A 144179-nucleotide genomic window follows, 5' to 3' on the forward strand; every position below is an offset into this window, starting at 1 on the left:
TGCAGCCCGGCTTTACGGAAGACAGAAAGAATACTCGTCAGTCGTTCGAGGTGCGTGGAAAATGAGGGCGAAAAAACCACGACGTCGTCTAGGTAACACAGGCATGTAACCCATTTAAATCCTCGAAGCAAGGAGTCCATCATTCTATCGAAGGTAGCTGTCGCATTGCAGAGACCGAATGGCATAACTTTGAACTGATATAAGCCGTCTGGTGTGACGAATGCAGTCTTTTCACGGTCTTGGTCATCCACAGCAATTTTCCAATAGCCGGATCGAAGGTCGATGGAAGAGAAAAATTTGGCTCCGTGAAGGCAATCCAAAGCGTCGTCAATTCTGGGGAGAGGATACACGTCCTTTTTCGTGATGCGGTTAAGGTGCCGGTAATCAACGCAAAAGCGCCAGCTCCCGTCTTTCTTTTTAACTAGGACAACTGGTGAGGCCCAAGGACTCGACGAGGGCTCTGTAATGTCTTTGGTAAGCATTTCGTCCACCTCCTGCTGAATGATGTTCCGTTCAGTACTGGAGACCCTATAAGGACGTCTGTAGATAGAAACGGCGTCACCGGTGTTAATGCGATGCGTAACCACAGAGGTCCGAGCCTACACTTACATAACAATATTCGACCATATGGGGATCTTTCACGCGCAATGACATCGCATAGCACATGGGCGCCTGTGCGCTTCGTCTTCATGGAAACGAGGCCGCCGCGGTCGGGATCCGCTTTATCACCCTTGTGCATATCTTTATTATGTTCACGCGAACGGTATTTGGTACCACATGATAAGGAAATTGAATAGATCACTTCCTCGTGGCTTCTGATTCGCTCACATCACTTTTCTTCGATTTGCTCGCATAGTTTTGCATGCCTTTGCCTTTTACCGCTTTCACGGGCCCGGTATTTTTATTCAGTCACAATTGCCTAATAGCATTTAAGAGCACAGCTGTTATTACAGTAAAACACGTTGCGGGGCTAGTTGGTTATGCATTTCCTTCCGTTAAAATTTAAGCAGCGCTAACTTTTCAGCGCCCGTCCTGTCATGCCCTCTGTGTATTCGTCCTAAAAGTTAGCGCTGCTTAAATTTTAACGAAAGAAAATGTTATTACAGTATTACATTCTTTGTCAAACCTAACCAAGCTTCATGGTTTGCTTCTAGCTTGCATAGTGGAGCCGTTGTGGCTTTCCTAAAGATCACAAGATGTTGGAAGGTAAGAAGACCCCCGGTCTTTCACGACCATTTCAGCTTCATGGAAGCAGTAAGGGATCCACTATACGAGCTAGAAGCAAACCATTCAGCCTCGTTACTTTTCACAAAGACGGTACGTTGGGCCAGTTGGTGCAGCGACCTATTCAGCAAAAATTTGAGCAGATTAGCACAAGACGGGAGGGAGAAAGAAACACGCACGCACACACGAGCGCTCGTGTGTGCGTGTTTCTTTCTCCCTCCCGTCTTGCGTGAATCTGCACAAAGTTTTGCTGAATATGCAGCACTTGGGCGTCCACTCCTACTTTCCTTGTCTTAGTCGTCGACGTTGTCCGCGTAACCGGTCGTCCAGGCAGAGACCGAAGCGCCACGTGGCAGGAGGCTGCCGCAGAAAGATCTCGGAGGGTGGCTAGCAGCGTAACACGCCATCTGGCAGCGGTGGCAGAGGGCGTGCGAGGAGCTACGCTCAAATTTAGCATTCCCGACTACAGTAATCTTCTCTATACTTTTTTTCGCTTCTTCACCAGTGAGCGCGCCACTGTGCCTCCGCAGAAGTGATATAGACCCGTTTGGTACGACTTCCATCGGGTGCGTTTCGGCTCATGAAGGGTGACTGTGGCGTCACCTAAGTATACAGGGAAGAAAAGTCCATTCGGAGTGAACTTTTTCAGCAGCGTACGACGCATGCGCTTTATCTCCTCCTTTGGTTTCCTCAGGTGAAGCCGCTTTGCCTGTTTTGCACGAATGGCGCTTCCTTGGGCAGAGACAGGACGAACTGCGGGACGGTACTTTAGGTGCTGTGCTAGCACTTCCTAAGCATATGCAGGGGCGCACGTACTTTCTGTACGTGCGCCCTTCTTGTCGTGCGCACGGTCTGGTTCCTTACCGTCCTTTAATCGAGGATTATGCTCACTCTGACAGCGTTCTGCCGGCAGGAGTTTCACGGAAGAGGAATGAGCACCCACTCTAGCTAGACGACGTAGGCACTGCTCCGAGCTTTTCCCCAAGTAACATCACGCCGGTATTTTACAGAAATTTTCGCCGCGCAGGAATGGTGAGTGTACTGTTCAAATTTACTTTAGTAAAACGAGCTTTTGGGCAAGCTGGTTACATTGCTTCCACATGCTTCCACAATTTACCGCCCAATCACTAACAGTACTGACGCTGGCATTCTTCAACAAGATCTTAACCGAATCCAAACTTGGTGCGAACGTTGGTTAATGTCTCTCAATATTTCCAAAACATGTTTGATCTCATTCCATCGTCGGCAGATGCATACTCCTTCTAAATACACTCTTTTCTGTTCAGAAGTATCGTCCGTCTCTTCCTGTAAGTACTTGGGTATCACTGTAACGCAAAACCTAACGTGGTCATCTCATATCACGAACATCGCTAACGAAGCTAACCGTACCCTTGGTTTCATACGGCGCAATCTACGATTTGCCACCCCACCCATCAAATCATTCGCATACATAACTTTTGTCCGTCCTAAACTAGAATATGCTTCAGCAATATGGGATCCTCACCAGTCTAACCTCTCTTTAACCTTAGAAAAAATACAAAATCGAGCTATCCGCTTCATTTATTCTGACTATTCGTACTACACTAGTGTGTCTGCCTTAAAATCTACAGCTAACTTACCCAGCCTTGAAACGCGACGAAAAATTTCTCGATTGTGCCTCTTTCATATGTTTTATCATTCATCTTTAGGAGAATCGGTCATATCACCTGCTTATCGCCTCTCAAGCCGTATTAACCACCATAAGGCCGTCTACGCCCCCACCGCAAGAACTACCGCTCATTCTCGATCTTTTTTCGTCACGTCATCCCGGGACTGGAATGATCTACAACAGGACGCCGTGCATCACATCAACGTCATCCATTTTAAAAGCGCTATCAACACCATAGTTGTTTAACTGTCATGCCCATCCCTCATGTAATGCCCCATACCAGGGGCCTTTGAGGTACCAAATAAAAAAAAGTAACTGCGGCGTAGAAAATGACGAGCACACAGGACGAACCACCTACGACACTGACAAACGCTGCCTCACAACTGATTTTATTTCGCCAGCAATGGGAAATATAAAGGTTCCGCCGCGAATGCGCGCGCAGGAAAGTACACGTGCCACCATCAGCAAAAAAACAACTATCACACCGTGAGACACATCTTATCGTGTTGCAGAGAAAAGGTCACATTCTGCTTTATAAAAATGAACAGAAGTATCGCTTACGCAAAAATCGCCCTTTTTCTTTATATGGTAAGCTCCCAGTAGTTCACGTGCAGTTTGATCTTTGCTTTCGCCTAGAATCCTTGCGCCTTCAAAATGCGGCGAACAATCCTGGCACGACCTGCAATGTTTTACCAAGTTAACATCTTCATCTCTCTCTAAATTTCTTTTATGATCCCTCAATCGATCGTTGACACATCTGCCAGACTGGTCGACGTAGGCTTTTCCGCATGACAGTGGAATTTCATATACCACTCCTGACTGGCACTGTACATGGGGCTTGGCATTGTTTTTCCCGTATACAGCTTTAGTAGCCTCCTTACCGGAGATACGAGGGCGTAGTTAGCCGAGCTTTTTCGGAGCCGAAAAAACGAGTGGCACCCCAAACCTGTTCGCTACTTTTTTCAAGTTATTCGAGACTGCGTGCAGGTAGGGGGCAACTTCCGGACGCACAGTGCGCTCAACTTGCCTCGTCTTCGCGGACGTCGTGCTCTTGTTTTCCTTTTTCAGGAGGGTTTCGGCAACAGCCGTCGTTTGAGCGTGTCGTAGGTGTTTCTTCCTTTGTGCTCATCATTTTTTACGCTGCAGTTATGTACAAGTACTGTTCAAAGTTCAGCCGAGTGGAGTGAGCTCGCCAAACCGTCTACCAGGCGACTTCTTCTGCAGCCAATCTCAGCGAAGTTAATCTCGAGACGCTGAGCAAATGACTAAACACGAGTGTTACTCGTGAAAAATGAAAATAAATTTGGCCGTGTGCAGGTACATTAAACACATTACGAAAATTAAGACGCTCCAAATTATTTTTCCTCACGTTGAAGTGTTAGCTATATATTCATCATTGCAAAGACACGGAAAAAAACTGCTCATTAGTGTCGTTACCCTCCGCTTTGAGAGGGTACACGATTAGCTTTGTAATTATCAGACAGTGACTGCGGTCTTAGGCAAGACATAATTTTGGCATATTTGCACAACAGGTGCAATGGCGTACATAACTGCAGTTTCAACATCTGAAATTTGCAGTAGCATTTAATGCCGGCATTATGTAAATCGTCACACGCTTTCGAAATTCTAATAACAATTAAATCACAGTTTCAGAGAAAGGTATTTTCTTTGTGTCCATGCGACTAATATATATTGCTACTCGTCAAGCAAACACTGCCGTGCAAGGGGGAAACGACATAGAAAATCGCGTATAATATTCAGTGCACTTATATTCTGCCGCACATACTGACGTGTCACATATGATGCTAACATTCTTCTCATAATTTTTACCTCTCAGAAACAACGGACGTGCACTGTAAAAAGCATTAGCACTAATACCTAACATCTTAGAAAACAGCGCAAAAAGGACACGGACGACACAGAAGTGGACAGGACAGGCACCTGTCCTGTCCACTTCTGTGTCGTCCAAAAAATAGCGCCTGTCCTGTCCACTTCTGTGTCGTCCGTGTCGTTTTTGCGCTATGTTTTCTAAGAACTGTTACCAACTAGCCCAAACCAAGCTACTGTTACCTAACATCAACGTAGACTCGCAATGGCGCGCGTAATTGTAGTTTGAGCATCTAAAATTTGCGGTGGCATGTAATGCTGGGCGTTATCTGAGTCGTCAAAGGTTTTCGCAGTTCTTTCGGGAAAATATGCTCACGGCTGTCGTGTGACGGATGTGCAGTAACATACAAGTTTAGCAGCAAGAACAATAAACGAATTGCGGGGGAGTCAAATTCCCGCCCCTCAAGGAAGATATTTTATTTCGACCTCATTGCTGCAGGCGCCACTATCTAATGATCGATTACTGATGTCACGCGAGAGCATGGTGACGTCTCAGAGGAAATTTTATGCGATGCACGGCGACAAAATCCAACTATTGTGCTCTTGGCGCAAATAATGCTTTCGTATTAATAAAGGCAATACGAAAGACGAATGCGATGCGTGCGCGCATGGTTTCGTGCCAGCTTTCAGACGAGCGAAGAAGAAGAAGAAGAAGCGGGCTCCTGGTGTTCCGTTCGGTGCTTTTCAACAAGCCTTGTTCAGAACGACGGGTGAGTCCGGCTCCATTCTTCCCATCTCACAACAGCCGCACTTTCTTGTAAGATGTCTTGTGAGCTAGGCATTTGTGCACTGTAATTGCGCGCTGTATGGATGCCCTGACGTCTAGCGATCAAAGAGTGACAAAGCTTTCGGTTTCCGTATTTCCTATCATTGTCAACTGGCAGTGGTCTTGTAGTCATTGCAGGTGAAATGCTCAATCTTCACGCTGCACAACAGCCCCACATGCTTGTAAGATCGATGATGATGCAATGCCGAGCGCAATCAATGTACACAGCCCAAGAGCTCCACAAGGCCCAGAAAATTAGCTGCTCGACCGTACAGCACGCTGCCGAACTCCATTGATGTGGCTGCTCCAAATATAGGCGCATTCATCCGCCATGAGCGAGCTTGTGCCTGGATTGTTTCTCAACGTGACGCTCGTCATGCTTCCTGTGATCAGTTCACGGCCATTGATAAAGCGAGATCGATGACAATGCAATGCCTTGAGCGATCGATGGACACGCTCCGAGAGCTGCACTGCGCATAAAAAAATTAGCTGTTCCACTGTACTTCACCGCTGCGGAACTCTCCTGAGGTGGTTGCTCCTAATACAAAGCAATTCTTCGTGCATGTGCGTCCGTTTGCTTGGGTTTTCTCTCCAAGTGAAGCTGGCGATGCTTGCTCAAATCAGTCGTCTGCCTCCGATAAAGACAGATCGATGACGATGCAATGCGTTGGACGATAGGGGGCATGTCTCGGCGACGAATATGGAAACCCCTTTTTGGTTTCCTGCTATCGACCCTCGCTCCGTTACATTCCTGTTTGTGCGTAATCTAGCCCGCCACCACTCGACAACCCAGCTAGGCTGATCCACAAATTCCCGTGGTCATCGACACGGCAGCGCAAGGAACGCCGCACCTGCCGCATCCAGCCACAGTCGAGTTCCAATCCTGGCAACCACGCAGCACTGTAACCACAGGAGCTTAGCCTTGCATACAAATAGCTCCCTCACTTGTGCAGCCAGTCGGGGCGAGCCACTGCGGCCAATATGGTCATGCAACCGGCGCTTTTTGCGCAGGACAGTTGCCTCCCGCACGCTAGCTGTTTCCGCACTAGTAGTCGCTTTCGTGTCGCAGTGTCGTGCCCCTGTGACCTGCTCGATTCTCTCCGGAGAATATTGTGCTTGTCACGTAACTTTGCCCTCCATGGTCCTCTGGTGTGCCTCTAGTTGGTGTTGTGAGGAGACCTGAAACTAAACCCCGGACCTCATAACGGCCGCGCACCTGAATCGCTTATATCCATTTCGCAGACTCTCGCTCGTTTAGAACTGTCCCAAAACACCGTTCCTGTCGAACTCCCGCTTATCCGGTCTGCTCAAACAACCATAGAAGGTATGGTCGGCAGGCTGTGTTCACGTGTAGACGCCCTGGAGAAAGTTGTCAAGAATAGTCAGCTGAACGACCTGGACTCTTCCGGCATCTTGAAAACAAGTATAGAAAAATTTCTGGGTAAATTAAGATTCTTGCGGAGAGTTGTGATTATGCAGAAAATCGCCGCCACTGATTCAATTTGCTTTTTTCCAGAATAACAATGCTACTGGGGAAACGTGGCCTGAGTCTGATTCTCTAATTGCTTCTTTTAGCTCAGAAAAGCTTGGCGTTACCGTGAATCATAATGATAGTGAACGAGGACACAGGCTTTGGAGGTTCCGGCCTGGAAAAATTGCCCGATAATTGTGATATTTGCGAGTTTCAAGGAGAAATCAAGGTTCTGTCTATGGGACCGAAGCTCAAAGATTCGTCCTATGATATTCGTGATGATTATTCTGTAAGTGCGTGAACAGCCAGGAAAATGCTTTACACTTACGCCCAAGCAAGGAGCACTAACTTCAAGACCAGGTTCGAACAGCTTGTCATGAATGGCAGGCAATTCATATCCAACTCAAATAAGAATTCTCTAAAGCAGGTGTAAATATGGCGATGGTCGCCCACTTGCAGGCCGCCTCCACGCCTCCCGCCACAGTCCCCACGCGTGAGTTACTTCACATCGACTTACCAGACATTAGCCGTTCTACATTCGCAGCTATCTGCCCATGAAAGACGCGGCTAGAAGCCTTTGCAAACGATAGCTGCACAGATATAGCTGTACTTATTGAGTCGTGGCTAACTTCAGACACACGATGTATGGCCTACAGGCGTGACAAAGTGGGGCGGAGGGTGCGGTGTCCTTGTTTTTGTGGAATCGAATGTGCTATCTTTCTTCATTTTGCGGACCAGCAATCATGAAATTGTTGCTCTCAAGCTGTCGCGTCCTTCTAATACAATCATTTTAATTGCATGCTACCGTCCTCCTGATTGCTACATTTTATTCATTAACGCTTACTCTCAACATTACTCAAAAAGTGGACGTCCCAACTCGCCGAAAAAATATTTTTGACCTTCTTGATTCTAACCACGAATCTATCCAGTCACTATCATGCGTTGCCGGCACCTTATTGTTCAACTAATCTATGCCCGTCGCTACTCGTCAACCATCAGTCAACTATATTCGACACCATAACGAGGCCAACATTGCAAGTATTACCTTCGAGTTCGACAACTTCGTGAATCATTTCCGCCCGTCCTACTCAGCAAGAAAATTTCGTGGTGATTGGCTGCTATTAAAAGAACAATTAATATCACTAATCAATATATGCGCACCCCTTGTATGCATTCGAGGCGACGAAAGCAGACCATGGTTTCCTAATGCACTCAGAAAACTTTCAAGGAAAAAAAAACGCCTCTTCCGCGTACAGCAAAGTACTCGGGCAGCCCACAACAGTGGGAAAGATATTTCTCGTGTCTTCGCGAATACACGAAACTTCTGCGACAATAAAAAAAAGAAATGTTATCATCCAGATCTGCAAAGCATCACTCACGCCAGCCCCGAAAAATTGTGGAAACTTCTAAAACCAGGCGATAGGTCATCACGCAGTATCTTATTCTTTGACAATGATCGTTCCGAGGTTCTATCAGACCAACGCAGTACGGTAATGAACTCCCAGTTTTCCTCTGTTTTTACCTATGAGCCTTCCTTAAATATCCCTCACTTACAAAAGCTTCCATTTTCTAAAATGCCTCCTTTTACTGTCACTACCAGCATTTTTGCAAACCTCATTTAATTAAGCCTAAGGTTTCAAGCGCTCCAGGTACAGAAAATATACTTTCGAAGATACTGAAATGCACCAAGCATAGCTCAGCCCGGTTTTCGAATAATATTCGAGTAGTCGATTGTTACAGGTTCAATTTCATATGACAGGAAGATGACTCGGGTAGTCCTGGCTTTTGAATAGCTTTTGAATTTTATGGAATTACAGGTCCCGTGTCGCGACTGCTGAAAAGCTATTTACAAAATCGTCAACAAATAATCAATATTGGTGGAAGCTTTTCCAAAGCTAAAACTATTAACCAAGGTGTTCCTCAGGGCTCTATTTTAGGACCCTTACTATTCTTACTGTATATTAAACCCTCCTAATTCTATTAGTCCAACTCACTGTGCCTTATATGCTGATGACACTACCGTGTCATTATCTAATACATCCATAAATGATCTGACTCTTGAATTGAATGCCGTTCTAAGTAATGTAGCCAAATGGTGCGCTGATAATCCGTTGTTGATTAATCCCTCTAAAACGAAATTCATAGTGTTCAAAAGTGGCCAGAAAATTATTTTGTGTCCTCCTACGTTAAAACATTGTTCTTGTAATATTCCGGCTTCTGATAACACCAACTTCCTCGGCGTTATTATTTATTTTTTATTTATTTACATGATACTGCAGACCTTTTTGGTCCAAGCAGGAAGGGCAAAAGCAACAAGAAAAGCAGCATCTTACGTACATACATATGTTTAAAATTCATGCATGCAGATATAAAAGCACTCCGAAATACATCTTCGTCAATCTAAAATAGTCACAAAATTCAGAAGGGCATTTTCAGTGGTTAAAACAGATTGGTAATGGCCTCTTTGAAGTTAGCACACGTAAAAACCTCTTCAGGTAGTGAGTTCCAATCACTGATTGTTTACGGAAAAAATGAAAACTTATGGGAGTTTGTTTTTGCGAAGTGAGGAGTTAAGCAGTAGTTGTGTGTGTGTCGCGTTTTTCGAGCTGATGATGGAGTAACATAAGGACTTGCCGAGATGCCAAACTTTCTCTGAATTAAGCAGTACAAAAATTCCATTCTTGCTATCTTTCTTCGGATGCTGAGAGGTTTTATCTGGTTTGATTGCATAAGGAGAGATGGAGATTCGGAGGTTTTATATTTATTGTAAATGAAGCGCACAGCACGCCTTTTAACTTTTTCTACCTGTGCAATGTCCTTTTTCATGTGAGGTTCCCACACCACGGCAGCGTACTCGAGTTTCGGCCTAACAATGGATTCGTAAGCTAATTTCTTCACATTGCTTGCTGTTCCCCTTAACTTATGTCTTAAATATCGCAGTTTTTTCATTGCAGAAGAAGTTATATGACTAATGTGGTCACTCCATGTGAGCTGGTCATTAATGTAATCAATAGTTCGACAGAATCCTGTCTGGCGAGGGAGAGGCATAGTGGTAAAAAAAAACATACACTCGCCAAAAGATGGTTTATAAAAACCTTGACGTTTCGGGACCCGTACGGGTCCCTTGTTCACAATGAATGATGGACGGAATGGGCCGCTTCTTATATGCGCACTTGACAACGCAGTGAGTGGGCGTAGTTATCCGGGAGATTACCCTTCGTCCTATTGATGACATGATCCGTGGTCTGTATATAAAAAGATTCTAAAAGCAGTCGTGACGATGTGGGTTTCATGCTATCTAATATTGTGGCGTTCTCCCAGTCAATGGTGTGGTTCTTTTCTTGAGCATGCTCTGCCAGCGGGTTCGATGAGGTGCGACATTTGTTGACGTCATTCTTGTGTTCTCTTAATCTTCTTCTGAAATCGCCTCATTCGCCAATGTATGATGCATCGCAGTTTTTGCAGGGGATTTTGTAAACCACTCCGGGGAAACGTGGGCGCTCCGGATGGTCTTTCACGTGACAGAGCTGTTGTTTCAGCTTGCTGGACGGCACGTGCGCAATGCGCACGTCGTATTTTGAAAATATCCGTGCCAGATCCTCACTTGTCCCCCGGGCGTAAGGAACGCTCGCGCGCTTCTGTTGTACGATGAGTCGGGGTTCGGCAGGTTGCAGAGAGCGGCGTTGTTCGTTGTGCAGCAGTTGTCGAGGATAGCCATTCCTCTCGAGGTCGACGCGGACTCTATTCTGCTCGGAACAGCGCAGACCGGGACTGGAGCAAAGACGAGTGGCACGGTTGTATAGAGCTGACGCGACGGAACGTTTGTGGCCAATGGGGTGGGCGGACCGAAATTCCAAGTATTTCCCAGTGTGTGTGGGTTTCCGGAAAACAGTAGTGGCAAGACCACCGGGAGCGCGGAGAACAAGGACATCAAGAAAATCAATCCTTTCGGAAACTTCTTCTTCCATTGTGAATTGAATTTTCGGTTGAAAAGAATTTAGGTGGGCCAGAAACGGTTTGGCGTCCTTGCGGGGAATTATACAGAAACAATCGTCCACATACCGCAAGAAGAGCTTCGGACGAGTATGGAACGATTGCAGGGCCGACTTTTCAATAGACTCCAGAGCGAGGTTGGCACAGGTTACGGATACCGAAGCACCCATAGCCGTGCCAAAGATTTGCCTGTAGAACTCGTTGTTGAAAGTGAAATATGTGTTCTGCAAACAGAATTTCAGGAGACGGCACAGATCAGCTGTTTCAAAAGGCGTTCGGGATGGCAGTGATGCGTCTTCTTCCAGTACCCGCTCGCAGCATACGACAGCGAACTGAACAGGAACGCATGTGAACATGGATTTCACATCACATATACAGACCACGGATCATGTCATTAACGGGACGAAGGGTAATCTCCCGGATAACTACGCCCACTCACTGAGTTGTCAAGTGCGCATATAAGAAGCGGCCCATTCCGTCCATCATTCATTGTGAACAAGCGACCCGTACGGGTCCCGAAACGTCACGTTTTTTATAAACCATCTTTTGGCGAGTGTATGTTTTATTTTACCACTATGCCTCTCCCTCGCCAGACAGGATTCTGTCGAACCCTTGATTACGTTGCCTTCCGCGAAAAACATGGGCCCGCTGCAATCACCGAGATCCGTCAGTTCGTTTCCCTGAAATCAAGGCTGGCCTCGTTCCAGAGCCACTTGCGCTTCAACTCCCGTTGCAAGGCACACGGGCTTATACCAAAGTCTCTCCCCTGCTCGTAAAGACACCGATCGGAAGAAATGTGATTGCTCAGGCAGAACGGCGTCTCCTTCAGGCCCGCATCATGGAAACAAAAGCCAGTACCAAGCGCCTTGATAATGAAGCGTTCTTCTCGCAACGCAAACTTCAGGATCTTCTGGGCCCTGATTTCGTCGACGTGTTGCTTCATGCCAACTTCGTCGCATCCCGAACAGGAGATGAAAGGGTCACCAGCCAGGAAGCGAAGTTCCAGAGCTTACTCGGAACCACCGGAAGCAGCCATACTGTACCGGGGATCTACAACTTGTCGTCGCACAACTTGGATCCCGTGGAACATGCCCTCCTGAGCCGTGGCCTCAGTTTCAACACAGGCGCCGCACCAAGGGTAGGCCAAATGACTTGTGCCGTTGAGCAGGCAGTTCGCCTAGTAGATCCGAAGTTTCAAGCAGAAGCACGCTCGCGTGCTAATGGGGCGCTTGGAAAACGTTCAAATTTTCCAGCACTTTACACACTTCTGAGAAGCATGCGCTCAAGAGGCTGAAGAACAATCAAAAGATAGCAATCCTTCCGGCCGACAAAGGAAACGCAACCGTGATATTAGACCGTACTCAATATATTTCAAAGATGTCCGACCTGCTGCAGGATGCACTAACATACGCCAAGCTGAACCGGGATCCCACGAAAAAAGTAGAAGCAGAGCTTCAAAAAATGCTAACCGATGTGTTCAAGTTTGTCCCTCCTTCAAAGAAGTACATTTACTACAAATTGTTATGCCACAACGGCTCAGCACCAGCTATCTACGGCTTACCGAAGATTCATAAACCGCCGCCGCGGTGGCTCAGCGGCTATGGTGCTCGGCTGCTGACCCAAAAGACGCGGGTTCGATCCCGGCCGCGGCGGCTAGAATTTCTTTGGAGGAGAAATTCTAGAGGCCCGTGTACTGTGCGATGTCAGTGCACGTTAAAGAACCCCAGGTGGTCGAAATTTCCGGAGCCCTCCACTATGGCGTCTCTCATAGCCTTAGTCGCTTTGGGACGTTAAACCCCATAAACCAAACCAAACCAAACCAAAGATTCATAAACCGGACGTGCCTCTCAGGCCTATTGTTGATTTCACGCGTTCGCCATTGCATAACCTGTCCAAGTATCCTCATCAAGTCCTTAGGCGTCTCGTTGGACAAACACTGACATATGTGAAAGATTCGGATGATTTTGTTACCAAGCTTAAGGTTGTGGCGGTTGACGACATCATAGTTTCTTTTGATGTGAAATCCATGTTCATATGCGTTCCGGTTCAGTTCGCTGTCGAATGCTGCGAGCGGGTACTGGAAGAAGACGCATCACTGCCATTCCGAACGCCTTTTGAAACAGCTGATCTGTGCCGTCTCCTGAAATTCTCTTTGCAGAACACATATTTCACTTTCAACAACGAGTTCTACAGGCAAATCTTTGGCACGGCTATGGGTGCGTCGGTATCCGTAACCTGTGCCAACCTCGCTCTGGAGTCTATTGAAAATTCGGCCCTGCAATCGTTCCATACTCGTCCGAAGCTCTTCTTGCGGTATGTGGACGATTGTTTCTGTATAATTCCCCGCAAGGACGCCAAACCGTTTCTGGCCCACCTAAATTCTTTTCAACCGAAAATTCAATTCACAATGGAAGAAGAAGTTTCCGAAAGGATTGATTTTCTTGATGTCCTTGTTCTCCGCGCTCCCGGTGGTCTTGCCACTACTGTTTTGCGGAAACCCACACACACTGGGAAATACTTGGAATTTCGGTCCGCCCACCCCATTGGCCACAAACGTTCCGTCGCGTCAGCTCTATACAACCGTGCCACTCGTCTTTGCTCCAGTCCCGGTCTGCGCTGTTCCGAGCAGAATAGAGTCCGCGTCGACCTCGAGAGGAATGGCTATCCTCGACAACTGCTGCACAACGAACAATGCCGCTCTGCAACCTGCCGAACCCCGACTCATCGGACAACAGAAGCGCGCGAGCATTCCTTACGCCCGGGGGACAAGTGAGGCTCTGGCATGAATATTTGCACAATACGACGTGCGCATTGCGCACGTGCCGTCCTGCAAGCTGAAGCAACATCTCTGTCACGTAAAAGACCGTCTGAAGTGCCCACGTTACACCGGAGTGGTTCACAAAATCCCCTGCAAAAACTGCGATGCTTCATACATTGGCGAATTAGGCGATTTCAAAAGAAGATTAAGAGAACACAAGAATGACGTCAACAAATGTCGCACCTCATCGAACCCGCTGGCAGAGCATGCTCAAGAAAAGAACCACACCATTGACTGGGAGAACGCCACAATATTAGATACCATGAAACCGACAGTCACGACTGCTTTTAGAATCTTTTTATATACAGACCACGGATCATGTCATTAACAGGAGGAAGGGTAATCTCCCGGATAACTACGCCCACTCACTGCTTTGTCAAGTGCGCATATAAGACGCGGCCCATTCCGTCCATCATTCATTGTGAACAAGCGACCCGTACGGGTCCCGAAACGTCACGTTTTTTATAAACCATCTTTTGGCGAGTGTATGTTTTATTTTACCACTCTGGTCATTAATGATTTTGGCTAAGTACTTGTACTTGGTGGCCTGGGTTAGAGTTTTAGAATTGAGGGTGTAGTTAAACATTTGAGGCACCTTCTTCCTTGTGATACGCATAAGTACCGACTGGTAAAATACTGGTAAATCTACGTCGTCTTTTCAGGCCATTTCAATTTGGAACACATTGCCACCCAATCTAAAAACATCAATTTCCTTGCCTGAATTTAAAAACGAGCTCAAAGTATCTTTATTGGAATGCAGATGTGTTCTCGTTTTCTGTATATTACCTGCGTTATTGTGATTTCTGTCCTTGTTTTTGTGAAGTATTGATTTGGTTTTTTCTATATTTTGTACTTATCCGCTAACTATGCCGTAACCATTTCTTGTATTATTGATTTATCGCGGGTCCCGGTGCAGTCTCTGACTTTGGGACCCTCGTCTGTACATTTATGATGTTTTGTATATTTTTGAGGCACGAATAAAGCCTAACTTTCTTCTTCTAAAAAAAATGTCCACTACAGGACCTCGTGCGTCGATCACAGTGTGCCTAGTTTTGGCCTTCAGCTGAGCTAGAGGGGAAACTATGAAAAAGAAAAAGGGACAAAGAAATTGAATCAATATCTATGAGTATAAGTCTAACCCACAGCTCCGCGAACAGATCACCTTTAAGGGCAGCTCAGCGAGACCACTAGGCTATCGCCGCAGCCAACACGCCTCGCGTTAAACTGCATCGCACTCTCGCGCTGTGCATTGGAGAGCGTCGTCTTCATCAACACCCATCTGCTCCGTCCCTTGGCACTGCGTGCTCAACTCCTCTTCTACGTAGCATAAATCCGTGCTTTCGCTCCGATTGGAATCTGGTAAACACCAACTCTAGTTTTTAAAGCAGGTAACCGGTCCAATCCTTCCAACTTCCGTCCGAATACTTTAACATGCATTGCCTGCAAGCTATTCGAGCACATTATATATTCACTCGTGGCCACTCGTCTAGATTACAACTGCTTTTTTTTCCCCAGGAAGCATGATTTCAGATCCAGTCATTCCTGCTAAACCCAATTTTTTAATTTCACTACCGATCCTTACATAAATTTAGGTTCGTCATTTCAGACTAAAGTCGTATACCCGGACTTCTCGAAAGCTTTCGATTGTGTAACCCATCAGCGCGTTCTAGCCAAACTGTCATGTTTACCTCTCGATGATCTATTAATACCAAGGGTGCGTTTTTTTAAGGCGGAAGCCTTTAATGCCTCATCGTTTTAAGCAGGAGTTGTCGACAGAAATGTCACGCTTTTTAATTGGTCGATATGATCGTGGCGTCGCAGTGCGCGGATTTCAAACGGTGCCAATTGTACTTTGGCTAGTAACCATGCAACCAATGAAAGGGATGATATAGTGATGCTCCATGTAAGTGTGACTGAGTTTAGTTACTTAGTTAATTAACCAAGTAGTGTAATGAACACTTCTAGTCAGACCAGATAAATAAATAAAACCGAGTAGGAAATTGGTCGAGCTGGGGAATTGAACCAAGGTCTTCGGAGTGCGAGACGAACACGCTAACCACTGCGCCATGCCAGCTCTATGGTTTGGAATGAACAGGCGCGTCGAGTGAATACGGTGTCTTCGTTCACTCCGATCTTTCTCCCTTCCCTTACGACGAGGTTCAGTTGTCAACCGAGACATTTCCTTTCCTCAAAAACCAATTTACCGACGAGCAAGGTGTAGAGCTGAACGGGCGATGGCGTTCTGTGGACTCCCTGGCAGCGTTGCAAGACGCTGTCGCGTTCCATTCTTAGAGGCTAATCATAACATCTTAACCACACATCAGAGACGCAAGCAACACCACCGCGCTTAAGGCTTCCGCCTCACCGCACTTTGGGTCAATATAGTGCCCCCCTGAATATTTTTTTTAACCCTTTCGGCCCTGGCGGTGTCAATTGACACCACAGCACAAACATTCCGTTCACGCCTCAGTAACCGAAGAAAATACTACTAAATTTTGATGGAGTAGTTCCTTAGGGATCCCTGTTGCTATCGGCATCACTTTTCACGCCCTTCAGTTGAGCTGTGCGGTCTAAGGAAGAAAAAGCAGCAGCATGGGAGGCATGGAGTGAAGAAGCTGAGGTGTAGCAAATTGGATTTGTATCTCACTAATCATTCGTTCTACTGCGCTCAGATTTTTATATGTTGTGTGAAACGCTTATCCAAGCTCACATCTTCGTCGTAAATATTATTGAATGCGCAGACGCTGCGTTTGAACACATTTTTGACATGTACGATTTTGACACCATCAGGGCTCAACGGTTGCCAGCGGTGGCCATTGAGTGACGATAGGTGATCTTTGTAGAAGAGAATCTGCTAGCATTTTTGCGGATGCACTTATACCAATATGGCCTTTTTGGACTGCTGACATGAATGTTCATCGCAGAAAATGGACGAACGAATAAAATTATCTTTTTGATAATTTGGAAGAAAGAAATTTTCGCTATCATAAAAGGTGAATATTCGGATCGAGCCTGGAAATGATAATGCGGATGTCAGCGAACAGCAACCGGACCAAAGGAATAGCGAGAATAAATGCAGTCCTGACCTAGCGCTTTTATTCCATTTTTTTACCGCTCTCCTCCTGTCAGCATTGACTCTCAGCTGCAAGAAGCTACCGGGGTATTCACACTGCAACTCGCGCACCACCACTCGTGCAGCACTTGTGGCGCACCCTCGACGCTAGGAACAATGCAGAGTGTTTGGCTATGTTTTCTTGAGAAAGCGTATTTGATGTGCTGATAAACAGCTTCTGCTTTCTCTATGGATGAGAAAGAATTTATTGTCACCTGTAGAGAACAGCATTGGCTGAAGAGACCGAGAGGACGAGATTATGTTCCACTTTATGAATTCTTCTATAGCAAACAGCTGGTTTGAAAACAGGTGCAAACCAGATGCATTATGTTTCCGCAAGCTTAGAACTTAGATGTGCAGAGCTCCGCGCTGGGCCTGATGGAAGCGCTTCATAAAACTCGATAGAGGAGGGTGTTACAAATTCTGGGAAAGCATTGATCGTGTCCCCAGTCGCCTTCCAGGAAGGCTGCGCAAGTTTTTAACATCTGTATTGTTGATGCAACGTACACACGCTGGAACAGAAGCCTGTCAGCAAAAAAAAAAAAAAAACGAGGAGCTGGTAGAAAACGCAGGGTAAACAGGAGCGAGTGGCGTCTTTTGTGGCAACTGCAAGATCCATCTATCCGTTACAAATTAAAAAAAGCTTCTTTAGAGGTCTCCAAATAGCAAGACATTTTTGCGTTCATTTCTTTCTTGTCGATTGCGATTACCAAAACGGTCCCTTTCGCATTTTACACCCATTGAGCCCTGATGTACGATTTTGACACCGTACCTCTAAATCAGCTAATACTCGCACCACGAGCTTTAAATTTTTACTCTGTGGTTATGGGGCCTTAGGCATTGTAAAAACGCGGAGCAAAAAAAATCTACGACTGAAATAAAAAATCCAGGGCCGAAACGGTTAAATGCTCGTAGTCAATACACTAATAAAGATAATGATGAGTCACCTGCGACAGGTTTTTTCTGGCGTCCCACAGGGCTCGGTGCTTGTACCGTCGCATAACCACGAAAAAAGACCAGCTAATCCTCAAAATGACTCTAGCACAATCGAAGACTGCTGTTCCACATGCAAAAAGCAGCTCAACGTTCATGGCGGAACAACAGCGCAACTTAGACAGAGAACACAGAACAAGAGGGGAGACACTACAAGCGCTGACTCGCAACTAAGGTTTATAAGAAAAACGGAACAGAATATATACAGTAACCACCTAAGACCGCTTACGTCCTAACCATGGGGGAACAGATTACGTGCATGGCATGAAAGAGATATCTAAACAAGATCGGTGCGCGTGTGCACCCTATGGCCCTGTCAGGTATGGAATTCAGATACTTGAACAACCGGGTGCACACGCGCGCCGCTCTTGTTTAGCTATCTCTTTCACGCCATGCACGTAATCTGTTCCCCCGGGGTTATGACTTAAGGAGTCTTAGGTGGTTAGTGTGTATATTCTGTTCCGTTTTTCTTAGAAACCTTAGTTGCGAGTCAGCGCTTGTAGTGTCTCGCCTCTTGTTCTGTGTTCTCGGTCTATGCTTGCGCTGTTGTTCCTCCATGAATTCACACCAACTAGCCCAAATGTCTGCTCTGCTACAGCTCAACGTTTCCAAGTGTAAATCCATGGAGCTAACGCGCAAGCACACTAATGTCAACTACGCATATTCTTTAAAGTCAACCACCCCTTCCCAAGTCGTTTCATACCGGTATCTCGGAACTCATATCACCAACAACATCACGTGGTCCGAGCACATTACGAAGCTGGCAGCTGATGCTTCGAATAGCCGGGTATACCAGACGGCACCTCGGTTCTTCCCCACCCATCTGCTGTCCGAAAACTAGACTACAATACTTTCGTCCGCACTAAACTAGAATATGCCTCCCCTATTTAGAGCCCATACCAAGCTTACTCAATTGAATTCCTAAAATCTGTACAAAACCGTGCAGCCCGCTTTATCTCATTGGACTGTCCCACCCACTCTAGCATTAAAAAGTAAAATTATGTCTCTACGTAGAGCCTCTGGTTCACAGGCGGAAAATTGTCCTTTTTTCTTTATTCCACAAACTATACCATCATTTTCCTCCACTTCGGGACTCCATTTTGCTACCGCGCCACAGAACATCGCGCTTCAACCTCATGAGCTTTTTACGCGTGCACGGCTCCTCTAACGCATTTAACAAGCCATTCCGCGTGTTGCCATTGAAGAATCGAATTCATTACATGAATGCACTGTAATCGAACGAACGCGATCCATGTAAGTTCCGCCAACTACTGCTGTCATACTTAAAAACCTGGTGTTGATTATTCTGGCCTTTGCGTTTTATCTTTACTTCCCTTCTGTATATGTTTGGCCAGCCTCTGTGATGCGTTTATTTATACATTTTAGTTTTGTATCCTTCCAGTATATACATATGGCAGTGATTGTGACCTATTGATTTATTCCTGCGATGTAACACCCCCCCTTTTCCTTATGTAATTCCCAGCCATCCAGGTGTTTCTAAGGGTCACTAAATGATGACAGATGGACACGTGCCGAGACGTGCAGAAGACGCAGAAAATTAGCTGTTCCATCGTACTGCACCGCTGCCGAACTCAGATGATGCGGCTCCTCAAAATATAGGGCAATTCTTCTGCCAATGGCGTCCTTGTGCTTCGGTTGTTTCCCCTCGCGAAACTGGCAATACTTGTTGTGATCAATTGACGGCCTCTGGTAAAGCCAGATTGATGACGATCAATGCCTTTCACGACTGACAGGTGCCGAAAGGGGCGCAATTCACAAAGCATTTGCTCTTCCTCTGTACAACACAGCTGCCAAACTGAGCTGATGCAGTTGCTGCAAATATAGGCCAACTAAACCGCCATGGGCGTCCTTTTGATTGAACTCTGACCACACGTGAAGCAGTCGATGCTTCCTGTGATCAGTTGACGGCATTTGATAAATCAACATATGCCTTGCACGATATCTGGGCACGTGTCGAGAGGTGCACAAGACTCAGAAAGTTGGCTGATCTACTGAAGTGCACCGCTACCGAACTCGCTATTACTCCAAATATAGGACAAATCGTCCGCCATGGGTGCCCTTTTGCTTGGGTTTTTTCACCAAGTGAATATGGTAATGCTTGCATTGATAGCTTGACGGCCTCGGATAAAGACGGATGGATGACGATGGATGACGATTTGCGTTATCGATATGCACCGGCCGAGAGGTACAGAGGGCACAGAAAATTGGCTGTTCCAGTGTACTGCACAGCTGCCCATCTCTGATGACCCGATTGCTCTTAATATATGCGAATTCGTCTGCCATGGTATTCCTCTTGTTTGGGTTGTTTTCACACTTGAAGCTGGCAACGCTTGCTGAGATCAGTTGACGCTCTCTCATAAAGCCAGATGAGTGATAATGCAATATCTTACACAATCACTGGACAGGTGCCGAGAGGTGCACTTCCATGTATTTATTTGTATTTCTCGTGACCATTTATGAAGTGAAAAGGTGATGATTATTCATGCGTTATCTTCGTATTGCCTTTTTCTAATGCCTCTCCCCATTGTCCCCATAATTCTCACTGTCCTTTTTGCATACTTGAAATAGTGTTTATGCCTGGTCGACTGCTTGTCTGCGTCCAAAACCCACTCCTGTAAAAATCCCTGAAAAAGGGATTGGCAGTATAAATAAATAAATACAGAAACATTGCTGATCCACTGTACCGCACCCCTGCCGAACACAGCAGATGCGGGTGCTCCTAATACAAGCCAATCCACCTGCCTTAGGCGGCCTTGTGCCTGGGTTGTTTACTCAGCTGAAGATGGCGATGCTTGCTGTGATCAGTTGACGGCCACAGATAAAGCCGGATCGATGACGATGCAATGCATTGCACGACCTATGGACACGTGCCCAGAGGTGCAGGAGACACAATTCGTCCTTGTGCTCACGTTGTTTCCCAACGTGAAGCTGGCGATGCTTGCCGAGATCTGTTGACGGCGGCCTCTGATAAAGGCCGATCGAAGACTATGCAATGTCTTGCACGATGCCTTGCACGAGGTGCAGAAGACAGAAATTTATTTCTTGCACTATACTGCATCGATGCCGAACTCATCTCATTCGGTTGCTCCTATACAAACCAACAGACCGATTTCACCAGTAGCTGCGCTACGCCACCGCCGCCAAGGTGCACTCTGGGAGTAGTGGCACTCCGGCCGGCGGCCGCGTCGGCGCAGTGCGTGGCGCACGCGTGAGAAGCAGCCCTCTTTGCGTCGCCACACGACGTTTATCTGCATGGATGCTGTATTTGTGTGATAAGCGAGCTCACCTGAGGGATGTCATCAGCGCCGACACTTGTGCAAAGCAGAGGGTCCCGGGTTTCCGTTTTCTGCAAGAAAAAAAAGTCCCCAAGACAAAGCGCAGATGCTGCTCACGAGAGGCAGCTGAACAAGTCCTGTTCAGTATATTTAGCCTTCTTGTCCCTAAAGATCAGTGGTCATTGACAAATGGTAAATCTGCAAGTTCTGAAGCTGCATGAAATCCCTCTCAGCTTTGAGGTAGTCCCTTAAATTGTTAAAAAAAGAAGGCGATCGGATTTACCTTCGTGATGCACCATCAAGCAGTCTTTGCAGCGATTTCTGCCCGATGTAAGGTTGTAAGGGAACAACTGTGCTCACTTTTCTTGTCGTATTCAGGAATCCAGAATGTATATTTGATGCGCGTATTCACTTCTGATATCTCGAGCTGCCTAACTAGCGATGGTGATTTCTCTATTTCACGGAATGAGAAAGCGAGGCAATAAAACCGTGGAAATGTGGAATAATTCGTAACGGTTTGTTGCGCATCGGTCGTTGAGCATACGTGGTATTGCAATTTTAGCCACGTGCCATTCATGCCGGGATATCACCCACATTTTGCTTGCTCTTTCGAAAAAAAAAAAGACCATCTAGTGTTTACCCATCAGTTAACGTGTTCAGACTAGTACTGAGAAAATAGCGAGAGTGTGTAGTACGGGAGGCGCCCTGGCAGCAGATTATATTAACCTAAATCAAAAAGTAATTAGTGTAGCAAGAATCGAAATAAAACCTATTGGTCACTAAATTAAAACTCGTTAATCTCTAATTTGGCGTACTCAAAACCTCCCCGATTGGGTTCTCCTTTTCTCATTTTGCATTGAACACAAGCTATTTGTCACAACTTCAATAAAAAAAAAGAAACAGCTTAGCTCGCTCGAACCCTCACCATTCCTGCTGATGACCCACCGAGTACATCGTGAATACATTTGTGTGTTTACGTGAATAAAAAAAAACTATCGCGTGGCCAGTTTTGAACAAGAGCTAGGATTAAACAATAAAGATAACAAACGCTGCGTGACACGTCTATAGCGATTGCCTAGATGAATACAGCGACACTGAAACAGCAAAGTGAGGTGGTCAGAAATGTAAACTCTGTCTGAAGACGTTGAACGCGTGCATCGCTATGCGTTAAAATGTTCTGCTGGCAAAATGAACAAAACTAACGCTTAAGCACGTTTCCATAGTCACCTAAACATTTTCCAAAACATGGTTCGAGCAACAAGCGCAGCGTCACCACCGCGGTCACTCCACTTCATGCGGTAACTGACAACACTCTGCGCTGCTCCGCTCGAGACTCTCCTCAAAGCAGACATATTTATTTGATTCCACGTTTCGACTGGGAGACCGATCTTTTTCAACAGTGACTTGTCTTCGCTGGAGTTTCCCTTTTCTACGGGTTGGACAAAGAAGAGGTGAGCCAGAAACAAAAATAAGTAGATATAAATCAATAAATATACAAGTAAACAACAAGAAAATAAGCATCGGTAGAAAAAAGGGGAGTGGAACCCTCACGAAAAAATGGAGAATGCGCAGAATAAGTAAGGAGTAGGAAAATACAATATTATACTAGAAGACAAACTACTTTGTGAAAAATTTTGAGAGCAACTAACAGTCAATCACATTTAATGCTCATGCGCGAAAGTCGAAAAACAGAAAAAGTACATGGTCGAGGATTTGACGGCATACCGTATGGTCAGGTATCACGGTGAGGTCACTATCGTAGTGAACAAGGGAGCCGTAATGCTCCCGAAACGTCAAAATTTCCGTCTTTATTGACCTTGGCCAGTGACCAGTACTCCTCATCACTAATAAAAAGTATTTTACACAGTTTTATATTGAACAAATTTCTTTGCACCCAACGTTACTCTTGGGTGAAGAAGAAATTGCCGGCAGGTCTTGTGTGTTTAGCTCTTTAAGCGAAGCAAGTTTTTCTGAGAAGAAGGCGGAGGTATTTATTTGATTGCTTGGGAGTCTCAACATCCTTGCCCAGCCACGGATTGTGCTGAGGTTACCTGACCTTCTTTAAAGCTTCTGCTATTCCTTTCCTCTATCATCGCTAGGTAATGCCAAGCAATGTTTAGACCCTCTACGCAACCGATAATTTCATATTTCTGTAAAATTCTGTAAAGCAAAAAACAATTTCCTTTTAACTTCAGCTTTGCGCATGATAGCCTTAGTTGCCCATGTGCTGTAAAACCAAACACATCACAGCACAATGTTGCTACATTTATGGCGTAAAAAATATTGACATTTACGAAACAAAGCATTATAACACTTTGATCGCCATTGTTTCGCCAGCGCAGTATACGCTCAAAGCATACCTAAGAGCATACCTAAAAGAAAACAGCAGAGTGTGGCGTACATTGCTGGGCTGCTTAGACGGCAGTGTTTTCTTTTTCGCACCAATAATTCGCTTACATGTAAATCACATATGTGAGCTCGAGGAGTGATAATTTGCTAGCTAATACTAAATTATTTTATCTGGCGGTCGACTGCACCTAGGGTGGCTGGCGTATTAGGAGACGGTTTTGGCGGTTATGGGGCACTGATCTGGTCGGTGTTCTCAGTCAGTGAATAACGTGAAGATGGTGTTTTACCTGATTGCTTGATTTATTTATTGTTTTGTTGTGAGTAAACAGGTAACCAATACTTTGAGGAAATTGTGCCCCGAGGAATGTAGTTGGGCAGCTAACAGCCTGCAAGACGCCATAGCGTCCTATCGTCAAGGAAGTTTACCTCGGCAATTTCCAGTGCGTGAATAACTCAGATCGAGGACATTCTTTCCAAACGTTTCAGGTGTTGCGCTCTAATATGTGAACGTGACGTAGTTTCCGTTCACCCAAAATCAGTAATCAAGTGCCGACGCTTGAATCTGTCCAACGAAAGGCCGCGCGTTTTACCTACAACAGATATCGGCGCACCGACTCGCCGATGCAGATGCTGACCGAGGTCGGGCTTGATATATTAACCAGCCATGAGATGAAATTCTTATATCTTATTCTGCATAACAAGATTAAATTAAAATCTGACACTTACAGGTCTCTTAACGCTTCCAGAGAATCCAAGGAACATTTTTGCGCTAATAATAAATAAAGGTTACCGTTTTTCCCGCGAGCTCTTGATGACTGGAACTCTTTAGGCCGGAAGGGACCACTGTGCACTATCGACAAATCTGTTGAACTTGCTGGCAGATCTGTACTGTCATAAATGAGAAAGTTATGTCATCATTAATGTATGCTTCTTTTACTTTCTGCGTAAAATGTAAATCTCTGATAATGTCAACCTGTGAATGACGGTACCTTCTTTTTTTATTTTCGTGCTTGCCTCCTTTCTGTGGTGAGTCTTCGGTTACCATTGTGTACATATGTGTGAATCTCTGTATGAGCAAATGCATACGAGGCCTCATAATCCACTCCTGTAAAAATCCCAAATGGGATTGGCAGTATCTAGAAATTAAAAAAATAATTAAATCTGAAATTTGCTCCGAAAAATTTGTGCTCCTTCGGTTCGCGCAGAACTAAAACTTCGTGATAACCTTTCTGTCAAAAGAACTGTTTTGATCACTTCAGCGTATTTTTAGGCTGCTAAACGGAATTCCACATAAACACCTTGTTATCAGCGGATGGTGCCGTCATCAATTCTAAGCACCCCTAACTACTAAATTCATTTGCAGGCTAAACGAAAACGTGCCATAAAATTATATTTCCAGAAAAAAAAAAATACTTTTTAATGAAAGGTGCTCCAGGACAAAAAAAAAGGCCACAAAGTACAAGAACAGCGGCTGATCCCATTGGTTTCCCGTAGCTTGAAATTCCATGCTGCGGGGAGGTAGCGGTCTTATGCATTGCTTTCATTTTAATGAACCAGCCCAGAAAACGTTACGTAGCAGACAAAAGGGGAACGGAAGCTTTTCGTCCCTGTCGGCCCCCTTTTGTCTAGTTTGCGCTGGTTCATCATATTCATGGATGACCAATTAGGCGAACAGCCAGTGTTGCTAAGTGTTGCTCAGGCAGTGTTGCTCAAACTCAGATGCATTGGACCTGCACACCCACGTTTACGACTATAGACAACATAGGCATTAGTGGCTCGTGCCATAGGAAGGCACCGCTCTGTTTTCGCACAAGGCCATGTAGATTACCTGCAGTACCACGAAAAGACAATGTAATTTACAGCAAAACCGAACAAGTTCTATTCCGATGAAACTCTCGAAGATACCTCGAACTGTGTTGGTCAAATGTTTAGGGGAATCCCCCAAGGTGGGGTAGATTTGTAATAAGGGAGTAATTACTCACTGAAGTCCACCTGAGTGCAGCCATACGGCTACAAAGGAAAGCTATACAGCTTTCTCAGAAACTTCGTAGTTAAAGAGAAATTCGTCTTGGTCCGGTGTTCGAACCCGGGACCACGGTAGAGCGACTGCTGCGGTGAAGCGGTGGTCCCGGGTTCGAACCCCGGACCAGGACGAATTTCTCTTTAACTACGAACCTTCTGAGAAAGCTGTATAGCTTTCCTTTGTAGCCGCATGGCTGCGCTCAGGTGGACGTCAATGAGTAATTACTCCCTTATTATACTTCGAACTGGTAGCGGGTTATCAGTGGGCGGACAATGGAAAGACTCTGTTTACCGGAAAGGCTATGGAGCGACACAACTGTTGCCTTTTGTTCACAGCTGGAGAACAATTTGCCGTAGGCGGTCCAGGAGGCAGCGTTGGGCCAGCCGATGCCCCCAGATGTACACGTCGGACAGCGTGGCATCGGTGCAACATGCGACACGCGACGTCCGCCACCTGGCGAGTGCGCTGCCCATGCTCGTGAGGATCATCGAGGAACAGGAAGCGGCCCAGAGGTACGCGCCTGGGGGCCATTTTGCGCCAGAAGAGCATTTTTCGGCAAGACGGCGTCCTCGTTATAACAGTCTCAGCCCTTAAAACCAATTCCACAGAATGTGCGGCCGCCAACACCCACCAATACTGAAAGTAGCAAACAATTTGTCAATCAGGCGTTACACGCCAAGCGAAAATGGGTCAAAAACTGGATGACGGGGACAACTGATTTGCCTCAACCATCCTTCTACGAGAGAGAGTGAACAGGGTTTTACTATTAGTCCGGTAACAAATCGCCCAGTAGGGTGCAACCATTCCGACAGCGGGAGGCGCGTACCGGTGCAACAAATGTCATAAGAAAAAACAGATGGCGATCGAAACGTGGGCTTTCATTTGGAAGCCGAGCGCGCTACCCACCAGGCCGCTGGCACTATTGGGTTCTGTTCATTGCCAGGTTTAATGTAGCACAACGAAAGGCCAAATTCATGTTTACACATGCATTTTGGAGTGCACGCGACAACTTAGTGACAGGACGCGGCGTTGCGGGCGAACTTGTAGATACAGTGTTCTTACGTTTGCTGGTAAATATATGCACTGGTATCGCGCACAGATATACTTCGCTTCGCACAGTGCCTGGACACTCGTTCATAAGAGGCGCCTGCAGTTTCACCTTCTCCAAATAGTTTGCGCAGCTCTTGTCCTCCCTCGCTATCGCTCCCCTCTGCTGCGCTTTCCGCACTGTGTTTCTTTTTATTTTTGCCGACCGCAGGCCGATAGCTTGAGATATCAATTGGCAATTTCCTTTGCCAGTCACGTATTCTCATTTCATTTCGTACTGCGCTTAACAAAACTGCACTACTACTTTACACAAGAAGAACACGTATCGTGATAACGTAATTTTTCAGTGAACTCTGACTTCGGAGCAATAAAATTCATTCAGCGCCAACAAAGGCCTTATAACTATTCTTTTATTGGGACACCTTCCCTTGCGACACAAAAAAGTCACAGATAAAGTCATGATTCCCGAAGGAAGCCCAGCAGTGTGTGGTGGTGCGGCAAGATCCGGACTTCTGCATCCGCCAAGTCATCGTGGTGATCCGCATCAGAGGACGTGTTTCTGTCAGAAGGCGCGCAGATAGGGGCAGGTTCATAGCCGATGCCTGGTGTCTACCTCGCCGACAGAAGAAGCCAAAGTCGCCGAAGGGGGCAAGGCACTGTGCCGGCCACGTCCGGGCAGCCGCAGGACTGAGGGCGACACGAAGGCGTAACCTCAGAAGCAAGACATCTACTCAGAGCTCAAGGCCACCAGGTGATGCTGGTACCACACGGTAGAAGTCCTCGCGTGGTGATCTAACGGCTTTATTTTTTTTCATGCCGAGTCTTGTCTCCGGAGAGGTTGGGGCCGAGAGAAGCGGAGGGCAGGTGTTGAGATGTGACTTGCTCCATCCACCAAGGCTTGTGTAGAGTACGCATTTTTGACGGATCCAGATACAGGTACTGATACAGAGAATTTTCTTGAGTGTTCTGAATTTCATGGGGCAAAAAGTGCACTAACACGTTTTCTCTTCTTTAGCCTTGTTTACCCTTGTTGCTCTTTTTATAAGCTTCGAAATTTGACTTGCGCCGAAATGTTTTGCAGTCGTTCCTCAGCTTTCCTTTTGCGATTCCAGTCACTCTTCAATTTGTTCGGCGGTCTTTGAAGCCACTTGTAGAGGCGCTCGACTGCACATTCCTGCGGTGACTTCATCAGTCGCCTCTTCTTTCTCGTTCTTCATGTTTCCACCTCCCGTCTTGCAAAGTTATGGTGTCTTCGACTGGTCGTTTCAGATCGCTCTAGAGCGCTCTGAGATGCAGCCGCACGTTCGGCTGGTCGAAATCAAGCGCTCTGACTACATTCGGCTGGTTCTTTCAGAGCGCCCGCCTCCAGCTCAGAGCGCTCTGAGGCGCTCCGAGAAAAAAGTCGGAGCGGCCCCGAGATGTGTTCACGTGACAGAGCCACTTCCGCCGTTTCGCGGAGACGGATGCGAAGCCAGGGTAGCCAGGGCACATCACGACCGGTCTGGCGAGGCATTCTTACGCATCCGTAGAAGCAAGTTTTGGCGCTTTAAACGTCCCTGCTGTGTGGCTCTGTGAGGGGAAATGTCGAAAAGCAGACGAATCATTAAGCTGGGTACGCCGTCTGTGTTGCTGTCACATCTGGGGGCTGCCGCGGCATATCCAGAGTTGTACAACGGGACACTAATTTTTTTTTCTTTCGACGCGAGCCGGAGACGAACTGTTGGGGCAGCGATACAGGTTCAGCGGCGACGGCGGCGTGGGCGATGCAGACTGTGTGATTGCTGCCGTTGACACCAGCCGCAGCGGCAGCGCCACTGCGGTGTGGCGATTCCGGAAGTTAGGTCCTTTCCCTCCTTCTTGCGCTTTCGCTCTGAAAACTTGCTGACCATTCGGCTTGACCGGTCTGGCTGTGCGCTCGGAGCTAGAGCGGCTCTCACGTTGCCAAATCCGAACCGGATCGTGGGAGCGACCAGTCGAAGACACCATTAGGCTGTGGTCGCCGTTCTGCAGCGTCTTGCCGTTTCGAATTATCAACTCGACAGGTTGACTCAAGTCGGCACTCTATTCTTTTGCGTTGCTGGTCAGCTTCAGAATCTGTCGAAGGAAAACCTTTATCCATGTTTTGCCGTTCACTGCACTGCACTTTGCTACGGCAACTACATAATTCGCCTCTTCCTTCTGGCAAGTGCATGCGCATGCAACCGCGTTCCTCGCTCTCCACCTTCACACCCTCTCTGCACTCGGCGGTAGCTGGCGCGACGCTTTCTTCCCATTGGCTACAGCTGGCGCGACACTCCTCCGAGCTCCTCCTGCACATTACAGCTGTTTCGCTACAAACGCAACTACTGCTAGCTTGCTAAAAAATAACATTAAACGGCGGAGTTTGCAGGAATACACGTCCGACTGAATTGAGCGCTTTCAAGAGCACCATCAGGTGTATTTTGTGTCTCAAGAAAATAGTCGAAGCTTTCGCAAAACTGCATGTGCCACGCCAGCCTTGTGCGTCGCAGTAATGCCAGATTTAGCGTCTCTAGAAAACCCCTGCGGCCAATACTGTTAAGCGTTGCCGTAGCTATCCCTGTATATCTGTAGTTGCATATACTCTTTTTCCATGCGACTGCAGTTGCCGCAGTTAGCGTATTTACCGTATGATGGTGCTAAAAACCGCTAATAACTAGCCATTTCCGAGCATCAAATGCTGATCAGGAGCACTCGCATCATTAAGTAAAAAATCACACCATCCTTGTTGCCCATGGACGGGCACCGCATCCCCCACACCTGTAGCAGAAATCCTTTTTTGAATCCCCGCGGGGGACCTGATACATGCAGATGTTGGTGCGTTACCACACCACGGGTTCCCGAGCATTCGCAGGGAAATCCTCGCAATGGGATGATGGCGAGTAGAGAGTCACCACTGACCCGAGCAACCGCGCTTAGCCGTGCATGGCTCAGCTGTGTTCGAGGAAAAAGAGGATCCTGGTGGTTGACCCGATGCTGAGCGTTTGGACCTTTAAGGCCCCTCGGCGGAGGCAACACACCACTTTGGCCCCGGCTTCCTGTAGACCAGGGCGAGTTGGCTGCTCATGATGAAAAACTGTAGCGCTCGAGACAAGGACGACAACACATGCGACGAAGACGACAACACATGCGCAACGACCACACAGACGGCACCTTCGGCCTGACCCGAACGGGGGAAAATCGGCAGTCGCCTTTTCCTATCCTCCCGTCTTTCTTTCACTTCCTATCTTATTTCTCGCAACTTTCCTGTCTCCTTCTCCCTTCTTTCTTTTCTTTTCTTCCTTCATGGCGGCTAGGGTTAACCTTGTGTGATCAACTACCCCGAGTTGCGTCATATTGGGTCATAGGGTGTACCGCTTGCGTGAGCAGGACTTGTTCGCAAGTTCCTGTTTCGTCTCGTAGCTGGGCTCCGTGGCGGGCGGCTGGCACCATGGGTGAACAATACAAATATTTCATGACCCCTCATTCCCAACAAAACTATCACCCTCAGAAAAGAGTGCGGAGCGATGTGACAGCAGAGTACCTCAAGAAACAAAATGAAACTTCCCGAAATTATAGGTTATGCGCAGTGAAGAGACTGAAATAGCTGCCCGAATAATATCCCCATTCTTGGATTCAACAAGCCTGACCAGTGCCTTGGGCATGGGTTAGAAGCTAAAAAAAAATGCCTAGTGGTGACCTTGTACTGAAGCTTAAAGACAGGGCCGAACATTCCAAACTATCGACGATAGCGTCAATTGGGGAAACCCCAGTGTCAATAAGTCCACACTGATCCCTAAACACAGTCCTGGGGGTATCCTCTGAAGCCGACTTCCTCAGACTAAGCGAACATAAAATGCTGGATGATCTCAAGGCCCAAAATTTCATCAGTGTCTACCACATCCCAATCAGGAAAGAAAACAACAACAAAATTTCTTGTCCTCACTTTCAACTCAAGCACGCTCCCCGAAGCAATAGAAGTTGTCTAGCTGGTAATAAATATCAGGCACTACATCCCGAGCCCGCGATGGTGTTGCGACTGCCAGTGATACGGTCATGGCTCACAGATTTGCCGTGGCCACAAAACATGCGCGAAATGCGTCTCACATGTTTCAGAGATATGTGATGCGGCACCGTGTTGCGCGAACTGTGAAGGAGATCACACCGCTTATTCAAAGTCTTGCACAACATGGAAAACAGAAAAATTCAGAGGAGTCATTTAAGTTGCGCCCTGAAAAAACTACATATCGTCCATAAACAGTTCAATCACATTAAAAAAAATGTTTGAGAAAGTGCGTAAATTAAACGGCCACTTCTCCCCTCTCTCGATTCCTTTCCTTACAACCCCTGATACACAAATAAGTATAGAGCAACACGCAGACATCCTAGGCGAACATTTCTCAACTGTTTCCAGCTCTCCACATTACACAGAACCATTTTTAAACTAGAAACACACAGCTAAAACAAACACTTGCAACAAGTAGTTGCACGAGGGTACCAATCTATAGATCAATCAACTTTCAATCAACTTTATTCAGCATTTTTGTCCTGAACAACAGAAAAGAAATGCTAGGGTAGGAGCAAAAAGCCACAAACTCAGTAGCTTGACGAGGCTCCCACCCCTAACTGACAAGGCCAACAGACTGTCACGTTATTACATATATATATACACACACACATACACACATATATATATACATACACATGTAGGACTTACAACCAGCGAGAAAAAAAGTAGGCAATGGAATGTGCAGTAAGACAGGTGCTATATCTGAAATAGTTTTGATGTGAGAAATGAACATGTATCTGTGTTAACTCGTCGCAGACTATTTATACATATTTAGATTACAATTCAACGCACAGAAAATGAAAGAAACATATCTAGCAGGAAAACAAAAAAATCGCGTCAGCAGCTCCAAAGGGTCAAATATAATCGGGCGTACACAAGTTCACATAATAGAAGCAGGAAAATAGACGATGATAAGAAGATACAATACATCCGCAGTACAAAAGCAGTTTGTGTCGGAAAAACATAATTAAACTCATATGTCTTCAAGAATAAGGTATTTCTGCCACTTGTATTTGCTAAGGTTATGTATATCTATATTTTTATTTTGTAGGAAATTCAAATATGTAGGCATGTGGTACTGCAGCATGTGCCGACCCTGATTAGTGCGGGAAGAAGGTATAGACCAGTGTTCTCTGTTTCTGAATATGTAGGGCACTTCCAAAGGTCGATGTAAATTACGTAAGTTGAGGAAAGCTTCGTTGTTAGTTTGAATACTGTGTTTGTACTTCATAACGAGGTTAAGTTTATGTATGTGGTGTATAGGGAGTACATTAAACGAAGCAAAAAGTTCTCTTGTATGGGCGTCATATGAGGCATTTGCTACATGACGAATTGCTTTCTTTTGTAATAGCATCAATTTGGTAAGGTTGGATTGAGTTGTGTCCGTCCATACAAGACTGCAGTAGTTAATATGGGGAGCGAAAATTGAATTATAAAGGATTAACTTAATTTTAGTCGGAAGCATCGTTCTAAACTTACACAGTACGCCACAAGCTCTTGCCAGGTTTCCCGCCACGCGTTCCACGTGGGCATTCCAGTTTAGATGTTGATTGAACGTCACACCCAATGTTTTTATTTCTTTAACGACTTTTATTTGTTCGGAACCGAGTTTTATGTCGATATCCCGACTGATAACCTTCTGTACAGGAGTAAATAATATGGCTCTTGTTTTAGCAACGTTAATTTGTAAACTGTTTATTTGAGTCCATTGAGAGAATTTTTCAAGTGTAACATTTGCGAAATCAGTGAGTTCTTCAATACTGGCTGACTGGAAAAAAATGCTTGTGTCGTCTGCATAAATGATGTAAGATGCAAGTGTGCTGGTGTTTACTATATCATTTATGTAAATATTAAATAAAACCGGTCCGAGTATACTGCCTTGCGGCACACCTGAAGTGACATTTAATAGGGAAGAGTGAGCTTTGTTAATCACGACGCATTGTTTACGGTGGTTTAAATATGACTTGAGAAGGTTACCAGAAACTCCTCGAAATCCATAATGCTCTAACTTTGTAGATAAGATTTTGTGGTCAATTCTGTCGAATGCTTTCGAGAAATCGATCAGAATACCTAGGGTCATTTTGTTATTTTCAAACCCTCTAAGTATTAATTCCTTCTGCGTCAACAAAGCTAATTCAGTGGACATACCTCGACGGAACCCGAATTGCTGTGGAGATAAAAGCTTGTGCTTATCACAGAAACCGGTAATTCGCTTGCATATTATTTTTTCTAGACCTTTGGAAAAAACGGGTAACACTGAGATCGGTCGATAATTTGAAAAGTTATTTTGATCGCCTGATTTATATATCACTCCTACTCTTGCACACAGCATAATATCTGGAAAGGTACCAGTATGTAAACACGTATTGTAAATGTGACAAAGAGCTGGAGTCAGCAGGTCTAAGACGTATTTAACGGGTTTAATTTCAAGATCATCAATGTCCCGGGCTTTACTATTCTTTAAGGACATAAAGGTAGAGTAAATTTCTTCATCAGTAGTCGGTTCAAAAAAGGCAGATTTAGGATTGGGTGCACCTAAATATTTTTTTAATTTCAGCGCTGTCTTGTATAAGTGTTCCCGAGGAAAGATTTGTAAAGTATTTGTTAAACTCGTCCGCTAGGTCCTTCCCTTCTAGTGTTTTAGCATTTACTGTTAGTTGAAGTACTTGATTGTTACGTGTGCCAGTATTCAATAGTTTGTTAAGTTCGCGCCATAGAACATCAGTCTGACTAGTTGAATTGTTAAATAAGTTTTCAAAATACGCATTTTTTGTTTTACGCAAAGTGGTTGTGACAGAATTTCTGTATTTTTTTAAAGCTGAGAGGTCATCTAAGCTCCTTGTCTTCACGAACTTTGCGTATAGTTGTTCCTTTCTCTTAATCATTTTAAAGCACTCATCTGTCATCCAAGGCTTGCGTAACTTTTTAGATTTGTTTACGGTTTTCAGCCTAAAACATGTGTGATAACATGACTTAAATAATGAGAGAAATATTTCATATGCTTGCTGAGCAGTTTTGCACGCAAAAACCGGACTCCAGTTTAAACTGCTTATTTCCTTCCTAAACACCTCTAGGGTCCTGGAACTTATATCTCTGACAGTGTACGAATCGGAGTGGCTAATCTTTCTCTTAATAAATGCATTACATTTGTAGATCATGTATATAGGAAAGTGATCACTTAGTCCCGTAATTATTCGGCCCGACTTAACACAGTCACTCATATTATTAGTCACAAATACATCTAAAAGGCTCTCTGAATGATCGGTGATTCGTGTTGGCTCTGTTATAACATTGCCACAAGATAAAGAAGTAAGCAAAATTTGAAATTCACGCGAGGCAGCAGTGTTACCCAACAGATTAATGTTACAGTCACCACCTATAATGATTTGCAGCTTATTTGTAATTGTGAAATTCAAGAGCGTTTCTAAAAACTTAAAATACCGGTTTATGTTCCCATTAGGTGGTCGGTAAATGACAGCAAACAACTTATTTTCACTTTGAGTCGTTATAACCTCGTAATCAGCATTAAGTTCAGAAAAGTCTGGCTGTACAGCACATGCAAACTGTTTTGATACCAGCTGTAGTACACCGCCACCACGTCGGTGGGACCTGTTCAGAAAAAAACTCTCGTATCCCGGGAGATTCAAAACATCAGCTGTAGAAGAATACCACGTTTCGGTAACCATAATAACTTGAAACTTGAAACGGAATTCGGCAAGAAGCATAACCAGTTCGTCGTTTTTCTTTCGCGCACTTTGGGCGTTGCAATGCAGAACACTGATATAACTGTTGCCAGAAGGACAGGTAACATCGTTAGGAGCAGCCATCAAAAATAATCAGACAAGTACAAAAGAGCAGGCCGTAGGCACTCAGGGAGAGGCGGTTGCATTGGGAGAGGCGGTTGCGCTGCGCATCTTATCCAGGTCGGACTCACAATCAATTCGGATAACTCGGGACGTTTCCGTTTTCCGTGCGTAAACCCTGCCGTTCTTTACCCATGCGTAACGCCAGCCCACCTCCCGTTTCCTGCCAATTGTCATCCCAAGCAACTTTTTCATTTTTGGGCACAGATGCTCATTAACAAAGACAGACTGTTTCTCTGAGAAACCTAGTTCATCTGCACCAAACCGAATTCTCCGTGCTTTCTGAAGAATGGCATCGCGCTTAGCGCGGTTGTTGAATGCTACTACAATGTTGCTGTTTCTATTCGTGTTTTGCTGCGGCCTTTCTTCGACAGTATCGTCGTCGCCGTCTTTCTGGTCAGCGGCAGTGTTTCGCACAGGCACCCGGTGGCAGATTTCAACATCTTCTTGCGTTATAGATTCGCCAAGTGCGTCACCAAGCCTGCCAAGAACATCAACCAAATTTTTGTTTTCGTCCTCAGGAATGCCTTTAATCTCAAGGTTTTTTTTCCTCGAGTACTGATCCTGTGCGGTGATCCGCACCGAGTTTTCATTTGCCATCTTTTTTAGTTGTTCAAGTTCTTTGATCAGCTCCTCATTTTTCACTTTCAGAGCGGCATTCTCTTTTTTCAGATCAGCACAGTCTCTACGAAAGTCCTCAACATCTTTGTTCATGTGCTCTAGACTAGCCTTCAGTTCCCTTATTTCTTTGCGCATTTCACGCTTGAAATCAGCTATCTCAGTTCCCATCAATTACAATCGAAGAAATAAACAGGGTTTGGTTTGCCCGCAAGCATACGGCTACAGGCCCTGATGACATACACTACGAAATGCTAGTACATCTTTCTCATTCTTCTGTTGAAGCACTTTTGAAATTTTTAACAAAATTTGGAAACTAGGAAAAAACCCGGAAGCTTGGAAGAAAGCCATAATATCAAAATTCCTGAAACCTGGAAAGCAGCCAACATCCCCTGGTAGTTATAGACCGACAGCTCTTAACATCTGCCTCACAAAATCTTTTGAATGTCTTCAGTGGCAGCGCACGCATAAAGAAGGGACGGGAGAGGATACAAGAGGAAAAATCGCTGCCACTGAAGTATAGCGCTCGTGGTGTTCGTCTCTCGTCTCTTGCGTCCTCGTCTTTTGCTGCGCTACAGTGTATTGGAACTATGTACCAGCAAGCCCAAAAAGCCACACTCCTGAAGTCATGTTTAACCAACTAGAAGAGCAAGGTTCCGGGCTAGTTGGTAATGCATTTGAAGGAAGAAACAGCGCAACGAAACACGGACACACGTAGAAAAGACACACACACGAGCGCTCGTGTGTGTGTCTTTTCTACGTGTGTCCGTGTTTCGTCGCGCTGTTTCTTCCTTTAACCAACTAGCCCAAAAAGCATCAATCTTTTGAAAGTCCTTTGAATATCCGAACAACCTTTGTGCTTGAATCTCGTGACCTACTTGACATTCATCAGTGTGGTTTTAAGAAGGCATGCTCGACAACATACCATTTAGTCCGCCTAGAAATTACTGTCATGGAGGCTTTCATACATAGACAACACTGTCTTGTTTTCTTCTCCGACCTCTAAAAGGCATATTGGAGGTTCGGGATACTCGGCGACTTAGCAGAGATTTCCATCTTTGCAGAGCTTCGCAGACTTAGCAGAGCTTGGCAAAGAACATCTACACCTGCCTTTTTAGCTATATTTTAAGGTCGTGGAAGATCTTTTGCATATAGGGAATAACGGCTATCTTTTTATATTGCTTTCGCACTTCAGCTGAAGCGTTGGTTCCTCTGCTCCTGGTGCTTCTTAACATCTTTTCCGCAACAGAGAAGAATTGGGGGCGGGTAGCTTGAATGAGTCAGCCTGCAGACATTGGTCGCAAAACTATTCTCCATTTTATGCTCGCATGATTCAGCTAGGGCGTTATTGAAAGTAGACAGAACAATATTTCTTTTTACCAGCTTCCAGTGTGCTTTCATATGCCAGGATAGGTTTGTTCCCCCTTGGCTGGAAGCCCAGCAGACGTGCTCAGGCGCTAAAAAAGTCTGAGTTCGAGGAATCGAATGGAACAATTGGCAGGGAATCTCGTGCGTTAATTCCAGAGGTGGCAAGGTCATCTCAAAGACACTCAAGACTTGACCCACTTCGAATGAAAAAACAACGCTGCTGCAATCTAAAAGAGCCAGATAATTATGTACATATCTCAAAACTGTTAGAACACATGACTGCTCAGGGTGTCACTCAACGCTCGGTCGTGCATGGCAATTTAAAGGTCGCTGAGCACAGGCGCAATACCGCAATGCCCTACAAAAGTGACGTGCTTCTGAGCAAGACATGAACCCTACCACTCACGATCGCTAACTCCAAAACGCCTTCAACAGAGATGCCACACTCGTTTGGAAAGGCTACTGCTCAATAGTATTCAATAGCGTCGCGTACGTATCTTATAAGACGATCCTGAGGAATGGAATAAAATAATTCTTTAACGTCAATGGAGAACAATTGAAAGCCTTGCTATGATTGTCCCTGAGAAAATTCACAACCTTTTGTGCATTTTTCCCTCGCAAAGGATTATTAGTGGGAATCAAGGTGAGCTTCTCTTGTAAGAATAATGCAGCGTCTAATTGTCAGGTCTTTTTCTCGAAAAATATAACGCGCAGAGGGTACCCAACTTTATGCGTTTTTACTGTAAAGAAAATTTCTAGATAGGAATTCTTATTATTTTCTATTGCTCGAGAGAGCCTCACTAGATTTAATTGCTGTCATAATCTTTTTCCTGTGCTTCTTATCTTGGCTACAGAGGAACCACCAGAGCATCCCTTAAAAACAGACTGGACAGCTTCATTAGCCTTAGACACACGGATGCTTTCCGGTGGGAAATATTGTTCAGTCTACTTTCAATAGCGCCCTAACTAAATAATGCGAGCATAAAATGGCGGGTAGTTTTGCGACCCAAGTATGCAGGCTCTCATTCAGGTACCCGCATCACATTCTTACCTCTGTTGCGGAAAAGATGTTAAGAAGCACCAGGAGTAGAGAAACCAACTCCTCAGCTGAAGTGCGACAGCAAAACAAAAAGGTAGCCGTCATTCCATGTATGCACAAAATCTCCCACAACCTTAAAAAATAGCTAAAACGGCAGATGGTGACGTTCTTATTTCGGCCCCCCGCCGCCTTTCTAAGCTGTGCCAGAGAGTAAATGTCGTGTCGAAAAAGGACACCGGTTGCACAACACGACACAGAGAACTGCTAGTGTCATGTGCCGAGGAGGGAGTAGTGTATTCTGTTCCTCTGACTTGTGAGTAGGCGTACATCGTCCCAACGAACGGCTAATGGAACATAGACGGGACTTATCCGGAACTTCACTCAGGAACCTCCCAGCCCACTGTAGGGAATGCAAGCACGATCAACTAGAGCCTCATGAACAGTGCACCCCTGTGTTTCAAGGAAACACAGAGAAACTCGTCTAGAGAAACTCCACAATCAGCTTAACCGCGAAATAATAGAAGCAGCCAAGGTTTTAAATCTCAATAGTGAATCTGTTAGTAAGCCCTCTTTTTACTTTCACAGAAGGAGATTGCGTTCTTGTCTGGTTTGATTTGATGTTACCTTCCTTTACCCATGGTTCATAAAAGCCATTCTATTCATTGTCTTCCCCCTGTAGTATTCAAGTTTAGCTTCTCAATTGTCACTTCTTGTCACTTGCCCTGATATTTTATTGTACAACTTTGTTCAATGTTGGCTGTCACTGCTCCTATGTTGCGTTTATTTTTTGGAGTTGTTTGCCTTTACGGCTTTTAACGTTCCGTCTCTCTTTTTTCGCTTTTAATGACTTGCTTGCTTGCAGGTGCATTTTGTGCATTTTTGGCCCTTAATGCATATTGTCATCCTTGTCGACTTTCGTATAGCCGCGTTCCTGTTGGCTTTCATATGCATCGTGTTTTTCATCGCCTCCATGTTCTTAGTGCTTCCATATTGCCTTTTGTCTCATCCTGTTGCTCACTGTTAAGTGCGCGATTTTTGTGTTGCGTTTTTTTAGTGGCTTTATGTTTCTTTTACATAGAAAAGAAAGGAGGAAAACTTCCTTTGCGCAGCTTTTTCGCGCTGCTTCCTTTTTCACCTATCTGGGGTTGGCTGGTTATCTGTTTTCCTGCATAGTTCGATTCTTTGTTGGTGCCGTTTGATCCTGCTGATTGGTATGTGCTCTAATTTCCCAGGTTTTTTCCTGGTGGGCGATGGCTCAGAGGGTAGATGTGCCAGGGGTTCCCGTTTTTCGAAAATAAAGTTGCAGTTCTGCGCCGCTTTCACTTTGTTCTGTGCTCCTCCGTCCGCGACTTCTTGCTCTGGTAAAATACCATGGAAAACCAACTAGCCCGTCAGTTGACGCTGTTCAGAGAACTTTGTTCAGGAAGATGGAGTACCACAGGGCTGTATATGAAGCACTACACTCTTTAAAATAAAATGAATTCCTTCGCCCAAATAATCCCAAAATCAAATATGTACTCACTTTATGTTGACTATCACCTGCACAACAGTCAACACATAAACATGCGATAGACCAGTACAATTAACAATTGTAGGAGGGGGTTGTGGCTGAGCAGAACCTAGGTCGCTTTGCAACGTTCAGCAAAGGTGCAAGCCAAGCGTTCGGGCTGCGAGCGAGCGTCACACCTCAGGATCGTCGTCGTCTTTCACTACCACAGTTCACCACAGTGAGCGAGCGCGGCTGCTACACTACACAATATATGAACTAGAGGCCTGGGCAGTGTAGTGCCGACGCCCACATTACGCTGGCGGGCCTGTCTAAACCAGCGCTGCGCGCCCGCCGGCGCTCAAAGCAGGCCCAGACTTTCTCGGACAAGTCGCGACATGCAGCGTGACTCATCCCGCCACCGCGGCGCCGACACGGACCCTTCCTCCTCTCCTCCTCTCCGTCGGTGCGAATTCCTCCGACGCTCGCCGGCTCTCGACCATTGGTCTAATTTGAACGGTGGCCAGTGATTGGAGGATTTGAACGGCTGGCTGCCGTAACCGTTACCAGCGGCTATAAAAACGGAGCCGCGCTGAACCCGAGCAGCAGACGGGCAGCAGAAGAGCCATCACGCCGGAGCTACGCTCGCCGCCGGGGCCGCCCTTCTTCTGTGTGCCTGCCCGTGGTGCTCTTGACCCTTGTATCATGTAAAAGCCCTTGTACATACTGTACATAAACGTCCTATTACTCACCGTCGCCTCGACCGTTCCTTGGCTCGGACACCCAGTCCCAACAGTGGTGGCAGCGGTGGGATGCCCCAGACCCAACAGCAGACAGGAACAGATTCCAGTTCTCCCCTCTGAAAACAGTGGCCGTAATGTTCTCTCTGAAACGAGGCCTACAGAACAATCCCACCCACAAGCAAATGGAAACCGAAATGCCAGTGAACGAACAAAACAAATTTCTGGCCATTTGCTAAAAAGCTCACATTCCTTCCACACATAAACAACCTCAAGAAGAAATCTGCCCGATCCTTAAATGTCCTAAGGTGCTTTCACGAAAACGATGTGGTCCATTAAGACACGCCTTTTGGAAATTTATCGTGCCCTAGTTTGATCCTGCCTAGATTACGGGTTCATAGTGCGTGGGTATGTGAGACCATCATACCTTAAACGACTGGACCGTGTACATAACCTTGGTTTAAATCTCTCAGCTGGCGCATATAGAACACCCCCCATAAACAGTCTCCATGTCGAACTTAATCAACCCTCTTTTACAGAAAGAAGAACTATGCTCACATGCGCATATGTCCTGAAAACCCGTTCCCTGCCGAAAGACGTCTGTTATTCCATAGTTACAAAGTACGCCTCCAGAACACTGTTCAACAACAAACCCCAGTCAATCAGACCTCTGCTTCTCCGCTTCTAAGATAGTAGTCAAAGTTTAGGATTACTGGATACCCTTCCTAACGTCGCCTCACGCCACGACTCTCTGCTCCCAAGGTACAGCCTTCCCACTGTATGTGACTTTACATTAACACACTTTCTGAAAAAAAAAACACCACACGAACACGTATGACAGAAATACTTCGCACTGCAAGAAAAACATGTAAATTACACAGAATTTTACACGGATGGCTCAAAAAGGCAGATTTTGTCGGAAGCGTGGTAGTAGAAGGAAACTTTCAAAAGATAGTAAGGCTGCCAAACTGTGAATCCATTTCTACAGCCAAATGTTAGGCTGTCTGTGTAGCAGTAAGCAGGAAAATAAATAAGTTTTGAAAACAGCGTAATCTACAACAATTCGCTTAGCCTGCTCACGGCACTAAACTCTATAAATGCAGTCAAACCGTTGGTAAGAAACAATACATAACACAGAAAAAGCAAAAACACAGGGGCATATGATAAAATTCTGCTTGGTGCCGAGCCATATGCCGATGGATGGAAATGAAAGAGCCGACTTATGTGTTGCACAAGCTCACAACCATGAAATCAAGAAAGTTAGCATGCCCCATAGAGAGGGCATGAAATTAATGAATAGTAATTTGAAGGCTAAATAGCCGACAACTTAGGATAATGAAATAAGCAACAAGCTGCATTTTGTAAAGTCTGTCCTAGAGAAATGGAAGAACTGTACACACAAGGAATGATTTATAGGAGTAATTTTATGTCGTCACCGCATACACACACACCTGACACATAGCTTCCTAATGACGAATCAAGACAAACCTCTTCGTGAAAGATGTGGAGATGAACTCGCAATAAACCATATTTTACTGTCATGCTCAAAATTCCAAAAACTAAGAAAAATTACTTCATTAAAGTTTATAATAACCCCATCTCTTTTCATCCATTAATGCTCTTAAGAAATAATGCAATAATTGACATACCCTATATTTTTAGCTCTTTGAGAGGCTGGTTTTCTTGATATATTATAAATTTTTGCCTAACGCCTGACTTGTCTCTGATACACCTCAGCGTCATTCCTGAGAAAAAGGCTAAGGTGTCTATTTCATTCATTGGGAGCCTGGAAATCCTTGCCCAGCCAAGGATGGCCGCTGAGGTTACGTGACCTTTCAAAACTTTCACCATTAGCCATTTCAAAACTTTTTCTTTATCCTCACTAGGTGGTGTGAAAAAACTTTTTAGGCCCTTCACACTACCGTTGTAGGTTTTTATAAAATCCTGTACAAAACAATTTTCAATACCTTGTATTTAGGGCATGATAGCCTTATATGCTTATCGCCACTAAACCCAACACAACACAACACTTTTTCTAATGTTCTTTGCAAAATACCTAAAAGAAATAAACCCCTTCCAATCAATGAAAAAAAAGCATTTTCCGCTGTCTCCGGTTACTTGCAAACAAGATCTCTGTGGTAGAAATAATCCATAATTTCTTAAAGGGTATAGCTCCTTAGAGGATAATGTTTCGGGCGCAATTTAGGAATGAAAATAAAGAATAGGTTCCTAGGGGCACCTGCATTTTTTTAGTCCCTTCAGCACATGACTGCTTAGGCCACCACGGTGCAACGCCCTGTACAACATTCTCTAGCACTGCACACAACTTCCCTGAATTACCCTGTAATACCTACTGAGAAGGTTTTTCTATAGGGCGTATTGTGATTTTATTTAATTTAGCTCTTCGTCCTATTCTCACCTTTTCTAGATGTTGTTTAATGCTCCGTTCCTCGTTCTTAAAGTATATCTGACCAACTGACCCCACAGTCTACCTTTTTAATTTAACAATCAAGTCTGGTAGCCCTCGTTCGAGCCTCACTTATCATTCAAAACGAAAAAAAACACCCGCTTCCACCGAGAAGAAATAAAGATATATTGAGTTGACGTATAGAAAAGTTTCGCAGCTCTCACCCTCAGTATCATTCTCTAAAAAAAATTCGCCCGGCACTTCTTCTCTGAATTCGAGACCCACACAAAAGCGGAAGCAAGCTCAGGCAGCTTTTGCCCATTCACTCAAACAGTCCACGCAGGGGCATCTCCAGCGTGCATATTTTGGTGAGTTTCGATACCACGGACTCCTGAGCATGCGCTGGTAGATCTCCGCAGGGGGGGGGGGGGGGGAATGATGGTGAGCAGTGCGCCCCCACGGACCCGAGCAACCGCGCTTAGCTGTGTGTGGCGTCGCCGTGCCCGGGGAAAAGGGGATCCTGGTTGCTGATTCGATGCCGAGCGCTTCGACCTTTAAGGCGCCACGGCAGAGGCAACACACTACTTTGGCCCCAGCTTCCCGTAGACAGCACCTCCGGCCTGACCCGAGCAAATTGGCAGTCGCCCTTTCCTCTCCTCTCCCTTTCACTTTCCTATCTCTTTCTCACGACCCTCCTATCTCCTCCACCCCTCCTGGCCTTTCCTAGGGTTAACCTTGTCTCGCCAACTACACTGAGTAGCATCATATTTGTTTATAGTTGGGGTGAACAGCTGGCGTGGGCACGACTTGCGTGCAAGTTGCTGTCCCATCCCCTAGTTGGGCTTCATGGTGGATGGCTGGCACCATGGTTGAAAACTAAGTTATATACAGCTCCGCTCTTTCCAAACAAGATCGCACTCTCAAATAAGGGCGGAACAATACCGATGACTTTTTCAGAAAACAAAAGAAAGCTTTCCCAAATACCACGTCATCCATGGCGATATAGAAGATAAGCAAGCAAAGATGCTATCCTCCTTTCTTGTAAAGTGCTCGACAGAAGCCTTGGGCTTTGGCTACTATACTCCGTCTCACAAGGTTTTTGCAGCACTACGAAAGGTAGAGCTCTCTCGTCCAATCAGGAAGGCGCGCACTATATTAGTGTGTTCCTACATGCCTGTCGCCCCGCCAATTACTGACAGGTGGCTCCATCCATGTGAAAGAAGGCGTACTAGCAGTTAGCTTCTTTCTACCCCTAGCAGGTGGCGCTTGATGGCTTTCTATTCTTTTATCTGTTTGTTTTTGGACAGGCGAACGCCCGTTACAAAGGGACTGGCCCCCGTTTCGATTTCTCTGTGTCGCCACCTGTTCGAATCAGTTCCTCTGTTGTCACATCACAGTTATTTTCAATGTTCCTATCATGTTCATATAACTAGTGAAGCAGCGCAACGGCACAAGGCCAGGGGAAGAAGGGGACGAACACAGAGCTCAACTGGCAACACATGTTTATTCCGTATGCTAACAGCATATATATACACTTTTGCACCTTAGAAAAAACAACAGAAACAGAGAAGACCGGAAAGTACCAAACCCAGTCACTATGCGCATGCAGCTGTATCCCGTGTATATTGCTCATTTGATATCAGAAAGTTGTGCTCTTTCAACGAGGTGGCAACGGAAGGAGTGCTGATACAATTCGCACCCAGCTTCATGATTTCAGAGGCCTCAATAATCTCTCGTGTAAGCTTATCCTTATGTTTAGTAACTACTTGGCTGTCTTTGAAAACGGGGTAACATGAACACTCACGACATTGAATACCTGTGTGGCGGGCCGGCCTCTTAACGGTGTTTCCATGCTCCCTAAGTCTTTCATATATGTTGAATTCCAATGGCAGATCGGGATCAAGTTTTTCTGCTCGGTTTGGATCAGTCGTATTCCAATGGTAAAATGGGAGCGCGAGTTGTATGTTCCAATGGCAGATCGGGATCAGGCGTAAATCCCGGATTGGTCCGTGGAGCAGCGATACTTGATCCATCGAAATCGGCGGATATGACCGGAACCTCGCGTGACGTTTTCTTTTCCCCCGCGTCTGCTTCCTGTCGCGACCGGCAGCAGTCGCTTCGTTCCTGTCGTCGCTACGTGGTGAGCCGGGCGAGCCGGGGCAGCCGGGCACTTTCCAGTCAACAGTGGACGGCAATGATCTTGCTTCGAGCCGTGCGGCACTAATTTTGCTTCGTGGAAGTGACAGTTCCGACTCGGGCACTGAAAGCTCAGAGTCCAGCAGTGAAGATTCGTCTGAAACGGACAGCGAGCGTGAAGCTGCCGGCCTGTATTCCTGCCGCCGGCGTCAGAAAAATGCGCTAATATTCTTTGTTCGCGTTCATAACAAGCCCTGGAGTAGAGGAATGTAAAAAATGAATCATTTTTGAGGATCGTTGGCCAATACCGATTTGCTGGTAGAAGTGATAACTACGATACAGCAAATTCCTTCCTGATGCCCAGTGCGGCTGGCCTGCTGTCTGCTAGCTCTGCTGTTGGAGGCGTCGCAGAAATCGATCAGGTCTTTATTTTATTATGAGACGAGGAACACAGTAAAACGGTGACGCGAGTACCACCTTTACTACAGCGCTGGCCAGTTCCGAAGCGCCCTCAGCTGCGGCATCGATGAAAAACAGGCTTAGCGACGACTACGGTAGCCAGGGAGAAACGTTGAACGGGGGGCAGCGCAGTTCGTCGCTCGGCTTGTCCGCGGGCGGCGTCGTTGCCGAAAGCTCGACTGTGTCGCTGATTGGTTCAGCGGCTTGCGTCTCGCAGTCGCAAGGCCGGAAAATCGAGCAGCGAGCGACTTAAGGTTGCCACCTCGTTGCCGCCTGCGCGTCGTCCGCCACTTCTTTCGTGAACGGTAGGGACAGGCTCACTGGCTCTCCGAAGACTACGGCCGCATACTCGCGTGTTTACGGAGAGTGGACCATCCTGTCATACGCTTTGATTTTGGTTTAACATTACGCCCTTCGTACTACCTCTTTTCTGTTTCGCCGAGACGGCGTCTGTAAACGCGGAGATCGCGCCTCGCGCAACTCCTGTCGCACTTGAACACGAAGCTAGCAGGGCGTCCGCTCCGGCGGCGCGCCTAGTTTCCGCGGCTCGCCGCTGCGGCGCTGGCGTCGCGCTCCCGAGGGAGCACTCGCATTCCAATCGCAAAATGGGAGGTGGCGAAGCTACGCACTCCGACGCGCTCCGTACGCGATCCGGCGGAGCGGTTTCGATCTGCCATTGGAATTCAGCATTAGACACCGGCCAGTTTGGCCGATGTATGAACCAACACACGTCAACGGGACTGAATACACCACGTTATCTTGGCATGGCACAAACTTCATCCTATGGTTTTTTTTTGCAATCACGACCAGATTTCGATCTTTTATCCGGGCCATTTACCCTCGCACATAAGCCACTCAGTCTCACAGGTGCCGAAAAAACATCTACTCCAGCCTTTTTGCCTATTCGGTTTAAATTGTAGGAGACAACATGGGTATAAGGTATAACTGGCAGAATTTAAAGAGGATAGGCAAAAAGGCTGGAGTAGATGTTGTTTTTTCCGCACCTGTGAGACTGAGTGGCTTATGTGCGAGGGTAAATAGCCCGGATAAAAGATCAGAATCTGGTCATAATTGCAAGAAAAACCACAGGATGAAGTTTGTGTCATGCCAAGATAACGTGCTGTGTTCAGTCCAGTTGACGTGTGGTGGTTCATACATCGGCCAAACTGGTCGGTGTCTAAATGAAAGACTTAGGGAGCACGGAAACAATGTTAAGAACGCTGCCCGCCACACAGGTATTCAATGTCGTGAGTGTTCATGTTACCCCGTTTTCAAAGACAGCCAAGTAGTTACTAAACATAAGGATAAGCTTACACGAGAGATTATCGAGGCCTCTGAAATCATGAAGCTGGGTGCGAATTATATCAGCACTCCTTCCGTTGCCAACTCGTTGAAAGAGCACAACTTTCTGATATCAAATGAGAGATGTACAAGCGATACAGCTGCATGCGCATAGTGACTGGGTTTGGTACTTTCCGGTCTTCTCTGTTTCTTTTGTTTTTTTCTAAGGTGCAAAAGTGTGTATATATATATATATATATATATATATATATATATATATATATATATATATATATATATATATATATATATATATATATATATATATATATATTGTTAGCATCCGGAATAAACACTTGTTGTCAGTTCAGCGCTGTGTTCGTCCCCTTCTTCCCTTTGGGCCTGTGCCGTTGCGCTGCTTCACTAGATATGTCAGAACAACTCGCCCACCAGTTCATGTGTATATAAATTTATTTATTAAGCATGAAATGCTTTTAGCTCCCATTGTCGGCAGTGTGGCGACGTCACGCCGAGACCGAGAGCCATCATCCGGGCACTGAAATCCACTCATCCGGGCACTGAATTCCAGTCATCCGGGCACTGAAATCCACTCATCCGGGCACTGAAATCCACTCATCCGGGCATTGAATTCCAGTCATCCGCGCACTGAAATCCACTCATCCGGGCACTGAAATCCACTCATCCGGGCACTGAATTCCAGTCATCCGGGCTCTGAAACGAGAACATCCGGGCACCGTACGAGACTTAACGAGATTTAACGAGACTCTCTAAGCCCTCCTACGCGACCGGCATGCAAGCGCCGGTTGGTCTCCAAACGAGACAAAAAATAACTGCTGCCAGTGCCTTCTCAATGTTTATCAAGATATCAGTGGAGCTGTGGGTTTGATAATGCACGGAATTATAATTTTCGATTTCTAATAACGCATGCAAAAAGCACATAAATGCCACGTTACACTTCGTTGTCATACGTGATCCGGGGGAGAAGCGCTGCGTTCAAAGGGCAAGGCATCGCGCCGAACGGGTGGTGGCGTTCCTCCCTTCCTTTACGGTGCGGTTCGGGTGTCCACCGAGATGGCAGAGAATTACTGCGCCATTTCCTTTCCTCAAAAAAACCTTGCGTTCAAATGTAAAATGTAAATTGGTTTTTGAGGAAGGCATCGCGCTTAACGGGTGGTGGCGTTCCTCCCTTCCTGTACAGTGCGGTTCGGGTGTCCACCGAGATGACATTAGGCCGGTAAACATTTCATGCTTACTCTACTCTCGTTTACGGGAGAAGCAGAGATTTTTTTCAGTGTGGTCACTACATTATAAAACTGGGCAGAATGCATGCCGGAGAGGCCGAATGTTGATGGTGGCGAAATGCAAAACAAGCCCATGCGCTGCGCGAAAGTTCACGCATATTTGGTCAAAATTAATCCTGAACCCTTCGCTATGGCGTCTGCCATATCTCATGAGAGACGATGTCATTCTCATTTTCGATACTCTAACTGCGACAGTACTCAATTGTTCCGACTTTTGCGCACACGTTAGCACGCCAATGGGGCTCATTTCATCGTCCTCATCACAACTCCATTCGGCTCTGCTGGTAGCGTCTTCCTCCAGGTTGACAACAATAGCTGGTCCCTGGTCAACAACATCATCGATGATTGGTCCAGATTATTCATCTCATCTTCCTCACTAATAATATGCTGCACGTAATTACATTTCTCAGCTGTCACTTCCACCATCAACCTGACTACTCCCACTACATTGCAAAGGCCTCTCCCATGTCTCCCTAAGTAACCCTGTCCTTTGCCAGTTGCAGCCACCGTATCCCCGCAAATTTCTTAATCTCCTAACACTCTGCCGCCCCCTGCTACGTTTGCCTTCTCTTAAGGTCCACTCCGTTACCCTTAAGGACCAGCGGTTACCTCGCCTTCGCATTACATGCCATGCCCAAGCACACTTCTTCCTCTTGATTTTGACTACGATACCATTAACCCGCGTTTGTTCCCCCCCCCCTCCGCCCGCTTCAGATCTCTTAACGTTACACCAATCATTTTTCTTCCCATAGCTCGCTGCGTCGTCCTTAACTTATGCTGAGCCCTCTAAGTTAGCCTCCACGTTTCTACCCCACAGGTGAGCACCGGTAAGATACAGCAGTTGTAGACTGTGTTTTAAGAAAGGAGACGTCAAGGCCATGAAGAATTACAGACCGATTAGTTTACTGTCAGTTGCCTACAAGGTATTTACTAAGGTAATCGCTAATAGAGTCAGGAGAACCCTAGACTTCAATTAACCAAATGATCAGGCAAGCTTTCGTAAAGAATATTCGACAATTGACCATATTCACGCTAACAATCAGGTGATAGAGAAATGCGCAGAATATAACCAACCCCTATATATAGCCTTCATGATTACGAGGAAGCATTTGACTCAGTTCAAAGCATGATCAGTGAATTAGGCAGGCACAGCAGAACGATGGGGCTAAAAATTAACATGCAGAAAACCAAAGTAATGTTCAACAGACTAGCAAGGGAACAGCAGTCCGCAGTCCGCAGTTGGTAGCCAGGTGCTGGAAGTAGTAAGAGAATATGTCTATTTAGGGCAGGTAGTGACCACTGATCGAGATCATGACAGGAAAATAACTAGAAGAATAAGAATGGGGTGGAGCGCATATGGCAGGTTATCTCAGATCATAATTGGCAGTTTACCAATATCCCTCAAGAGAAAAGTATACAACAGGTGTATCTTACCGGTACTCACCTATGGGGCAGAAACGCGGAGGCTGACAAAGAGGGTTCGGCTTAAGTTAAGGACAGCGCAGCGAGCTATTGGAAGAAAAATGATAGGTGTAACGTTAAAAGATCGGAAGCGGGCGGAGTGGGTTAGAGAACAAACGCGCGTTAATGATATCCTATGTTCAAATCAGGAGGAAGAAGTGGGCTTGGGCAGAGCATGTAATGCGGAGGCAAGATAACCGATGGTCCTTAAGGGTAACGGAGTGGATTCCAAGAGAAGGCAAACGTAGCAGGGGGCGGCAGAAAATATGGTGGCCGCGGCTGGCGAAGGACAGGGTTAATTCGCGAGAAATGGGAGAGGCCTTTGCCCTGCAGTGGGCGTAGTCAGGCTAATGATGATGATGATTTGACTCAGTGGAAACTTCAGATCTCATGCAGGCATTGCGGAATCAGGTTGTAGAAGAGTGTTATGTGAAAATATTAAAGATATTTGTAAATATTGCACAGCTACCATAGCCCTCCATAAATTCATCAATAAAATTCTAATAAGGAGAGGTGTCAGGCAAGGAGACACGATCTCGCCAATGCTATTCAGCGCCTGTTTACAGGAGGTATTCCGGGGCCTGAGAAGGGAACAGTTGGGGATGAGAGTTAATGGAGAATACCTAAGTACTATGTGATTCGCATATGACATAGTCTAGGTAAGTCACTAAGGAGTTGAACTGCAAAGCACGTTCAATGATTTAGACAGGCAGAGCAGAATGGTTTGGTTAAAGATTAGCATGCAGAAAACATGCTGGGCCTTCTGTTTGAACCACGTACCGACTAGCCCATACGAATACCTTAAACCAAAGTAATGTTCAACAGTCCAGCAAGGGAACAGCAGTCCGCAGTTTGTAGCGAGGCGCTGGAAGCAGTAAGAGAATATGTCTACTTAGTGCAGGTAGGGACCGCTGATCCGAATCACGAAAAGGAAATAACTAGAAGGATAAGAAAGAGGTCGAGCGCATATGACAGGTTCTCTCAGATCATGAATGGTAGCTTACCAATATCCCTAAAGAGAAAAGTATACAACAGGTGTATCTTACCGGTACTCACCTATGGGGCAGAAACGTGGAGGCTAACAAAAAGGGTTCAGCTTAAGTTAAGAACGACGAAGAGAGCTATGGAAAGAAAAATGACAGGTGTAACGTTAAGATATCGGAAGTGGGCGGAGTGGGTGAGGGAACAAACCCGGGTTAATGATATCCTAGTTGAAATGAAGAGGAAGAAGTGGGCTTGGGCATGCCATGTAATGCGAAGGCAAGATAACCGCTGCTCCTTAAAGGTAACGGTGTGGACCTCAAGAGAAGGCAAACGTAGCAAGGTGCGGCAGAAAGTTAGGTGGGCGGATGAGATAAAGTAGTTTGCGGGGATAAGATGGCCGCAACTGGCAAAGGACAGGGTTAATAAGAGAGACACGGGAGAGGCAGTGGGCGTAGTCAGGCTGATGATGTAGATGCTCCACGCGACACCTCTTCCGGACAGCGAAGTCTGTATGTCCTTTTTTAAGGCTACTCATCCGCCGGACACAGAATAATATATGGCGCGTTGTCTATCACTATAACGGTGCCGGCTTCTGCGGGTCCAACATTAAGCCCGCTTTCACCGTCTGCGTAGTCCATTGGTAAAGCGTTTGCTCGCTCACCTGGGTGCCTTCTTTCATCCCCTTGATGAGCGCATTTGTACTTGAACTGCATGCCGCCGCTCTCCACGCGAAGCTCTTCAAAAAACTAACTGCGATCGCGTGCTTGGGAAAACAGCGCACTCTCGATTTAGGGCACAGAGGCGACACAACCGACTCGGCCGACGCCATGTTGGAAAATGGCAACGCATCACTTCCTCGCAGCAGGCTTCCGCAGAACTGCGTCCGCACAGTCTTTGTCTGTTAATTTCACTAATGATTGAAGCACTGTCTAAAAACTAAATCGACCAGTCCAAACTATGTTTTAATCGCTGCGCTTATGGTTTGGTTACACTGCTCAACTATTCGAGGGACTATTTTTTGTGTTCCTGCCGCCATGAGTGGACGAGAGAGCTCTGCCTTCGGTAGTGCTGCAAACATCTTGTGAGACGAAGTATAGGTATCAGAAATGGCAAGTGGTTACTTATTCTTCGAAAACATAGCGCACAAAGGACACGGACGACAGAGAAGTGGACAGGACAGGACAGCGCCTGTCCTGTCCACTTCTGTGTCGTCCGTGTCCTTTTTGCGCTATGTTTTCGAAGAACTCTTACCAACTAGCTCAAACCAAGCTACTGGTCACTTACTGATCGAACTGCGCGACAACGTCCAGTACTCGAAACACGCAAACATTGTATCTGTAGGGAACATTCCTGTCTCCGTGACTTCGCACCGATCTCTGAACACTGTCCGAGGAGTAATATCTGAAACTTATTTTTGTCAAAATCAACGAAAAAGACATGGTTGAAGGGATCAGCGGCCAAGACGTCATAGACGTTCACCGAATCAAGATCCGGAAGGACAATAAGGAAATAGGCACCAAAAGATTGATCCTCACATTCAACACCAGCATGCTGCCCGACAAAATCGAAGCGGGATATTTGAAAGTTAATGTAAGACCATACATACCCAAACCTCGCGGATGTTTCAAATGCCAAAGGTTCGGTCATGGTCCAATGAGTTGCTTGCGCAGAATTCGCTTCGATGGATAACAATACTGATGAATCTGACGCTGCCCCGTGCTGCGCAAAGTGTGAAGGTGGCTGCGCTGCATTCTCCAGGGCGTGTCCGTCCTGGAAGGAAGAAAAAGAGGTAGTCACCATAAAGTCCCAGCAAAACATTTCATTTGAAGAAGCGAGACGGCGTTTTTCGCTTAACAACAGATTCTCCTTTACAGCAAAACCCTACTAACTTGGCTGAGGTGGTGTGCTGTGGCAGAGTGCCACAGAATCTGTAGCTGACAGCCGTGCGGTGCGGACGCATGTTTAGGTGCTCTTAGGATCAGAAGTGGTGAACGGGATCGGACGGACTGACGACTGCAAGAGCGATGTGACTGCGGGAAATAGATGAGTACTTTATTTTAATATTTAGAAAGTAGGGTGTGTTTAGTTTTAGGCTAGTTGGGGGAAGTGCAGGCTAAAGAGCAGAATTCAGGTCAGTGACCTGTAACGGCCGGGTCTATTCTGGCCGGCTGCTATATTTTTGCAGCGCTCATTTTTTAGTCAACTTTTCTAGAAAGATAGTTATTCCTTTTCTAGGAGACAGGCACTTGCGGTAGCCAAATTTTAGTTCTGCGCGTGTGCTTTTTTTCTTTTGAGCCTGTAGGTATCCTGGCATTTTGTGGTAGCAATAATCGAGTGCTGCTAAGTTGGTCAAGACTCTGAATGTTAAATGAAAGGAGTGTGAGGCGTCGGTGAATTTAAAAGAAACGCGCTTCGAATCGGTAGAGGAGGCCGAAGGCGCAGATTTCATCTGCAAATGCTACGTATAGGTGCACGCCTAGACGGGGCTGACCAAGCGGACACCAAACTTGTGTTAGATATGGATGCTCTAGAAAGAGTTACAGGTAGAGAGGGCAGAGAAGCGCAAACTTCAAGAATAGCTTGGTCAGTTGGAAGCAAAAATGGCTGACACCGGCATCGAAAGCCGGACATTCCAGTGCCAGCCACGTGGATGGGGCTTGCACTAGCATGGACAGCGATAACAAAGCAAGTCAGACAAGTTCAGACAGGAACAGCTACGCACACGTTGCAGCTAGGAAGTCGGGAGGCGATTGAAAGGAGGGGACCAAGGTAAATTCAAAGTCTGAGATCTCAGTCACTGGTAAGAGGCAGCGAAATCCGGAAGGTAGGAGGGAGGGAGAGAGTACCCTAGTGCTTATCGCTGGTGTCCTAAACATGAGGAGGTGCAAAAGAACTATAATGGAGCGTGTAAAGGCCGATAGCCGGGTAGAAGCCGGGGTACTCCCAGGGAGGACAATGAACGAGGTACTGAGAGAGACAGAAAGTGAACTTTCGGAGAATGTTGCAGGGCGTAAATTGGCAGTGGTAGCGGCGGGGCGAAATGGTGTCCTGAATGGCGACACCGCACAAGTAGTGGAGAGAATTGCTGAGGGAGTTGACGGTATAACGGTGATAGCACAGAAAGTTCAGACTGTAGTGCAGAATGCCGGAGGTGCAAGGAAGGAACGGAGAGTTTCCCAACGACGTTGTGAATCTTAATCGAGAGATAAGGAAGTTAAGCCTGTTGAAAGGCTTTGAGGTGGCAGACTTAAACAGAGAAGTGCACACAGCAGGCTTTGGCAGAGGCTTTGGCAGAGGCTTTGGACGCAATGGCATCCATTTCAGTAGAAGGGTAAGAGCAGGGATCGGCTGGAGCCTGGCAGGCCGGGCGGTAGCTTTTTTAAGCGGTCCACGGTGGCTCAGGGCGTAGAGGTAGGTAGAAGCGATGTAGAAAGTGCAACAGTGGCGGCTAAGCCGAACAAAATGGCCAGTAGTAGGCCGAGGAAGAAAGTTCTAAAAAGAAATTAAACGCCAGGATCAGTTACATAAACATGCAAGGGGGCAGAAAGAGTGCGATATGGCTAGAAATCGAAGAGCATTTCAAGGACGAAGAAGTGGTGTGTATGCTCTATGCGAGACACATCTCAGGGATCTAGAAGATCCACCGTTAATCGATGGCTACGTCTGATAAGGCTGCAAGAGAACAAACAACTGAGAAGAAAGGAGGAGGAACAGGTATGCTGATACATTGAGGAGCAACTTGGCAAAGAAGAAAAACTTGCAAAGGAGATGTCTGAATAACAGGTACAATTGCCAGTAAAAGGACTTGGCTAGGGGTCCATGGTAGAGAGAGGGTGTGGTTGATGGTCCTTTGCGATCACAAAAATGAACAAGGGAGGGGAAAACCTCAGGTTGCTTGAGGCAACGTTTCGACAAGGGAACTTGTCTTCGTCTGGGCAAAGCGTTCATCATTGGCAGGGATTAAATAGGGCCTTCGCTCCGAGGAGGAAGGTCCCGGGGGTGGGGAAGGAAAGTGGTGTGAGAGGGGATGCGTGTCAGGAAGAGGAGGGAGGTGAACCTTGATTCGTTAAGCTGCAATAGTGGAAAAACTTATATCCGGGGGGGGGGGGGGGGGTGTAATGAACAAAGGCTTTGAAGGGGCTGCGACGGGGGGAGGCGCTGTAGGACCTGAAAAACTCAGATAAGAGGATTAGTCAGCGTGGTACAGGGAAATGAGAAGAAGGCAAAGAACATAGGCTGGCACTGGAAGGCGGGGCATTTCCAAGGAAGGACAAGGCAGGGGGGGGGGGGGGGGAATGGCTCGAGTTCAGAGAAAGCCAAAAAGGAGGGGCGGAGGGGGTAACAGGAATGTCATGGTTTCCGAGAACTGATAGTAGGGGATTAGGAGGAAAAAAAGGGGGGGGGGTGAGTCACAGGGAGACGGTGAGAAGGCCGGAATTGTGGTGGAAGATATGACGTGGGAAGGGTGCAAAGAGCGATAGTATACTCGGAAGTACTTGTATTTGGCCGTGTTGGTTTATAACTTTTCAGGAGGACACAGGGGCGCAACAAAAGACCCGGACATAGAAGCAGACAGGGACAAGCCCTTGTCCCTGTCTACCTCCACGCCCGTGCCCCCCATCCCGCCTCTGTGTCCTCCTGAAAAGATAATATACTTATGCGAGGTTCTAGGAAATGGTCTGAGCACGTGCAAGACATTTGTTAATTTAAAATTGTGCTAACCCTGGAATGTACCTGAGAGATTCCAGTTTTCCTCTAGACATGTTAATCCCTGTTGGTTGCAGTGTTTTAAATTTGTGGATTAGGAATGCTTCTCTGTATTTTCTGTCCCTAGTCGATTTGAAGCCTGACTGAAGAATGAACAATTTGAGTTCGTCGAATTTGTGATGGCGTTGATTAAAATGGGTCGACACTGCCTTCTGTTCATTCCATGTTGTGTCAGCCCGGTGCCCGTTTAATCTGGCACTCATTGTTTGCCCGGTTTCCCCGATATATTGTTTCTGGCAGAAGGAGCACTGGAGCATGTAGATAATATTGGACGTTATGCAGTCAAAACTAGTCTTTATATCGAAACTGAAATCGTTTGCCGTACTTTTAACCGTAGTGTCCCTTTGTAAATGTTTGCATGTCTTGCATCTAGGTCGAGAGCATGAAGTTACTGTCGGTGGTGGTTTCTTACCGAGCCTAGCATGCACCAGGATGTCCTTCAGGTTTGTGTTGCGTCTGTATGTTACCCTTGGTGCGTCGGGAAATATTTTCTTGAGACGGTCGTTACCAGTTAAAATGGGGTGGTATTTCCGCAGGATATTGTTTGTTTGGAAGCGCGTTTGAGTATTTCGTTATAAGTTCAGGAGGTCGTTGACTGTTAGCTTTTGTTCGTTTTTAAGAACTACATCTCGTTTCAAAGTGGTTGCTCGTTGGAACGCATTATTGAGGGTTGTCTGTGGATGGTTTCTGGTGATTAGTGTGTTTTTTAGCGAGTGTAGGTGTTTCAGGTAGTCGTCGTCGTCGCTACATATTCTTCTTAGTCTCGTTGCCTGTCCTACGAATATACCTTGTTTGCAGTGTCTTGGATGATGGCTAGTGAAATCTAAGTATTGTTGTCGGGCAGTGGGCTTCCTGTAAAGTGTGGTTTTGAGCTTGCTATTTTCTAAACGGACAGTGGTGTCAAGGAAATTGACTTGCGTTTTCGAGGAGTTGAAGGTGAATTTAATGCTAGAGTGGCATGAATTGAAATGTGTGACGAATGTCTTTAGGGTCTCAGCCCCATGCTCCCATATCATGAAAATGTCGTCTATGTAACGCAGGTATATAAGTGGTTTTTTTAGAAATGAATTTAGAAGTTGAGATTCTAGTAGCCCCATAAAAATGTTCGCGTAAGTGTGTGCGAAGGTAGTGCCCATGCTTGTTCCAAATACTTGAAGGTAGTAAGAAGAATCGAATTCAAAGTAGTTGAGTGTTAGTACCAATTAGGGGTAGTTTATTTAGGGACAGGGGACAAGTGCAGGCAAGAAAACCAGTATCTAGTTCAGTGTCTCAATAACGATACAAAACAGTTTGGAGACGGTGCTTATATTACTCTTCTTCGTGACGTGAATGGCCACATCGATGATCTGGATGGATGCACAGAGTGTAATGGGAAGTCGATGTGCCGTTGAGCGGCACAACCTAGTTATAGTCAATAGAGAAACTAAATGTCAGGGACAAATCACGTGAAAATTCCGTAACCTGCAACGACCATTGACTACTGCCATTGTCGCAGGGCATCTAAAGCGTGTTGCGTAAATCAGAGAAAATCGAAAAAAATTCTCTCGGCCTAACCACTCGTTTGTTGGCGCTCAAATTCGGCACAGTGGTTGAATTTGATAGTCACTTTTGAGATAGTCACTTGACAATCACATATGTGGGGTATTTGCCTGATTCGGTCAGAATTATTTGAAAATCCCCATCCTATGCGGCTACGGCGAATCAAAATCGAAAGGCTTCGTAGCAACGGTACCCGTGGCGCCATCTCGCACCCACCGTAGAAACCCAGCTGTGCCAAGTTTGTGGGCAAATGATCTTTGCATCGTGCTCTCTGCTGCGAAGCAGCTAAGACATCGCCGAAAATACGGTCGTTCAGCGATCAAGAGGAGGTCATGGCTGTGACTTGGCTATGCAAGTCCAACTCCTCCCATCGCCCTCCCGTGTACAGGGCATGTTTCTCCGGTGGGTGCGAGATGGCGCCACGGGTACCAGTGCTGCGAAATATCGGTTTTTGTTCGCCGTCGCAGCAGACGATGGGGATTTCGAAATAATTCAGACCGAATCAAGCAAGTACTCCACATAAATGTAGTATAAAGCAAAACTGGCTGCCAAACGCACTCTCTGCTTGGAGTTTGAGCTTCAACAAACGAGCGGTCAATTGGGCCGAGAGAATTTTTTTTTTTCGATATACTGTGATTTACGCAACAGTCGGTATAGCAAGCTCGCAGTAATGGAAATAGACGAAAAAGGGAAGTACAGCATAGGAAGTCATGATGACCGTATTAGTATAGTGTACTAGAACAGGGAGGTATTCTAGTGCACTATAGTATTTGTCGTGTTTTGTCGGGGACAGCAGACGAAGGCCAGGTGGGTGGAAAACCGAACGTGGTTTAGCGTGGTTCCATCACAGCTTGTTAATGGAATGCCCGGTGGCCGAGCAGCGCGGCTTATCTTACAGCCAGCTCTCGCGATAGTCGCGCCGCCGCTATCGCTCTAGCCGCGACGATTACACAACACTTATCCCCTTTTATTTAGAGGGTGCAATTGTATCCTTACACAATAGTTAAAAGCCAGCTTCGTATCACTCGGGTGGACGGCGATTTCTTGAGGGGTAGCGCCTTCCAAGAGCCGACGTCTCCGATGTAGGAGCGGGCGCCGGAGGGACCTCGGGAGGCTGCAAGGGCACCGGCTGTTCTGATGCTGGCTGGTCACCTGTTTGGTTTGGAGGGAAACGCAGGAACCCCTCCACGTTGTCTACGTCGGATGACCCTGGTGTCACCTTAGGGCTTGTGTTACCCAGCCCAGGTGCCGACGCCAGATGAACTTGCCTCGGGGTATGCTCACCAGGACTTTCTAGGAGTAACTAAAGTGGCTGTTCGGGCTTGTTGGTCAGTGATCACGGTTAAAGAATCACGGTACCGCGAAAAGACAAGGACAAACGAAGGAGTGGACAGGACTAGCGCTGACTACCAACACATTTATTCAAAGAAACAAGCAGCTTTTATAATGTCATCCAACACCCACGTGACCAGATAAAGCAGCAGGCGCGGGAAATCTAACACTGATACACATCATTGCACACAACATGGAAGTGGCAGCACATCAAGGCGATGCAACATCACCCTGGTGCCTAAAAACTGCATGGCTAGACCAGGATGAGGCAAAATAAACAAGTAACAAAAGAATGAATTATCGTCTACTGCCCTCCACTCACCGTGAGGCAATTGGCAGAAACAAAGAACAAAAGCCAAAACAAAACACTACCGCAAAACTGTGTAAAAGTCGAAGCAAAGCCCGGTGTCAAAGAGACAATACAAGTCAAAGAGACAATACAAAGAGTCAATGCAAGACAATACAAAGAGTCAAAGAGACAATACAACAAAAAGGAACGCTACGCGAAAGCTGTGTCAAATGCTGGAAGCCATACAGAGTCTAAGAAAAAGTTAAAAAGTTCTAAGGAACATGTCAAAAAGTTCTAAAGAACAAAAGTCAAGCAAAACAGAGACGTAATTAAAGCGGACCTAGAAAACTCAACTCTTTGTCTAACAGTAAAATTGAAGGGGTGCTAATGCACTTGTCTCCAGGTTTGGCGATCGAACGTGCTTCAATGATGACCCTTTCTATTTCGGTCCTCGCTCGTGCTCTGATGACCGTGCGCTTAAAAGAATGGTTCGCACCCTTTACAAATCTTGCAGTGGTCGTCCAGGTGCCCGCCGCTTTTGTTGCGTACCTTCCGGCGGTGCTCAAGCAGTCTCTCGTTGAGGCACCTGCCGGTTTGCCCAATATAAACGCTCCCACACTTCAGAGGTATCTCATAGACGACACATGTAGCACACTGCGTAAACGGATCAACATGTCTTAGAGGGCAAACCTTTTTCTTCTGCTTTGCCAGCAAGGTAAAAACTTGTGATACTTTGCACGGGGCTGAAAAGAGGAGATTAACATTGTTTTTTTTGCGACCTTCTTTAAGTTATGGGACAGCTTGTGAAGATATGGGATTACGGCCAGGGGAGGCCGTTTAGCCTTCTCAGGCTTGCCTGCGTCTTTGCCTTGAACTTTTACCTTCTGTAGAAGTGTCTCAGAAACACTACGCACCAGTGCTGGTAAGTAGCCAGCACCGTAAAGACGTTGGACTTGGTTCGCAACGCTGCTTCGCATGGTATGGGGAGCGCTTTTCGTGACCGCTGCCTGGATGATGGATGAAGCAATGCCTCGCTTGATCAATTTCGAGTGTGCGCTGTCATGCGGAAGAAGTCCCTTCTTAGACGAGGGTTATACGTCCAACAGAGGTGATTCTCTTCAAAGGTAAACACCACTTCCAAAAACTGTACAGCCTTGCCGCTCGGAGGTTCGCACGTAAAATTGAGTCCCCCAGAGTGGGATTTGAAAAAGGCGACAATATCACTTGTAACACGGTCTACAGAACCAGGCGGGAAGCTTTTGAGGACAATCAGAAAATCATCCACGTACCGGTAGACCGAATGGACCACAGTACTCGGGAGATCCTGGCTAATGCGGTGATCGGCGGCGGCCAGGTAGATGTATGAAATTCTGGATGCGTTTCAAGAACTCAGTCATGGTTTGGAATACACTTGTGAATTGCCACAGAACAACAAGTTACAGTTTTTGGACTTGGAACTCTTCTTGGAACGAGACAGATTCTGTTGCATGTATAAACCTCGAAGTCAAAAAGAGCTGTTGTCCTACGAGTCGGCTCACTCAAAAACAGTGAAACGAGCCATAGCCACATCAGGATTAGGGTCTGCACTAATGAAATCATGTGAGAATTGCATGCAAGAAACTTTCCAACTGCAGACCGCACGGTTACTACAGGCAGGTTTTCCGCATTCAGTGATATCGGCAGTGACTGAAGCTTTGCTTCAGAAAGTTAAAGGCAGGAAGGAAAATGTTACTCAGGAAAGCGACAAGAGGGTGAGACCAGCCGTAGTCCCGTATTCTCACCGTGTAGCACATAATTTGAAAAAAGTCGCCAATAAATCTGATTCCCGTAGTGTTTTCTGCCCCTTGCAAGCTAGCTACGTTGTGTAATAGGATTAATAACGATAAACCAAGTGACCAAACCTGTGGCGTAAAGCACGCCAACATGTTCTTCAGGTGTAGGGAAGGGGTGATCTACCAGAGATCGCTTACTTGCGACAAAGTTTATATTGGACAAACCGGAAGGTGCTTGAACAAACGTTTAAGGGAACACGAGCGTTCACTTGAAAAAGGAACTGGCTCTAATCTAGCGCTTCATTGCAAAGAATGCAAATGCATGCCTCGTTTACGCGAAACTGTCGTTCTAGATAGAAATAGAGACAGCGTAGCCCGGCAGTTAAAGGAAGCTTTCTTTATAAAAAGTAAGGGATTGGAATGTGTCAGTGACGCGTCAAAATCATTGTACGAGAGTGAACTTGCCTTTTTAGAACTACATTGCTAAATTTTTATTGCTGACTATGCGTGTTTCAATCATTCAGTAATTTCTGCTCCATCGTTTTATTGTTAAGGTCTGTGCACTTTTTCAGCCCCACGTTGTCACATTCAGTCAGTTTTTTTTTCCTTTCACAATTTCATTTCGTCAGTTTTTATCGGTTTTATCCTTGTTACCTGCTATTGATGTTTTATGCGTTTTTATGGCTCTTTACACCTTGTTACTTTCACTGTTCATAGTCATCAAGTGTATTTTTTTCTGATTTTGTTATCATCCCTTGTTTGATTCAGTTGACTTTTAGCTTCTTCACCCTGTTATGTTTCTTTCGCTTTTATGGCTCTTTACACCATGTGACGTTGACTGCATCTGATTATCTTTGCCACTGACTTCCTATATATTGCCACCTAGTATTGCCAGGTGGCGCATGCGAAGTAGGGCGACGACGACGAAGTAGGGCTCGCGGCGAGTGGAATCTGTCGCTGTTGTTGCCCCAGCTTGCCTGCCTCCCCTTTCGTGCCTGCTAATAAAGCCCCCTTTGTCAGCAAGTACGTTACAGTCTGGTGGAGGTGCTGGGTACCCGTGAGCCCATGCAAGAGACCCCTCCAGGCAGCCGTCGAGCCAGCCCTGTACCGCTTGACACCCCGGTACATCGCTTCAGCCGGAGGATCCAGGGACTGCCATCGGAGATTGGACCATCAGAGAGCGGCGCCATGGCGACAGCCGCTCCTCCTACTCTACAAACCGCTGCTGTCGCGCCATCCCAGTACACCTTGCAGACTCCGCGGATTCCCAAGACGTTCCGTGGGGAACTTTTTGAGGATGTGGAGGACTGGCTCCTTCACTTTGAACGCGTAGCTGCGTTCAACCAATGGGACGACGCAGCCAAACTCCGCAACGTTTACTTCAGCCTCGAGGATGGTGCTCGTACCTGGTTTGAGAATCGAGAGGACGTTTTGATCTCGTGGCATGAGTTCCGTCGTCGGCTGCTGGAGGCCTACACAAGCGCAGATCATCGCGAACGAGCTGAGCGTGCGCTACAATCCCGCATCCAGATGCCGAACGAAAGCGTTCAGATGTACGTCGAGGACATGACGCGCCTGTTTAGAAGAGCTGATCCGGCCATGCCAGAAGACAAGAAACTCCGGCATTTCATGCGTGGCGTCAAAGAACAGCTCTTTGCAGGCCTCGTGCGCAGCCCACCATCGACCGTTGCTGCATTCCTTGCCGAGGCCGCGACGATGGAAAAGGTTCTTCAACAACGTTCTGCGACTTACAACCGGCCCGTGCATGCTGCAGTCACCGAATCGTTTGCCACCTCCGGGAGCCACCCTGACAATTTACGCGAACTGATTCGCTCCATCGTGCGTGAAGAGGTCCTCAAGTTTTGCAGCCCTTTGCAATCTGCACTTGGTTCGATTTCCGCTCTTGTTCGCGAGGAGGTGCAACAGGCGTTCAGGGGTCCTACCGTCGAAACACCACCTCTGCCGGGAGACTACAGCCGCCCCACCTATGCCGAAGTTGCGAGACGCCCGGCAGCAGCTTCGCAACCGCCGATTCCAGTAACGCCTCCTGCACCGCTGTCCCCAGTTCCACCAATCCCGTATTTCGACGGTCGCCGAGCGCACTTGCGGAAGGCCGATGTCTGGCGCTCACCTGACAACCGGCCACTCTGCTTTCACTGCGGAGAACCAGGCCATCTCTACCGCAATTGCTCTTATAGACGCCTCGGTCTGCAGGGCTTTCGAGCCTATTCGCCCAGACCCCGGTTTGGCCACCGGCCTCCAGCCATTGAAGACTTCCTCGCGGAACAGCGACTTTCAGCCCGTGCGCCGCATCAGCCGCGCTCATCTTCTCCGAGGCGCTCTTCCCCGAACCCGCACAGCTCCTCGCGAGCAGCACAGGGTCGCTCGCCGAGCCCTCGCCGGGAAAACTGAGACCAGCGACCTTCGGGGGCGAGGTCGCTGGGAGTCGCTGCGCTGAAGACCTCCCGACGCCGCCGCTACGCTCCGACCGTGAACAGATAGCACCGTCATCTGACCAAGACAGCTGCGTTTCCTTGGACATACCTGTTCTTCTCGACGGTCACAGAGTCAGTGCATTAGTGGACACCGGGGCCGACTATTCAATTATGAGTGATAAATTGGCGACTCTTCTAAAAAAAGTGCTTACGCCTTGTTCTGTAGTGCATCTCCGTACTGCCGGTGGTCATCTCGTTACTCCAAAGGGTATTTGCACGGCTCGCGTTCAGATTCAGGGATCTACGTTCGTCGTCAGTTGTGTAGTTCTGTGCAATTGCTCCCGCGATCTTAATATCGGCATTGACTTTCTGCGGGATTATGGTGCTGTCATCGACCTCCGCCAACGAATCATCACTTTTTCGACCAGTAAAGCGACCCACCTCGCCGAATCTTGCCACCGCAGTGCCGCCCTTCGTGTTTCTGCAGACAGTGTCACGTTGCCGCCACGGAGAAGTGTTTTGGTTGAAGTCACCTGCAACGACTTGCATGACGCAGAAGCAGTCGCCGAGGCTAACCGTTCACTCCTGCTTACTCAAGGCATCTGCGTCGCTCGCAGTCTACTGACGCTTCGTGGTGGCCGGTCTGCGGTCCTGATCACTAATTTTTCTAATGAGTACCGGCACCTTTTTGCAGGAACTGTTATCGCTTCTGCCGAACCTGTTACCGATATTCCCGTTTGTTTTGCGTCCGCGGCAGCCGGCACTGACGAACCTTCCCTTGAAAACGTCGACATAAACTGCCACCTGTCTCGGGAGCAACGACTGGCTTTGGAACAGCTGCTGAAGGAATACAAGTCGTGCTTCGCTTCCTCCTCGAAGGTTCGTCAAACACCCATCACGCAGCACCGCATCATCACCTATGACGACGCTCGTCCTATACGACAGCAGCCTTATCGTGTTTCTGCTAAAGAACGGGCGGTTATCCAAACTCAGGTTCAGAAAATGCTTGACGATGGCGTTGTTCAACCTTCCCAAAGCCCGTGGTCTTCACCTGTAGTCCTTGTTAAGAAGAAGGACGGCACTCTCCGGTTTTGTGTCGACTATCGCAAACTGAACAGTGTGACCAAAAAGGACGTCTACCCGTTGCCGCGCATTGACGACTCGCTGGATAGATTACGGCGCGCTAAGTACTTCTCATCCATTGACTTAAAGAGCGGCTATTGACAAATTGAAGTAGACGAACGGGACCGCGAAAAAACCGCCTTTGTGACTCCAGATGGCCTCTATGAATTTAAAGTGCTTCCTTTCGGTTTGTGCTCCGCCCCGGCTACGTTCCAACGGATGATGGACACCGTCCTCACAGGCCTCAAGTGGCAAAGCTGTCTTGTTTACTTGGACGACGTCGTAGTTTTTTCGGAAACATTTGACCAACATCTCCAGCGCCTGCGGGCTGTCCTCGAAGCCCTCCGCTCGGCAGACCTTACCCTGAAGCCCCAGAAGTGTCATTTCGGTTACGAAGAGCTCAAATTTCTGGGTCACGTTGTGAGCGCTGAGGGAGTGCGGCCGGACCCCGAAAACACTGCCGCCGTCGCACGTTTTCCCGTTCCGACCGACAAGAAAGCTGTTCAGCGCTTCCTGGGTCTCTGTGCATATTATCGGCGCTTTATTGCGGACTTTTCCACGATTGCTGAGCCGTTGACGCGCCTCACCAGGAATACCACCTCCTTTGTCTGGACCACTGAGCAACAGACCGCTTTCTCTATGCTTCGCCAGCGCCTTCAAACACCTCCCGTTCTTGCGCACTTCGACGAAGATGCCGATACCGAGGTCCACACCGACGCCAGTAACATCGGTCTTGGCGCTGTCCTTGTTCAACGCCAAGAGGGCCTTGAGAGGGTTATCGCCTATGCTAGCCGTACTCTCTCCCGCGCCGAGAGCAATTACTCCACGTCTGAAAAAGAATGTCTAGCGGTCGTGTGGGCCACCATGAAGTTTCGCCCTTATCTATACGGCCGCCCATTCAAAGTGGTCACCGATCACCACTGCCTATGCTGGCTGGCAAATTTGCGAGACCCATCTGGACGCCTGGCACGCTGGAGCTTACGGCTCCTGGAATTTGACATTACTATTGTCTACAAGTCCGGCCGCAGACACGAAGACGCCGACACACTGTCGCGTGCACCAGTTGATCCTGCCGACGCAGCGCCCGATGACGACAGCGGCTTCCTTGGTACTCTCACCGCCTCCGACCTACTGACTCGGCAGAGGGCGGACTCGGACCTTCGCCCTCTCATTGACGCCCTTGAAGGTAGTGATACGGCTATACCTCGCCACTTCTCTCGACGTCTTGGCTCCTTCTGTTTGCGGCCAGGTCTCTTGTACAAGAAGAACTCGGGAGGCAACGATAGACCTTACCTTCTCGTCATTCCAGCCGATCTCCGATCTGACGTTCTTTTCGCCTGCCACGATGAGCCCACGTCTGGCCACTTGGGCTTTTCACGTACGCTCGCCAGAGTGCGGAACATGTACTACTGGCCTGGACTTTCTGCTGATGTCAAACGATACGTTAAAAGCTGCCGAGAATGTCAGCGCCGGAAAACGCCACCACTTAAGCCGGCGGGTTTTCTCAAGCCCGTTACTGCCCCTCGCGCTCCGTTCGACCAGATCGGCATGGACCTCCTCGGTCCTTTCCCTTTGTCGCAGGGCGGCAATAAGTGGATCATAGTTGCTACCGACTATTTGACTCGCTACGCCGAGACCAAGGCGATCCCTCATGGCACAGCTTCCGAAGTCGCAGAGTTTTTCATGCACAACATCGTCCTGCGACATGGCGCTCCTTCACACGTGATTACAGACAGAGGGACGGCGTTTACAGCGCAGCTAATCGACCACATCTTTCGGCTGAGCTGCACAACACACCGCAAGACCACGGCCTACCATCCGCAGAGCAATGGCTTGACCGAACGATTAAACAGGACCCTTGCGGACATGTTGTCCATGTACGTAGATGTCCAACACAAAACTTGGGATGAGGTCCTGCCGTATGTCACCTTTGCCTACAACACCGCCCTGCAGGAAACTACGCGCTTCTCCCCGTTTCGCCTTGTGTACGGACGCGAAGTCCAGAGCATGCTTGATGCCATGCTCCCGTGCCCAGAGGATGACCACCTAACCCCAGACGCCCAACAGTTTGCCCAACGTGCTGAAGAAGCCCGTCAGCTGGCCCGCGTGCACATCGGGCAACAGCAGAGCTCGGATGCGCGCCGTTACAACCTTCGCCACCGACAGGTTGACTACAAACCCGGTGACCAAGTCTGGGTGTGGACTCCTGTTCGTCGCCAAGGCTTGTGTGAGAAACTGCTCTGCCGCTATTTTGGCCCTTACAGAGTGGTACGGCGTGTGAGTGAGGTCAACTATGAGGTGGTTCCGGACGGTGCTGCGCAACCGCGACGCCGACAGCCCGACTCTGACATTGTGCACGTTGTGCGGCTTAAGCCGTACTATACACGGTAACGCAACCGTGCTGATGTTTTCGCGCGCTTCAGTGGCGACACTTTGCTTGTTTTTTTGTTGTTTTTTTTGGTTTCGCCCTTACGTCGACAGCGCTCTTTTTTTTTTCATAAGGGGGGAATAATGCCACCTAGTATTGCCAGGTGGCGCATGCGAAGTAGGGCGACGACGACGAAGTAGGGCTCGCGCCGAGTGGAATCTGTCGCTGTTGTTGCCCCAGCTTGCCTGCCTCCCCTTTCGTGCCTGCTAATAAAGCCCCCTTTGTCAGCAAGTACGTTACAATATTGTATGAGTTTCGCTCAATAAAAATTCAGTTGCCAGTTCAGCGCTCTTTCCTGTCCCTTCTTCGTTTCGCCTTCGGGCTTCTTTCGCGCTGTTTTCACTGATTTCACAATGAACCAACTAGCCCAGCAAAAAGTTCTGCTTCACATTTGCTTTTTGACTCAGCTTCGAGCCGCCTTTTCCACTTGAATTTGAACTACCAGCTCGAGCTTTCGATGAGTCACTGCACGTTGTAGTCCCAAACTGTTCCGACTGAAGTTTACTTTCCGATGAGCCTAGCAACTTGCTCTCCTGAGGCTTGCTATCCGACCCCATGATCCTAACTACCTGGCCTGCAACTGTACCTGAACCACACTCTTTGGCTAACGTTGCGTTCTGGCCTGGGGTTTCAGGGGCGCATTCAGGTGACTCACAGTCACTCTGATTACAAGTAAAGCGTCTCCAATAATTGGCTACTATGCTCCCCAGCCACATCCAAGGAGCGTCTCCTTTGATTCCTTCTCTGCGCTGCCCTGCGAGCTCACTACTCTCTTCCTGAGCGAAAGGATTAGCCTGACTTGTCAAAGCAGCCTCTGCTTCAGGGCTAGAGACGGTCGCTTTTCCTTTATTAGCACTGACAGTGCTCGCTAACGAAGCAGGTCGCTCAGCTTTGTTGTCGACGGGGTTGCAGCGACTCACACTTTGCTCTTGGATCCGATCACACTCGGACTTCACTAAATTCTCGTGATGACCTTCCTCAAATGACCCAAGGACGACTTTTTCCTGGTCACTAAAACCTTGGGCATTTTTCTCCTGGGTATCTCGACCGCAGGAATGCGCCTCTTTCCCGGAGCGTGCATGCTCTTCTGGGCTCACAACGACCGCATTTCACCTTTCTTTTTTCCTAGCACTAGTGCCAAAACTATCCCTCGAGCCCTTATGGCTTGTGCATTTGCACCTTTCGCTAGCTCTTCGACCGAAATCATCAGTCCTCGCTGCCGAAGTGGCCATTCTTTCTTGGACCAAACCTTTCTTATGCCGGCGCTTGTGAGCAACAGTCGTGTCATCCGGCGACTGAGCGGAGCTCCTAACCCGGTCCCAGACAGTCTCGCGGGGTAGCTGAACATTGTCATTTTGGCTTTTGAAACCGACCTCTGCGGAAAATCCAAACTACCGAAAAAGCGCGCTTTTAGCTATCGCATAGTTGTCGGCATCCTCGTTCGAGAACCGTGCTAATAAGTAGGCGGCTTCACACAGGAGGGCTCACATTAACATAACTGTCCAATCACCCAGGTCAAGCTGCTCCTCCATAAAATTTTCTCGAAAAGTCTTGAAATTTTCGCCTCTTCTGAAAGCACTTAACCGAGATTGCGTTCTTAGCCTTCTGATCGAGTTAAGTTTATGCATGAGTTCCTGCTCTCGCTTCCTCTCCTGTTTCTCTTGCTTTTCTCAGTTTATAGTTCCTCCTTTTTTTGCCATTTTCCTCTCCTCAATGGTTTCAAGGCATCCCGCAAGCACGTCATAGTCAGCACACTACTCAAGAAGTGCTTTAAGCAGTTCTAGTTTTCTGACTTTGTCTGAGACATCCAGTCCCAGCTCTTTTCGCAAGCTCCAGTAATTTCGGGTTGCGCAACGAGTTCAAATCTATGGCTGTTCCTGTGTGCTGCTTTCTCTACTGCCGCTACTGTCTTGCCGCAGCTAACCCGGCAGCAGCGACAACCCCAATTACCAGCTCTGTTTGTGACACTAACAAAAGCCTGGCAAAACTCAGCAGAAAGAAGTCCCGCACTCACCAAACCTTGCATCCAACAATCCAGTGCAGTAGTTCCGCTGCAGGCAACCAGTCATCACACAGAGCTCGTTGCACTGCTCCCGGCTCGCCGTTCTGCTGCTCAGCATACCGTTGACCACATCTCTCCGCTGGCGTCCGCTGTCGCGATCCCAGTGTCTGTGATGAATTTACCTTTTAAGGGCCGTCTCGGTCGTAAAATAAAGGTTTGTTGGGATAGTGCTCTGGTAGACCGTGGTGTAGGGGGAGAATCGCTGATTCCCCTCGGTATTTTGTAAATGTAGTGATCGCAGGACACGTGTTTCGACCAGAACTCACAGTGCTCTCTTGCTGTACGCATGAGATCATCTTAGGTACTGACTTTTTACATCAGTGGCACGCCACACTCGCTTTTCACATTGGCAGCATATCATTAGGTCCTGGTCTTCGCTCGGCTCTCATAGATTACTCGGCGCTGGATCCCCAAGCGTTTTTTGTCTCCGCAGACATCGTCGTTCCAGAAATGTCCGCCATATTCGTTCCAGCTGTCTCCTCGAGCACGGTTTCCGATGCCTTCGACGCTGCGGTAGAACCGGTTTCTCTTAAATAGGCAAGGAAAAGTGTGATGACCAAGGGCCATGCCACCCGCAGGACCGTAAATCAATCCAGCGAACCTGTCGTATTGCCATGTGGATCAAAACTCACCGACTTTGAAGAACGGTTTTCTGTGCTAGTTACCGCGCTCGCTGGCAACATTTCCCGTTTAACCAGAAGATGCGACCTGACCTAGTCTCAATTCCTGGCCATGGTCAACAAATCGCTGGATATTGGTGGTCGTTTTTTTGAAGCATGCGGATGTGTTTGGCTTCGGCCGCGGTCAATCACCCCAGATTTCAGCTTCTCGTATTCATCAAATGATAAATTTTGGATCTTCACAACCGATTCGACAGAAGTCATACCGCGTCTCACCTTCACAGCGTCAGGTAATTGATGAACAAGTCCTTGGTATGTTGCACCGAGGCAATATTCAGGAATCTTCCATCACGTGGGCCACTCAAGTGATCCTCGTCAGACAGAAAGATGGCACATGGCGATTATACTCGACTACCGGCGCCTTAACGCTAGCAGAAAGAATGATCTTTACCCGCTCTCACGCGTTCATGATGCCATCCACTGCCTTCTGTCAGCATTCTACTTTTCCTTAGTTGATTTCCGGTGCGGATACTGCCAGATCCCGATGGACGCGAAAGCGAAATAGAAGACGGCCTTCGTGACCCCTGATGAATTGCATGAATTTAACATGAAGCCATTCGGCCTTTGCAAGGCTCCTTCCACTTTTCAACGATGCATGGCCGCTTTTTTATGGACTGAAATCTCGTCTGCATGTGTTAGCTAGATGACGGGGTCATTTTTAGAATGATCTTCGCAGAACATAAAAGCCGCTTAGCCATTGTCCTTGACTGCATAGAGAGTACTCCTCGTGCTGGACTCTAAGCAGTGTCGCTTCGGTGAACGCCAAATCACTGTGCTTGGTTGTCTGGCTGACAAGGATGGTGTCAGGCCCGATCTGCAGAAGACTGAACCTGACAGCAGTCGCTGGAAGAGCTCAGAAGATTCGTAGGACTTTGTTCGTACTTACGGCGCTTCGTTCCCAAGTTTTATGACAGCCTATCCCCTTGCATGCCTGTTGCAGGTATTCCTTTCTAATGGACTCCCGAATGCGATTCAGCGTTTCAGCAGCTAAGGTTTCCCTTTAATTTGCGGCAAATATTGTGTAATTTTTGCCCGAGAGCGCCCACTGCACAGTGACACCAGCGGAATCGACGTGGGTGGTGTGCTTATCCAACTCCATGACGGCAATCAGCACGTTGTCGCTTATGCAGGTCGCATCCTCAGCAAGTCTAAATAAAATTACATGGCGACAGAGCAAGAGTTTCTTGACGTTGTTTTCGGCGTACAACGATTTCGTTCGTACCTTTATGGACGTGTCTTTGCAGTCGTCACAGACATAATTCTCTTCGCTGCCTTCTGAATCTGCGCGATCCCAGCGGCCCGTTGGCCCCCTGGATAGTTCGCCTCCAAGAGTTCAAGCTCACAGTGTCTTACAAAAGTGGCCGCCAACACGCCGTCGCTAACTGCCTACCGCGACTGCCACTCGCAACTACAACTCCCGATGATGAAAAGCTTGACAACTATCTTGCCGCCGCTTTTCAAGAGTTTTCTGATCATGGCACTTTCAAGACCGAACAACGAAATGAGGAGCACTTGGCGCCACTTGAAGAATCCCGTCCCCCAACATCTGACCCGAAGTCTTTCCTACATTTGGGTCGGTTCACTGTACAGAACGAATTACTAGTCTGGAGGTGCGTGCATTCTCCTCGTCGCTACGGCTACTCTCTATTCGTCTGTTCTACGCGCAATGCACGATGACATCATAGCTACGCACTTGGCGTTTGCAAGGACGTTTAAGCGCGCTAAACAACGTTTTTACGGGTGAAAAATGCGTCACATGATTAAGCGTTACGTGGCGACCTGCGTGTGGTGTCAGCGGTTCAAGCTTCCCACAACTTCCCCTCCGGGACGCTTGCATCCTGCGAAACCACCAACCACGCAGTATGAACAAGTGGGTCTTGACTTGCTAGGCCCATTTCCCCGTTCATCCAGAGGCAATCGATGGGTCATCGTGCTCGTCGATCACCTCATGCGTTACTATGAAAGCGCCACCATAGCTTCCGCCACCGCTTCTTATGTCTCTGTCTTTTTTCTTCATGTTGTCCTCCTCCGTTGTGGACTTCTCCTCGTTATCAGTGACCGCGGACTTCAATTTTCGGCAAACGTTTTCGCAGAGCTCTTGCGCCTTTGCTCTGGCCATTTCCGCCACTCGACGCTATACCACCCGCCGACAAATCACCTCATTGAACGTAAAAATTGCTACTGATGAACATGCTTCCCATGTGACTCGATTCCAGTCACAAGAACTGGGACGACGTGCTTCCTTTCATTACCTACGCCTATAGAACGTCGAGGCACGAAACAACTGTTTATAGCTCGTTCTTCCTTCTTTATTATGCCCGTCCGCCTCGAAGCTCGCTCAAATCCATCTCACCTTTCTCTCTCGACTCCGAGCCTTCAATTAAAAGCATCCTTTGACGTGCTGAAGAAGTCCGTAGGCTTTCCCGGATACGCTCCTCACAAGACCGCTATAATCAGAGTCATGACCACCTGCGCAAGGATTTCTGCTACTTTCCCGGTGAAATTATATGGTTGTGGATGCCTCGCCAAAAGCGGGGTTTCTCCCTAATGCTGCTGGCCCAATACACAGGCCCGTTCATTGTGCTAGCTCGCCTCAGGGACCAAAGCTACGTGGTATCTCCCCAATCTACACAAGGGCGCCCTTCTTGAAAAACCCAGTAGTGCATGTTACACGGGTACATGCCACAATCCCTTCCAATTTGTCTCGGGACCATGATTTATTCATTGCCTCACAGGGCTTCGATTGCGAACGGGGAAGTGTCACGCGCTGCCTACCAACAATGAAGGAACAATGAAGAAGCGCGTATACGGTAGGAAAAGCTTGGCATCTTCGGGCTGGCGCATCAAGCTTGGGTCGACCCGTATATGCAAACAGAGTTTGTAAACAAAACCCTGGAACAGTATAAAACCAACTGAATGTGTCTCTCTAATCACCTGGGACTTAAATCAGACAACGACCATAGCTGATTCTTACCGCCGATTACATGGTTTATACAGTTTGATCCACGTGACCTGAACCAAAGTGACAAAGCTTTGCCAAAACAATAACGCGCCGAAGACTACAAAAGAAAACATCATTACATCTTTATTTTCCTGAAGCATGAAGCGTGTGAGAGCGCGAAACGGCGTGGAGGCCATGGGATATTGGCGATAGGAGCAGAGTGTTTGTGTTTAGCGCTTATCGCTTCAAATAGCATCCTGTGACCAAAATACGTTTCCGAAAGGGACTCCATCCGCTGCAATGCAGGTCTGACATCTTACCCGCACACCTTATTGGCCGGGAAATTTTCGGGGATTTATGCAAAAGCCCAAATCTGGCATTCAGCTCTTGCAGCCGGGCAACAACACTGTCGTCAATAATTCAGAAATTGCCTGCCGCTTCGATGACTAGTTTGAATAGGTTTTCATTCGGGACAATGAATGTACGCCCCCGACAGTACATTCTAATAAACAGTCCTTACCAGAGCTTACTATAAGACAAAACAGAACTCTTAATTTACTTCATCTGCATGAAAAAAATTGCGCCTCTTCCGTAACCGAGAGTAGAGTAAGCATGAAATGTTTACGGGCCTAACACAGGCTCCATTGCTCGGCTTAAGCAGCTGTGACGGTGGCGGCATTGAAATCCAGGACGATGCAGAAGCGTACGCGGACACGACGAGACGCAGGCCTGACAAGAATGTATATGCAGCGCGTTCGAATACTCCGCGAGCGTGTATACATCTGCCTGCCAGAGGGGGAAAGGGCTGTTGTTGTTGTTGTTGTGACTGAGAGAAGGATGAAAAGGAAATTGCACGGGCCTGCTACTGGCTCTAGCCAAGCCACCACCGCTGCCAACGTGCAGATAGAGGAGAGGTAAGAAATCAGAGGAAAGAGAAAAAGGCAAGAAAAGACGCGCGTCGCAGCAACAACTGCGTCTGCCGGAGTGGACGCTGCTGAAAAAATCAGATAAGCGGCCGAAGCCGCGCTCGCCGAAGCGAGATCAGATACTCTCTTCTAAGGGCTTGAAGGCCAAGCGGCCGGTCTTTTGCATGCGTGAGTGTGGGACCGCAGCGCCATCCTTGGGGAGGGAGCGAAAGTTTTCCGCCGAAAGCCCTTCTCGCCCTCTTTCTCTAAGCGGCCTTCTCTCAAAGCCCCTAACAAATCACGTATGAAAACGAAGTGTATTGTGGCATGTATGTGCTTTTTCCACGCGTTATTAGAAATCGGAAATTATAATTCCGTGCATTATCAAATGCACAGCTCGACTGATATCTTGATAAACATTGAGAAGACACTGGCAGCAGTTATTTTTTGTGACACGTTTGGAGAGCAACCGGCGCTTGTATGCCAGTCCCGTAGGAGGGCTTAGAGAGTCTCGTTGAATCGCGTTAAGTCTCGTACGGTGCCCGGATGTTCTCGTTTCAGAGCCCGGATGAGTGGAATTCAGTGCCCGGATGATTGCTCTCGGTCTCGGCGTGACGTCACCACAATGCCGACAACGGCAGCTAAAAGCATTTCATGCTTAAAAATGTCCAGGCCCTACCCAGGTTCCGAATGTTTTTTTGGAACGGTATGCCGAGTGGCATTGATATTATCTAGTAAACACGTTTACGAAATCACTTGAAAGCGATGATATCCCTATTGACTACAAAGAGGCTAAGGAAATACCTATTCACGAATACAGTTCACAAGATGATGTCAAATTGCCGACCAATCGCCTTGTTGCCAAACGTTGGAGCATGTTTTAGTTAAGCATTTAATGCAATGCGTCGAATAAAAGGTTTGGTTTGGTTTGATTTATTGGCGTTTAAAGTCCCACAGCGACTCAGGCTATGAGGGACGCCGTAGTGGAGGGCTCTGGAAATTTCGATCACGTGGGGTTCTTTAAAGTGCGCTGACATCGCACAGTGCGCGGGCCTCTTGAATTTCGTCTACATCGAAATTCGGCCGCCGCGGCCGCGATTGACACCACGCCTTTCGGGTCAGCAGCCGAGCGCCGTAACCAGTGAGCCACCGCGTCGGGGCGCGACGAATAAAAGCACATTTAGGTAAAAAGCAAGGTTTTCGACGAGGCTACTCAACATCCACAATTCTGACTGAGGTTACTTAAGAAATTGGTGAAAGTATCGACATGAAGCGTGAAGTGAAGTCTTCCTCGACTTCTGTAAAGCATTCAATAGAATTTCTCGCAGAAAGCTAATCACAAAATTTCTTCTTTCCTGGGTGCTCTACGTTAATAAAATGATTTGAAGCATATCTATCACAAGGGGCACAATTTCGGTCATTGAACTCGGTTTCCAGTACACAGGTTTTCCCACGCGACTAACGAGAAAGCAGTATGGTGATGACACCTTTGTGTTTGCAAGAATAAATTCTTTTGTTGACCAGACAGAACTTAGTAATCATTTGGAAAAATTACCATCTGGTGCAGTGACTGGTAAATGGAGTTGAATCCATCTGAAACCTTTTTCATGCATATGACACGCAAGGAAGACCCTTTAATTCTTCCCAGAAGTTTAAAAGACGCATAATTAGCTCAATTTGCGCAACTTAAACATCTGGGGGTATATTAACACAAGACCTCTCCTGTGCTGTGCATATTGACCGTATTTGTCCGGAGTAAACCTGATGCCTTGCAAAATTTCTGTACTACCTCATCTTTGTTACGCTAGTCATATTTGGGAGCCGTAGAGTCAACAAAACGCGGTGAAACGTGAGCGATTACAAAATAAAGCATTGAGGTTTTCATACGCTAGAAGCCAGTCGGCCTTAGAGCTAGGCGCACGACCTTACACATGCAACATAACAAACTGGTATTGTTTTTTCATGTCTTGAGGGGTAATTAGAAAGCATACACGGGAAAATATGTCATTCTACACAATCCCGACTTTACCAGGAAAAAGCATTCAAAACACATCCCACTCTTAAGCTTTCTAACCTTATCAGGACGTTCTACGTCCGCCGCTTATGAACGTGGGTGGCGCTGATGATCACTCTCAAGGTTAGGTTACTTGTAAGCATAAATACCCCCGAAAGCAGAAGAATTGACAGCCGTCGCCGTAGCTCAGAGGTAGAGCACCGGACGCGTAATTCGGAGGTCGTGGGTTCGGATCCCACCGGCGGCAGGTGGTTGTTTTTCCTTCTGCTTTTCTAATCAGTTATCTTTAAACGATAACATGTTCAGTAATGTTCTAAATTGATCAACACCACAAAATAAATAACTTAAAAAATATTCCCCTGTGCCCCTTGGTTTCTGTGGCTGTTGGCTTCTGTCTTATCCTTCAAACATCATTTTTGGTGAGAACGATTGACGAGTGGAACAAACTGGCAAAACAGGTTGTTGAGTGTTCTGACGTGCAGGCTTTTCAAAAAGCACTTTAACTGGCTGAAATTACGACCCTCACTTGTGTGTTTGCGAGTTATGAGTTCTGTGTGTTCTGAGAGCCCCGCTCCCTCTATTATTTCAGTTCTTTGCGTAAAAGTTGAACTTTTTTGAAATGATAATGAGCTTCAATTTGTCTTCCAGCGCGGTGTGTTAACACGATGTTGTTTTTTCGGCTGTTGATAGGTTTTGCTTTATCTTCTTAATCCTATGCATCTTATTGTTTACGCATGTGCAGTGTCAGCTGCATAGCTCCAGTGTCACTTCGTTTTGTAAAAAAAAGAAAAGAAAACGCAACTCCTCTCTTGGCATACGTTGATGTTATTAAAAATAAATAAATAACAATTCCTGGTGGCGTTATTGGTCACAGCCTCTGGAACTGATTTTCAGGCTTATATTTAACTCTAAGCGCCCTCAAGTTATGGTTCGTGACCGGTATGCTTAATACTTGTTCACGCTGAAAATGACTACTCTTAGAGTTTAGAGTTTTTTCCACCCAAAATGAGAGTTTAGATGTGGTGACCCTCACTGGCCCTGACCGCCCTGTCCTCTGTCTGCTGCGGAAAAGCGGCATCCAGCAGCTTGGCAAGCTTTCCTGCGGCCGTGCGACGAAGCATCCGGCTGACACCAGATACCCCAGAATTCTAGTCTGTGGAACTTCGGAAAGAAAATCCTGAAATTTCCAGTTTTAGATATGGTTGACGCATTGTTCGCCTGTAAGCGTGTTGTCAGAAATTACGAGTTCAAAGATGGTGCCACTGTAAATTCCACACCACACATTACTGTCGAAAATAAAAGGTGTTAGTTACTGTCGAAAACGAAAGTATACCAGATGAAGCTCACTAACGGTGGTCGAAAAAGGAATGGTGTATCGGAAGTGCTGCTGCGCCCTTCTTTACTCTGAGGAAACCGGCGCACGTATCCGGTTTTTGTAGCACTTAGGAGCGATTCTGGTGATTTCCTATAGATAGGATGCAATGTGTCACCGTTCTTGTTAATCTTTTAAGCATGTCTGCATCACGAGCGACTGGAAGTTTTGGCGGGCTTATATGCTAAGGCGAAAGCCTTTAATGCCTCATGCTGTCGTGACCAAGGAATGTTCACAAATGTGTCCGCATTTCGGTGTCACTGCTTAAAAAGAAATGTGTCAAGGCTGGGAATAGAACCAGTGCCTTTGGAATCTGATATGGAGACACTACCACTCCGCCACGAAGGCTCAGGGTTTGAGCATGAATAAAGGCGCATCTAGTGAATGCATGGGTGTCATAAATAAAATGAAAGGAATAAATAACATAAAATTAAGAAAAGGAACAAAAATAAAAAAGAAAAATTAACATTAAGGAAAGAAACAAAAATTCAAAAAACAGGAAATATAAAAAATAAAAAACAAACAGTGCGCTACGAAACGCTTTCGCCTTCCAGCACTTTCTAGAGCCAAAGTGCCGCCTGAATTTTTTTTTTGTTCCGTTGCCACTATCTTCGCTTCGTCCCAGTTAATCTCGTGAAAACTTTTCTTCTCGTGTTCAGCGAATGCGTGAATTTTTAGGTCTACGTTTTGCACGTTGTTGCGGTGGTGTGCTATTTTGAAGAATCTTGTTTCGCCTATGTACACTGATGAGCAACCGGCACAGTCAATTTCTCAAACAACGCCAGGACACTTGCAACGCGGTAGCTGGTGTTTCACGTAAGCAAGCTTAGTCCGTATCCTGCTCATTAGAACATGCGCTATATTGACACTCTGCTTGGGGAAAATACACTCAAGCACTTTTGCTGATTCCTAGTACATAAGCGGCAGCGGCTCGTTTTGTTTTCGTTTCTTCATTAGTTCCGCTTTACTCGAATGCAAACAGCTTTCGTGGTACCATGCTTCCTTCGATGTTTCAGATGAAGGAGACAGGATAGTTGTTTTTTGCGAGTCAAATTCTATACTTTTCATCTCGTCATTGAGGACGCTGTTTAAGCAGCAGACTTCTCTGAAAAGATTGATCAGACATACAACCACTGACCTCTTGTGACTGACCAAGTGCAACGTTAAAAGGTCGGCATCTTGCAAAATGCATCGGTATCAGGTAGACACGAAAAGTAAGGCCCTGCCAGGTGGCACCTGCCGGGTAGCTTTCCTCTACGAGAGATTGTTCCTGGAAACGAAGAAAAAATGAGATTAGTTTTTCATAATGCTGCAGAATTTCGCCACAGACGGTAGAATAAGGAACCTTTGGCATTGTTTAGGTCTTGTTTCGTCTGCAAAAAACATCCAGCAGTGCTAACCTTAGCTGGTTAGCCCATTGTTCCAACGGTTCAGTAAATCCCTCAATGTGCAATATATTTCTATAGCGGAGTAATTATGTCTTACCATCCACCCAGCCGCAGGCAAACGACCCGAAAGGTATGCTATACTGCTTTCACAGGCACTCTATACCTGGAGAAAAATTCGTCCTTGTTCGGGGCTGGAGTTCGGAAACGCCTGCCCGGGGCAGTCGCTCTATTTACTCAGCTTATGAGGGCGGCTAACTTAATTTAATTGAATTTCTGCACATTTTAGTGTTTAATTTTACATACCACTGCATTGTCATATACTTTGTGTACTACTTGGATTACCTGACGTTAATTTCACGTCAAACTGTCAATCTTGTTATTTCTGCTATTCTTTTTTATGTTCACATGCGTTTGTATGACCGCTTCACACCACTGTCTCCCCCGCCCCCTTATGTTATGTCCCAGACGGGATCTTTAAGAACACAATGAATGATGATGATATGCTGGCTAGGAGATTGGTTGGCGGGAGCAAAAGAACTCGTAGTGAGAGGGCTGTTATAGGGAGTTGTTAGCCTCCAGCAGGCTTTCGGCTAAAAAGCGTATTATTGAGCGAGATCGGTAAAACTACGTGCTGCGCTGCCCAAGTCACCAAAGTAGGCCGTCGAAGGCCAAGGCACGGCGAAGGCAGCTCTTCCCTCGCTGCCGACTGCGCCGCTTTCATGCACACTCAGCCTTCGACTGCCAGTGAAGCTGCTTAACACCCGGCGTAGATCGGCTTATCGATCTGCAGCGTGCACGGCAGGTTCTTGTCACACGCTGTTGAACCCGGCGTAGTGGGGGTGGGGTGTCTTCTTCCTACTGCGAATCAGCCCTAGCAGTGACGCTGCTGCGGAGTGTGACATTGTCATGCTATGCTTGGCTCTGACACGACGACAGCTGCTGCGCACTTGCTGCTCCTCGGTTGTGACCACGCATTTTTGGCTCCCGTTACCCACATACTGGCGCTTTCGGCGTTCTCGCGGTTGAGCAGCCTTCTGGGCGGCTGCTTACCGATGCTTGAGCCTCCCTGGGGCGCACGACGTTTCTTCATTAATAGGTGGAAGTGGCCCCTCCCCCGGCCTTCTTTCCCCGTGATAAGCAGAGCCCTTGAGAACAATACATAACAGTCCTCTAATAAAACATGGTGCTGTTCTAGCTGGTTGTTCATACTTGCTAGGGATACAACGCAAAAAACGACAACCACAGGGGAGGACAAGACACAGAAGAACGCTAATTTTCAACTGATTTATTTTGTCATCAAGTCACACTTATATAACCAGCCAGTCACATCACATGTCACACTTTGCGGCGCCAGCTATCTTAGACTAACAGATATGAAAGGTTTTATCACCTCTTCAGCTGTAAGTGTGGCTATTGTCTTTGTAGCTAATGTAGCTTATCTTTGTAACAGATTTTACTTCCTCGCCTGGTCGTATGTTATGCGCGGTTCTATAATTTTCTTTTTCCTTTTTGGCAATCTGTCTCTGACAATAGGTACATTTACAGCTGAAGAGGTGATTAAACCTTTCAAATCTGTTAGTATAAGATAGATGGTGCCGTAAAGTGTGGCATGTGATGTGACTGGCTGGTTATATAAATGTGACTTGATGACAAAATAAATCAGTTGATAGTAGCGTTCTCTTGTGTCTTCTCCTCCCTTGTGGTTGTCGCTTTTTGCTCTGTCTTCCTACGTAACAGTCCTTTAGTTTCGTGGCTTGTTTTCCCATCGGCACTTCCTTCCCTAATTTCACCTTTTCCCGCTCACTCAGGCCGTAGTACAAGCGCCAACAACTCAGCCAATCGACTGCTCAGGGTGTGTCATCTCAGGTCGTGGCATCTTTTTTCTTTTCCAGGCACATGGGATCTCAACGAGAGTGGGGATACATCTGTGCGCTGTTCTCGCTGATGGCCGTGGCCTGCGTCGTCACCTTCTTCGTCGCCATATTTGTGGGTGAGAGGCCAAGGGCGGGCACTATCTTTGGACAGTGGATGGGCTCAACTATTCTGTTGGAGGACCACTGACTGATTACTTGCGCGCGATGTTTATTAAGGCGATAGCCTTTAATGCCTCATACTGTCGTTAGCAGCCTTGTCGGCAGATTTGTCCGCGATTCGGCGTCACTACTTAAAAAAATGGCTGAGGCTTAGCTAAGGTTAAGCCTAGTCAGATGCGAAGCATATTGATGGCTAGGCTTGGTCATCATCATCATCAGCCTGACTACACCCACTGCAGGGCAAAGGCCTCTCCCCTGTCTCTCCAATTAGCCCTGTCCTTTGCTAGTTGCCGCCACTGTATCCCCGCAAACTTCTTAATCTCATCCGCCCACCTAACTTTCTGCCGTCCCCTGCTACGTTTGCTTTCTCTTGGAATCCACTCCGTTACCCTTAAGGACCAGCGGTTATCTTGCCTTCGCATTACATGCCCTGCCCAAGCCCACTTCTTCTTCTTGATTTCAACTAGGATGTCATTAACCCGCGTTTGTTCCCTCACCCACTCCGCCCTCTTCCGATCTCTTAACGTTACACCTATCATTTTTCTTTCCATAGCTCGCTGCGTTGTTCTTAACTTAAGCTGAACCCTCTTTGTTAGCCTCCACGTTTCTGCCCCATAGGTGAGTACCGGTAGGATACAGCTGTTGTATACTTTTCTCTTCATGGATATTGGTAAGCTACCATTCATGACCTGAGAGAACCTGCCATACGCGCTCCACCCCATTCTTACTCTTCTAGTTATTTTCCTCTCATGATCCGGATCTGCGGTCACTACCTGCCCTAAGTAGGCATATTCTCTTACTACTTCTAGCACCTCGCTACCAATTGCGAACTGCTGTTCCCTTGCAAGGCTATTGAACATTAATTTGGTTTTCTGCATGTTAATTCTTAGCCCCACCGTTCTACTCTGCCTGTCTAGCTGATTGATCATGCTTTGCAGTTCTGGTCCTGAGTGGCTTAGCAAGGCAATGTCATCAGCGAATCGCAAATTACTCAGGTATTCTCCATTAACTCTTATCCCCAACTCTTCCCATTCCAGTCCCCGGAATAACTCTTGTAAGCAGGCAGTGAAGAGCATTGGCGAGATCGTGTCTCCCTGCCTGACACCTTTCCGTATTGGAATTTTATTGCTGACTTTATGGAGAAGTATAGTAGCTGTGCAATCGTTATAAATATCTTGCAATATCTTCACATAGCACTCTTCCACACCCTGATTCCGCAATGCCTGCATGACAGCTGAGGTCTCCACTGAGTCGAATGCTTTCTAGTAATCAAAGAAGGCTATATATAGGGGTTGGTTATATTCTGCGCATTTCTCTATCACCTGATTGATACTGTGAATGTGGTCTATTGCCGAGTATCCTTTACGAAAGCCTGCCTGATCATTTGGTTGACTAAAGTCCAAGGTTGTCCTGATTCTATTAGCGATTACCTTAGTAAATACCTTGTAGGCAACGGACAATAAGCTGATCGGTCTGTAATTCTTCAAGTCCTTGACGTCTCCTTTCTTATGAATTAAGATAATGTTAGCGTTCTTCCAAGCTTCTGGTACTCTCGAGGTCACAAGGCATTGCGTATACAGGGTGGCTAGTTTTTGTAGCACAATCTCTCCTCCGTCCTTCAGCAAATCTGCTGTTACCTGATCCCCACCAGCTGCTTTCCCTCTTTGCATTGCTCCTAAGGCTTTCTTTACTTCCTCCTTCGTTACTGGCGGGATGTCCCATTGCTGTGCTCAACTGCCTTCCTCAGTAACTTGATGATTACATTCGCTACTGTATAGATTTGTGTAGAACTCTTCGGCTAATTCAACTGTCTTATCCATATTGCTGATGACATTGCCCTGTTTGTCTTTTAGCGCATACATCTCGTTTTTACCTATGCCCAGTTTTCTCCTCACTGATTTTAGGCTACCTCCATTCCTTAGAGCATGCTCGATTTTTTCCATGTTAAACTTTCTTATGTCGGCTACCTTGCGCTTATTTATTAACTTAGATAGCTCTGCTAGTTCTATCCTGTCTGTGGAGTTAGACGTCCTCATGCTTTGACGTTTCTTAATCAGATCTTTAGTCTCCTAAGATAGCTTGTTGGTATCCTGTCGAACCATCCTACCACCTACTTCTGCGGCGCACTCTGTAACGATAGCTGTGAGATTATCATTCATTGTTTCAACACTACGGTCGTCTTCTTCAGTTAAAGCGGAAAATCTGTTTTGCAGCGACATTCTGAATTCCTCTACCTTCCCTCTTAATGCTAACTCGTTAATAGCCTTTCGATTCACCAGTTTCCTCCGTTCCCTCTTCAAATCTAAGCTAATACGAGACCTTACCATTCTGTGGTCGCTGCAACGGACCTTACCGAGGACATCCATATCCTCTACGATGCCAGGGTGTGCACACAGTATGAAGTCTATTTCATTTTTAGTCTCACCATTGGGGATCTTCCACGTCCACTTCCTGTTTGCTCGTTTGCGGAAGAAGGTATTCATAATCCGTAAATTATTTCTAGCTGCGAACTCTACTAATAACTCTCCCCTACTGTTCCTAGAACCTATGCCATAGTCACCTACCGCCTTGTCTCCAGCCTGCTTTTTACCTACCTTTGCATTGAAGTCGCCCATCAGTACAGTGTACTGTGATTTTACTTTGGTCATTGCCGATTCCACATCCTCATAGAAGCTTTCAACTATCTGGTAATCATGGCTTGATGTAGGCGCATAGGCCTGCACCACCTTCAGCTTGTACCTCTTATTAAGCCTAATTACGATAGCTGCCACTCTCTCGTTAATACTGTAAAACTCCTCGATGTTGCCAGCTATATCCTGATTTATGAGAAATCCCACACCTAGTTCTCGCCTATCTGCTAATCCACGATAGCACAGTACATGCCCGCCCTTTAGTACTGTATACGCCTCATCTGTCCTCCTAACCTCACTAAGCCCTATGGCATCCCATTTAATACTGGCTAATTCCTCCAGCAGCACTGCTAAGCTAGCCTCGCTTGATAAGTTTCTTGCGTTAAACGTTGCCAGGTTCAGTTTCCAATGGCGGCCGGTCCGGAGCCAGAGATTCTTAGCACTCTCCGCTGCGTCACAGATCTGAGCGCCGCCTTGGTCAGTTGCTCCGCAGCCGCTGGGGACTGAGGGCCGAGGGTTAATTGGTTTGCTCATAGAAGGTTGTGGCCAAGTACTACACCAGGGTGGCCAAATCCTGTTCTGATGAGGAAGTGCGTTGTCGGCTGTGGTCACCGAAATCAGGCCGCACTCCAAGCCTGGTTATGCAATTCCATCGACACGCGGAGTTTTTTTTTTTAATATCCGGTGGAGAATTGCGTGGCACCGGGATTCGAACCCCGGTCCTCTTGCACGCGAGGCGGATGCTCTACCTCTACGCCATCGCTGCTACTTGGTAATACATAGCTTGGTAATACATGGCTTGGTAATACATGGCTTGGTAATACATGGCTTTCCTTGGTTGAATACTTGGTCATTTTAATACAACCACTAGAAGTGTAACAAGGATTGCCGTGGCAGCTATATACGGGATCATCGGTGAATTCAATGCAGAGTGTACAACCGCTGCCCCAGCACCGGCTACAACAGCATTCTGGGCACCCATGGAAAGTACATTGGAAACACCCTTAGTTATTCCACCACCGGCACCATTCCCTATAGACTGTATTGATGTACCCCCAGCAGCAGCAGGCAGCGCGCCTCTGATGTGGAGCCTCCACCGCCGCGGCCGACCGCGCGAGCCGGCAACCCATCTCTCCTCTGCTGAGACGTCATGTTGTCACGTGGTGTCACGTGGTCATGGTGGTAGCTCCACCGCCGCGCTCGACGGGCTGTAGTGTAGCTCTAGTAATATGCTTCGCATAAAAGAAACTGCGTCGAGGCTGGGAATCGAACCAGGGCCTGTGGCATTTGAAGCGGAGACGCTACCACTCCGCCACGAAGGCTCAAGGTTTGAGCATCAATAAAGGCGCATCTAGTGAATGCATGGGTTTTATACATGAAATAAAAGGAATAAAAATTAAAAATGAGGCAAGGAAAGAGAAAAGAAAATAAGAAAAGGAACAAGAATAAAGATAAAATAAAGATATGAAAAATAAAAAGAAATAAGGGCAGTAAAATAAGGAAATAAACAACAATAAAAAATGAAATAAAAATAAATTATGAAAAATAAAAATAAATACCAAAAATAGGAAAGGAAACAAAAATAGAAATTACATATGAAAATATAAAATAAATAAAAAGAAACAGCGCGCCAGGAAAAGCTTTCGCCTTGAGCACTTTACTGAGCCAAAGTGCGTGCTGAATTTTTTATACGCGATAGCAGAGAAACGCTCAAGGAACACAGAAAGAAAAGCCACACTGTAGGGAAGGGACTCGGAGGAAGGGTATGCATTTGCATACACTTCAGGAAGAACGCCAGGTGGCGCGACGCCTGTCGAGAGCGTTCCTGCACAGGTTGCATTTGGCGCAAACGCACCAAGGAAACGAAGAAACTGGCGTAGCAGACACGTCGACACTTGTTGCCACAATGAAAAAAGCAGTGAAATCCACGAACAACCACGAAAACAAATGCACTGTAGAAACAGAACAATATCTTTATCTTCGAAGCATTTTTCATTCAAAAAATTACACAACCATCTCATGCCATAAGTGCTGAAACAGCAAGATAAGATAAACGTATAAAAAATAACTGCACAGTACTTGTCCGAGTCGCTACAGATTTGTTAAGCATATGCAAGCTGTAGCATTACGTTCCGCTGCAGATAGAAATTAAGCCGTCACATAGCACTCGTTGACACAGAGAAATCTTACAGTATATCACACAATGTACCAAACAATCATGCAGAAAGCAGTGCAATCACTCTTTTCTTCTATATTTCTTGATTTTTAATTTCGTACAGGAGGCCATGGATGTGTGTTTTCATTTAAAAAGGCAGTCATTTGATATCTGATGGCTTTGAACCCGTAATTTCATCTTGCTTTTGGTGCTCTAAATACAATGTGCCGAAGGTTATACGGATTTTATGGTGCCTCTGCTGTTGCAAAAAACACAGGTTCATGATGAATTGTGTTATGTCTCAAAAGCTAGCCGAAGAATTTTAACTGAAATATTGTTAATACCCCACACTGTTCCACGGGTCCGTGGTTTCCAAGTAACCCGACTTAGAAGTTGCTTTTCTATCTTTTTCTATAACAGAAAAGATAATTTAAATTAGTCTGTTGTATCGCCCCATATGAGCAAAAAGTAATGAAGATGCTATCGAATTAAATTGCAATAAACAGGAAGGGGCGGCTGCAACATGCAAATGTTGGTGAGTTGCGACACCACGGGTTCCTGAGCATCCGCAGGGACATCCCCGCAGGGGGACGATGGTGAGCAGTGCGTCACCACGGAACTGGGCACCCGCGCTTCGCTATGCGTGGCATCGTCGTGTCTGAGGAACCCTTGTGGTTGAGCCGATGCCGAGTGTTTGGACCTTTAAGTCCCCTCGGTGGAGGCAACACACCACTTAGGCCCCAGCTTCCTGTAGACGGCACCTCCGGCCTGACCCGACTGGGGGAAATCGGCCGGCCCTTTTACCTCTCCTCAACTTCACTTTTCACCATCCTATCTTTGTTGCGAAAGCAACACTACGCGAGTCGCCAAGCCATTTCTCGGAGCTGAGGCAAGGCCATACTGGGCATGCGCGAGGAGCAGTGACGTCACACGGCGCACAGCTGGCGCGCCGCCGCTTTCGCTGCGCGGGTGACTCAGATGCGCCGCCGCCGCGCTCGCCAGTTCCGCGTGCGCTGTAGCGGCGCATAGCTAGCGTGCTGGGGCCGCCGCCGCTGCCGCGCGCTCTCCATCGCCTCTTTCTCTCTCCTCGTTGCTTTCGCAATCCTTCTCTCACACCTGCCCTGCCTTCTTCTCCTTTGTTAAGTTTTTCCCTTTTTCAGGCGGCGGGCGAACTATCTTGCATTGTGTCATATTGGGATGTGGTTAGAGTGTACAGGCGGCGAGGGCAGGGCTTGCCCCGTCCCCTTGTTGGACTCCTCTGTGGGTGGCAGGCACCACGGCCGAAGAACAGGCACATTCTATGGCTGACCCTCTCCCACAAAACGATCACCCTCATAAAAGAGCGCGGACCGGTGTAACCGTTCAGTTGCTAACGAGAATACAAGAAATGTTCCCGAAGTATCATGTGATGCACAATGGAAAAGCAAAAATAGCCAGCCAGGAAAATATTGCTACAAAGAAGACGAAGGTGGCAGTGGCGTGGGATGGAGCGCTCATAACCATTAAACCATCTCTTGTCCATCGTTCATCGCGCCTCATTCTTCGGCTGGCCGCCCCGTAACACTTAGTGTGGTGCTGGGGAATCAACGGCATCCTGGTTCTGGAGCTTCGGCGCCCTGCGTCAGCCGTGGTCGTCGGCCGTGAGTGCTTGGCCTCTGTCGCCCGGCTTGCCCAGCCTTTCTGACCCAAATCGATCTCGCCGTTTTTCTCTCGCCGTCCCCCGCCTCGGCCGCCCGACACGACGGTAAAGAAACCGACGCCATGACCGACCCGACCCGACATGTGCAGACAGCGTTTTCCTGTCGTTCGGAGTGTCCTGGCGCCCCGGCCGTCGGCTCCTGCCGACCTGCAGCCCGGAAGCTTCGTATACCGGAACTCATTCGCTCATCTCACTCGCCGTGGCGGCCAGCACACCACCATCTTTCACCTTCTGTTGAGCCACTGGGGACGCCCATCACCATTTTCAGCGACGTTCCGTCGTCGATGTCGTCTACTTACGATCCGTACGATCGCTCCATGGTCCCGGATAATGTGACAACGATTACGAAGCTGGCAGTGGCGCGGGACGGAGTTCAATCATCTCACTGAACTTGGTAATCTCGTCTCATTGTTCGGCTGGCCGCCTCGTAACGATATCGCCATTCATAGTACCTAAGTCTTAGGCGGATGCCTTGGGCCTTGGCTACAAGGTGACGAAACTAGCCAGCGGTGACACACTGCTGCAGATTCGCGGCCATGCAAAATATTCAGAACTCCGAAATGTAACAAACTTTGGAAGCATACTTCTCTGTGTTAGTGCATATCGGTCCCTCAATGCAGTCAAGGGTGGCATTTCAGAATATTATTTCCTTACACTCACCGAAGACAAAATGTTGCAAGGCCTTAAAGAACCAAATGTCACTGAAATCTGCCGCATAAACATCCGTAAAGATAACAAGGAGATACCTGCAAACCATATAGTCCTAACTTTTGCCTCCAGTGAGCTCCAAGAATCAATATAAGTAGGATACCTGAAAGTAACTGTATGGTCCTTTATTCCAAATCCCCGTAACTGCTTCAACTGACAAAAATTCGCCCATGGCTCTCAGACTTGCCGCGGCCGCAAAAGCTGCGGCAAATATGCATCAAACTATTACGAATCGAAGAATTACAAAGCTGCACCACAGTGCGCGAACTGTAAAGGGGATTACCTCGCGTACTCGAGGTCGTGTCTTACCAAGGTACATCCTGTTTACAGTAGGAAAACATTTCGCTGATTTGTTGCGACGGGGCGGTGCACCACATCGGGTTTCGGCACCATCCTATGTCACATACAGTGGGCCCGAGGCAGGGCCATCCGCTCCCCAGGCAGACGTAGCTAGAGCTGCCCTGTCACCCTCGAAAAAGGGCCAGCCGGTCCCTTGGCAGGCCGCCCGCCAGGCTTCCCCCATTCGGGAGAGGCCTACAAGCCGCACACTGTGTGGACACACTGGCTAGCTCGATCCCGGGCTCCATTTTGGAGCGTGTCTGGGTCTTCGAGCTGAGGAAGGACGCAAGCTTTGAAGTTTGGCAAGACGGAATCAAGCGGGTTTAATGACACTCTTACGGAACTTATTTGCATACTGAAGATTAGAAGAGCGAACGTTCAAGAATTAAAAGTTCATAGCGTCGAGGGGCTGAGAAGTCTTTTCGCTTGGGCCCAGAGTGTCCTTTCGCACTCAGCATCGTCCTTTAAACCCATACTATTCCGCCCTTCCAATAGGTGGTGGCCAATTCAGCACGAGGCACGTTTCTACAAGATGGGAAACAATCGGAGTTGCACAGCACCACAGCAGGCGTTGTGCCTCGTTGCCTAGCCAACCCGTGGGAACCGGCGAGCAGAAATTGCAACTCCGTTGCTAATTCCTGTAGTGCAGCAAGAGTAGTGCAGACGGCTCCGCATCCCCGAAAACACATGTGATCCTTGCGACACCGCGAATCTCAACTGAAACCAGCGGCGAAAACTAAGTCTCGGCTATTTCCAAAACAGGTGTGGCCGGCTCCTGACGGCAAGAGGCAATTACTTGATGACTCCGTCCCTTAGTTCCCTCGAACGAGCGGCCTTGGTTCTATCTGTCGTTGGTCGCTGTCCCCAAGCTTCCTTCTCCGGGACGGTCATCCGCATACAGCAAAGCGCGAGGAAATTCGGTTGCTCTTTCTCAGCGCGGAATTTTTCTTTGGAGTCGTCGGCTGGTCAAACGGCATGCCGCAAGCTTAGTCATATCATACTTCAGGAAATGCTTCGGCGTGGCAGACACGGACGAGACGAGAAAACACACCACAGGGCGCTCTGTGGTGTGTTTTCTCGTCTCGTCCTTGTCTGCCGCGCCGAAGCATTTCCTGAAGTATGGATTACCAACCGGCCTACAAGACAACCCTTCTAAGTTAGTCATATCAATGCCCATGGGCTCTCCGCGGGCCTCGAGAGCCTCTTGTGAGGCAACGGACGTAGCGCTGAGTTCACCTCCGCTGCAGTGACTGCGGAGTTCTCTTGAACGAAGGAAAAGGAAAATCCCAATACCGGCCCCCAAAGAAACAGGGACCTAAGTTTCGAAATATATTTCCCCAGGATTCATCATGTCCATCTAAAAGCGGCGCACAGAAAAATACGCAAAACACAGGGAGAACAGACAGAACAAGAGCGCTCCTCTCCGTTCTCCCTGTGTTTTGCGTGTTTTTCTGTGCGCTGTTTTTATTTATTATTTATTCAATAAACCCCTAAAGGCCCTCAATCGAGGGTATTACATAGGGGGCAGCAATGACACACAACGCAAAATAAGAATGAGCAAGCACCAAGGTGCAAAACATAAATACAAAAAGCACATGTAGAAGACAAAACAAGAAACAAACAAAAACCTGTAGTATACATTGTAATTTACACGAAAAAAGAACAGATAGCGTTTTAGAGGCAATAACAACCGCAGGAACAAAACAAAATAATAAAACAGCTCAATGCAGCAAGTGGTACAATCAATTAGTAAAGCTAAACAGACATTTGGGTTAGAAGGTCGTGAAACTTGTTAAGATCCCTTTCAGAAGCGATGTGTGATGGTAGATTATTCCAGTCGACTATAGTACGTGGTACGAAAGAGTTAGCAAAAGAAGAAGTGTGGCATGATATGCGTTTAACTTTCAGCGGGTGGTCGCGACGTGGAAAAAAAGATTCAGGTGATCGAAAAAAATCGTTATGGAGCAGAACATGATGGTAAAGTTTATGGAAAAGGGTCAAGCGTGATAGTTTGCGGCGATGTGATAACGTATCAAGTTCGGCGCGAGCCTTTAGTGCGGTGACGCTAGTATGACGTTAGATGGATCGTTACCAACTAGCCCAACTTTCTGCTTTACTGAATTCATCATGTCACTCCTAATGCACTGAAAGTGTAGCTATTATATAACTCAAACGGCATAAAAGCCAGTCCAGCCACGTGTTCACCTTCTGAGTTGTGTACACAGGAAAGAAACTTCGATGTCCAACACACACAAAAAAAAAATAAAAGATATATAGTCTTTGGCCGCGGCCGAGAGAAGGCAATCTGGCTCTCCGGTCGCGTTGCCATCACAGTAAAAAACGACGTTGCAACTGATGAGCGTTTTCTGAAGACTTATTTTGAAGCTACAGCATCCACTCTGCTTACACAGAAAACAATAACTGTTGCGAAACCGAAACCGAAACAAGACCGTCCCAAGTCGGAAGGCAAGACAAGCCAAGCAAGCTGGGAAAGGGAAACAAAGGAGCGCCCCTTGGGGCGGCAGTCGTGTCATGTAACCTGAAACAAAACGGATGTCGATTTTACTCGCTAAACGAAGTTGTCTATTTTTAACGAACGCGACATAATATAAACTGGTGCCGAAACCCGGGATATACCCCGAGACCTAACGAAGACAACTACCTGGATGCGACGGCAACGAATAACGAAGAAAAAGCCCATTTCTACTCCAGAGCCGCCGCCCAGTGCTACCGAGTGCAGCGACATGGACAGACACAAAGCGAAGAGATCAGCTGTCCAATCACAGGTGACTAGACTCATTGCTGAAATTGACTCCTGCATGAAAAGCCGCACGGGCAACGAAAAGGAACTCAGTGTCTTTTTGGCAAGAATGAGCTCTCTACGGACCCGCCTAAACGAAGCTAACGCCGCTGTCGAGACGCTATTGCCAGCGGAAGAAGCGGAGCAGGACTATATCGAAACCATCGAGTATGACGACAAGATCGTTACATACATTGCGAAGCTCCAAGCGGAGATTCAAGAAATTCAAGTAAACAGGCAGCCGAAAGAAGAGCCATCACCAAGCAACGACGCAGGCGCGGCAACCACGACCTGCCAGGTGAAGCTTCCAAAATTAGAGCTCGTAAAATTTGACGGCAAAGATGTGTCCTGGCAAGAATTTTGGGAACAGTACGAGCAAATGATTCACAAGAACGATCGGCTGACGACCTTGGACAAGTTCGGGTACCTAAAATCTGTTGTGAGTGGCGAAGCAGCAAGAACGATCAAGGGCCTTCCCTCCACATCCCAGTGCTATGACGACGCCATCTTGCTGCTGAAAAGACGCTTCGGCGGTGAGGACGCCATCGTGCAAGCGCACATGCGAAAGCTCTTGGACCTTGAGCCTGTGCGAAACGCCGAAGACATACGGTCCCTCCGACGGTTGTACGATGCCCTCGTCTCTCACCTCCGCGGGCTGGAAGCGCTCGGCCAGAAACAGGAGACCTACGGCACGCTCCTCTACCCCGTGGTACAGCGCGCCCTGCCGAAAGAAATATTGCTCGAGTTTCACCGAGCCGTGGCGAGGGAGGAACCCTCCGAAACGTCAACACAGAACACGGAACAAACTGGATCTGCGCTGCGGAGCGACGACGCACCGGGGCAGCCAAAAGAAACAGCTACAAAAGGTACTCCGTCTTTATTCACGAAGTTACTTGACTTTTTGAGGATTGAAGTGCAAAGTCGCGAGAATCTGATTGCTCAGCAAGGTACTGGCAAGAAGCACCAGGTGTCAATGCTGAAGACGTTAAACCCAACTGGGAGTTACAAGAAGAGCATTGGAACGAAATTTAAATCATCAGCTGCTGTACTGCAGCAGTCAGCAAGAGCAGATCACTGTTTTCTTTGCAAGAAGAATAATCACGAAACCGCTGCCTGCCGTGCTGGCATTTCGTTAGAAGAAAAAAAGAAAATGCTACGTTTGGGAAGACGCTGCTTCCGCTGCATGAAACCAAATCACCGTTCTAACGAGTGCAGAAGCAGCATTAAATGCGGTAACTGTGCAGGGCGGCATGCGACAACAATGTGCGACCCAGAATTTACTCATCCGAAAGTCAAAGCAAATGCAACCGATGTGACGACAGTCCCAGTGAATTTGCAATCTACAGTGAAAGAAACTCGCAAACGAGAAGTACTGCTACAAACGGCAACGGCGTTGTGTGCCGGTGAAACGAAAGCGGTATACTTACGAGCGCTCTTTGACGGCGGAAGCCAACGTTCATTCATCACGAAGCGAGCCTCAGAAAAACTCGGGTGTCGAGTTCTCGGAACAGAAACGTTGAAAGTTGGCGTGTTCGGTGGACACCAGTCGGAACGAGACTTTAACAGAGTGCTGGTGTCGCTAACCGCACAAAACAAGAAGATTCAACAGATCGAAGTTCTTGAGACGGACATCATATGCGAACAAAGAATCCCGGTTCCTGAACACAGGATCAAGAAACTACTTGGACCTTTGGCTGTGGCCGACAGGACCTGCGATAACGAAAGAGGTGACATCGACCTCCTCATAGGAGCAGAACATTACTGGGAATTTGTAACTGGAAGAAGCAAGCAGCTAGACGGAAAACTCCGAGCAGTCGAGACTGCCTTTGGGTGGTGCATTCAAGGACCTGTGGGAATAAACATAGTTGACTCACAGGGCATGCAAACCATTGCCCTTCGCATATCAATGGCCGAGAGTGAGACCATGAACTGCTTGGAACGTTTCTGGACCCTGGAGTCTATCGGAGTCACGGATAACGACGACTGTATTGGGCGACAGCTACTCGAATCTTTCGAAGACATTATCAGGCGTAGTGGATCTCTATACGAGGTAGCCCTTCCCTGGAAGCAAAACATAGATCTAAGTGACAACAAGGGGACTGCGGAAAAACGCCTGTCCCAACTGACAAACCGTCTTCGAAAAAATCCAGAGTTACTGGAAGCCTACGACACAGTCATCAGACAGTATTGCATGGAAGACATAGCTGAGCCAGTAGTAGAAAAAGAAGAACAAGGAAAACTGATCTACTACATGCCTCATCAGCCGGTGTTCCGAGAAACGAGCAATACCACAAGACTGCGAGTGGTTTTCGATGCTTCTTCGCATGGACAGAAGTTAAAGTCATTGAATCAAAACCTCGAGAGTGGTCCGAATTTGACAGCCGACCTTGTCGCACTGCTTCTGAATTTCAGGAGCAACAGAATAGCCTTGGTCGCGGATATCGAAAAGGCATTCTTACAATTAGAGATAAGAGAGAACGACAGAGATGCATTGCGCTTTCTGTGGTACCATACGAAGCCAGGTGCGAGTGGACCAATGGGCGAGTTGCAGACTTTGCGAATGAAGCGAGTTCCTTTCGGAACCACAGCGAGTCCTTTCTTGTTGACAGCAACTCTTCAGCATCACTTGAAGAATATGGAAGAAGAGTATCCGGACACAGCATCACTGCTGGCGCATTCCTTGTATGTGGATGACCTCTTAACGGGAGCCGAAAACGAAGAGGGAGCCCTGAAGATCTACGAAGAAGCTAGGACCATCTTCATCGCGGCCTCTATGACACTCCACAAGTGGGCGTCCAACAACCACACATTGAACGAACGGTTTGCGACAGATGATTGTCAAGCGAGACACTTAGGATACCTCCCAGGGGTCCTTAAGGTGTTAGGACTGACGTGGAATCCCAGCACAGATAACCTCACCTTCACCCCACAGTCTATCGAGCTACCTGAGCCAGGAACAAGTACTAAAAGGTCTGTTCTGAAGACAACAGCAAGACTGTATGACCCACTCGGATGGCTAGCTCCATTCACAGTCCGGGCAAAGGCTTTATTCCAAGAGCTGTGGCAAAGAAACGTGTAATGGGATGACATCCTACCAGAGGATCTGGACGCAAAATGGATGCGGTGGTGCGAGGAACTAACCGAATTGAAAAGAGTTCAAGTGCAACGCTGCTACAAAGCAGGCACAGTCGAACCTGCCATCAAAACAGTCCTCCACGTATTTGCTGACGCCAGCCCAGTGGCATACGGGGCGGTGGCCTACAACTGCGTAACAGATGCGGATGGCATCGCAACTTCGAGCATCCTCATTACCAAGTCGAGGGTCGCCCCGATCAAGCAACTGACTCTTCCGAGACTCGAATTGATGGCGTGTCTCTTAGCGGCCAGACTGAGTCGATACATCCTGAAAAGCCTAAAGGAACCACCACAAGTGACACATTTCTAGACCGACTCGGAAATCGCATTGCATTGGATCACGGGAGAGCCCTCGCAATGGAAACAGTTCGTGAGGAATCGCGTAACAGAAATTCAGCGTCTTACCGACACCTCAGCATGGAGACATTGTCCCGGATCCGAGAATCCGGCGGATCTCATGACCAGGGGAGTGACAGCAGATCAGCTTGTTGAGAGTTCCACCTGGTGGGAAGGAATGCCCTGGATGAAGGCGACTGAAAACAATTGGCCGCGCTTCTCTCAACCAAGGAACATTCCGACAGTGGACGAAGAAAACCGAATTGTGGAAGTCCTTCATACATACTCTCTTCCGAGTGACAGCTTGGATATTACGATATGTCAACAAGCTGCGACATCTGAGCACTAACAAAGGATCACGGACGGCAGTTGAACTGGATGATGCCGAGAAATACTGGATACGACAAGCTCAGCGAGAAGACCTGAAGAGGGAAATTGAGCGTGCGAAGAAAGGAGATCTCCAGCAGACTCGCCCGTGAGGGACACTCCAGTGTTTGTTGACAACGACGGTATTCTCCGTATAAGCGGCAGACTTCAACAGAGTGGCAAGCCGTACAACGAACGCCATCCAATTGTACTGTCGAGGCGACATCACCTAGCCGAATTGCTTGTGCGTCAAGCTCATCACCAAGTACTTCACGGGGGAGCACGGGATACTTTGGTACAGTTGAGAGAGAAGTACCATGTTGTACGAGCCCGCCAGCTGGTAAAAAGAATCATAAAAAGGTGCATAACCTGGCAACGCTACAATGCACGTCCAGCATCGGAAGTGACTGCACCGCTTCCACATGATCGAGTGACCCAGGCTCAACCATTTGAGGTCACAGGGGTGGAATTTGCAGGGCCACTTCTAGTAAAAGGAGAAAACTCGCTGTACAAGTCCTATATCACGCTGTTCACCTGTGCCGTGACACGGGCAGTTCACTTAGAGCTTGCGAGGGACATGACAGCGGAGTCGTTCTTGATGACCTTCAGACGTTTCATCTCAAGAAGAGGTGTACCCAGAGTCATCTACAGTGACAACGCGCTTTCCTTCAAGAAAGCCAACAGAGATCTTTTATACCTCTGGAACTCTATCCGGAAACCGGAGATTCTTGACTACTTTGCAAAGACACGAATCGAATGGAAGTTCATAGTAGAGCGCGCCCCCTGGTGGGGTGGCTTTTATGAGCGACTCGTCGGATCAACCAAACTTGCGCTCAAGAAAGTTATCGCTGCCAAGTTTCTGTCCTTCTACGAGCTAGCAACGACCTTGGCCGAAATTGAAGCTGTCTTGAACTCAAGACCTCTAACTCATGTATACGACGGACCGGAAGAACCGGAACCTCTTTGCCCTTCCTTCTTCTTGACAGGAAGACGCCTCACGTCGCTGCCTAGCGTGGGAAAAAACGAAGATGACCAAATCAACATATCCCTTCAGAGACTGTGGACCCGACGCCAACAGACCACAGAAGCTTTCTGGCGTAGGTGGACCAGAGTATCTTAAAGAACTGCGAAATGTGCAGAGTCAGAACGAACGTCAAGGAAAAGCGATCAAGGAAGGCGACTTGATTCTTCTTCGCGACAGTCTTCAACCACGGCAGCAGTGGAAAACCGCAAGGATTGATAAACTGTTTCCTGGAAGAGACGGGAAGGTGCGATCATGCCTTCTGAGACTACCTGGAGGATCAACCCTCAAGAGACCAATCCAACTCGTGTATCCTCTAGAATTAACGTAAAAGGCAAAAATGACTGAAGTCATTTTCGGGGGGGAATGTGTTGCGAAACCGAAACCGAAACAAGACCATCCCAAGTCGGAAGGCAAGACAAGCCATGCAAGCTGGGAAAGGGAAACAAAGGAGCGCCCCTTGGGGCGGCAGTCGTGTCATGTAACCTGAAACAAAACGGATGTCGATTTTACTCGCTAAACGAAGTTGTCTATTTTTAACGAACGCGACAATAACAGTGTGTTGTATATATATATCAAGCCTAACTTTTGAGTAAGTGTGCATGAATTCGGAGACCTTCTAGAGCAGCTACCAGAGTCATATTTATTAGTCGGCGATTTCAACGCCCACTGTCTTTTGGAAAGTGAGAAAACTGGTTCAAGAGCCCGAAACATAGAGGACTTTTTTCTATGTAATCACATTTCCTTACTGTACACTGGTAAACCTACATACTGCTCCCCTGCTTCGGCGAAAATGAGCTCTATAGAGCTTTTAGTTCACCTTCTGTGTTTAGCGATTTTAAATGGGATGTCATAGACAACTGATATGGGAGCAACCCTTGCTGCACTAATGAACCCAACACCTGCTCCAGAAATGATTCCAACAAAACCAAGACGTTGGAAGCTGCATTTAGTCAACTGGGCGCTGTTTAGAGAAACGGCAGCCTAGATCAAACGGTTTCGGATAATCTCAGTGTAGTCGAACGTAATGAACGTGTCACGAAATCTATTAATAGTGCTGTACGCCTAGTTATTCCTCAATCAACTGGAATAATGAAACCAAAGTACACGAGCAGGGCAGAATGGTGGGCCTGTTGGTAAGGCATGTCAAGGGAGAAAACCAGCCAAAAAAGACGGAAACACAAGAAGAGAACGACACAGGTGTGAACGAGAGGTTGCGCAAGCACAGAACAAAAGTCGGCGCTGGTGAAGATGGTAATCTTGCTCTGCATTGCAGTAGATGTCCCGGAAAATGTTCCCCACGTTTCGCAGATGTCACCATCCTGGGCTGCGGAAAAACACGGAAGGCTCGTGAAATCTTTGGAGCCTTCCAGATTGCCAAACATGGTGATGCTTGCGTCAGCTCACCATCGATAGCATTAACGGCAAAAGAATTTGATTATTTGAGTGATCATGTTTGAGTGTTGCCTTGGCGCATGCGTGGTGGTTACTTGGCGGTCTGTACTCAATGAAAAATTCAGTTGTTAGTCCAGCCGTTGTCCTCTGTCGTTCTCTTCTTGTTTTTCCGTCTTTTTTGGCTGGTTTTCTCCCTTGAAATGAAACCAAAATCACAAAGTTTGATATACTAAAGAACATAAAGAAACAAAAAGAAATAAAACAACGCCTGGGGCATAATTCGAACAGAAGAGAATCTCATAAAGTTTAAAAAGGCGACAGCGAAAGCCAGGTGTACCTGTCGCAGTGCCAAAAAACTTCGTGGGAAAAATACGTATGGTCCATTGTTAACTAAACACCTTCAAAACAAATGTGGGAGAAGGTTCGAAATTGCGCTGGCAGCTACTCCCCATTCACACTTCCCTCCTGACAGCCCCTGAAAAGACAGAATTAAAACAACAAGCACACATTTTGGGAGAAGATTTTTCTCCAGTTCCCAGTTAATCACACTACGCAGGATCATTTTTATAATACAAAACCAAAGCCGAAAAACAAACACAGCCGACAACTGACAGTACAAGCAAATCATATCATAATTTAATTACAGTGAAATAAAGCCATACAGTATTGCCCGCTGGGGAAAAGACTGCATCCGGCCCTCACGAAATACATTGTAAAATGCTAGCCCATCTCTCTGAACCTGCCATTGGGGCTCTTCTAAGGTTTTTTTGACAAAGTTTGGGTATCGGGGAAAATACCCGAATCATGGCACATGTCTTTACCCCTCAGTTTCCACGTCCCGTCTTTGTTGCGCTGTTTCAAAAATGAATACGTACCAACTTGCCCAAATTTCTGCTTTTCAAAAAAAAAAGAGTAATTAAAACAGGCCATATTTTTTTAAAAAAAGGAGAACGCCTTGAAAACACAATCCGAGAACGTTTTGTACACAAACAACACAGTCTTGCTCCCTTTTTCGGCTTACAGAAGGCATATGACACAACGCGCAGTTTCGGGACTTTTCATGACCTTGCTGAGCTTGGCACTCGTGGCAGCATGTTGAAATGCGTAAAAGTCTTGTCTAGCCGTTCGTTCAATGTACGCCTAGGTTCAACCCTTTCGAGGGATTTCATTCAAGAGGTTGGGGTACCTCACGGGTGTATTTTAAGCACATTTTTTATTCTAGAGCTGAATTCTTTTCGCAAAATAATCCCAAGGTCCATTACGTAATCAGTCTATGTAGACGATCTTCTGAAAGCTTGCACGTCCTCCTACGTATCACCATGCGAAAGACAAATACAATAAAGGAACTGGCAACATGGGCGAACAATTATGGTTTCCGCTTTTCTCCACACAAAACAGTGGCCATCCTCTTATCAATAAACGAGGCTTACAGACAGATCCCACACTACATCTGAACGAAACCGAATTACAAATAAAAATTAACACAGACTTCATGGCATACTTTTGACAAAAAATTTACTTTCCTGCCTGACACATTGGAAAAGAAAGCTTTCCAATGTCCGACCATACTCAAAGTCCTGTCAGGCATAGAGCACTGCACGGGCCTCAATTTGAGGCCCAAGCCCGGCCCGGGCCCGAGACCTGAAGCCCGAGCCCGGCCCAGGCCCGCGGCTTCAAGCCCGGGCCCGGCCCAGGCCCGCTAAATTATCGCTCTGGCGAGCCCGGCCCGGCCCGTGAATCCCGGAGTGAAGCCCAGCACGGGCCCGGCCCGGCCCGTTTCACAGTAACGCTTGAGGTATACTGCTCACTCTGAGCAAGTAGACTGCTACTAGACCGACAAGAGACTGGCCGACAAAGGTTCTGAAACCACAGTTTGGCTTGCAGAAAGTTGTTTCTTTTTATCCCAGAAGGAAGTGATTAAGAGTAGTGCTCGCCAGGCCCTCTTTTGGACAGCGATCTCGTGTAGGTGCGCGAAGACAAACTCGGAAGTTCCGAGAGCCAAATAAAAAGGGCTACACACGCGCGTAATAGACTACTTTTCATTCGCCCATGATTTTAATCAGTGATATTTTGCCGCCCGCCAAGTATAAACATTAAAGCTGCCTAGCAAGCAGTGGAATTATTTTTTTTAGTGAACGCGATCTCACAGGCTGAATTCATAGCCGAACTGGTCGCCTTTCAGCAGAAATGAAAAGCTAAAAGGCATGAGTGTTTCACTTTGTGCGGTTTGGAGACTATAAGCGTCCTAAACTAATATGTCCTTCATGAATGCATTTCTGATAGTGTATAGGTATGTTTTGGGATGACGAACGATCAGTGGCTGATTAAGACCGGTGAAATTTTTCTCTTGCTGGTGGAGCAGAAGATAACGCGTGAATCACGTGATAACTTACAGGGCAAAACGTCTGTCATGTCAACCAGGCTGAAGAAGCGAGGAGGGATAGATGTGGTTATGAGATGAGATTTACAAACTCTCATGAGCTTTTGTGGCTATTTCATTTATGAGACGTTCCGGTCAGATGATCAAAAAGAAAACCAAACGCGCTTTAGTTTGTCAATTCTCACTTGAGAAAAATATAGCTATAAAATAAAAGCTATATTTGTGGGTCTTAAGGGCCCAAGGGGAGTCAATCTGTAAGAGACACCGAAGCAGAGGGCTCCGGATCATTTCCACCACCTGGGTTTCTTCAACGAGCAACTACAAAGTACAGTCTTTGTCAAAAGTAACCACGCTGCATGGTTGCTTCTAGCTCGTACAGTGGAGCCCTTACAGCTTCCTTGAAGCTGTTGTGGTCGTTAAAGGTAAGGACGGGGGGGTCTTCTTACCTTCCAACAACTTTTGGTCTTTAGGAAAGTCGCATGGGCTCCACTATACAAGCTAGAAGCAAACCATGCCGGCTGGTTACTTCTGACAAAGATGGCACATGGCTGTCACGCTGTCGCCTGAATAGAAAGGCGGCCGCCGAGGCTAGGAGCGAACCCTGGTTCCCTGGCTCAGTAATCAAGCGCCTTGACCACTAAGCCACCACGGCGTGGAAATGAGGAAATAAATAAGTCAAAGAATAAAGCTTAGTTTTTTTTCTCAGCCCGTACTATAACCCATAGCTCATCCGTATCGCTGCTCCAATGCCACAGTTATGTACTTCACTCTGCAATAGTGAATGAATAGTCGGACACCAGCCGTTTCTATACGGACCCAAGCCCGGCTCGGGTCCGCAGCTTTACGCCCGAGCCCGGCCCGGGCCCGCAACTTGAGGCCTGGGCCCGGCCCAGGCCCGGCTAAACTGATCATGTCCCGGCCCGGCCCAGCCCGCGGGCCGGGCCGGGCCCGGGCTTTCGGGCCGGCCCGAGCCCGTGCAGTGCACTAGTCAGGCAAACACTTGGCTCCTGATAGGGCATCCCGTTTGCAAATTTATCGCTCTGTTGTGCCCTCCCCTTAGACTATGGTTGAATAGTGTACGGTTCAGCAAGGCCGTCAACCTTGAAACAACTGGGCCCGATACACAATTTGGGTATACAAGTTAGCGCACCACATACCCGTTGTGCTCTTTACGTGTGGGTTGCGATGCCCTCTTTAACAATTTCTACTGAGACATTACGCCGAAGCAAACTGAGATACACGGCTGCTCAGCGACGGTTGCGCCTAGTTAGCCACAGGCACAGCAGTCGTTCTGGTACAGACACGACTGAGCCCTTGAGCTGGTACTCTCTTGAACGCGACAGATGTCGGTCAGAGACACAGGGCGCGGTTGCCGTTTGCCGCGTGGGAAGCGCGCAGTTCTCTCTGTGAAATTATCGGTTTTCGAAGGCTGTGCCCCGCAAAACTCGCAGCATCGGCGAAAAAACAAACGCTGAATTGAGGAGAAAAAAAAAACTGGTAATGGCGCAAGAAACGAGGACACAGAAGGCACACAAAAGACAGACTGACGCCAACTTGCGACTGGAGTTTATTGCATCAAGCCTGCCTTTTGTACCACAACCAAGCCGTATCAACAAATGCATCGGCGTTGTTCATATCAATCGGCAATTGATAAGTACAAGCAGGCTTGGTGCAATAAACCCCTGTTGCAAGTTGGCGTCAGTTCTGTCTTTTGTGTGCCTTCTGTGTCCTCGTTTCTTGCGCCAATACGAGTTTTTTCTTTAAACATCAGCCAATTCGCGCAAACTAGAGTTTTACTTGAATTCAAAAGCCACGACTGAAATCGCGCTCGGTGACCGCAGGCAGCAGCAGCTCCGGCGGTGGCGGCACCCGTGGCATGGCGACCCTGTACGCGGCGACGACGTCGACCGAGACGACCACGGCATCGCCGGCTGCCCGCACTCCCTGACCACCTCAATTACACGCCACTCGGGTGGAGGCACTGCGCGCCACTCGAAGAAGACAGCAGCCACCGAGCGGCGCCCGCGCTGTCAGAATAGTTGCAACCGCCAAAGGCTACCAGTCACGCCCTTATGAAACTGATCTTAGCTCGGTGACTGCCTTTGCTCTTCTGGACACCGTGAAGCCTTCTAATAGCAATCTGATGACCGCGCGAAATGTCAGAAACTTGATCAACTTAATGCCGTCCCCTTGAATTAAATCATTCAATCGGTAATTTTGAGTTTGCACTATTTTGCTCCCGGTGTAAAATTATCGATCGGGACGTAACAGTTGCAAGATGCAATTGCACAAATGAAATTAACACTTGGGGAAATTAACCAAAAAGTGTCTAACACTTACGGCGTGTAAGACGTTGCGTAATTTGTATGCATTTGTTTTCCTATTTACTGATCCGGAAATTTTGGTCCGGAAATTTAAGCAGGGTGATGGAACGCACATATCATCGTCATCATCAATTCGACTGTGCCCACTGCAGGGCAAAGGTCTCTCCCATGTCTCTCGAATTAACCCTGTCCATTGTTAGTTGCCGCCATTGTATCCCCGCAAACTTCTTAATCTCATTCGCCCACCTAACTTTCTGCCGTCCCCTGCTACGTTTGCTTTCTCTTCGAATCCACTCCGTTACCCTTAAGGAGCAGCGGTTATCTTCCTTCGCATTACATGCCCTGCCCAAGCCCATTTCTTCCTCTTGATTTCAACTAAGATGTCATTAACCCGCGTTTGTTCCCTCACCCACTCCGCCCTCTTCCGATCTCTTAACGTTACACCTATCATTTTCCTTTCCATAGCTCGCTGCGTTGTTCTTAACTTAAGCTGAACCCTTTTTGTTAGCCTCCAAGGTTCTGCCACATCGGTGAGTACCGGTAGGATAGGATAGGATATATATACAACATAAACTCCCGAAACATCATACACCGAGGGAAACATTTAAAAGGTGTGGTTTGGGTTGCGGGGTTTAACGTCCCGAAGCGACTCAGCCTACTAGGGACGCCGTAGTCAAGGGCTCCGGAAATTTACAGCACCTAGGGTTCTTTAACGCGCACTGACATCGCACAGCACACGGGCCTCTAGAATTTCGCCTTCATCTAAATTCGGCCGCCGCGGCCGGGATCGACCCCGCGTCTTTCGGGTCAGCAGCCGAGCACCATAATCACTGAGCCACCGCGGCGGCTGCACATTTAACAGGTATAAAATTCTGAAAAACGCGAACAATATTGGCGTTTTATTCTTAACGTCATTACACCTTTGTACGTACAGTGTCCATGCAAACTGCGAGACACCACGAGGGAGCAGCACTAACACATCTTTGGTTACAGGCGCGAAAAAAGAGAGAACACAAGACAGAAAGACGGGACGTCTGTCTTTCTGCCTTGTGTTGCCTCTTTTTTCGCGCCTGTAACCAAAGATGAACAGTTACCAACTTGCCCAGCAAGACGTTCTTTTAAGCACTAACACATTCACTATTCTCGTCATAGACTCACAAATACAGCTACTCGCCTACTTGGCGGCTTGAGAGAAGAAAGTGCGCTATACTCTTAGTAATGTCTTGGTTCACAGTAGAGGGGCTGCTTCGAGCCCTGCTAGAAGCGGCGCCGAGCGAGAAACTGAGCGTCCAAACGCAGCGCTGCCTGACGCTCGACATGTAAGAGGCCAATCTGTCGATCCGCCGCTGGGTAGACCGATGCAACACCGCTGCTCGGCAAATGTCGAGCCGGAGCACGCGGCGCCTTTTCCGCGCCCTCATTGATCCGACCCAAACCCGCACCGAAACACAAAAACATCTTCAACGAGCAATTCACACCTTCAACGGAGACACAGCCAAACTGGCTGACGCGCTCCGAGACAAATATCTGTACACAGACCAGGATTCGCGTGGTCCGGCGTACTCGTATGCAGGTTCTGAGCTGGATCGAACGTTCCAGCTTCACGACCTGAAAGCGGCCCTGGCCAAAATGAAACGAGGGACAGCCCCGGGCAAGGACAAGGTAACTGTGAAACTTCTCGCTAACCTACCCGAACCGGCCTACGAGCGGCTGCTCGAATACTTCAATGCCATCTGGACGGCAGGTACGTCTCTCCCAGTGGATTGGAAGACTGCTCTCGTCACATTCATACCAAAACCACGCAAACCTCTCAACACTGACAACCTCCGGCCCATATCTCTCACTTCTTGTGTGGGGAAGTTGATGGAGACCATGGTTCGTGACAGACTATCCACCTACCTAGAAACGCACAACGCCTTTGCAGGCACCATGTACGGGTTCCGCCCACACCGGTCCGCACAAGATGTGCTGCTGCAACTTCATAGAGAGATTCTTGATCCCGTCGAGCACCCTAGCGATGACAAGGTGGTCCTCGCATTGGACTTGCGGGGTGCTTTCGACAATGTGACACATGATATCATCCTCTCCCACCTGTCCCAAGTGAACTGTGGGTACAACACATTAAAATACATTAAGCAACTCCTCACAGATCGGCAATCATATATCCGACTCCAAGACAGTGAACATGGCCCGTACCAACTTGGTATGCGAGGGACTCCACAGGGAACAGTCCTCTCGCCTCTTCTCTTCAATCTGGCCATGGTGAAGCTCCCTACCCTGCTGGGTGAGGTCCCGGGTGTGCAGCATGCCCTGTACGCGGACGACATCACCCTCTGGGCAACACACGGTTCGGTTGGAGAAATCGAGGCCAACCTGCAGCAAGCGGCGGCTATTGTGGACGATTATGCACACCGCTGCGGCCTTGAGTGCTCCCCGAGCAAATCGGAATTCGTGCACATACGTCCCAATCCAAGGTGCACAACCAAAATTGCCCTCTCCCTGCTTAGCGGCCCGATTCCTGAACACGATGAAATCAGAGTATTGGGACTCTACATACAAAAGAACCGCAAGATTGACACCACGCTGAAGAAACTCCGCAAGGTGTTGGGATCAGGTGGGCCGTATGGTCCGCCGGGTATCAAACAAACGAGAGGGGTTGCGATGCAAAGATGCCCTGCGGCTAGCCAATGCATTCGTAACCAGTCAAATCCTGTATTCGGCACAGTACCTCCACCTGCGCAAATGCGATGAGAACGCTCTCGAAGGGATTCTCCGAAAAATCTATAAGAGAGCTCTCGACCTCCCAATTGCAACATCCAACCAACGTCTCCTCGCCCTGGGGATGACGAACACCTTTGGAGAGCTGCGCGAGGCTCATCTCAGCAATCAATACTTGCGGTTAAGCAAAACACGTGCGGGTAGCCGCCTACTGACCCGCCTCCACATCAATTACGCAACCCAAGAGGAGAAGCGGGTATCCATGCCCGAGGCCTGGCGCTTCGCACTAAAGGTTCGCCCCCTCCTCAATAACATGACAAAAGATGCCCATGATGGCCGCCGCCTCGCGCGAGCGGAGGCCATTTCCAAGCAGTATGGTGCCAACCCCACACCATGGGGGTTGGTACACGGCTGCCGTTGTCCACCAAAACAACCCAGTTCAGGGCCTCACCTTCCGTGCCCCCATATTACATTCGCGGAGGAAGTTGCTCTCGCACTTGCAGCTGCGGATCCAGCGTCCCGAGTCATTATCACCGGCTCTAGGGAAGCTTGCCGCAATTTTGAACAGGGCCAAATTCCAGAACGTGCATTCCAAATTTTACACAGATGTGAGTACCGGGATTTCCCAACCCGGCGCACCATCATCTGGGCCCCAGCACATGCGGGGATAGAGGGAAATAAGGTAGCGGACACTACCGCCCGCGCGCTTAACCACCGGGCATCGCCTCACTCGCCGCCTGATCCGGCTACTGATTTTAATCCGGCTGTTACTTTTCGGGAGATCTCTCTCCTGTATCAAAACACTCACGGCCGATACCCACCCCCCTGTAAAGGCCTCAAGAAGGCAGAGAAGCGTTGGCTACTTCGCCTCTACACCAACACAGTACTGTGGCCGGCAGTGCTGAAACATTTCAATTCGGCCTTTTCGGGCGAGTGTCCACACTGTCGGGGAGTGTTTGCGGACACGTATCACATGGTGGGGGCAAGCCCTGCCAATCCTGCTTTCCCACCCCACCCGAGAGTACTGGGAGGCTGCCCTGCTCGGCTGCTCAACTCTCCAGGACACGAGCCCTGGTGTCAAGAGCCCCGGCCGACACAGGGGTCCCGGACTAGGGATGCCTCCTAGTGATTGTAAGGGCCGGGCCCTTAAGGCACGGTCCAAGCAATACCTCTCTTGTATATAGTATAAATAAATGTTTTACACCACCACCACCACGGAGAAAGAACGCGGCATGGTTACGCCAACCAGGCCAGCCCTGAGGTGGCTGGGCGACGCACTGGCGGCGATTGGCACTGACAATCGTTTCTTCTTCCTCTCAGCAGACTCGAAGGTATTTTTTAAGGCGAAAAAATCTAATGGCTCATACTGTGGCTCATACGTCCGTCTGTTACATCATCATCATCAGCCTGACTACACCCACTGCAGGGCCTCTCCCATGTCTCTCCAGTCAACCCTGTCGTCCGCTAGTTGCGGCCACTGTATTCCCGCAAACTTCTTAATCTCATCCGCCCACCTAACTTTCTGCCATCCCCTGCTACGTTTGCCTTCTCCGTTACCATTGAGGACCAGCGGTTATCTTGCCTTCGCATTACATGCCCTGCCCAAGCCCATTTCTTCCTCTTGATTTTGAACTAGGATGTCATTAACCCGCGTGTGTTCCCTCACCCACTCCACCCTCTTCCGATCTCTTAAAGTTACACCTATCATTTTAACTTAAGCTGCTCCCTCTTCGTTAGCCTCCACGTTACTGCCCCATAGGTGAGTACCGGTAAGATACAGCTGTTGTATACTTTTCTTTGAGGGATATCGGTAAACTAGACATTTAGTCATATGTCATGACTAACTAGTCATTAAACAGTCATCAACTAATTGGTCATGAAAACAAGCCATTAACCAGTAATCGTCAAATTAGTCATGAGGAGTTAGTGATGAGTAATTAGTCATGACAACTAGTTAGTCATTAAGGAATCATAGCTAGGCAGTCAATATTAGTCGTGATTAACCAGTCACCAACTAATTAGTCATGACTAGTTAGTCATTAAGCAATAACGACTAGTTAGTAATTAACCAATCATGACTACTTAGCCATGAGTAGTTAGTCATGGGTCACGACTACCCAATCTAAGTGGCCCCATAGCCTCCTTGTGTGTGCCTACGGCCGTGCAGCCAAAGTTGCGTGGAAAGGCTTTCGCCTCTCGCACTTTAGGTCGTCAAAGTGCCTTGTTGTAAGAAGAAGAGTACGACTCCGTAGTGCCGCACTTCGTCGTCATCGCTGGTGGTTCGGGCGCGAGTCTCGTGCTGGAGCCGCTTCCTGCGGCTGGTTCTGCCGTCCTGCTACGACCCGACCGCTGCGTGCGTTGGTCGCCGTGACCCCTTGATAAATACACTGTTCACATGAATTTTTTTTGCTACTTTACGGGGTACTCAGCGGTCACCGAGACAACCCCTGCCTGGGCTTAGCTCTCTTTCCCTCTTTCAAGTTCATCTGATCACAAGTGGAATACAGGTCGCCTGCTGATCATGACGCAGAAGTTAGTTGCTCGAAAGCTAATAATTTGTCAATCATGGGAATATTAACGCGCCGTTCTGTGATAGTTGCTGGCTCTTAGTTCTGTGTTCCTCTCTTCACATCAAAAGGATGGTGTGTGGGGCATAGAATTTCAAGTGAGTCCTGGCGAAGCTGAGCCACCGTCGTCGTGTCGGCCGACAAAAGTGCGCGTATCGTTCACAGCCGTATGCAGCACGGACACGCTGGTGAATTTTTTTTTCGTACGTTGGATTTTACTTTCATACACGTAGTTGTATGTTTGCCGTAGCCAAAGCGCGTACATAGAAAAGTGCTTCTGGGAGCCACATATGCCCGTGAAACTCAATGGTATAAAGCGTCTATTTCACGGAAAGTCTCGCTCTATTTTCGTAATCTGCTGGGATGCCCAGCTTCTATGTGCGACAATTGGAGAGGGTTCTGAAAGAAATAAGCACACAGGGGAGCGCGATATTGCGTTTTCGTCATCCCGCTAGCGAAGGCACTTGTTACTTTTGCTATCTTTAATAGAATATTTGGGGAACGCCGCAGGCTCGTCGCCTCCAGTCGTCATTATTATTGCGAAAGCAATACTACTTGCACTTTCACGCCTTTGTCGTGCCGCGGCCGGTGACCACCATCGTGCCGCGGCCGGTGACCACCATTGACCTTCATTTGACCTTTTGCATTAGATGGGATTAGATTGGATTGGATTAGATTGGATTGGACTGGATTGGGTTGGATTAGATTAGATTAGATTAGATTGGATTGGATAGAAGTGGATTCATTTATTTTATTTATTCAAAATACCCCCAAAGGCCCTCATTTGAGGGTATTACATGGGGGCGGGGTAATAAGTACAAAACATTGTTATAAGGTTAAAAATATTGCACTAAAATAAAATAGAAATCACAAAATATTAATCATAATAGGCATTCACAGAAAGGGTCGCAACAATGCACATAACAGCAAAATTTGAGCATAAATAACAACACCGCTAGAAAAAGAAAAAGACGACACTGGAAAAGGTGCGCTGAAGTACAAAACAAAAAATATAAAGTAAAAAGAAGACAAGGCGGAAGAAAAGAACGCTAAAAAATACCTTTTTAGTTGTTGAAACATGAGTGCATAAGATGTTGGAATTTATTTAGATCAGATTCTGCGGCAATTTCTGATGGCAAAGCGTTCCACTCGGTTATTGTGCGTGGTAAAAAAGAATAGGCATAATGGAATGACTGGCAGTTAATGCGTTTAACTTTGTAAGGATGATCGCGACGTGGAAAGATAACTGGCGGTGGCTGAAAGAATTCATCATGAAGAGAAGGATGGTGATAAAGCTTGTGGAAGAGTGATAGACGGGAAATTTTTCGGCGCAGTGCTAACTTATCTAACTCGGCTTTAGTCTTCAATGAGGTGACGCTGGTGTAACATGAATAATCAGAAAAGATGAATCGCGCAGCACGGTTTTGCAGGGCTTCGATGTTACTGATGATATAATTCTGATGAGGATCCCAAATGGCAGACGCGTATTCCAGTTTCGGACGGATTAATGTAGTGTACGCTAGATTGGATTGGATTGGAGTGGATTGATTCGGATTGATTTGGATTACATTGGATTGGACTGGATTTTATTTGATTGTATTGCATTGCATTGCATTGCATTGGATTAGATTGTATTGTATTAGATTAGATTAGAGTGGAGTGGATTGGAGTGGAGTGGATTGGAATGGATTGGAATGGATTGGAATGGATTGGAATGGATTGGAATGGATTGAAATGGATTGGAATTGATTGGAATGGATTGGATTGGATTATATAACCGATGCATCACCACAAGTCTAACCACAAGCACCACCATCAGCTACACTACCAGCTGTACCATGGCGTACGTACGGATATTGCTTTCGCAATTACCGGGCTTAACCAAGCTAAACCAAAGCGAGTTTTTTTTCTCCCCACTTTTGCACTTACAGTAAGGTATTCTTGACTTGCTGTTCCATTTGAGTTGAAAACTTGCCCGTGGTGTTTTAGTATGTGATTTTGGTGCGTTCGTATAAGGTTTTCATGAAGCCATGCGTCTTATCAATCCGCGATAGTAAGCTCACACCAGATAAACGTATGCTTCCAGTGCATGATCATACCTCTTCAGGTATATCACCGAGGAGGACAGGTTAATCAAGGCGCAGAAATTTATCCTTGAGGCACAATCTGGCAAAGTGAACAAGGGATATCTTTTTAGGACCTACAGTCAGATCGCCTCTAAAGGCGCTGCAGTAGCCAAAGTTTTGTAGCGTCAGCTACATTGCCCACATCTCGCCGTTTCGCGTGCTCTCTTGCACAACCATGCTGCGCATGCGCGAGGAGCAAGTGACGTCACTACGCACAGCTGGCGGCCTCGCCGCGCGCGCTCGCCTTCCTTTCCTTAAAATGACAGGAGTATAAAACGTTAACAACGCCAACGCCAATGAACACAATGAACGCCGACGGCCTATCGCTTCAGCTGCGCGTTTCTCGCACAACCTTGCCAGTGCCTGCTCCCCACATCTCCCTCTCATCACCCCACGTACCTATAAGCGCGATTCAGGCGTCCACTGACGAACGGGGCTATTGTGCGCTCTTGGTTTACTTAAAATGATCGGAGTGCGAAACGTTGTGAACGCCAACGCCAATGAACACAACCAACGCCGGTGGCCTGTGGTTTAAGCGCCGCGCTTCTGGCACAACGTTGCCAATGCCAACGCATGCAGCGCACACCTGTCACTACCGCCACTTAGCTTAAAACATGGTTGAGGTGTCCATTGTTCGAAGAGGTCAGTTCTGCGCCTTCCCTCTGGTTCAGGTGTCCACCCAGATGTGGACACCTCACCCTCCCATCAGGCTACGTATATCCCGGCATAGCAGAGCTAGGCCACTGCCAATTTTTATTCATCACTTGACAATCATATTTCATGTACCTGCTGAGCACAGATGAATGTTTTGCACATGAAATGTTTTGTTTTGTTAATACAACGCATTTTTTGGTTACATGTAAATAGATCTGATGCGAAAGTAAAGCTAAAATTATCGTGTAATAGATGTGTGCTTCTTATTGATGTCTGTTGTTTTGTCATGATGAGCCCTGCTGCACTGCAAACATAATTGCGCTCATTTTTATTTTGTAAGGTCAAATCACAGAATTAGCAGCCTCAGACGCGCATGGCATTCCTCGGGGGGAGGGGGGGGGGAACATCTTGATGGGACAGCTGATTCACTTCTCGGTACAATTCGGAGGAGCAGCGCCCAGCTGATGTCTTAGGGGTGCACCTAGTACCTACACACAAACAGTGCTTTTTAAGGCGAAAGCCTTTAATGGCTCACACTCGCGGCCGTGACTCTGTCCGTCCGTCCGCTATATCTGACGTAGAAGTCATAACTAGTCATTACTAGTCACAAGTCATCACTAACTAGTCATTAACCAATATCACTAGTTAGTCATGACTAGTTAATCATGACTTGTTAGTCATTAACCAATCATGACTAGTTATTCACTGAGCAGTCATGACTAGCTAGTCACGAACAAATTAGTCATGACTAGTCATTAACCAGTCATGACTTGTTAGTCATTATCCGATCATTACTAGTTAGTCCTTAACCAATCATGACAAGTTAGTCACCAACTAATTCGCCTTGACTACCTAGTCATTATACAGTCATGACTGGTTAGTCATCACGGCTTGTCATGACCAGTTAGTCATTAACCATTCATGACTGGTTAGTCATTAATCATTAATGACTAGTTAGTCATTAACCAGTCATGACTAGTCAGTCATCAATTAATTCGTCATGACTACCTAGTCATCAAATCAGTCAACAAATTAGTCGTGCCTAGTTAGTCCTTAAGCAATCATGACCAGTTAGTCATTAAGCAGTCATGGGTCATGTCATGAGTAGCGAATCCGAGTCGCCCCATAGCCGTCTTGTGTGTGTCTTTGCCTGCGCAGCCAAAGTCGCGTTGAAAGGCTTTCGCTCGCTCTCCGGAACAGAGGATGGCCCTCTCACCACAAGTGCTGGCTCCGGAGCAATCGCCCTCTCACTTAACTCACCATGACGGCCAGGACTAAAATTAGGCGCTCTCCTCATACCCATTCGGCCACCCCCATTCAAATTACCCAGTGGAACTGCGGGGGGTTCCGTTCCTGCGCCAAACGGGCAAACCTCCCTCTTTTCCTGTCAATATTCGGTTCACTTCCTGTGATGGTTGCCCTCCAGGAGCCAGGGAGCAGCGCAATTCTTACAAATTATGTAAGGTTCCAGCAGCTGCCTGTATCTGCGTGCATAAAAATTATACAGCCAACTTTGTTTATTTGGACCTCAATATGCAATTGAGATTGTGGACGCTTACGCTCGCCGCTGCGGCCTTGATTGCTACCCGACCAAAGCGGAATTTGTGCAGATTCGACCTTCCCCCAAGTACACTACAAAAATCGAACTGCCCCTAGCAAACGGACCCATCCCAGAACACGCTGGGATCAGAGTGCTGGATCTCTTTATCTATAAACACCACCGTGTCGACACAACACTGGCCAAATTACGCAAGGTGGGGGACCAGTTGCGCCGCATTAATCGCCGATCCAATAATCACGGGGTCCAATTGATTTCCAATAACCAAGGACGGTTACGGTTCAAGGATGCCTTGCGGCTGGCTCACGCATTCGTAACCAGTCGAGTCTCGTACTCGACTCCTTATCTCCACCTTCGCAAATGTGACGAGAAAGCCCTTGAGGTGGTTCTCCGTGAGATTTACAATCGTGCTCTCGACCTCCCAGTCATTGCGTCCAACCAGCGCTTCGTAAGAAAAGAACAGTAGCGCAACCAAGACGAACACAAGAGAGGACCACACAGGACTAGCGCTAATCTTGTGTTCGTCTTGGTTGCGCTACTGTTCTTTTCTTACAATATGCACCATCTAGCCCAACAAAAAGTTCTTCTAAACCAGCGCTTCCTGGGTCTGGGGATGGTCAACAGCTTCGTGGAGCTCCGAGAAGCACACTTGACAAACCACTACACAACTCTCAAAGACACCGTCGGGTCGCCGCCTGCTTGCCCGATTTCACATGCAACATCCAACACTGACGGAAGAGTGCGTGCGCATTCCCGAAATCTGGAGATACGCCCTGCACATACGCCCTCTTCCGGCCAACATGACACGAGACGACCATAGCGGCCGGCGCCTCGCGCGGGCCACTATTGAAACAAATCGGAGTATTTTACGCGGACGCCACCGGCCCACACCATGGAGGTTGGTACAGGGCCATAGTCGTCCACCAAAACACCACAGTGAACAGCCTTACGTTCAAAGCACAAGACATTACTCATGCGGAAGAGGTGCCAATCGCGCTCGTCGCCTGCGATCAGAATCGCGGGTCATCGTTACCGACTCGCAAGGTGCCTGCAGGCACATCGAAGGAGCTTTATTCCCTCTTTGGCATACCGAATACTTTAGCATAGCAATTATCTCGTGACTCCCGCGTCCCGCGTCCCGCACAATTAATAGTATGGACTCCCGCGCACACGGGTCTCGAGGGCAACGAAGCGGCCGATGCCGCTTCCCGCGCGCTCACTCTTCGGGCATCGCTCTCGCCTCCCCTCCGGTACGGACTCCGACCCCAGTCTGAATTTTACCTTCAAGGAAATCATCCAATATTACCAATTCGGCCATGCAATCTTTCCTAAGCCCTGCAAGGGCCTTACGAAGGCGGAGGAACGCTTACTCCTTCGCCTTTGTACTAAAACACTGCTGTGCCCGGCAGTCATCAGACATTTCGACCCTGCGTGCACAGGAGAGTGCCCGCACTGTAGGGAAAAGTCTTGGGACATTTACCGCATGGTGTGGGCATGCCAATCAACCCCGCACCTTTGCCCTATCCCCAACCCTACCCGAGAAGACTGGGAGGCGGCCCTGCTCGGCTGCTCTGGCCTGGCGAGCCAAAAGGCCCTGGTCGGGCGCGGCAGAGCAGCAGCTACAGCCAATGGGCTCCTGTAATGAGCAGCCCACCAAGCGTTTGTAAGGAACGGCCCCTTAAGGACCACTCCACTCGCTCCCTGTACATATTTTTAACGTGAAGTTTTTCAGTCAGTCAGTCGCCCACTTTAGATCGTCAAAGTGCCTCTGAATTTTTTCTTCCATTCATGTGCAAGTGTTCTCACTGAATGAAGATGCAAACACAGGAGGCACACTCAAGTCTGCGCTGTTCTGAGGAAAACAAGCTGCTGGGATTTTCACTTACAACTCAAAATTTTACCATATTTGACAGCACTGATGCATTGGTTGTGTGTTTTTATGAGGTTGCCAGAGATACGCATTAACCTTTCAGCTATATTGCGCGTGTTTGCATAAAAAGACAGTATCCCTAGAATGCTTACTTCTTCGCACTCATGCTGTGTGATATATCAATGCAGTTTGTGTACAGCACATAGACGGTGCTTAGTTTTATTCTGTTGCATATGTGGTTCTGATCATGATGCCGCTTAGTAGTTTTTTTAAGTGTGCTGTCGTGCTTCAGCAAGATTTTGGGACGTTTTCTCGAGGACTATAATTTCCTTTTTTCTTCTTTTTGTTTATTTAATATATTCACCATTACTCTGTAGCCAGATCAACTGGTTTATTGAAGAACCCTCGGAGTTTTTGTTTTTGCCTTTTCAGTTTTGTGCTTTTCGCATATTAGAAGCCTATTGTAAAATCCTGTCCATCTCCATATTTGCTCCAAGGATCACTTCAAATAAACTGTGACATTGAAACTACCTTTATCATGTACTCATCAGTATTTTTATTTACTGAAGCCTTAAATGCCTCCTATTCATCACAACTGCACTTCCATGCGTGTACACCTGCGACACAAGTAATATTTTGCTTTGAACTTATGGAGTGTTCCCTGTGATTATGTGTACAATCTTAGTATGGAGATAAATATCTAGACTCAGCATTAAACTATTTTTATTACGTCTCCACCCCCCGTGTCCACAAGTATGCCAGTATGAATGGTTTCCGTAACGAATTACAGGAGACAGCGTATTGAAGTACAATATTTACAACCAAGCCTTTCATGTCTGGAAAATGTCTATGTACGTGAGAGAGAACGTGCTCTATGTACACGTTGGTTAGTTTCATTCACAAAGGAGAAACCCCAGTGTAATACGTACACGTGGGATTATGTGTACCATTTTAGTATGGAGATAAATATCTAGACTCAGCATTACAGGTTGGTTAGTTTCATTCACAAAGGAGAAACCCTAGTGTAATACTTAACTTATTTCATTAACCGAATGTTAAAACAAGAAAAACATTAGAGAGAGATTGCGAAGTATGGCCTTTCCGTTGAGCGTCTCGCTTAAACATCGTGCCTCGATGCCGGGCCGAGCCCTCCTTTCTCCCTCTTCCGTTCCCATCTCTTCCAACTTCGGACAGAGAGAGTTCCCGGAAAACGGCGACCGGCAACAGAGCTGCCCGACCGCACAGCCCCCTGCCGGGTCCAGGGACGGCCGCTGTATCTCCTTTCGGGCGCCTGTTGCTTGGTCTGATCGCGCGACAGTCGCACAAAAATGCGCGCACACACATACACAGCCTTCCCAGGCCGAGGAAATCGCGTCTCTTACGGTACTGTCTCCTGCCTCCTTTTCGCCCCCGATAGTGTACATGTCGTTGAATGGCACTCATGATTTTTTTTCACAGTGCAACAAGAACGGGACAGGAGATGAAAGAGTGGTACAAACAAGCGCTGCTTGTGTTTGTGTCAGCGCTTGTTTGTGTCACTCTTTCGTCTCCTGTCCCGTTCTTGTTGCGCTGTGAACAGAATGATGAATACTTACCAACTCGCCAAATTTCCGCCTTGTTGAATGGCACTCTTAAGGCGGTAATGTCGGTGAATACAAAGTGCAGTTTGAGCTTTGCGGCCAATGAATTGGGGAACATTACTAGACCGGACATACAGGGAACCATAACAGGAACGGAACAGTATGTGCATGTCTTGCTGTATGCATCATTTTATCTACGTATGGCGGGCCGTATGTTAGATGTGTATGAATTACTTTGGGCAGCCAACATACCTGCACAATACTGTAGCACATGTAGCTTTACAGACTTTAAAGGCATGTAGCTTTAAAGATGCTCGAATGATTAGTTGGCTCTCCCTACTAACTGTGACTGGCATTCTAAGTGTGGTCGTTTTGAGATAAGGAGAAAATGCATGCTTCCGGGCCAGTTATGAGTGTTTCACTGGTTTCAGTCACCATACACTTCTAGTTTGTCGTGAATCTAAATTTTAACGAAATTCGTGTATTGTGCAGTGTTCGAAGTTACTTTCAGCCACTTGTTTTTTTTTTTTTCAAATACTAGATCCTGAGCATGTAAACATTTTTTTGTTGCGCCTCAATGTAAATTTCGGCACAGCGCTTGGACCTGATCCGTTCAAGTCTTGCTCAGCAGTAGGAAGCCGTCCCCACTGAGCTACCTAGGAGGAGGCACTGCTCACGTACGAGAACTGTCCAAGATCGGAACACGTCTCTTATTCCTCTAACGCTGCAGCGCTTTGACCAGTTTTCAGCTGGAGCTCTGCGACGCACCCGGGTACAACGAAGAAGGTTTCATATGGTGGTTTCAGGCTGCGGTGTTTTTTGGGCGGATTCCACAAGCATGTGGACTGCACGTTTTCAGCCTCCGTGTGGGCGTAGGGCGAGAAGGCGTTGTACGATCACTCCGCTGCTTGCGTGACGAACCGGATTGTTTGAGCATTTCTGCTGGTGCTCCCGGCATTGCAAAGGAATAGAAAAGCCAGCATAACAGGACGCGTTCACACGGCAAAGAAATACACGTGGACAGTGCTGGACAGAAGATGGATGTCCTCAGAATGTTTTTTCCTCAAAAACACACAAACCCGGTTGTCCCGTCAGAGCCATTGTTTACCGAGAACGGCACATGGCAAAAAACTGACGGCCAGTTCTTGAAACAATCTCTAGACACCTTGGCGCCCGACGACCGCTTTGGCGTCCAGACCTCAATGAGGGTGGTGGACTTCGCTTCCAGTACACCCATGCGTGCCACCTCTGCCACGTCCGTGGGCGTTGAGGACTTGTTCCATTCTATTCCACACAAGAAGCTGCTTGAGACTGTGCGTGACCTTATCGAAAGAAGAGGTGCGGTTTCTTTTTAAAACAGTTCGTGCCTGTCTGTGAACTCTTTTCTTGAACTTTTAACGTGTTGCCTGTCATCCACTCTTGTGGAGCATGATGACCTTAGGTATATGCCGTAAGTGTCCCTGCTGACTCGAGTTTAGCTCCTGTTTTGTGCCACATAATTTTATCCGGTTTTGACAGTTTGTTGCTGACAAGCTTACTGATGATCGGGTTGTTAATATTTTTAGGTATGCAGATGATTTTTAATCCTTTTAAAACTAACCCCACATAACGCCGTCGACTTGGCCGCTAGTGACATTTTAACCCGCGGGTTCGATCCCGGCTTCGGCGGCGGAATTCCGATGAAGGCGAAATTCTAGAGGCCCGTGTTACGTGCGATGTCAGTGTACGTTAAAGAACCCCAGGAGGTCGAAATTTCTGCAGGCCTTCACTACGGCGTCCCTCATAGCCTGAGTTGCTTAGGGACGTTAAACCCCAATAAATCAAACCAACCTAATGACATTTTATCTTTCTTTAATTAGACTTCAACTGGCTGACTAGTCTTTTTCCTGTAAACCCTCCCACGTATTTGCATGTTTTAACCAGAGCCAAACGAGTGCGCCGGACGGATATGACGCGCGAGCGTCCGAGGAGTTCCGACGGTGCTTCTGGTGCCGCTGGAGCTGTGTGGTGAAAGAGCGTGCAAGTTGTCGACATTCTTCGGCATACATGTGAGCTTCGGAAAGGGATGTGGTCTCGGAAGGCTCAGGGCGATAGGGTAGGATGGTGTCCATGGTGGATGTAGGCTCTCGATCATATAAGAGGAAGAAAGGGGAGAATCCCGTCGTTGCCTGCGTAACCGTATTATACGCGTTAGTTACGAGAGGAAGTACTTTGTCCCAGTTGGAGAGGGCGGTACCAACGTGCATTGCGAGCATGTCACTGAGTGTGCGGTTGAACCGCTCAGTCATGCCGTTGGTTTGGGGTGATAGGCGCTGGTACAGCGATTAACGATTTGGCATTCCTTTAGCAGCACCGCGACGGCTTCCGATAGAAAAACAGGGCCACGGTCACTGAGCAGTTCTGTCGAGGCGCCGTGACGAAGAACAAGACGGTGTAGGATGAAAGAAGCAACATCCGGCGCGGTAGCAGACTGGAGAGGCGACGTTCCTACGTAGCATGTTAAGTGGTCGACGGCCACGATGACCCAGCGGTTGTTAGCCGAACTGGTTGGAAGCCGACCGCAGAGATCAATTCCGACGCAGTCAGAGGAGCGGCCAGGGCAGGGTAACGGCTTCAACGGAGCGGGGTCGTGGCGGGGAGGGTTCTGGCGACGTTGGCAGGCTGTACATGACCGAATGCAGTAACGTATGAAGCGGTACATACCACACCAATAATATTACAGACGCAGGCGAGCATACGTTTTTAATAGACCGGCATGGCCGCAATGTGGATCTGCGTGGAAAGAGGCGCAGATCGCAGCATGGAGGTGGCGAGGAGCAGCCACCTCCGCCCATCGGAGAGGTAGCTACGCCGGTATGAGGGGCCATCACGAGCGGCAAAATGGTGGGCTTGGCGACGAAGGGTCCGGAACGAAGGAGGTGGCGAGGAATTAGAGAGGAAGGTGAGCAGCAAGTTCATCCAATGATCCTGCAGTTGTTCGGAGAGCATATCAGGGACGCCGAACGACGAGAAATCGTAGGCACAGACGAGGGCAGAGGTGGGTTCACATGGGAGTGGTGGACGGGAAAGTCCGTCGGCGTCGGAGTGCTTGCGTCCAGAGCGATAAATGACGTGAATATCAAATTCCTGGAGACCTAAAGCCCAGCGGGCAAGTCGGCCAGAGGGATCTTTGAGGGAGGACAGCCAGCAGCGAGCATGATGGTCGGTGAAGACATAGAACGGCCGGCCGTAGACGTAAGGGCGGAACGTGGCAATCGCCCAAATGATGGCGAGACATTCTTTTTCTGTGACAGAATAGTTGGATTCCGCCTTGGTGAGGGCACCGCTGGCGTAAGCGACAACAGATTCCGGATACCCATACTTCCGTTGGGCAAGAACTGCGCTCAAGCCCACACCGCTCGCGTCAGTGTGAATTTCGGTCGGACAGTAGGGATCAAAATGGCGGAGTATTGGGGGGGGGGGGGGGGGAAGGAACAGGAGGCGACGTAAAGTGTTGAATGTGGCATCGCAGGCGGGTGACCAAGACGAGCGATTCGGGCTGCCGGCAAGAAGCTTTGTTCAAGGGGCGATGATACAGGCGAAATTCCGGATGAAGCGGTGGAAGTAGGAACACAAGCCTATAAAACTGCGTTCTTTTAAGGTGGATGGTTTGGGAAAGTCAGCGACGGTGCGAAGTTTGGCAGGGTCAGGAAGAACGCCATCCGATGACATGGCTTAATATCGTCTGCTTCGTGGCACCAAAGTAACATTTTTTCAGGTTTAGTTGTAGCCCGGCTTCAGTAAGGCACGTGAGAACACGCTGGAGGCGCAGTAAATGGGAAGAAAAATCTGTGCAAAAAACAGCAATGCCATCCAGATAGCTCCGACACGTATTCTGTTTGAGTCCGCTGAGAACATTACCCATCACTCCCTCGAATGTGGCTGGGGCATATATTGCTTAGGCCGAATGGCATGTCAATGAATTCCTACAGGCCGTCTAGGGTGACGAAGGCGGTTTTCGGCCGGTCAGCGGCAGCCATCGTGACTTGTCAGTTGCCGGAGCGTAAGTCTAAGGACGATAAATACTTCGCCCCCTGCAAGCAATCCAGTGCGTCGTCGATTCGAGGTAGAGGATAAACATTCTTGCGAGTAATCTGGTTGAGACGACGGTAGTCCACGCAGAACCGGATGGAGCCATCTTTTTCGTTTCGTCACCAGGACAACAGGAGAGGCCCAAGGGCTGTAAGAGGGCTGTATGATTCCGCGCTGTAGCATATCGTCGACATTGTCATGGATGACGCGGCGCTCTGTGGGCGAGACACGGTACGGTCGCTGGCGCAAGGAAGCGCGTACACCTGTGTCAATTTCATGAGAGACGGCAAACTCACGGCCCAAAGAAGGTTGGGAAAGGTCGAAAGACGGGCTGAAGCGTTGGAGAAGTGTCAGTAGCTGGTCACGTTGAGCAGGTGGAAGGTCGGCAACGATGGCGCGATGAAAGACGTCGACGGGAAGCGGATCCGGCGTGGTCGCACAACAGCCCAGGAGAGCAACCTCGGTACAGGCATGGCGATCGCAGAACTCGTAGGCAAGAGCAGGGTCCAGTTCTTCGATACGATCGAGGCATTCACCGCGAAGGGCAGAGGACGGGCAAGCAAAAGGGTTGGAGACATAAATGGCACAGTGACCATCGAAAATCGTGAGAACGGCGAAAGGAATCAGAAGACGATGATGGCGAGTGGCAGCCGTGGTGGGTGTGAAGAGAACAGGGCTGCTGAAGGCAGAGTAAGATAGCAGCGGGACGAGGGTAGAAGAGAAAGGAGGTATGGCGGTGTCGGCAGCTACGAGAAGTTTAGCGGAGTGCACAGGCAGGTCGCACTAGAAAACCTTACACATGAAAAATAGCGCAAGTTCAGCACGGGCTCAATCAATCACTGCACGGTGGGTTGAGAGGAAGTCGCAGCCTAGGATGACACAGTGAGAGCACTCACTCAGCACAACAAACTCTATGAGATATGCTACGTCGTTGATAGAAACGCGTACCGTGCAGGCTGCGATGGGGTGGATGCGCTGCGAGCTGACCGTACGGAACGAAAAGTCAGACGGGGGTGTCGTCACCTTGCGAATTTTGCGGCGAAGTGAGTCACTAATTGCGGACACGGCAGCCCCCGTGTCAACGAGCGCGAGAACAGGGACACCTTCGACAAACTCCTGAATCACGTTAGCGGGAGCAATCGAAGGACTTGACCAGTTCGCAAAAGATGCAGTTCTTGCCTCCGCAACTGCGGCATTTAGTTTTCCTCTCGGGCGGGTTTTGGTCGCCGAGGCATTGGGGAAATTGAGCGGCGGTGAGGCGAAGGCGAGCGGCGAGTCGGATACTGGGGGCGAAGCATAGACGACCCAAAAGAGCCATTAGGCGAGGGCGGCTCGTGATCGTATCCGTACGGGCGCACATCACCTCCATGACGAGGCAAGCTTTGACGGCAGAGACGTGCGACGTGGCCCGGGAACCCGCAAGCGTAGCAGATGGACCGATTGTCGGCGGTGTGCCAAGAGTCGGCGATTGTCGGCGGTGTGCGGGTGCGAGCGAACGAGGCTGGCGGAGGTGGCACGGACGGGGCTGGAGCATAATAGGCAGCACTGCTGTCCTACGCCGGTGGGGCGAGCGAGCGCGGTGTCTGATGACGGTGTCGCCATATGTGAGCGATGCTGCCTCATGAGGAAGCGGGGTGCTGGATTACAGGAATGCAGCGATGTGCTCCTGAACAACACGGCAGATAGTCGGCGCGAGGGGCGGAGCTAGCTCGGGAGTAGGGCAGATAGTATCTTGAACGTGACGCAGAAGAGAAAGCTAGCGGGCGACATTCTCGCGTATAAAATCTTTGACGCGCTCCATGAACAGGGATTGGTGCGAGGACGAGGGACCGAGGGCCAAGCCAGCAAGACTCTCGGTAGGCGCACCAGACTGCCGCGTAGAAGCGCGTTGCTTGCGCAACACGTCAAAGCTTTGGCACAGCTCGATGAAGGTACTGATGGAGGTGGAGTTCTTCGCCAGGAGCATTTCAAAAGCGTCATTTGAAAAGTTTCCGCACCGCGGGGCGGCCGGAAACGTCGGCGAAACTTAACTTAAATGATGACCAGGTGGGAAGGTCGCCTTCATGGTTACGAAACCATAAGTTGGCAACGTCTGTGAAGTAGAAGAGGACGTTGCTCAACTTCACGGAATCGTCCCACCGATTGTAAGTGCTGACGCGCTCGTATGAGGCCAGCCATTCGTCGACGTCATGGTCGTCCGTACCACTGAATGGGGAAGGGTCGCGCTGGCGATGCACCCCGGAACAGGGGCCATTGGCAGGGATGTGTGGCGATGAATGAGTCGGAGTGTTTGGCATTGTTGCCGGGGCGAGTAACGTTCCGCTCCTAAGTTCCTGGTTCAGCACCAGGACTGAGATCGAAGCACCTCCACCAAATGTAAAGGTGCGTCTTCGAAGCGCAGGTCGGAGGCCGTTGATCGAAGACGCGTCACGACAGGCACACTCCCAGGAGTCACTCGGGAAACAGCACAGCACTTCGTCTACCTCTTCGACCAATCGCGTGAACAGCTGCCGGTCGTTCCCATTACATAACAATTTCTTGAGGGATTTAAAAGCATGTCAGTTTTGCTTTGTTAACGTTTAAAAAACGAAATTTTGCGAGAACCAGTCAACGACTTCACTTATATCTATTTAAAATGATTCCACGCCTGTACGATAATCAATAGGCTTCATGTGTTAGCGCTGTATCGTCAGCGCATGGAAAAACGCTTGACTTAAACTATGATAAACCAGATCGGATACATGTTCGTTAAAAAGCAGTGGGGCAAGTGTACTTCCTTGAGGTACACCGAATTTGTCATTTTTTAAATCGCCATGCGTGTCATGAAGCATCACACACTAAAATCTATCTGTAAAATAATTGACAAAAACTTGTTAAAATAACCGCGGAACCTAACTGAGCTTAATATTTTGAGTGTTAGCGTAAGGTCTTTCGTGTCAAATACCTTAGTTAAGTGCAGCAATAAGGCTAGAATAATGTGATTATTTTCTAGTTCATTGTAAACATAGAAAATTCTTCAAGAAGTGTTGTCATACTTCTATTCCTTGCGAAGCCAAATTTCTCAGCATTTTTCAAAAATTATTTTTCACAGAATGATTCCACAGCATATGCAGCATGCATTTCCACAATAGGTTCTACTGATGACAATATTATAACTGGCCTATAATTAATAAAATCACCTTTCTTCCCGTGATTGTAGATCGGCCTGACAACAGATATTTTAAGTTCTTCAGGTATGTCACCAGTTTCGAACATATTATTCAGTATGTTCATAAGCACTTCTTTCAAAACGACAAAGTTTCTGTAAGGATCTCTTGGACGAATGCCACCATATTCAGGTATCTTGAATTGGTTCATTCTGCATACTGTTACGGGGAAGTTTTTACTGACGGCTGCGCTGCGATCGCCAGCACTAAACTCAGAGACTCTAAGGGCCCAGCTTCACGCTCTCAGCGTCGCCGTCGTCCAGCGCACCACCACGTTCACGATACATGTATGAGTCGAGTCCACTGATAGAGTAACCAGCTCAAGTAACACTCGTTGCTGGGCTAGTTGGTGCATTATTCTTCGTACAAAAGCTAGCGCAAAAGCTAGCTTAGCGTACAAAGCTAGCGTAAAAAAGCTCGCTTGTGTGGTTCCACAGGATTTTTCTGCTCTTTTTTCCGAGTTGACACGAGGACACAACGAGGCTAGCTTACAGGGAGCGGAGCTAGCGGAGCTTCGTTGCGTCCTCGTCTCAACTCGGAAAAAAGAGCAGAAAAATCCTGTGGAACCAGACATACACGTAGGTACGTGGAATGCAGTGAAAGGGTTGTATATCAGATCCCAATCACATGTGGAAAAGTGTACGTTGGACAAGCGGGGCGTTGCCTGAATGAAAGGTTGAGGGAGCATGAACGTTCGATGGGGACAGGAACAGGTTCGAATCTGCCTCTTCATTGCAAGGACTGTGAATAAAACTCCTGCCGGCCCATTCTTGAAAAAACCGTTGTTTTAGGTAGAGGCCATGATCGAGTGTCCCGTGAATTAAAAGAAGCTCTTCTGATCAGAAAAAAGGGCGCGAATGTTGTTAGCGATGCATCTATCTTCTTGTATAAAACTGAAGAATGCTTTTTAGAAGGGTTTTCCTGAGTCCGAGCATGTGTACAGGTTTTTTCCCCTGAATGTAATCTCTAGTGTTCAGCGCACAGGCTTTTTGTCAGGTTTTTCTTGCTTCACGTGTTTTCTTTTACTGCATTTGTTACGTTTTTATACAATATCATTTTGTTATCATCCTGTTATCACCCCCGAAAGCAGAAGATTTGACAGCCGTCGCCGTAGCTCAGAGGTAGAGCACCGGACGCGTAATTCGGAGGTCGTGGGTTCGGATCCCACCGGCGGCAGTGGTTGTTTTTTCTTCTGCTTTTCTAATCAATTCGCTTTAAGCGATAACATATTCAGTAATATTCTGAATTGACCAACACCACAAAATAATAATAAAAAAAAAATCCCCTGTGCCCCTTGGTTTCTGTGGCTGTTGGCTTCTTTCATATTTATAACGAGCCCCTCATTCCCTTCCCTTGTTTGCTTAATTGCTTAGCGAGGGCCTCGGTTCTGGCAGCCTTGACGCCATAGGAAGCATAAGAGGGTTCTCACGCAGCTTCCACCCTCTCCGTTCGATGACGTTCTACGTCACACCTGCGGTAACTCAGGACGTTCTACGTCCGCCGCTTATGAACGTGGGTGGCGCTGATGAACACTCTCAAAGTTAGGTGACTTGTAAACATAAATACCCCCGAAAGCAGAAGATTTGACAGCCGTCGCCGTAGCTCAGAGGTAGAGCACCGGACGCGTAATTCGGAGGTCGTGGGTTCGGATCCCACCGGCGGCAGTGGTTGTTTTTTCTTCTGCTTTTCTAATCAATTCGCTTTAAGCGATAACATATTCAGTAATATTCTGAATTGACCAACACCACAAAATAATAAAAAAAAAATCCCCTGTGCCCCTTGGTTTCTGTGGCTGTTGGCTTCTTTCATATTTATAACGAGCCCCTCATTCCCTTCCCTTGTTTGCTTAATTGCTTAGCGAGGGCCTCGGTTCTGGCAGCCTTGACGCCATAGGAAGCATAAGAGGGTTCCCACGCAGCTTCCACCCTCTCCGTTCGATGACGTTCTACGTCACACCTGCGGTAACTCAGGACGTTCTACGTCCGCCGCTTATGAACGTGGGTGGCGCTGATGAACACTCTCAAAGTTAGGTGACTTGTAAACATAAATACCCCCGAAAGCAGAAGATTTGACAGCCGTCGCCGTAGCTCAGAGGTAGAGCACCGGACGCGTAATTCGGAGGTCGTGGGTTCGGATCCCACCGGCGGCAGTGGTTGTTTTTTCTTCTGCTTTTCTAATCAATTCGCTTTAAGCGATAACATATTCAGTAATATTCTGAATTGACCAACACCACAAAATATTAAAAAAAAAAATCCCCTGTGCCCCTTGGTTTCTGTGGCTGTTGGCTTCTTTCATATTTATAACGAGCCCCTCATTCCCTTCCCTTGTTTGCTTAATTGCTTAGCGAGGGCCTCGGTTCTGGCAGCCTTGACGCCATAGGAAGCATAAGAGGGTTCTCACGCAGCTTCCACCCTCTCCGTTCGATGACGTTCTACGTCACACCTGCGGTAACTCAGGACGTTCTACGTCCGCCGCTTATGAACGTGGGTGGCGCTGATGAACACTCTCAAAGTTAGGTGACTTGTAAACATAAATACCCCCGAAAGCAGAAGATTTGACAGCCGTCGCCGTAGCTCAGAGGTAGAGCACCGGACGCGTAATTCGGAGGTCGTGGGTTCGGATCCCACCGGCGGCAGTGGTTGTTTTTTCTTCTGCTTTTCTAATCAATTCGCTTTAAGCGATAACATATTCAGTAATATTCTGAATTGACCAACACCACAAAATAATAAAAAAAAAATCCCCTGTGCCCCTTGGTTTCTGTGGCTGTTGGCTTCTTTCATATTTATAACGAGCCCCTCATTCCCTTCCCTTGTTTGCTTAATTGCTTAGCGAGGGCCTCGGTTCTGGCAGCCTTGACGCCATAGGAAGCATAAGAGGGTTCTCACGCAGCTTCCACCCTCTCCGTTCGATGACGTTCTACGTCACACCTGCGGTAACTCAGGACGTTCTACGTCCGCCGCTTATGAACGTGGGTGGCGCTGATGAACACTCTCAAAGTTAGGTGACTTGTAAACATAAATACCCCCGAAAGCAGAAGATTTGACAGCCGTCGCCGTAGCTCAGAGGTAGAGCACCGGACGCGTAATTCGGAGGTCGTGGGTTCGGATCCCACCGGCGGCAGTGGTTGTTTTTTCTTCTGCTTTTCTAATCAATTCGCTTTAAGCGATAACATATTCAGTAATATTCTGAATTGACCAACACCACAAAATAATAAAAAAAAAAATCCCCTGTGCCCCTTGGTTTCTGTGGCTGTTGGCTTCTTTCATATTTATAACGAGCCCCTCATTCCCTTCCCTTGTTTGCTTAATTGCTTAGCGAGGGCCTCGGTTCTGGCAGCCTTGACGCCATAGGAAGCATAAGAGGGTTCTCACGCAGCTTCCACCCTCTCCGTTCGATGACGTTCTACGTCACACCTGCGGTAACTCAGGACGTTCTACGTCCGCCGCTTATGAACGTGGGTGGCGCTGATGAACACTCTCAAAGTTAGGTGACTTGTAAACATAAATACCCCCGAAAGCAGAAGATTTGACAGCCGTCGCCGTAGCTCAGAGGTAGAGCACCGGACGCGTAATTCGGAGGTCGTGGGTTCGGATCCCACCGGCGGCAGTGGTTGTTTTTTCTTCTGCTTTTCTAATCAATTCGCTTTAAGCGATAACATATTCAGTAATATTCTGAATTGACCAACACCACAAAATAATAATAATAAAAAAAAATCCCCTGTGCCCCTTGGTTTCTGTGGCTGTTGGCTTCTTTCATATTTATAACGAGCCCCTCATTCCCTTCCCTTGTTTGCTTAATTGCTTAGCGAGGGCCTCGGTTCTGGCAGCCTTGACGCCATAGGAAGCATAAGAGGGTTCTCACGCAGCTTCCACCCTCTCCGTTCGATGACGTTCTACGTCACACCTGCGGTAACTCAGGACGTTCTACGTCCGCCGCTTATGAACGTGGGTGGCGCTGATGAACACTCTCAAAGTTAGGTGACTTGTAAACATAAATGCCCCCGAAAGCAGAAGATTTGACAGCCGTCGCCGTAGCTCAGAGGTAGAGCACCGGACGCGTAATTCGGAGGTCGTGGGTTCGGATCCCACCGGCGGCAGTGGTTGTTTTTTCTTCTGCTTTTCTAATCAATTCGCTTTAAGCGATAACATATTCAGTAATATTCTGAATTGACCAACACCACAAAATAATAAAAAAAAAAATCCCCTGTGCCCCTTGGTTTCTGTGGCTGTTGGCTTCTTTCATATTTATAACGAGCCCCTCATTCCCTTCCCTTGTTTGCTTAATTGCTTAGCGAGGGCCTCGGTTCTGGCAGCCTTGACGCCATAGGAAGCATAAGAGGGTTCTCACGCAGCTTCCACCCTCTCCGTTCGATGACGTTCTACGTCACACCTGCGGTAACTCAGGACGTTCTACGTCCGCCGCTTATGAACGTGGGTGGCGCTGATGAACACTCTCAAAGTTAGGTGACTTGTAAACATAAATACCCCCGAAAGCAGAAGATTTGACAGCCGTCGCCGTAGCTCAGAGGTAGAGCACCGGACGCGTAATTCGGAGGTCGTGGGTTCGGATCCCACCGGCGGCAGTGGTTGTTTTTTCTTCTGCTTTTCTAATCAATTCGCTTTAAGCGGTAACATATTCAGTAATATTCTGAATTGACCAACACCACAAAATAATAAAAAAAAAATCCCCTGTGCCCCTTGGTTTCTGTGGCTGTTGGCTTCTTTCATATTTATAACGAGCCCCTCATTCCCTTCCCTTGTTTGCTTAATTGCTTAGCGAGGGCCTCGGTTCTGGCAGCCTTGACGCCATAGGAAGCATAAGAGGGTTCTCACGCAGCTTCCACCCTCTCCGTTCGATGACGTTCTACGTCACACCTGCGGTAACTCAGGACGTTCTACGTCCGCCGCTTATGAACGTGGGTGGCGCTGATGAACACTCTCAAAGTTAGGTGACTTGTAAACATAAATACCCCCGAAAGCAGAAGATTTGACAGCCGTCGCCGTAGCTCAGAGGTAGAGCACCGGACGCGTAATTCGGAGGTCGTGGGTTCGGATCCCACCGGCGGCAGTGGTTGTTTTTTCTTCTGCTTTTCTAATCAATTCGCTTTAAGCGATAACATATTCAGTAATATTCTGAATTGACCAACACCACAAAATAATAAAAAAAAAATCCCCTGTGCCCCTTGGTTTCTGTGGCTGTTGGCTTCTTTCATATTTATAACGAGCCCCTCATTCCCTTCCCTTGTTTGCTATGTTGAATTCCAGTCAGTCATGTTTCTTTGGCCTTATACACCACGTGTCATGCTTTCAATGTTCTTTCGCCACTTTTTATCGTTTTTAGCTACGTCGTGCTTTCAGTCTTTGTGTCTTTTATCGCTTTTATGACCCTTTACATCATTCTGACGTTTGCTGCAGCTGATAGGTGGTGTGACGGTCTGCCTATATATTAACGTGTTTCTTTCCAATAAAGGATCAGTTGTCAGTAGCGCGTTGTCCTGTCTACCTTTCTTGTGTGTGTCGTGTTTTGCGCTAGCTTTTGTACGAAGAGTAACCAGCTCACTGGTAACACTATCCCCCTCGGCTGAAGGCAACGTCCCGGTGCGTGTTAGGCTTGCGATGTCGATGGTGGGTGATACGGCTTTAGGCCAGCCACATGAACTACTTCGGATGTCAGTGAAGCGGACGGGGACTTTGGGTGGTGCGGCGTGATCTCATAGGTTACGTAGGTCACCGCCCGTAATACACGATAAGCACCTGTGTAGCGCGGCAGAAGTTTTTCTCATAACCCCACACGACGGGATGGGAGCCTCAGCAAGACGAGAGATCCGGCAGGGTAGCGCACATCACGGTGCAGACCATCGTAGTGGTATTTTTGAGCCTCTTGAGAGGCAGAGAATTTGTAAAGAGCAACCTGGCGGGCGGCGTCTGCTCGGGCGATAGCATCACGCGCATAGGTAGCGGCAGGGCCGGCTGTGGGCAGCAGAATATCGAAGGGCAGTAAGGGGTTTCGTCCAAAGAGAAGGTAGAAGGGAGAGTAACCAGCGTTATCATGGCGCAAAGAGTTATACGCGAAGGTGACAAAAGGCGAGCTGATGTCCCAGTCTCGGTGGTCGTCGGATACGTACATGGCGAGCATGTCTGTCAGCGTGCGGTTGAGACGCTCCGTAAGGCCGTTCGTCTGGGGGTGATAAGCCGTCGTGAACTTGTGACGAACGGAGCACGAACGAAGGATTTCGTCAACAACTCGGGAGAGGAAGCAGCGGCCACGGTCGGTAAGGAGCTGACGGGGTGCGCCATGGTGTAATATGACGTCGCGCAGAAGAAAGTCAGCGACGTCAGTGGCGCAGCTGGTTGGAATGGCGCGAGTGATCACGTACCGCGTGGCATAATCGGTGGCGACGGCAATCCACTTGTTGCCTCAGGAGGACTCCGAGACGGGCCCATGTAAATCACGCCCACCACGAGATCGTTGGCCAACATCTTGTCAACCTCCCGCTGAATGACCAGGCGCTCTGGTAGCGACACACGATAAGGCCTCGGGTGTATAGTTCTGGCATCGCCGGTGTCAGTGCGGTGAGTCACTACCGATGTTTGCCGGTGTAGGACGTACACCAAAAGGTTAAAGAATGCCGCGCGAAAAGACAAGGACAAACGAAGAAGTGGAATAAGTTGGTAGTCAACCCCAGTTAATATGAGCTACAAAATGAGCTTTGTTATAGTCGCTAATGGTCTTGGAGTGTTTTAACTGTAGTGCATGCGATAAATCGAACGTGAAGTGCAAGTTATCGTGATCGCCCAGGCCTGGCATCTGTATTACCTGTGGCATGGTATCTTCAGGTGATGCAAGCAAAAGATGTAGACAGGCGGAGAGGTTATATACGAAAGGCTCCACCTTCTAAAGAATGGGTCCTCGAGCCATGGTCTCGCGCAAAGAGTGACAAATTGATTCTTCATAAAACACACGTTTATTCCGGATACACAAAAACCACTTTGCGGGGACACAACATTGGACGACATCATTAAAATTTCAATATAAACATATTATAAACTCTTAGTGTCTAAGAAACAAACATTCTCACAACAAGCTAACAATTTCAAATTTAAAGAAGGAATGTGAACTCTTCAACAACGTGAAATTCGGGCTTGTTGGTTCATACTTCGGAGCAGTAGCGTAAACAGGACAAGGGACCAAGAACGAGTAGACACACACAGCGCTACGTAGCGCTGTGTGTGTCTACTCGTTCTTGGTCACTTGTCCTGTTTGCGCTATTGCTCCGAAGTGTGAACTGTTCATGCATCTTTCAAAAATATAAACGAGGAAAAGAGCAGTAGTCAAAAAGCAGAAGGTGTAATGGCGAAGCGACAATGCAGGGAATTCAGGGCCAATTTTATGGGAAGGACTAATTTTAGCTCGTGGACAGTGGCAGCTTGAGGAAAGCTGCCGTATTTTACTGTGATGAACTTCACTGTCCTACATATTATACAAAGGCTAGCGCACAATCCAGAATGTGCTTCTTTGCACAGTAGATCTTTGAATGAAGTTTGACTCGATGTCAGTGAGATTTATCTTGCGGGTGAGCTCTCTGTGCCCATGGAGAAATACCTCATCGCTCAGTCTTAGGGGGGGGGGGCTATGTGCCCCCCTCCCCCCACCCTGGAATAATTTTGGGAGGAGCTCGAGCCCTCCAGCCGCCCCCCCCCCCTTGCAGTCACGCCTATGCATAGTATGTCACATTACTGACCTTTGATGTCACTACAGCTCTATGTCACAAGCTATCGCGCTCGCGATGGGTGTCGATCGTGAGAAAGAGCACTTAAGGACTCTTTGGAGCTGAACTAAATTATATTGATGACATACTGACTAATGACATATACTGATGACATTGATGACAATATACTGATGACATCGCCTTGCTGAGTCCTTCATGAGATGAACTGCAAAGCATGATCAATCAGTCAGACAGGCAGAGCAAAATGGTGGGTCTAAAAATAATATACAGTAAATTAAAGTAATGTTCAAAAGTCTAGCAAATAAACACAAGTTTACAATTGCTAGCGGAGTGCTGGAAGGAGTGAGGAAATACGTCTATTTAGGGCAGGCAGTGACCCTTGATCCGGGTGATGAGAGGAAAATAACTAGAAGAATAAGAATGGAGCGGAGTGCATATGGCAGATGCTCAAAGATCATGAACGGCAGTTTGTCAATATCCCTCAGGAGAAAAGAATACAACACCTGTATTTTACCGCTACTCACCTATGGGGCAGAAATGTGGAGGTTAAGGAAGAGGATTCAGCTTAAGGACAACGCAGCTAGCTATGGAAACAAAAATTATAGGTGTAACGTTAAGAGACAGGAAGAAGGTAGAGTGGGTCAGGGATCAAACACAGGTTAATAACATTCTAACTTAACAGGAAGAAATAGGTTTGGGCAGGGCATGTAATGTGAAGGCAGGATGAGCGTTGGTCCTTAATGTTAGCAGAATGGATTCCATGTTAAAGTAAGCGTAGCATGAACCGGCAAAAATTAAGCAGGTGGATGAGATTAGGAAGATTACGGGATCGGCTGGCCGCAGCTGGCAAACGACAGATTTGAAGAATTGGAAAAAACAGTGCAACAGAAGAGGAGACAAAAGAAGGACAAACACCAGCGCTGGCTAACAACCAAGTGGTTTATTGCTACAAGTGAGGCTGCATATAAATGAAATGGCATGAGTAAAAACACAAGAAAAGCATGAGAAAAAAATACCGCACAACAACACAACCTGACTGAAAAAAGGCACGTCACTGATTAAGATACGCAAGTTCCCTAGGTAGTAGATTATCAATGGGCTGCTGATACATATGGTACCTAGCGTTTTAATATGGCAAGCCTCCAAAATGACCCTCGCGTTCTCATCTTTATAACGGGCGATGATAGTGGTCCGATTGAGATGCGCTTCGCAATCTTTACACTGTGCGCAATGCAAAGAAATATGGTTTCTGCGAGACTTCTCTATATCATTTGCGTGTTCACGTAGTTGATCGTTTATGACCTTGTGCCATTTCATTTATATGCTGCCGGATCTGTAGCTGTAAACCATTTGGTTGTTAGTCAGCGCTGGTTTTTGATATGGCAAGCCTCCGAGATGAGCCTCGTGGTCTCATCTTTATAACGGGCGATGATAGTGGTCCGATTGAGATGCTCCTCGCAATCTTCACACTCAAAACAGTGCACAGCAAGATGGTTTCTGCAAGACTTGTTCTCTATATCTTTTGCATGTTCACGTAGTCTAGCGATGATGCATCGTCCCGTGTCACCGATGTAAAAACTGCCACAAGAGGTCGGGATCTTGTTAACGACACCAACACGACAGTGGACAAACGTCCGCTTATGCTTTTTCTGGCAGCCTTTTTTGCTTCCATCCTCGTTTACACATTTGCGCTATCCGCTAAGTTTATTCCTGGCTGAAAAAAAAACGGCCTAATGCGTCCTTTTTTCACTATTTCTTTTACATTGTGCGAAACTTTGTGCACATACGGGATCCACGCTGTTCTCTTTCTTTCGGCCTGACCCGCATCGGTGCACTTGATCTTTCGCAGACTACATTCAGCAAGCAGGGACTCAGCAACATTTGACACAATCTTCTTGGGGTATCCCGCCGCATATAGCCTGTTTACCTGTGCGTAGAAACTGCATTTTGCCTGATACACACATGATCTTTGCAGTGCGGCTCTTAGGCATGCCTTGGCGATACCGCGCTTAACAATCTTGGAGTAAACTCACCGGCTAAAGAGAAGGCTCTTCCTGGACCGCGGCGAGTATGCCCAACAAATATGGTTGTTAGAAATTGTCCGTTCCTTGTCTCAAAAACTTAGCCTATAATTAGAGGGGAGTTCTGAAGTCAATTGGAGGTCATTAATTTCATAACAGCACAGTCCAAAATCTCTGCAGCTGTTCGCTACGCGTCATTAGTGCAATATAAAATTAAAAAGTCATCAACATATCGCATTATCTTAACAACTGTAGCGTCATCGAGCTCAGATCGAAGACGCCTGTCATAACTTGCTAGTAGTAGACCACTTAGTACAGGAGCGATGCTCGAGCCAATGCAGACTCCTTGTTTTTAGATAAATAATGTGTGTTCTAGAGTGACAAAGGTTGACTTCAAGTAATAATTTAACAATTCTAAAAACCTGTTAGCGTCCATTCTACATGCATTTTGGAACTTGGTTACACCAAAGCGGTCGATGCAAAGGCTGACTTCCGCGGTCACAGAGCGCTGAGTCAAGGAATAGTAAAGGTCCTTCACATCAACCGAAAAAGCGCTTACATGCGGTGGGCACTCTTCCCGAAGGAAGTCTGAAACAGTCTCGGGCTCCCTGATGAGGAATGGGTCGTCCACCTCCAGGTGAGAAAGGCACTTCTGAAAGAAAACAGCGACTTCACGTTGCTACGTGCCTCTTTCAGACACGATTGCGCGGAACGGGCACTGATCCTTGTGTGTCTTGGCACTGAGGGACACTGAAAGGCAGGTTCCTTTCGATGCCTTTGCAGACGATGCCAGCCTCGAGAGGCCGGCTTGTTCACAAAGCTGGACCGCTTTTTCTAGCACCTTGGCAGGTTTGACGGACTTTAATTCCCTGAAGTTGGCTTGGACTGCTTCTTGGGCCTTTTCTTTGTACAGGCCATTAGACACGGTGACAAAGCCACCCTCCTTGTCGGACTGAAGCAGCTTCACCTTTGCGTCTCTGAGGGCGGCCGCAGCGGAGGTGACGCGCGTGTAGTGAATACGGTTGCTTTAGAGACGTACTTTGGTGTCCATTCCTTTCGGGGGTGTACACTAAGATAGGATAGAGGCATTTCCTTTCCTTAAAACCAATTTTCATTTCATTTCATTTTCCTTAAGCCCTTACGGCGCGGTTCGGGTATCCACGGAGATATGAGAGAGACAGGCGTCGTTTCCTTTCCAATTTTCTTTTCATTTTCCTTCCCTTACGGCGCGGTTCGCGTGTCCTCCGAGATATGAGAGTTTCCTGGTGCACTGTTTGTCTTTTATTTATTTTTGTTTCTGACATTTTATTTTGTTCATTTCTTTTTTATTCTCGTATTCTCGTTTCTGTGCTTACTTTTATTCTTTTTTTTTAATATGGAGTCGGTGGCCACCGGCGCTGCGCCTGACCTCGCTGGGTTTCGCGCATGCGCAGAAGTGCCAAATCTGGCCTCCGGCTCACGCGACGCGCGGTGTTGATGAGCCTAGTGAAGCTTTTCGCTTTAAAAGGCTGCCAGAAGAAGCATAAGCGGAAGCTTGTCCATTGTCGTGTTGGTGTCATTAACAAGATCCCGACCTCTTGTGGCAGTTTCTACATCGGTGAGACGGGACGCTGCATAAACGATATAGACTACGTGAACACGCAAAGGATATAGAGAACAAGTCTCGCAGAAACCATCTTGCTTTGCATTGTGCAGAGTGTAAAGATCGCGAAGCGCATCTCAGTCGGACCACTACCATCGCCCGTTATAAAGATGAGACCACGAGGCTCATTTCGGAGGCGTGTAATATTAAAAAGCTAGGTAACACCTGCATCAGCAGCCCATCCATAAATCTACTTCCTAGGCAACTGGCGTATCCTAATCAGTGACGTGCCTTTTTTAAGTCAGGTTGTGTGGTTGTGCGGTATCTTTTTCTCATGCTTTTCTTGTGTTTTTACTCATGACATTTCATTTATATGCTGCCTCACCTGTAGCAATAAACCACTTGGTTGTTAGTCAGCGCTGGTGTTTGTCCTCTTCTTGTCTCCTGTTCTGTTGCCCTGTTTTTTGCAGTTCTTCAAACATGTACCAACCCGCTCGTATTTGCCCTCTTCAAAGGACAGGGTTCTGGGACAGATATGAGAGAGGCTGTTTCCTGTGATAATGATGATGCTCATGACAGTCGCCATTCAAGCATAACAAGGATCAATCTAGATATCAGTCTGCAGTCATCATATATATTCGTCGTTACATCAGTTCTTTATGCTGATTTCAAAAACATCTTTACAGCTTCAGGACATCTTTGTTGCCTCTCGAAGTGCCCTGACACATTTCACACTTACTCCACCTACATAATAAATAGTCTCAAGCGCGAACAGAGAGGAACAGTAGCTTCCAATTCATCCGCACTTCCACTTCCCATCGTTCTTTCGAATCACTTACCCGACAATATCGCATCTATTAGAAACCTTCAAGCAATCCAAGATCAGCTGCGTAAACTTTTTTCAAATAACTCTTTTTTTTTCTTTTTGTTCCTTGTAGATTTTGATAGCGACTCGCATTTCTAAGTTAACCACTATTTTTACTTTACGTGCGTAAATCTTATGTGTTCCATCAATGAAACCTCTTACGTTATAGCACCACATACCTCGCAGGTTTGCTCATTTTTGCCCCATTTTTTTTTCCTGTGCAATATTGTTACTTCTCTTTCCTGCCTAGTATTCTGTGTTGTCTTTTAATGCTTTTCAGTTTCCAGTTAGTCATTGTTCTCTCCCTTATACGCATTGCATTTCTGTGCCCTGTAAGTTATATTCAACAAAAAAAAATAAATGAATGCTTTGCGGTACAGGCCAGCCCCTTAGTGTGTCTTCAATCCCCACACACCGACATGCTTTCCGGGCTCTGTAATCGCGGACTTCTTCCTCGCCCATTCACAGTGGTGACGGCGCCGTCGTTGCGTGAAGGGCTATTTCGGGCCGTGAGTCGGCCGGCCGAACGCACTATGTTTGGCAGCGAACAGGACGTGACGGTGCAAGCGCGGCTGTCGGCGTGAACCGACGGGGCGTGTGCCGGCTGCGCTGAGGGCCACCGGTCGCGCCCGTAACAGCCCGCAATGTAAATTGAATTGCTAATGGTCGCATCGTGCCTTACGAAACTGCCATCGGGGTCACCATGACGTCGGCGCATAATACGTGTCGAAGAGCGAAACGCTGACGCCACATGCGAGCGCCCACGCTAATTGGCGTCGAAAGTTTTCAAGCACGCTAGCGTTGTCAGCGCTCGTTTGTGCTGTCCCTGGCGGAGCCGCAGCGAAGCTAGTAAGGCACGCCGCCCTCAAACGCTCTCTGTCGCCGAATAAATACGGAGCCAGTGTCCCCGCAGTCCTAGTGGCCATGAGAACGCAGCTTCTCGGGTGAAAGGACGGGATAGCAAGATGCAATGACTCGCCAGAGATGTGCGCAATGAAGTGTTCACCTACGGCTTACAGCACGGAGAGTGTAGCAGGCGAAGACGCCTTGGCTGTTGGAGAGGTCGACCGGTGACTCAGAGAACAGCCCATCCCAATAAGGATTGTTTATCGAAAAATTGCAGATTTGCGAGTAGTGCTGAGCTGAAGAGTGGTATTTCTCGAGAACAGAGGAGATATTCATCTTGCAAAAGGCGGGGTACTGCGCTAAAAAACACAGGGAGAAAAAAAAAGAAACAGGCAGGACGCGCGCAGATACAAAACTAAAATTTAATTGGTCAAAGATGATGTACACACTTTAAACAAAAACACATCCTGCTCCTAGGTCATAAAAAACAAAGTAACGCCCCCGACACAACCTTGCATCCAAAAATTTCACCTCACAATCAGAAACACAAAGGGGCTAACACAAACACGCGTGTTTTTTTTTTTTATAACTCTCGCATGCGGCGGTCCCCATGACGGTGTAGAATCGTTTTTTTTTTTTTTGTCAAGAAGCGGAAGGTGTACTTTCTTTGCCTATTTTTCAAAGGCCCTAAAGTCTTTTGCAACGGGGCAAAACCCATCAGATGACAGACTGTTAAAATGGTTCTTTAAACAGATATTAATAAAACGTCACGTCTGCTGACATTAACACGCCCGAACGAGAATTCTCTTCTCTTGCAGGTGTGTTCCTTTGAAGCGGCCATCTGCGGAAATTAACACAACATCCTCCGGTTAGAAGAAATTACCTTGGGACCCCTTCCGAAAACAATTCCTGGATACGTGCCTGGGTCGTCATATCTGCAAAATTTTCCGCTTAAACTTCACCTTTGTTGCCGAAGTGACCGCGGCCGGCTGTAGAGCTATTTCCTGAAACTGCACACTGTGCTTTAAAAAAGACAGGTGCAGTCTCTGTCGTGGCAAGTGATAATAGGTCATCACTCCTCGAGGTCATCACTCCTCGCAAATCCCGGTGTGGTGAGGCACACGTCAGACAGACACAATGACACAGAAAATCTCAAACTTACTCAGTCAAGTTTTTCTATGTGTCTCCCTCGTGACCATTTTTTTTTGTTGTTGTTTTTGTGCGAACTCAAGACCCGGTAGCTGCAAGGAGCTGAGGTAGGTGCAGCTCTGGGTCTCTGCGGTGCTGCTAAGTATGGGAATGCCGCCAAGGTGGGCGGAGCAACACGTCAGACGAGAGATACCATGCGCACAGCGATGTGCTGGAAAGACCGATAGGCATATTCAAGTATTCCAACGTGGTGAATGGTGTATAGGTCGTGCAGCCATATAGAGCTTATGTCGCGTTTTGGCTATGTGAGATCGGATTCGACTCCAAATTAAGAGGAAGAAATGGGTTTAGGCAGGGTGTATGCAATGCGAAGGTAAGATGACCGATGGTCTTTAAGGGTAACGGACTGGATTCCAAGGGAAGGCAAGCGTAGCACGGGGCGGCAGAAAGCTAGATGGGCGGATATTTTGTGGTGATAGGATGGCCGCAGCTGGCACGGTACACCGTTAATTAAAGAGATATGGGAGGGGTCTATGTCCTGCAGTGTGCGTAGTCGGGCGGCTGATGATGATTATGATCGGCATCATCGCCTCACTGAGTCACCAGTCTTCTTGTGGACCACATTTGGATGGCTGATGAAGAAATGAAATGAACGCTGGCGCAACAAGGACACTAACAAGAAAGAGACACCACAAGCGCAGACTACCAACTGTTCATTGCACGGAAAGGTGGCATATTTAAACATAAAGCTCAAGCATGAGACTCATTGCATTATCGCTCTGAACCCAACACGTGGAAAAGAAGCTGGAACGTCAGAAAAACCAGACAAGAAACCTTTAGCCCCCACAGATAAACTAACAAATTCTGATAAAAGACATAAGAGGACGCCATCTCTTAGCAAAAGCAGTGTCAAACAATCGTAGCAAAAGCAGGATCAAACAATCGTAGCAAAAGCAGGGTCATGCATGAGAAGCAAAAGCAGTCAGAAATCAAACAATAAAAATAAAAGTAAGAAACCAATGACAATCGTAGCAAAAGCAGAGTCAAACATTTGAAGCAAAAGCAGTCAGAACCCGAAAAAACAACAAAAAGTAAAAAACAAAAACAAAACCAACAACAAAATTAACAACCCACCTAAACAAACAACAGACAACCGCTAGAAATGCAGGGCCGCATCACAAAAACTGTCAAGTAAGGACACTTCACTTCGACGGAGGGATACCGAAGAGTCGCTAACACAAGTGCTGCCCTTCTTTCTGATCATGAAAGCCTCAAGAATTTCACGTGCCACCTGATCGCGACTCCTGCCCAGAATCCTCATTCCGTTAAGCACTGGCTGACACTTGCAATCTTTACAATGTAGGGGCAAATTCGACCCGCCTCTGTATTTCAATGATTTTTCATGCTCCCGTGCCCTGGCGTTAATGCAGCGACCCGTCTGGCCTATATAGACCCCTCCACACGTCAGTGGGATTACGTACACCACTCCGACGGCACAGGGTATGAAATGCCTGCCGTACCTCTTTTCGCACAGGGCTTTCGCCTTCTGGCCGATCCGCGAGCATAAACAATGGATGCATAAGGATGCATGAACAATGGATGTATAAGGAACGCGTAAAGTCGAGCTCGAGTCTGTGCTCGAATACTTGGTTTGCGACGGCCAGGCGATCTGGTGCACTGCAGTGAGCTCGAGGAAAGACGGGATGTCCAGCCGTCACGGTGTGGTGTGTTAACGGCCAGGTTATCGTGAGCTGATGCGCTAAGGGCTCCTGAATACTCGGCGATGACACCAAATTAACATTTTATGACCGTAACGAGCGGCTGTACGAGCCGAAGTAGCGGAACACGGGAGGTGACATCTTGTACACCTGAGCTTGTCTCGAAGTCCGGATTACAACGGCACCCTTTGCCACTTACGAGCTTGTAGCGGCCCGGAAATCGGGCTCCTATGAAAGGCGCGTATATCCGAGATGAGGAGAAGCCGTAAAAATGCTTCACAGGCATATTTTAGCGCAAAAGACGGCAAGAAACTTGCTCAGCTGAGCTGCTCCATTACTTGCGAAGATAGAAAAAGGGGCTGTCAAAAGAACCATGAAAAACGTTTTCTGCAGTGCACTATGAACGTCGGGTACAAGATTTCCCTGTCATGTGGCAAAGTATACATCGGCCAGACAGGGCGCTGTATAAACGATCGACTCCGGGAGCATGCAAAAGATATCTACAATAAGGAACGCACTAATCTGGTTGACCACTGCATTGCTTGCACCAATTGTGAGCCGCGTTCCCTTAGCGTGTCAATCCTTGGCAAAAGTTCTCAAAAAACAGCCCGTGAAACCTAGGAAGCTTCTTTATCAAGAAAGGGGGACATGACTGCGTTAGTGACACGTCTATCGTTCTGTATAATGCCGAGACAAATTTCCTATCGCGTCTTATATGATTTCCTATGTAAATTCCAAGTTCCTCGGTAGGTAGCGCTGGCGCAGGCCAGAAGCGTAGTTACATGCCGCGTTCTCGCTTCAGTAAAGCAGTTGTCAGTAGCGCCCCTGTTCGTCCTGTCTTTGTGTCGTCCCGTCTTTTGCGCTAAAATATGCCTGTGAAGTCTGAACACCTACTAGCCCAACATTTAACCCTTTTGCCGTCAAAATGCACTCTTGAATTCGGCGGCTAGAGGCACTAGAGACATTTTTTATACCGGAGTCGTACTCGGGAGACGGATACCTGTTTTACGTACGCCTGTTGCGCACACACGGTGTTCCTACCCGGCCGCGCGCTTGCCACTGCACGTGAGCAGCTCCCGTAGGGAAAGCCGATTTACTTCTCTGCTAGTACAAATCCAGTATGCCAACTCTCTCTAGTGAATTCTGGCCGCATGTTATTAAGGTCCTTCTGTCCACGGCAATCATAGCAGCGCTTCGCAAAGGCAGCGCTGTTCTTCAAGCGTAAGACCGAGGAGAAACTTTTCTACATATGTTTCAACCAAATATTAAGTCTTCGTGACGTGATGTGTATCAAGTATTGTCGTCGCCAGACTTGCCCACGAAGTCTCAAGGCAGACGCCATTGCCCGGTACGAGTGCCGCAGTGGCGGTGGTCCCAGCAAGCTGTAACTCAGTATGGCGTCACAGCTGCTACGAAACTTATATGCTACGTGATGTGGCTATCCTACTACATAACGCGAGATATTCGAGAAAAGCTGTCCTAACGTGGCGTTCCCGCTAGTGTTCAAGTTTACGCACAGACTTCTCATCCCTTCTCTTTCACACGTGTAGTAAAGCAGACATTTGGACTATTGTTTTTTTTTATATAGTGACAAGACTACCAGAGAAGTCGCCGAAGCAATCCACATCATCGGAAAATCTAATGGTTGCGTTAGCAAAACCTGTTTAGTTTTTTCAGCGAGAGAAGTGACTTTGCTGCACACAGGGTAGCTGGGAGGAAGGTACAACACATGTGATAATTGTGGCTTGTTGTAGTTTTTACCTGAACTTCGATATATGACTGTGCGCACGTGTGCCCATTTTTGTATGTATAGGTTAACATTTTTTATGCGAAGCATATTGCTAGAGCTACCACTCACGCCGTCGGCGTGGGACCCCTAGACGTCACACCACGTGACACCGTGACGTCACACCACGTGACATCGGATGAGAGAGGCGGCCTCCACCTCGCGCCGTCGCCGTGGGACCCCTAGCCGTCACGCCACGTGACACCGTGACGTCGTCGTGACGATGCCATCGCACAGACGCCGGAATGTCCTCGAGCGGCATTCCCGCGCATTTCGAACGCGCGTTCACACTCGGTGTAGGTGAAACGCTCGCTCCACCGGGCAGGCAGACGCGGCTTCCGTGGCAATCCAGGCGCTCACCCAACGCGCGTCTCGGGGTTCGTCGGCGTTCCGCTGTAGCCATGCCGTTGTCTTCCCCCACGACGAAGGCTTCTAGTGGTTGTATTTAAAATGACCAAGTATGCAACCAAGGAAAGCCATGTATTACCAAGCCTAGCCACCAATATGCTTCGCATCTGACTAGGCTTAACCTTAGCTAAGCCTCAGCCATAATTTTTTTTTTTTTCAAATACATCAGTTGTAAGTTCCGCGCCGGGTTTGTCTCCTCCTCTCTCTGGTTCTGTTGTCTAGAGCTGTTTGAATTTTCTTGCACCATGGAACACCAACTCGCCCAATCTGCCGTCTTTCTACACCACATAGCCCCTTCCGAGCGGTGGTTTCTGAACCGAATACATGGCAACAGGAAGGGTCTGGCTACCTGCTAAAGCAAATGAAATTTCTAAGGTTCGAAGGCCAGTTTATAGTCCCAAGTTCAGCGTCTGTAGTTCAGTTTTTGTCGAGGCGGAATCGTAGACATTGTTCAAAACTCTGCGTAGACTTCGAGGCTCTGTTCTATTCCCTTCCGCACGATAGCCTCTTGAAGAGCGTCCAACAGTGCATCACTGAGCACAACGTTGAAGGTGCGTGGAGGAATACCTGTGGCATCTCCGTGGAGTGCTTCCTTGAGCTTCTTCCATCATATCTTTCATATACTTTCGTTGCCTGGGGCAGCATGGTCTTCGCACAAACGTCCGGAGTCTGCATCGCATCTCGGATTGCTCCGATCCTCAGTGACATATTTGTCTCGAGGGTGAATAGGAGACTGAATGCAGATTTGAAAGATTTCACCCCACCTGTTTCCAAGTATGTCGAGCTGTTTCCAGATATGTCAACACGTTTTGGCGGGCTAGTTGGTTAAGCATCTTGAATAAACAGCGCGAACGAAGACGAGCACAAAATACAAGAAAACGGACGACACAGCGCTGTGTCGTCCGTTTTCTTGTCTTTTGTGCTCGTCTTCGTTTGCGCTGTTTCTTCAAGATCCAGGTATGTCGACGACTGCCTCTTGTTCATCAGAGAGCCGAGCAGTATTAGGACAGCGCCGGACATGCTGAAGATATCTTTAAACAAAAGGGAGTGATGGACTCAACTTCCCATTCTAGTTGCCAACGGACGGGTGCACACAATTTTTAGACCTTGAGATGAGGGTGGCCAGGAGTCGTATTTGCTCGATGCATTCACGATGGGCTGGAAAGCTCCTTCTCTCGCTCAGTTAGCAGCAATCAACACTGGTCAAGGACGGGATAGCGTTGTCATGCCTGTTGATAGCCCTGAAAATGGCATGTCCCCACCGTATTCAGGAGGGTTTTCACGGTCAAAGGGGGCCAGACGACGTGAACTAGGTTTCCCAGAGAAGAAGCGTCTTTGGTTGGCGGACAGACCCCTGGGAAAACTGAAGAAAAAGGCGACACAGTCTCCTCAGAAGCACCAGGAAGAAACATGAAAGAAGATCGCGTGCATCCCATATCTCCACGGTCTATTGCATCGTCTCAAAAAGAATGCAGCGCGACAAAAAGTGCAGGTGGTGTTCTCCGCCAATCATACAGTTAGGAAAGTGTGTGCTGCAGTGAATAAGAAGCTAGAACAGGCCTCTTCAACAAAGGGCGTTCAAAAGTGCAGTGTGTCGCATGCAGGCAAGTTCATTAACAGCAAAAAACAGGGGCGGTGTACAGGGTTCCTTTGTCATGCGGAAAGATATATTATGGTCAAACGGCTAGGTGCGTAAACGTTGATGTGAAAGAGGACGAAAATTTTCTTCACAAGAAAAAATGCCTTCTTCTCACTTGGTTCTGGACTGCCGCGAATGCAAATAACTTGAAGATCATCCTTGCCTGCCGGACTTGCAGAATACGACGACCGTATACAAAGTAGCAACCAGATAGGTAGAAAGATTTTCGAATGATATTGCATCTCTAGGAACCCGGTCACGTGCATGGCAAAATTGTCCGTTGCTTTAAAGGAAAACTAGATAGCGTTCCTGGATAAGTGCCTTCCCTTTGAAGTGTAATCCTTGATGTTTTTCTGTGTTTGGTTTCGTTTTAAGTTTCGTGGGTTTTGACCTCATTTATTTTCTGTTTTCTATTAAACTTTTAGCTTGTAGACAGCGCCCGTGTCGTCTTGTCTTTCGTTGGTCCTTTGTCACTTTTGCGCCGGTTTTGCAATTGAACTAGTTCCAACTCGCCCAATACTGCGTGCCATTAAAAGAAGAGGTCATGCTGCAGACATACGCTTTGAAGTTTTGTTGCCTTATTGATCTGAGACAGCGCAAGGGCCTTCCTACCTTAGTGTCACCAAGCGACTTTTCGAGCTTTTCCGCTGCTTTAGCTTCCATAACATACGAGTAGCGCAAAACCAGGACGACGGACAAAAGGGGAGAGAACACACACAATAGCGCCTGTGTTGTTGGTGTGTGTTCTCTCCCCTTTTGTCCGTCGTCCTGGTTTTGCGCTACTCGTATGTTATGGATCAATACCGACTTGCCCAAATTTCCACCCTGGTGAATCAAATTTACCTTCCAGATGTCTAAAGCAACAGCAGACGCGACCTCCGGAGGAAGGTGAAGCAGCGCGGGTTCTGCTGACGCGTACGCGCCGAGAACACTTCTTGCCCCCCCCCCCGGAAGCATCTGCTGGGGTCGTCCTGCGACAAGGAGCTCATCGGCTTGTCAACTGTCCCTTGCGCAGTGTGACAGTGCGAAAGCCGACAAGCCGGACAAGGCTCCTGTCACGCCACGGCTGCACGGCTTAAGTCATTGGGTGCCGATGTTCCTTCTCGCTCTCCGCCCATGTTCGGCCTTTGGGAGGATCTGTGTCATGGCGCATTTGTGAGCAGCAACGCATCCCACCTTTACTCGAAGACTTGTAAACCTTCGGCAGCGCTTTACTCCCGGATCGGAAAGGCCCTACTCCGATATCTATGTTTCGTTGAAATTGGAGCTAAAAGGTTCGTCCCGACAAGGTCTGATCGCGTTGTTCAATAAAAGAGTCACCAAGATGCGACAGAAGGTTATTTCAGCTAAGGCGTTTGAGCGCAGAGTAGAGGAGCAGCCGGTTACCTCTGCGCAAATTCTAAGGCTGGTGGCTGACCACTCGGAAATATAATATCAATGCGAAACATTAAATGTCTGATTAGCGCAAAAGCAAGCGTCCGTTGCCGTACATGGCATGAAATTTCTCAGGCGACGTCCTGATGCTCTCGCATGACGTGAGCAGTAGTTCATAAGATGATGACGTCTACCACAAAGAACACGTCAAATTTCTTCCGAAGCAGACGAACTTGTAGCTAGGCGTGTTACTGCATGCTTATTCAGGAAAGACATGGCAACGAAAAATACAAACACATCGCAGCGAGGGAACGGGAGGAGCGTCAAGCAACCCGCTCCAGAGCTCGTCCCGTTCCCTTACTGCGTCCGTGTTCGTATTCTGCGCTCCTGTATCTTCCGAAGGCTCGAGCAATTAAAGGAAAGGCTTTCACCTTGCGAGGCCATAAAACCACTTTACTTCCAATACATAGTAGTTACATGCAGTGTACATAGTTCCAATACACTGCAGCGCAGCAAAAGTCTAGGACACACGAGACGAGAGACGAACACCACGAGCGCTAACTTCCAACAGACTTTATTCTCCTGAAGCATCACATTTATACGCCAGAAAAGAGGAATCACATGTGCATTTCTCACGTATAAATTTGATGCATCAGGAGAATAAAATTTCTTGGAAGTCAGCCCTCGTGGTGTTCGTCTCTAGTCTCTTGTGTCCTCGTCTTTTGCTGCGCTGCAGTGTATTGGAACTATGTGCCAACAAGCCCAAAAAGCCACGCTACTCAACCCTTTACTTCTTGGCGAAAAACGTGCACCTAGAGGATGCGTTTCCTCACGATTGTAAGTGATAATTGTAACATAAAGACACCAACAACCACCACATACACACACAAGAAAAGAGAACGGGACAGTGCGCCTCCAGAAGCGATCTAAAAGAGCAAGAAAGGTGCCTTCGGGAGAGTGTCTACTGTCTTCTCATATCTGGCTACCCGAAGCCTACACAAGGCATAGAAATGTCAGTTGGAGCCAATGTGTCTTACTTCAGCAATAATTCCCTAACACTTCTTCAAGCAGATAAGGAGGGTGGTTTCGTCGTTATGTCGGAGGTTAACTTCTTGATAAGGGCAGTCCAAGCGATTGACAAGAATTTTTCACCTATCCCTGTCATGTCTTTAAAAGTAAAAAGCCGTGCAATGGCTTTGTCTGGCCGTCTGGGTTTGGTCAGCCCTGCTAAAGAAATTGACGAAAGCAAAACTAAAGCGCTGAAAGTGTTCTTTATGGAGAAGGCGCACAAACAATGCTTGCCATTCAGAACGATAGTCACGGAAAAGAATTCGCGGCAGAAGCAGATTAGTCTTTACCTGTTGAAGCATTTGACCAAACTTTATGTAGGAGATCCGTTGTTAAGGAAAAGATCCGATGAAGTTTGTGAATTCTTGAAAACTGAGGTTGAGGTTGGGTGTGCCTTTTCCATGGATGTTGTTATCTGTTTTATTCTGTGCCCCATGATGCCATATTAACTGCTGTCAAGCAGTGCATTGAAAGAAATGGTCCCATTTACTTTCAGAAGTCTGCCAGTATTCCTGTGGATGATTTTTTTATCGTTTAAAGTTTTATTTGGAGTCCACTTTTATAACATGTCACCAACGGTATCTTCTGCAGAAAGCGGGCATTTGTAATGAATCGTGTGTCGCGCCTGTGTAATATCTTTCTTTCACAAATGGACTGAGTCGTTCATCAGGTTATACCAGCTATTCAGGAGGACACAGGGGCGCAACAAAAGACACGGACATAAAAGTAGACAGGGACGAGCGCTTATACCGTTTTTTTAAGTTTTTTGCTACGTGGACGCTTTCTTGATTACTTTACCCAAAGACACAAGCTTAAACTTCGCTGAAGCTGCGCATAATGTTTTATCCCTATTCAGACAGCATGGAAAAGGCTTGGATTATATGTGTTAACTGCCGGTGGACAATTTTTTACAGTTTCTAGATATCAAAAGTTAGTTCTGTATGTGTTGAAGAGGGGGATTAACCCCGAACTTCGACGAGGCTTAAGAACGAGACGAAGACAGGATGAGCGGTAACTAGCGACTGAAGTTTATTGGGAAAAAAGACATGTTGCAGCAAAGGTTGCAACTGCGCATAGCATACGTAACACCGCTACGTTGCGAGAACTAAGATAAACACACGTGGAACACGCGAGATGGCTGAGGAAAAAAATCGAAACAGTCAAAAAAGAGCAATGACATGCTCGTCACAGGCTTAACAGAAACCGGGTCTCTTTATCTAAAAGCGCCACGGAAGGCTCACTAACACACATATCAAGCCCAAGTTTGCGCATGCATGCCGCTTCTAAAATCTCTCAAGCCTCAACCTGCCCCTTCCGTTAACAGTGGCTTTGTTCATCGGGTTTCAAGGACCGGTAGTGCTGTCGCAGCCTATCGCTGACACGTTGACCCGTCTGGCCAACGTATACTCTGCCGCATCGC

General features: G+C 47.6%; 1 protein-coding gene across 1 annotated transcript; it reads left to right on the plus strand.

The window, feature by feature from the left end:
- Positions 1 to 25976: 25976 nt before the first annotated feature.
- On the plus strand, positions 25977 to 99848 carry LOC149345832 (uncharacterized). The gene is made up of 3 exons (XM_089541207.1): positions 25977 to 26092; positions 78796 to 78893; positions 99742 to 99848. Exons 1-3 carry the CDS (start codon positions 25977 to 25979, stop codon positions 99846 to 99848), a joined length of 321 nt encoding a protein of 106 aa, XP_089397333.1.
- The last annotated feature ends 44331 nt before the right edge of the window (positions 99849 to 144179 follow it).

Source organism: Amblyomma mixtum, chromosome 4 (assembly GCF_055824585.1).
Source record: "Amblyomma mixtum isolate Tamu chromosome 4, ASM5582458v1, whole genome shotgun sequence".
NCBI classification, from domain to species: domain Eukaryota; kingdom Metazoa; phylum Arthropoda; class Arachnida; order Ixodida; family Ixodidae; genus Amblyomma; species Amblyomma mixtum.

What these genes read in the sequence shown, in the direction of transcription:
- LOC149345832 (XM_089541207.1), top strand. Translation starts at nt 25,977, where the DNA reads ATGTACACGTCGGACAGCGTGGCATCGGTGCAACATGCGACACGCGAC. An exon ending in GAACAGGAAGCGGCCCAGAG is followed by an intron (nt 26,093 to 78,795) that starts GTACGCGCCTGG and finishes TTTCTTTTCCAG; the next exon opens with GCACATGGGATCTCAACGAG. An exon ending in CTTCGTCGCCATATTTGTGG is followed by an intron (nt 78,894 to 99,741) that starts GTGAGAGGCCAA and finishes CGGTGACCGCAG; the next exon opens with GCAGCAGCAGCTCCGGCGGT.